Raw genomic sequence first — 142186 nt, 5'->3', positions numbered from 1 at the left:
CGCAAACATATAATGACTGATGATCCTTCCACGTGGTACAGATCTAGTGGGCTTTCACTAACCATACGTCCCCGACATCATTTAACTAAAATTCTAATAGACTAGGAGTACAATTTTTTTCTTTTTACATAAAAAAAACTCACAATTTCTCCCTTCTCCCTTCTTCTTCTTCTTCTCTTTGATCGTCAAATCCAAAATCCAATAAAAAATTAAAAGAGAGATAGATGGAAGCAATAGATCAGATTGAGGGGGACGATAGTTACTTGGATTATCTGGATATTTTATTGGGCCCCGCTGATTCTCTCACCAACAGGTATTTTTCTTCCATTAATTTTCTTCATTTTTTACTTCTTTTTTTTTTAATTTTGTTTTCTATATAATTGATTTTTCTTTATCATCATTAGAACCGATTGGGGCTTGCATTTTATGTAAAAAAAAAGAAAAAAAAGAAAGAGAAAGGTATCTGTGGTTCTTATTCTTATTATGTGAATAAATCTCATAGGGATTTTGGCAGTGCTAAAAAGTTAATAATTTCTTTTGAATTTTGCAGTTAAGGTATAAAATTGTATAGAAAGGAGATCTGTAGTAGCTTGAATTTTATGATTAGCTGCCGTCTGATGATACTTTATTGGGTTTTAGTATTATTATTATTATTATTATTATTATTATTATTATTATTATTATTATTATTATTACAATTACAGTATTTGCAGCAGTGGTGGTGTTGTGGATATTGATTTTTCATCTAGTGTTGGTGTTGTTACACAAGTCAAAGAATGCTCGCGGAAGAGGTATTATTTTTCTTGCTTTTTTGAATTTGAATTTTCAAACATACTTGGTATTGTTTTGTTTGTCGCAGCTGAAAACTTTGAAATTGAATGCAATGCTTTTGAATCGTTCATAGAGCATCTTTATGTGTTTGCACCATTATCTGATTTATGCTTAACAAACTCATCTTGAATAGATACTCCTTTTATGTGTCATACAAGCAACTGTTATAGCTAGACAAGTTCAGCAAATGAAATGAACACAGTTGGCGCTTCTTCTTTTTTTCTTCTTGGACTGCCGCATTGATATCATTGAGGGAGTTCCTTAAACTATCTCAATAATGTAAATAGACTGTTCTCGTGTCTATGATGATCCCCTTTTTGTAAAATCCGATATGCCTTGTAACTTAATTATCTACAGCAAAAATCTTTTTAAAAATTGACTTCTAACTGATTCAGGCTTTGAGATTTGAAAAGTGTAAAAAATAAGATTCGTGGACAATTTGGAACTGGTTTACTTTTGCTTATATCAATTTGTGGTTGCTCAAACCTTTTCTTCTTAACCTTGTGAAGCCTGTAGTTTTGTGATTAGAATGTGTTCACCTAGCTTTACTTATTCTTTTCCTCCTTGTGACACATGCGGCGCACGCTCATTTTTTTCTAAAGCACAATTATGCCAATGTTATATAGGGGACGAAGTGATTCATGTAGCAGAGCAGGGACCAAAGCTTGCCGCGAGAAGTTGCGGAGGGAGAGATTGAATGACAGGCATGCATCTTCAATCATATATATATCTATGCTTTGAATTTATCTAGTTATGAATTTGGCATCTTAAGATACTATATTAAAAAATGCAACTAAATTTGAAACTAGCATAGTATCAGAATATTTAAATTTGAATAGGAAGAAGAAAGATGAATCTTATGTTTCCAATTTGTGGAATTGGATACAGCTGATGTATCACTATCATCAGAGTTTTCACAACAATTCTTCTAGCTTATGTAGAATGAAGATAATAATAGCAAGTAATAATTTGAAGAATAGATTTCCCTCGTGATTGCAGGTTTCAAGATTTGAGCTCTGTTTTGGAACCTGGAAGACCAGCCAAAACTGACAAACCTGCCATACTAGATGATGCTATTAGAGTTCTGAACCAGCTAAAAAATGAGGCTCAGGAGCTCAAAGAAACTAATGAAAAACTTTTAGAAGAAATCAGAAGTCTGAAGGTAGTCATTTCCAACACACATTTAACTACAACAACTGTTATTTCTTTCTGCAGTTTCTGCGCTGCATGGGAATATGATCCCTTTATTCGAATATCCTCATATAGTTCACCAATCTGAATGATCTGAGACTTTTATATTATTAATTCCCAGTATTATTTGCTGAATTTCCTCTTTGATTCTTTTAATTCCTAGTAATTGAGGTATATTTATTTCCTGCTTCCATGTTATCTCTATGACTAATCATTATATATCTATTAACAAAGGAGCTTGCCAAAAGAGGCATCCACTAACCATAGTTGTTTATTCTTAATGCCTGGTCCCTGTATTCTTGGTTTTTAAGTTGAATTTATATTTAAGGTGATTGATGCATTTGAATCTTCTTCAAATTACACCTGATTTGTATTTTCCTATCAGCTTTCTGAGAATGGGCTTTCTAATTTTCTGCTCTTGCAACAGGCTGAAAAGACTGAACTCCGTGAAGAAAAACTGATGCTTAAGGCAGATAAAGAAAAGATGGAGCAACAGCTAAAAACTTTGGCTCTTCCCACTTCTGGGTTCATGCCAACCTATCCAGCAGCCTATCATGCTGCAGCCAACAAGATACCAGTCTTTCCCGGTTATGGTCTGATGCCAATGTGGCATTATTTACCCCCAGCTGCTTGTGATACATCACGTGATCATGAGCTCAGGCCACCTGCTGCATGATTCTTTTTTATTCGTCAAAATCCTGATAACTTTCAGATGCTATTTTCTAGAATTTTCTTAAAATGTAAATATAACTTGCTTTGCACTTTAGCTGATTTTGACAATTCAATTATTGACAAGTTTAGTGCTGGAGATTGGCTGGTAGGTAGCTAGATTGCAAGTATTTTCTCCAGTAAATCATTTTATCTCTAATCTCTGTGATTGTGTGATAGCATTTGGATTTTTCCAGTAACATTTCAGTAGCTTTCTTGGAGTCCCAGATCTTGATTTCATAAATTACTCCTGCCTTAAAAATTCGAGATGCATTTGACATGTTTGAAAATGATCAACATGGAAGATAACAGTGGTTTGTTATATATTGCACTTTATTATTACTATTTTTTTGTACAGGCCTTTCTATTAATGAATTGGTATTGAGAGCTTTCTGTTGGGAGCTCGACTTGCACACTGATTTATTTTATAGTTTGGAACTTCCATCGACGATTCTGTTGTTATGCGTGGGAATTAATGTGGGGGGGGGGTGTGATCTCGACTCTTTTTGAGGCCCGTTATCCAAGTTGATTTTTTGTCCATAAAGGCGGGGAGAAGCTAAGCATATCTTAACATGGGAATATTATCAATATTATTATCAGATCCTCTGTTATATCTGAAGGAGAGGTCCATACAGAGCACGTATACTGTAACATTTCTTTTTCAATTTGCATTGCGTTTAAATCTTAAGAAGAATGTATGAAATTTCTGAGCGGTCAATTTTTTTTTTCCAGCATGTTCCTCCACTTGAAGCATCTCTCTTTAGACTACAACACTCTCTGATATGAAAGGGGGTATGCACCACATCGGTCCTTGCACAAGAGGAATAATTTGGAGAATAAATTCAGCTTGGCGATACTTTACTTTCAGTTGACCTACCTATCTATCTGTATCCTAAGTTCCTTTTGATCATCATAAGCCAACTAAGATTGTTCTTCGCTGATCTTCCTCTTTGCCCCATAACAGTAAATACATGCCAATGATGACAACAGCAGCCCCCAGTATGCTGTTCAAGCCACACAAACGTTTAGGTCAACTTCAGTCACAAAATACGATTCAGTACTTCATTTAAATCTGCTTTCCTTAGCCCATTTTATTTTTAAGACCTGGAACTTCAGAACTACGTTGGTCATCATGTACTGGTTAGGTTTATGAGAAATAATGTACTACATCTCAGGAACTCGTAGGACACCAAAATTGTAGAAAGGGGACTGAACATGGTCACGAAAACTGATCCTTTTTCTTCCGTGCACCAGTTTAACGAAGATTATTGAGCCATAGACCACTATTCCCTGCCGTATATGACCCACAGTAAGAAACCTGTTAGGGATATTCCAAGTAACCACTGTTGACCAACTCTGATGTACTTGGCACTTACACCATAGACAATAGACCAGAAGTCGATATCAAATCCGATTGTCCAAGCAGCTCTCTTATGTTGGACAATCACTGTGAAGACGGCCGATTGTGCAGCCCCACAAAGCTCATCCATGTGGTCAGCGAAAGTTGTGCAGGATTCCTTTTCAAAGTCAAAGCCTATATTTTAAGGAAAATTAGCTACATATCAAGGATAAAACATCCCATATTCGTTCAGAGGAAAATATATATTGAATATGGATTAGAGGATGCCATGGATGTTTCATGACAGAACCCCTTATTAATGTCATAGCCATTACCCCAGCCAAGGAAATCAAAGTCCCAAGTGCTATCCCACGAGGATTTCGAAGATCAAGACCTCCAATCTGCTTAAATTAAGTTTAGTAATCAGCTGAATTTCTTACAAGAGTGATTAACTGTTTACGTGCTTCCAGTTTTCTAAATGATCATTAATATTGCTACTTACCTGAGTGCAGTTGCAATTACGAATGTCAAAGAAGCGATGGTGTTGACCATTGCCGCAACAAAAGTTGGAGAGGTTTATCTCAAGCATGATCTCTTAAAATTCCATCAATTCTAGAGGGTCCTGGCTTGTCATTTGAAGAATCATGTACATTCCACTTTAACATCATAACCATAGGTGTATCCATGCCGAATTACTTTGCATTGTAGTTGTGTTGGTACACATAAGAAACCCATTGAGTGATCAAACCAAATCTGGTCCTCTATAGCCCTCATTTTCAGGTGTTGAAATTCAATTTAGTTATAAAATGAAAATATCGAGGACTAACTCTTGATCATTTGGTTTGGTACCATGTTAAAAACCACTCAACTCATTCGTTTAAGTCATAAGTTGAAATCCCAACAAGGACATATGTTGTATTTTCTTATAGTAATGGTTAAAGCCACTGTAATTTTTTTCTTTTGTTCCTCTTTCTTAATTTTGAAATGGGAGATTTGAATGCCTCAAGGGTCTCAGCTATGAACACTCCTTTTTTTCAGTCTCTTAATTTGATAGATATCTTATTTTTGGAGGGGCTGAATGCATAATTATTATGAAAAAACTGACTAAAATTAAAATATTTTAAAACTTTGGGTGTCAAGCTGCTTCAAAGCATAATGTAGGTCCGCCCCTGCTTCGGTTCCCTTGGGAGAAAAAAAGTCCGAATTCCGGCATTAATTGAACTTACAGCATTGCAGGATTTAAGAGTGGAGGATGGTGCTCCCTATAGACGTTCAACAACAGCTCTACTGCATGACTCGCCACTTTGACAACTCCTATATATTTATGGATATAAAAACAAAAACCAAAAATGTTATGAAGACAAAGTTGCAAAAAGGTGAAGAGGTTGGAAATTAGCATACCATGAAAAGAATCAAGAGTGCTACCTTGAGTAGAATGACGAAACGGAGTGAAAACTAGACAAAAACCTATACATTTATGGGAAAATAGTTGGTGCCATATGTCTGAAACACAAGCACCAAATGTGAGAAAAAAGCAAAGTGGTTTTGGTAACCAGTTAGTTCGTGTCAACCATGCATGGCCATCATTTGCCAAACGTTAGGCTGGTCACTGTTTCTCAAATTTCAAGATAATTTGATTGTTTCCTCGCTGATCATGTGTATCATCTTTGTTTCCTGATTTTCTTGATCAGTAAGATATGTTTTTGGTGAGGTAGACTTGTAACGGAAACAGTTTTGAAAAGTTGGAGGGCCTTTCTCCTTCCGAGCAGAGTTCACATGATCAGGCCCGTCAAAACTGAGTGTCAAGTTAGTGAAAAAGACAAGGCAAGCAACTGGCATGCTCAATTTGCAGGATAGTTCTGACTGTTTTACTTTTATAGATAACAAGATGAATCCAACAGTTTTTAGTAGTCGTATGATTTCTGATTTCCAATAAGCACATGTCACTGCAATCTATTTTGAAAAAAATCTCCTTTTTCTCTTCGGTTGTGTTTGATTATTAAAAGAAGATTGAGCGTTAATAAATTAACATGAACTTCCCTCAACCTGATTCGGAATTGGAACTTCTAACTAGAGTTGGAGATGGGGAAAGAATTTGTGAAGATATATAGAAAAAATAGAATGGTGGCTTCAGCACACATCGAGGGGTGTGGTCTTGCACTAAAACTATATTTGTTTAGAGGGGTTTGACGGGGAAAGGTGGGGCTCAACCCCCACCTGGTGTGCTTTCAAATGGAAAGAGTCCATGTGTCCCGCAAAATTTATTGTATTTATACGTGCATGAGTTGGTATGATATTTATATTATGATAAAAAAGTATGCCATCCATGAATGGCACAACGCAGCTGTCCTTGTTATGCCACTCAACACCACAAACTTTTAGAGAGAGCGATTTATTTGTGTCACCATTCTGAAAATTTTGGGAATAGTATGTTTAGTGATGACTGATGATGAGTCCGCTGGAATGGGTTCCCATCTCTGCATAAATATTAAACCACTGTACGTCTTGCCTGGTTGTCTTGTCTTGCATATTGCGAAGAGTTTAGCTGCTCAGTGTTCCGACGTCGAAATCGGCATTTCCTGGCTGTATGATTATTTAATAAGAAATTGTATTCCATATGTTTTCTTCTTGTATTTTATATACATAAAACGTTATGGAGTTTTCCCAGTTACGAATAACAAAACCATGCAGCAGCACATGTTTTAAGGCAAAAATCACTTGCATACAACGAATTAAAATATAGCAAAAGAAACCAGGTTGCCCATGATTCCAACCAGATAGTTATAAAAATGAAAAGGAGTTTGGTGGGATTTGGTGATTGAAATTTTCTTTCTGTTAGAATTTTTTTCTTTTTTCCTTGTGTTCAAAGGGAAACTAGGCCAGGAGTCCAAGTCATAGAGAAGGAGAGAGCAGACAGACGGGGAGAATGTTCTTTGTTGTCATTAAGACGTTGCTTTTAACAGGCACCCTGACTCTCTCAAAATCTTTTGAGCAGCAGAGCGTGGCGATTTCACTTGATAAAGCAGATTAAAGTAAGTTTTGAAAATCATTATGATATTCTTCTTGTTTTCTTTTGTATTGACACTGTTAAGAAGATCAAAATTTCTACGAGACAGATGGCTTTTAGTGTCAAGAATATACACTACTGTCTAACCTGCAGCGAATAGCCAAAGCATGATTAGAGATGAAATTGCAGTTGTTATCCAGCTAAAAAAGGCTAAGGCAACTGACATTTGGTATTTCTGGCATTCCCTCACAAAACCACAACTCCCCAAGTCATGAAAGTAGAGCACTGTGATGCCTGCTGAAGCTGAAGCGGCTGCAAGAGACAATATTGCGGTCACCTGTATACAAAATATAAAAAAATTGGCACTGTCAAATGACAATCATAGGAAGACAGAGCTAGTTTGGATGTAGTGATACAAGTCAAGAATAATTAAAAGGTTCCGTTGAGAACAACCCAGTCTCCAACGACAAAAAGGCTGAGCAAGACAGTGTTGTGGAGGGTCTTCTTTCTCACCAAGGCATATGCATCCAATAGTGTTAGTCCAAAGCTCCAGATGATTTGCAAACCCATCGAAGCAATGAGGTAGCTGCATGAACAAGGAAAAAACGTTTGTAATTGGCAATGACTTAGGCACTTTGCGACTGTGATGATCAGTATATCAAACCAAAAATACATAATATACTGTTTAACCGTTTTCCTCTCAAAAGATGCTGTTAATACAGTCAACAGAGTTAAGAAATAATAATACATGGCTTAAGGCTCATTATTACCACAACAGATTGGCCTAAATATGGTTGAACAACTGGTAGGACATACTTAGAGACAAATTATTGTGGAAACTTAAAAAATAGCATCAACAGGTGACAAGGTTATAGAAAGACAGCACCAGTAACAAGAATGCAAATTATCATAATGATTCAGCAATTTCCCGAGGCAATGATAGATTTAGTGAACTATTCTATAGGGAAAGCACATCTCCAGCACGGAATTTTCAAACGAAGTTTTGAGACTTTTTTACTTATATAGAGCATTCAATTCATTCATTTTGTTGATGGTAAACAAGTAAAGAGGTTATCTCTCCAGCAGAAGCCATTCATAACAGAGTAGCTGTGAACTCGATGCCAGTTTGATATCCAATTGATAGCTAGTATTACTATATATATATATATAAAAATTTCTTACGAAAAGGAGGTAATGTTATGATTTCTTGCAGGCATTAAGCAACAAAAGGATCATTAAGAGAGTCAAGTTAATTTTTATAACATATGGATTGCATCATCAAGTTCTTCTAATGTAATTATTTATTGTCTAGAAATATTTCAATTTTGAAATGGTAAATTCCAATCCTAATTAAGTAAAGCCTATATGTAATGAAAAAAGCTCAAATACCAGCCCAAAATTAAATTTAGAGAATAGTATATGAATAGGGCAGGAAAGAGTGAATAATATAATACCAGAAAGAAGTGGAATTGAAGAAGTTAGTGGTGGTGGTCATGGCAGCAATGGAGCCAGCTGCGAAAACACACTGCGAAAGCCTCAAAGCAAGTCCAGTCAAAGTCCCTGGAGCCCCAGCAAAATCCCTCATGTTTTCTCTCTCCTTTTTCTTTTTGCCACCAACAGCACCACGAATTTCAATAAAATTTTAACCTCTTGACGGGTCAACGAAAACACCCATCTCCTCAAACCATCAAGAAACCAAAGACAACAAATCCCTTTAAAACTTTAAAATAGAGGAGAGGATATCAAGAAAACAATTGAGGAAAATTAAGAGATACCCAGAAATTGAAATTGAATCCTCAATTGACAAGTAATGAATTGTATGTGAGAGAATCAAATATATAGTGAAGGGAATAATGAGAGAGACAGAGAGAGAAAGGGACTGATCGCAGAGGACATGAAACAAGTGGGAACGAAAGAGAATATTAAAATGGGAACAGATATGGAAGAAAGCCACACACACACACACACGATGATCATCATAAAACAACACCGGCACTAAATTTACACCACTCAACGCCGGTTTTCCTTATGAATTAACTTCCAAAAAACCATCCTTCATTGCTGTCAATTATTACCTTTTATTAGTAATAATTCCAATTTGTATGTGTTCATCAAAAATTTCCAAATAATAATTTAGTTTCAAAACATAATAAAATTTTCTTTTATACAAATAATAAAATTTAGGGATGATCTCTTAAGCATGTACGTTTCCTTAACACTGACCTGAACAAATGAAGAGATTGTGTTTGTTAGTAGAAAAAAACAAAATAATAACGATGAGTAGGCAAATAATAGCAATTACTAGCTCTCACAAGTGTACTATTTAATTATATATTAGTTATTTTAAGTTAATAATTTATAAAATTATTTTAATTTTAATAAAATAAACATATTCAAATATATAATGAATTAAATTAATTTTATGAAGTTTGATCATTTCTAATTAAAATAAGTAATACAGCAACTAGTAATAATTATTCCTATATGGAAAAGAAATGCAAAATATATTAAGAGGAAAAGGAAAGAATTTTACATATTGAGAGAGAATAAGGAAAAAATCAGGAAATTACAGTAAAGGTATGTGGAAAAGTAATGTTGGCTAATCATAGAAAAGGAAATACAACTAATTAATATATAATAATTAGATTTACGTGGAAAAAGAAAAGATAATACAACAACTAGAAACAAGTATTAAGATTCATGGTTTAGTCGTTAATTAATAAATAATTAACACAAATGGTAATAATTAGCTTTTAAAATAAATATTAAACGTATTAAAATCTCGATTATAGTTATTAAATTAGTAAAAAATCAAGAATATTTTAAATACATAAAGAATCAAGAGTATATATACTTTGTGATTCTTTCTTTTAGCATGATTAAAGGTATTTCTCTCTCATTTTATTTTATCCGTACTAATTTTTTACTCTTCGACTGGTTATTTCCCTTTTTAATTGCTGGATGATTATCACAAATACATACGATTAGTTAAATTTCTGTTCATTTACTGGACGTGGTAAAAACTATTTTGTCTTGTAGCTAGCAGCTAATCTCTTAGTTCCTTAATTAATTAGTCCTTAAGCATCCACTTTAGTTGATTGGATTGCATTTTCATAAACATATCCTGTCAGAGAAGTGGTTCTGAAGCTACCATGGGGTGGTGATTACTAAGCACCTCTATTTTCAACTGATTCAACATGGCACCCTCCTTTTCCGCCACCCCCCAAATGTTAGTTCCAAGCAACCCCTCCTCGGTGGTTGGAAGGATTAATTTTTTAAAAAAAAAATAAAGACTAAAATAAATTTGAAGTCTAGTTTTAAAATTCAACTGAGCAGAAAGACCCTAATCTAGAACTGAAACTAGGCTAAATTTAAAAAAATAAGGAAAGAAAATAACTTGGGTGACCCAGTCAAAAACCCGAGTATACTCAGTGACCCAATTAACCTAACAAGACTTATTTAAAAAATCAGTTATAACCAATTAATTATTTATATTTTTTTAATAAAAACATCTTTTTTATTTGTAAAAAAATAAAATTGATCCAGGATCATCTGATTAAAACTCATTATTTGAGTTTTGAGTCGGGTTTAAAAACTTTAATGATAAGATGGTTGGGTGACATGGTTATAATTTTTTTTTGTAAGTTTATATTTTTGGTTGATTTGTATAAAAGTTCACTGAAAAGCCGGTTAAGTTTACCCTTTTCATGTTTCGTTTTGTAAATTTTAGCTATAATTTTCGTTTTGTTATTTTTCCTCTCCTGTTTAGCCTCTTATTGGCTAAACCAGTTTGATTGATAAGATTCTCGTATTCCATAAATAAATAAATAAATAAATAAAAACTGTAAGATGGTTTCCAACAAATTAAACATCACATTTATTTATTTATTTAGAGCATGACAAAGTTGTTGCAGAGCCGAGCAACAACATGAAATGATAAATTAAACAACAAACTAAAAGGAAATGCCGTTTGTAAGAGCAACAACAGCATCGTTTTAATGGATTTTTTAAAATCTGAAATGATTGAAATTGAATTGCATTAATTTCTTGCTCTGTGAAGGTATGTTCACTTGGGAGAAATGCCTTATCAGAATGTTTTTAATGATGATTAGATTAACATATCTTAAACAAGTTGTTCTATAATTTATCATCGTCCTGGCATCTAATTATCCCTCCATTTGCTTTTGTATGTGATCAGTTTTAAAATAGTTAATTTTATAAACACCAAGGTTATTTTCCTCTTTCTTTTTTTCTCTTTATTCTCCATATCCCGAAGATACTATAACTTTTTCCAGAAGCTCTTAAATCATCCCATATATATATATATATATATATATATATATATATATATATATATATATATATATATATATATAGACACACACACATACAAGTTCTTAATTCAAATTCCTTCATTAGCTAAATTTTATGGGTATCCGTGGAGATTATGGTTGCTAATGGCCCGATAAGCCCACCTTTAGAGCCTGTAGTCGTTGACACAAGGCTTCTCATGGAGTCCTTCGGTAAAGAACCTGCCAACATAAAACGTCTCTATACTTCGGAGGATTTTCTTCTGATAACAACTCTTTGGTTGGACCATAAACCCTGGCTGGTGGAGCAACACGTCCAGCAAAAAATCCTTTCACGGAAATTCTTGGCTCATGGCTTGGCGCGCAGGACTCTATGCAGTATGCACATTGCTCTTGAATTTGTCATTTGATATAAGCTGATTCAATTTAAGGTTCCATTATTCACATCGAAAGAAGCAGTTAGAATTTATATAGTTATGTTTCTAGACGTAGAAATATGGATGAAAAATGAAACGAATTACCTGGAGAAGTTCACCAATGTTTACTACCAAGCTTCCTGCAATTGGTTGAACATAAGCCCATTGATTATCATGAAGCACTTGAAGACCACCGGTTTGATCTTCTGTGAGAATAGTGAGGAACGTGTTATCGGTATGCTTGGTTACACCCACAGCGAATTCTGATTCATGACATGCTAGGTAATAGTGGCATACAAGGGTGCGGCCTTTCTTACATTATATGGTAGGTGGTCTGGTTTGAGACCAAGAGCTTCTGATAGCAATTCAAAGAGTGTCTCTCCAATTTATCCAATTTGATCAATGAACTCCATAGCTTCATCTCTACATAAGCAAATTAAGAGGGTTTTAGCTAGTATTTTCTACGATAAAAATTAGAAAAACAGTCGTAAATTGCACTAGTTGAAAAAAGTGAGATGTTAATTGGAGTTGTGCAAGGATGGGTCTCCAATACTAAACGCAGAACTCTTAATTAATCAAAGGAAATGAATCACCTAACCATATACAAAACTCCAATTCCCAGGCTCGAAGAAGATTTCTCGAGCCCCTGAAATTTGCCTGCTGTATGGAAAACAGAGTCTAGATTGTTTCCCCAAATTCCTCCCTTTCATCTTCTGAAAGGTAAAATAGATCCAGCATAAATAAAACATTTGAAAGAAGCTCTCACATTTGATCGAAGATAGCTTGCAAGTAGCTTACAAAGTCTCCGCAAAGCTCAAATTTACACATCCTCTGAGAATGATATGCTTCCAGAGTTTTATGACATTTTAAACAACCCAGCAAAATATCGCTTTCAAAACCTTTGGTACGAGCATTTTTAACAGTAGGTTGCAATATTTTTTGGAGGATCATAAACATCTTTCCATCAGTCATATTTGCACAGCTAACCTCACTCGAGGTTTAATTGTATTTTAAAATATTCTGTGAAAGTCAAACAAATGACTTATCCCCTGCTCAAGTGCGTGCAACAAGGGAAGCCCAGATTCTAGAAAAATATACTACATCCCCTACTCATATCCCAATTCCCACAAGAGACTAACCAAAAATATGGCTTCTGCCAGAACGCAGAATTGATCTCTATGCAGAAAAGGATGCTAAAACAGTACACAAAAGCTCACAGCATGTATTCTTAGAGCTTTTCCATTCATATTAAAGACACTGTAAATGAACATTCAACGAGAACCATAAAAGGAGCTGCCAATCTTCTTGTATTTCTGTGGCTACCATCACAGCTTGAAGTGTGGAAGTGCAGAATTCCCATCCAATCCTTTTGAATCATAATAGGCGATAAAGTCTTTCAAAGTGATTTCACAGTAGATAGGGGGACTTTCTTCTGACAGCAATTCCTTGATTGGGCCATATAGTCTTGTTGATGGATAAAGATGCGGAGTGAAAAAGGAAGCCACGGATACTCTAGGGCCAATATGATTGGCCACCACCCTGTGCTCTACACTTTTGAACTTGTCATTAGATATAAGCTGCAATTTCACAAGAATCCTTTGAAATAAGTTTAGTATGACACACCACTAACTTGATGGCTACTATGCATAACTCTCATGGTGATTCAACTCAGTCAAATGCATAGTGCTCGGTTTAATAAATGTTAGCATAGATGCTTCACTCATGTCCCATTTGAAATATGTTGAAACTTGTAAATGACAACCATCTCACCATATCTATAGAGCTTAAACTGCAGATTGATACATGATTGACATAAGAGGGGGATTGAAGGGTTGGCAATTCAATTTAACCAGTGCTTGCCTGTAAAAGATCTCCAATGTTCACTACTAGAGCTCCATGAACAGGAGGAACATCTATCCAATGATTCTGATGAAAAATTTGGAGTCCACCGATATCGTCTTGAAGTAGGATGGTGAGGAAATCAGGGTCAGAGTGCTTCGTGGTGCCCATAGCCAACTCTGGCTCCGGACATGCTGGATAATAGTGACTCAGGAGAGCATGTCCTTTCACACAATCCATCTCTTTGAGGTGGTCAGACTTGAGTCCAAGTGCCTCAGATAGTAACTCAAACAAAACTGTCGCTAATTGGCAAACTTTGTTCGAGTAATCCATCATTATATCTCTGCAAATTCAAAATAAAAACACATTGCTTACTTTGATGTGGTCCATTTATGTGATTAAACGATTTTGTATTGCATTGAATCAAGTGGAAACGTTGATTTAAGATTTGAATACCATGCCAAAGGGAATCCTCTATGTTTTCAATTGCAGAATTCGGAAATATTGGGTCCAAATCATCAACATAAAAAGGTAAAGAAATAATCAAAAGACATACAATTATAGTCCACTAAATACATGCTGATTTAAATCACATAACCTGGAAACCAGAGGCAACTCTTGTGGATCAAGTGGGTCAGGTCCCATAACACAAAACAGGGTATCCCTCCAATTAGCATACTTTGACTCGTACAAATCAAAATTACTAACATACTTCACCTTCCTCATCACCTCTCTGCTATAGTACTCCTCCTTTACCTCCCTTGGCTGCTCGTGGAACCCGCGCACCGCCTCCAACATCTCCTCCAACACCCTATTTCCCATACCATGGTTCACCACCTGGAAGAAACCCACCTCCTCTGCTGCCCGCTTGACTCCGGCCACCGCCTCAGCTCTTCGACTGTCCATGTTTTTAAGGTCTATGACAGGAATGGTGAACTGGGTATCGATCCATTCGCCGGTATTTATGTCATCCACGGCAATATCCTCCGGTGGCCGGATGAAAAATCGCGGCACCTTGGTGATGCCAGCATCGACAAGGCCTTTGACACCGCATTTTGATTCATCGAAGGATCTGATTTCTTGGTACCGGTCGTAGGTTGCAGAAACTCCGGTGGTTGAATCTGCGGTGACCGCCATTTTATATTATTTAATTATAAAGAAAATTGCCAATTTAGACTTTCTTAAAACAAGCCAGTAGCCATATTTTGAAAAGATTTTTGTCAGGTCGGTGCAGTTGTTGAGTATGCCACCACGAGTTTAGTTTTTTTTCGGGAAAAAGATAACGGCTCTTCGAAAAAAAGTAAAAAAGAAAGCAAACCCATAGTCTCCAACTTATTAGGGCCTTTGCAATAGGTCCCCAGGCCCACTCTATTATCTATCTTCAGCGGTCTCAAGGAATCATTGTCAATTAGAATCCGTTTGGAAATTTGTAAATTATGTTTCTAAAAAATTTAAATTTTTTATTTAAATTTAGTGTGTTTGGTATATCTTAGATAGTTTTAATATGTTAATATTAAAAATAATTTTTAAAAAATAAAAAAAATTATTAATATACATTACAACACAAAAAGTTATTTAAAAAATAACAACTATACTGTCAAATATTCTCTAAATATTAATATTAATATAAATCCTATATCTTGTGATATAAAACAACAATAGGTCCTTTATCTTGCATTTTATTATTACAATTTTTAAAAAATATTTTTCATTACAATTTTTAAAAAATTATATATATATATATATATATATATATATATATATATATATATATATATATAAAGATAGGAGCTAGCCAAATGGAACTGCAATTCGTGAATGGCTCATGTAGATGGCCTTAGCGAACATCAAATCATTAATATCCTTCATAATTAATATGACAATGGCAGCAGCAACCTGTAAGATAGAGGCCAAAACGATCATCAAATAATTAAAAGGATGGAGGGATAATTATTTAAATGACAATTATAAACATATAGTTCTAATTGCAATAAGAAGATCAACAGTAAAATTAGAAGATGATCAACAAATAACAATATTCGAAGAAGATCTATCAACCTTAATTTTTGTCATAACCAAACATCTTGTAGGAGAACCAGCTGTTCAACTCCGACAAAGAGCTTCTGAAATATTATCAAACCTTACCTGTCCAATAATATGTTTTTTTCAACCATTTAGTAGGTGATCTGGTGGTAAAGACTTGAAAGCAAGAGATTTACTCTCCCTGTAATCTCAGATTTGAGCCTTGTAGTTGCTAATATAATAATTATTAAAGATTTACATGATCGTTAACTGCAAGACCCGTAGGATTAATTAAAATACACGCAAGTTAATCCGGACATATATATATATATATATATATATATATATATATATATATATATATATATATATATATATATATATATATATATATATATATATTTTGTCATCAAAAGCATTCACAATAACGCGTAGCAACAACCTTTTTGGAAAGAAAAATTTATTTAAGGAATATTACCTAGATTAGTTGCTGAGAAAGTTAGGAGTCAAAATCATGAATCAATATCTGATGATACTTCAACATACGGAGAAATAATAACTTATATTAATAATGAAGTCTTGGCCAGTTTATGCACTGACATTAAACTCAATAATAAAATTAGATATGAGAAAAGGGAAACAAGAAGAGAATTAGGATCTTTATATGCTCAATTAATGAAAGAATAGAAGCTCCTTCTGCTTAATCAAAAGACAAAGAAAAACTTTATAAAAAAAAAACAAGATTAGAAAAAATTATAACAATTAGAGACCCTATTAGGAAAAGAAATACTAAAGGAAAAAGTTTAAAGGAGATTCTAAAGTGTGTGTATAACCTGTTAGAAATGCAAACAATAAGGTAATTATGCCTCCAATGTCCATTAAAAGTAGAATCGGATTAAAAAAAAAATTGGTAATTTTATAGATAGTTTTTCTAAGAAGAGTTATTTTGTCACTTATTAAATTGATGGATCTCCAGAAATTAAGCCCAGGAGTTGCTGTTTAGGCTAAATTTTTTTTATTTTTCCCAACTATTTTTGGATTTATTATTTGTTTTTTTTTCTTTATGCTTCAGACTTGGGTTGTTTTTTAGTACAGGTAGGTTTTTTAACATTTTTAAAAGCCTTGTGTGAGCTTCTTGACGAGGTAGCAGCCATGTACTTAATTTTTGGGATAATAAAATTATAAATTTAGATATCTACAATCATTTGTACTCATTAAAATTATTATGTTTTCTTGGTTATTGTTGTTATATTAGCTTCTGTCTTTATTAATAATCTTGTGTCATAATGTAAGCTTCGAGAGAATACTTGGTCGTGATGACGCATATATACAAAACTCACGCCCTAAAATTGATTGGCAACGTTAGAGACAGTGTGTGTGTTTGGTATTGTGGTAGCTGTTGTGGTTGTGGTTTGAAAAAAAATTATTTTATAAAAAGTACTTTTAATTGAGGTTGATTTGAAAAAATAGGTGTTTGATTAAACTGTGGTTGAAATTGAGATTGAACAAAAAGTAGTTTAATGTGTTTGGTTAAGAATGCTTTTGAAATTGAGGTTATAAAATAATTTTAAAAAATATATATTAATATTGATGATTTTTAATTTAAATATTGTGAATTTAACTATTGTTATTACATCATGAAATAAATCATATTTAATATAAAATATTTTTTATCATTCCATAAAACCATCTACAATTCCATTACGTACAAAATACATCCGACAAGAACTATAGTTTCCGTAATTTTTTTAGCGTATAATAAAATTAGATAAAATATTATCAGGTATAAAATTCACTCTAAACTAATTTTAAAAAAAATATATTAAAAAACTTACAAAAAAAAACCGCAGTGCATTTAAATAGTATAATTCTCTTGCACTATTTACATGAACAGTGTACTAATACACACTGTTTATATTGATTGCACTGTTCATTAAACAGTGCAATTCTCTTAAACAGTGCAAGAAAAGCAGCCTTCAGCTGCTTCTTTTAATCCCGTGTTTCAAACACAAAAATTGATGGAGCCCATGAATAGTAATCAGTGATTTTTTCTTTACCAAACACGTAACTTCTGTGTTTTACTTTAAACGCAATTTTTAACGTGTAAACAAACGGTCTGGTAATTAGAACAGCCACCACAGTGATATTGGAACATATTTTGATTAAGGTAACCTAAAGTTGTCTTCAGCGTTAATGAAAATACCTTGCCTCTTTGCACGCCTTGTAAGCATGATAATCTCAGGTCTACCCCTTCTCAGTCGAATAGTAAATAAGAAGTTTCACCAGCTTAATTTGGAAAATTTATAAAAATAGGTTTCCTCTGCAAGCACGGCAGCACCTGAGCATTGCTTCAGGATGTGGGAAAGCTATAAAAGAGAGAGGGAAAATTTATAAAATCATCTTCTGTTCTGACAATGACGACAAATAGATAGTGGCCTCGACCTCCCTCTCCTTTAATCGTCAAATAGAACAGAAAATCTTTCATGTGTTCAATTAGTATAATAACTCTGAAGGAAATTTCACCAGCTAGGAAACCACAGAAAGTCGGCACCGCTCTTTTCCTTCCAGTATGCATGCAAAAAGACCAGAAACAAACGATAGGAATGTTTCCTTGAAAATCATGGATACAAAACATCTACCTGACTTCCACTAGTCTTTAGCACCACCATTTTCTCCTCTTAAGAAAATCTTTCCGAAACAATTCGTGTGAAAAAACCTGCTTCAACGCTTGTTATCAGAGAGGAAGAGATAGAAGGATATATAAGAGATACTGACGTTGTAAAACTATATCATTAATCTATAGCTAACATGCATGTAAACCTTATAGGAACCTCCAATCGTTATTTTTTCCCTTATTGGATGCTGAGATTTCGTGGAGGGAAAATGTTTGGCCGGAAAATTAATTTCCAGCGAGAGATCGAATGGTTGTCTGGCAACGTGACCGAATAATACTGAATCATCCACGAATCGCAGTCTCTGGCGTGAAATTAATTAATTAATCCGGATTCAAAAATTATATATTTGATTCCTATATTTTAAACCTTTTTTTTTTAATTTAGTCCTTTCATCAATTTGTCATTGTTTCCAATTTATTTAGTTTATTCTTTTTAGCAAAGTTTTCTTGTTTTCCAATTTATCTTGGGGGATATTCTCTAAATACCGCACTCCTGGGCATTTTGTTTCTCTCTTTTTTTTTCGAGAGGTGCATAGGATCTTAAGATATACAATGGGCAACATTCCCTTTTTCATTACAAAACAATTGAGAAAAGTAGAATCACTGGGAGTTTAATCTGTTTTACTTATTTAAGTCACTAAATACACAACCATTGATCGCCAAGCAATGTAAGTTATTCCATAGAAATACATGTCCGTGTACAAATCCTTTTTTAGGCTTATCACATTTCTTAATTTCACAGCTTGAAATGCAGCAGAGCAGAAGTCCCGTCAAGGCCTTTGTGGATGAAGTAGGCAACATAATCTCTTACTGTGGTTTCCCTGTACTTTGGAGGACTCTCTTCTGATAACAACTCCTTGATAGGTCCATAGGGTCTTGAGTTTGGATTAAGATATGTGCTGAAAAAGCTCGCTACAGATACTCTTGGTCCTATACGGTTTGCCAGCACCCTATGCTCAACGCTTATGAACTTGTCATTTGATATAAGCTGAAAAATCAGTATCAAATATAAGGTTAGACAAGAAAATCTGGAAAACATGAGTGAGGTTTGAATTCTGTTCTTTATTATGTCTAAAAAGAAACATGAGCATACAATACTTTTTTTTGTTACAGCAAGCATTCTATTAAAGGTACTGGAAGACACATATATACAAATTAAAGGCTAACAGCTAGTGATTATCTTCTATATATTTTGCTGATTTGGCCCCGGTGAACAAGGACATAAAGCAGCCTCATGCGTTTTGTTAAGGCTGATCTGATATCAATGAATCCATTTATTTTCGGATGAATGACTGCATTTCTCTTATCTTGTTAGACTACCATTCTGACTTGAATTTGTTACCATTGAAAAAACTTTATCTCCTAACTTTTCTCTACCAAAAGAGTCGATATTATAGGCAGCATCATAGGAAGCATTGTGAGGATTCTGTCTTATTACTCCAATAGCTTTGAGCAACCTTATCCCTCCATGAACTCTAACAATGCTTGCTGGTAGATTTAGTAATGCTACTGCTATTGTTAGACCGTGTTGTGCTAACAGTTAGCTAGCCATAAAATAACAGAAACTGACGAAGAACATAGTTTTAGTAGAATAACATCTAAGCATGCACGGAAGTAGACGAATATAAGTTGTAGCCAGGGGTGACCTAGCAAGGACCCAAAAGTTTGAATTTTTTTCACAACCATCACCCTTGAAGTTAGAAATTTCTGAAAGTATTTGTATGAAATGGCCCCCCAAAACAAAAACTATAGAGTATTATGACTTGCCTGTAGAAGATCTCCAATGTTAACCAACAGAGCCCCAGGCGTAGGTGGTACATCAACCCAATGATTCTGATACATAACCTGGAGGCCACCAATATGATCTTGTAGAAGCACTGTGAGGAAGTCATTATCAGAGTGCTTAGTTGTACCCAACGTCAATTCTGGCTGGGGACACGCCGGATAATAATGGCCCAGAATTGTAAGCCCCTTGCTGCAATCAATGTCTTTCAAGTGGTTGGGGTTCAAACCAAGAGCCTCTGATAGTAACTCGAACAGTGAATTTCCCAATTTCATTACTTCCTTGGTGTATTCTATGAGAATATCTCTACAAAATATTCACTGTTAAAATTGTGCTAAAAAAATTGAGTACGGAATTACGAAGATAAGTTTACAATTGACATCACATCCGAGCTGAAAAAGTTAATAAAACCTGAAAAAATTAATTATAGAATTTAGCAGGCAACAGGCGCATAGCTAAGCTATCGATCGAGTGGTAAGATGCTGCTCACCTGAATGCGGCTGGCAACTCTTCTGGCCTGGGAGAAATGGGAGCCATGACACAGGTAAAGGTGTCTCTCCAATTAGCTGATGGTGAACTAAACAAATCAAAGTTGCTATTATACCCAACCTTTCTCGTATGGTCTCGAGAGAAGTATTCTTTTTTCAGCTCAACATCTTGCTCATAAAACCTACGTACCCCATCCTTCATCTCCTCCAGAACATCTACAGGAATCCCATGATTGACCACTTCAAAAAAGCCCCAAGTCTCTGATGCATTTCGGACTCTGTCAACAATCTCCTTGCGTTGAGGTGGACCTTTATGGACATCTTCCAGGTCTATCATCGGAATTCTGAACTTTCCTTCAGCAGCGACAAGCAAAGTATTGTCTGAATCATCACGTAGGTGATGGAAAATTCGCGGTACCTTGGTGATTCCAGCATCAACAAGTCCTTTGACACCGGCCTTTGTGTCGTCGAAAGCTTTTAATTCACTTATTCGATCATAACTGGAATCGCATGTCGTCGCCATTTCGCTTCTTTTTTAAAAAAAATTTTGCTTTTTTTTAATCTGAGAGATAACCTTGAGATGCTCGATTCAAATGAGAAAAAAAAACCCTATCAATCATTCAATCTATCTATACTAATGGATAGAAGTGGGAGAGAATTTAATGGCCAGCATATGGCAACTAGTCCATATTTAGTTATCCATCACTGTCAGCTCGCCCTGAAAATCTACTTCTCTATCCAAGACTCCTTGCGCCTATCTAGCGCAGTTATTAAACCTGACCCTGTACCAGGTTATCTGCGGCCTAGAACAGGTTTCAAACTAAAAAACTTGGAGAAGTAATTGGTATGGTTAAATTTGGGTAATTTGCTGGATTAACCAGAAACCTGAGTCACCGTGTAAATTGGATGAAATTTTATTTTTTAAAAAAAATATTTTTTAATAGACCGTAAAAATATTATATTAATTTATGAATACTTATTTTTTATATATATTTAAATGGATTGTTTTTTAATTTTTCAGGGCTTCATGTTTCATATTTTTATTATAGTCTACATTTATATATATTATTTTTAAAAAAATTTTATGTCAAATAACTATACTACACTTTATGTTTTATATTTTTTATATATAATTTTATTCACATGTATTGTTTTAAAAAAAAAATTATATAAAATATTAAAATCTAAAATATAATTTTAGTTTTTATTTTTTTCAGGTTAATTCAGTCAACCTTTATAATTATGCCAAGTATCAAATAACAACACCGATGCATATTTTTTTTCTAAGTGAACATAAATCGGTTACTTCTGAAAAGGAAAAGAAGGTGGGCTTAACAATAATCACAACAGGAGATTAACCTGATTGCCATAGCAAAGATTTTCATATATTTCTATGTAAATATGTTTGGGTTTTATTAAAAAAACACAAAGAGTATTATCTGATTAATTATTAGCATATGATTAATTAATTTAAATTTGTATTTTGAAAAATCAACAAAATAAAACGATCAACAAATATAGAGAAGGGTAAGGAGAGGGAAGAGTTTGATTTTGAATATTTTTGTCCCAAAGTTGAATATATATATATATATATATATATATATATATATATATATATATATATGCCTGTTAAAAAAAACGGAAAATCATAAAGTAAAATAGAGAAGAGAAGGATCAGGAGTGTGAAAAAGGTTAAAAGAGGGGGGAAAGAAGAAGAAGAAGAATTATATTTAATGCGCCAAAAATAAAAGATTGTCACTAAATAAATAAAGCAGACAAAGAAAGTAAGCATGGGCCATTGTGAATGGGCCTCAGACCTGGGCCCGTAAGCCCAGGTGCCAAGACAGATGATGCATCGCCTTCTTGGCCGAACATGACGTGAACTGCCGAGTTAGAAGCTTGCAAACAACTTTGTCAGTCTGATAGAAATATCACTACATTTTAACTTGTGTTGTGTACCATGAAATGACTGTCTGGCGTCGTGATTCCATCAACAAGGTGTATGCAACATCTCAAGTTTATCAGGGGCCAAATATAGAGATGAAGGTTTTCTGTTTTTTGTGAGCCAGTCTAGTCTGGCTGGCAGCTGTGGAGACATTATCTTGGTCAACATTTTCGAAAGAAGTACCAATTTGCTTACAAACCATTGAAATTTTTATCAGCCTAACGACACCATCTTTACATTCCTTGATTTCAGAGCTTGAAATCCAGAAGAGCAGAAGTCCTACCAAGCCCCTTTTCGTTGTAGTGGGCACAATAGTCTCTTACTGTAGTTTCCCTGTACTTCGGAAGATTCTCTTCCGATAACAACTCTTTCATAGGTCCATAGAATCTCGGGGATGGGGTAAGAAATGTACTGAAAAAGCAGCTACAGATACTCTTGGTCCTTTACAGTTCGCCAGCACCCTGTGCTCAACGCTATGAACTTGTCGTTTGATATAAGCTGAAAAGTCAGCATCAACTGTAGTGTTAGCCACAGAAAAAGTGGAAAGTAATGAAGAAAAACAAACAAATGATCTTTGCAATGATAACTAGTTTGCCATCAAACTTGGAAGTCTTAGGCAGCGTTAACGCCCTTCATTTCACGCTGGGCTAGATGACTTTTACCCAAGTGCCTTAGCAGCACAACTAAATCATTTTGATGCAGGTGCATGCTATACTAATACAGAGAGGATTGATGCCATTGGAGACACTGGGTTAGAAGTTTTAGTGCTAGGAAAATTATCACAGTAGGAAAGCAGATTGTTTCTAAATGCATAAAAATAAACCTGAAGACTTGCCTGCATAAGATCTCCGATATTAATTACCAAAGCCCCAGGCGTGGGAGGTACATCCACCCACTGATTCTGGTGGAGAATCTGGAGGCCACCAATTTGATCTTGTAGAAGCACGGTGAGGAAGTCATTATCAGAGTGCTTCGTTGCTCCCAAGGTTAATTCTGGCTGAGGGCATGCTGGATAGTAATGACAGAGAACTGCAAGCCCCTTGGCACAATCAATGTCTTTCAAGTAGTTTGGATTTAACCCTAGGGCCTCTGATAATAACTCAAGCAGCAGATTTCCCAAGTTCATGACTGCCTTGCTGTATTCCATCAGTATATCTCTGCAGAATAGTTCTCAGTCAAACAAATTCTTACTGTAGAAAAAAGTAGTACTTAAGAAACTGAATATGGCATTTCAAAGATTAGTTTGCTGTTGATTTAAACATCAGAGCTCAAAACGTCAATAAAGCTTGAGAAAGAAATGGACCGCGGATATGTGATATGATCATCACTGCTCTGGTCAACTGATATAACACATCTAAACAATTGATGCCATGATTGTAGTAGTGACCATCTAATGGTAAATTGCTACTCGGTACCTACCTGCAGGCCGCTGGCAATTCCTCTGGCATGGGAGGACTAGGAGCCATGATATAAGAAACAGTATCCCTACAGTTAGTTGATGATGCAGTATACAAATCAAAATTGCTATTATAGATGACCTTTCTTGTATAATCACGAGAAAAGTATTCTTTTTTCAGCTCAACATCTTGCTCATAAAACCTACGTACCCCATCCTTCATCTCCTCCAGAACACTGACTGGAATCCCATGATTGACCACTTCAAAAAAGCCCCAAGTCTCTGATGCATCTCGGACTCTCTCAACGATCTCCTTGCGTTGAAAGGGATCTTTACGGACACCTTCCAGGTCTATGATTGGAAATCTGAACTTGCCATCTGTAGGAACAATCAAAGTCTTGTCTAAGTCATCTGGTGGGTGATGGAAAATCCAAGGGACCTTGGTGATTCCAGCATCAACAAGTCCTTTGACACCGGCTTTGGTTTCATCAAAAGCTTTTAATTCACTTGTTCGATCAGAACTGGAATCAAGTGTGGAGGCCATTACTCTTTCTTCCTCTTTCAAGCGAAACAACCTCGAAATGCTATACAAACAATCCAATAGTAATTGGCATTGGTAGAATCATATTAGCTGGAAGCTGATATTTTCAGTATGATAAGAGTGAAAGCAATAAATTATTAGTATACAGCATGTTGGGTCTACTTTAAACAAATATTTTGGCATTTTCAAGTACAAGTTGCTTTCTCTAGACATCCCAAAATGTTTAGCTCTGCTAGATATTTTTTACAGCACTGATATATTGTAATCTACTGATGTAACTTCAAAAAAAAAAAAACTGTGCTGTGCCGGTTCCATTTACAAAATTATTTGTCTATACGAGTCATCCACCATTTTCAGCTGCACTAAAATGGAAATTGCTTGCAGCTATCCACCAGAGAATTATACTGGTGCAAGTGTTTAATAACTGTAGCCGCCTATGAAATGGGTTGACTTTGACAATTGAATTTTAATAGCTCTGTGGCCACCTGCCCTCCGGCTGCTCCCTGGACTTCCCCTTTTGAGATGAGAGCTAAGTCGTGCACGGCGCAAGCCAACTAAAAATAATCGTTGCATTGCAAAAGAAGCATTTTGATATCCGCCAGACAAAAAAATACAAGCAACTCTTGACCATATTTCGAGTAGAAATTTTCATCATATTATCCTACTAGTAAAACAAGTGAAAGGAGAGGTGTTTCATTGAATCCACCGTTATTGGAAGCCGTTTTACAAGATTGGCAAGGTTCACCGTGTATACATCTGGATTAATCTTTTGTTACAGCTGGAATAAAACAGTTAAGGAATATTCTGTTTGCAGTAACAGAATGCATGTCACGTGGAGTTAGTTAGAATCAGTTAGTTGTTAATTGTTAGTAAGCATGTAATGCATGACAAGCGGGTATAAAAAGGGAAGGCAGTTGACGTATATGGCACGCAAAGAATAATAAGAATTCATTCTTCTGAAATCTCAGTCTCTTCTTCTCTGTTTTCTTCCATTTCTTCAGTCTTGTTAAGCCAAGCTTAATAATTGATATCAGAGCATGGCGGAGGGCAATAAATTCAAGGCAGTGAACGAAAATTACAAGAAGTTAGAAAATCAGCTACAGAGTCATCACCTAGAATGGCAGGAATCTATGGCTGAAAGTAAGGAACGTTAGCTGGAACAAGGCACCAAGATTGATCAGCTAGTTCTGCAGATGGAGACAATATCCTCACAGTTCCAGCAATTCATTGCTTCTCAACCAGCAAGAAAGGACATTGAAACTAGTTCCAGAGGCATTTTGACGACCCCAGGCACTGATAAAGAAACAGGAATGCCTGTTTCAGCTGAGAAAATCACTCTAGGACACAGGAATCAATTCAGAGGTGAACAAATGATGGGGCAGGAGCTTCATAGGATGGGATACAACATACCATTGCCAAGAGTGGAGTTGCCAACATTCAGGGGAGAAAATCCTCGGGGTTGGCTACGAAAATGCAGGAAATATTTCAAGTTGAACACAATACCTGCACACCAGTGGGTAGAAGTGGTATCCTATTACTTAGAGGACAAGGCAGACATCTGGTTCGAAGGATTAATAAGGGAGAATGAATCTTGGATGGACTGGGAAGAATTTGCACAGACTCTTTGCAGAAGGTTTGGCAGCAGAGAAGACAGTGTGGAAGAATTCAACAAACTGATCCAAGATAAAAGTGTGGATGATTACATAGAGCGATTTGAGGAGCTAAGATCATTAATGAGTGCTCTTAATCCATCCCTAACAAAATCCTATTACGTCTCTAGCTTCATTAGTGGGCTGAAGGAGGATATCAAACCAATGCTGAAAATCTTGAAACCTGCAAATGTATTGATGGCATTTGAACAAGCTAGGTGGCAGGAGGAATCCAACAATGCACTGACTAGGAGGTCCAGACCAGTGCAGCGCAGTAACACCACATTTAACAATGAAAGAGTGACTAGCAATGCTCCACCCACTGCCTTTAATCCAAATCGGATGGAAGGAGGAAGACCTCACTCAGATAGCTTATTTGAGCAGAGAAAAAGACTTGGGCAGTGCTTCAAGTGTGGAGACAAGTACACACCTGGGCATAGATGCAATACTAAAGGCTTACACATGATCAAAGGGGTAGAGGAAGAAGAGGATGAAGAAGTCAGGGAACTGGAGGAGACAATGCAGGATGAGTGCAAAGAAAGGAGACCGATTGATGAATTTGGACTATCATTAAATGCATTGGCAGAAAACGATACCTACAATACTATCAGAATTAAGGGAAACTGTCAAGGCAAGGACCTTATAATTCTCATAGATAGTGGGAGTACCCATAGCTTCATTGATGAGGGTACAATTACAGAATTAAATGTAGCCAAAAGTAAAACCACGTTACTGGCAGTAACTGTGGCTAATGGTAACGTCATGTTGTGTGAGATGCAGAGCCCTGGCTTTACATGGTTTATGCAGGGCTACGAATTCAAAGCCAACCTGAGGGTACTGAAATTAGGCAGGCATGATATAGTGCTGGGTGTGGATTGGTTGAAGCAGTATTCTCCAGTACTCTTTGACTTCATCAAGCTGCGGTTATCATTCAAGAAAAGTGACAGAATGATCGAGCTAAAAGGAATAGTGCAGAGTTCTGACTTGCACATGATCTCAGCAATTAAGGAGCAGAATAACTTCAAAGATGTGATTGTAGGAGTAATTGGTCAGTTTTTTGCTATAGACGTGGAAGAGGACAAAAAACCAACCAAAGCTGCTGAAGAGATTGAATGCTTGTTAAAGGAATTTGCAGGACTTTTTGAAGAGCCACAAACTCTACCACCAGCAAGGAAGTTTGATCATAAAATTCTACTAAAAGCTGGTTCCCAGGCTGTCAACATCCGACCCTACAAAAGTTCATTCATCCAGAAGGGGGAAATCGAAAAGCTGGTCAAGGAAATGCTTGCCAATGGAGTAATACAACAAAGTGTTAGTCCTTTTGCCTCTCCAGTTTTGCTTGTTAAAAGAAGGATAACACATGGAGATTTTGCATCGACTATCGACAGCTTAATGAGCAGACCATTAAGAACAAATTCCATATTCCTCTCATAGATGATCTCCTTGACGAGCTGCATGGTTCCAGGTTCTTCTCCAAACTAGACCTGCGATCAGGATATCACCAGGTCAGAATGCATGAGGAGGATATTGAAAAAACAGCGTTCAGGACACATCATGGGCATTATGAGTTTAGAGTCATGCCTTTTGGCCTCACAAATGCCCCGGCCACCTTTCAGGCATTGATGAACAGCGTACTGGAACCCTTCTTGCGGAAATTTATGCTGGTCTTCTTCGATGACATCCTTATTTACAGCTCAACCTTTGAGCTGCACCTTGCTCATCTCAGGCAAGTGCTGGAAACATTACAGGCTAACCAATTATTCGCTAAGAAGACCAAGTGTGCATTCGGGGAACAACAGGTAGAATATTTGGGGCATGTGATTTCCATCCAAGGAGTGGCCACAGACAGGAAGGAGATTGAAGCTGTAGCAAATTGGCCTATTCCACAAACGTTGAAGGAATTGAGAGGGTTCCTTGGATTAGCTGGTTATTACAGGAAATTCATCCGGCATTTTGGAATCATCAGTAAACCTCTTACTGACCTACTGAAGAAAAACAATTACGGCTGGAGTATACAAGCTCAACAGACGTTCACAGTTTTGAAACAAGCCTTGTGTGAGGCCCCAGTCCTCACATTACCTGACTTCTCCAAGCGATTTGTGCTGGAAACTGATGCCTGTGACTATGGCTTGGGAGCTGTACTAAGCCGGGAGGGAAAACCAGTAGCCTATTTCAACAAATCCTTAAGTTCGAAGCACTTGGGATTATCCATCTATGAAAAGGAGTACCTGGCTATTCTTATGGCTGTAGAGAAGTGGAGGCACTACCTAGAACAGGAGCAATTCATCATCCAAACTGATCATGAAAGCCTGAAATATTTGTTGTATCAGAAAATTCATACGCCAATTCAGAAGAAGGGCCTGACCAAATTGCTGGGATTGAGATATAAGATATTGTACAGGAAGGGACGAGAGAACATTATGGCTGACGCTTTATCTAGGAAAAGCAGTGGTGACCTGTCTGCTAAGGAGAATGGGGCTTTGGCAGCTATCACCAATATACTTCCTGCATGGTATGAAGATGTTTATACATCCTATAAAAAGGACTGCAAGCTACAAGCCATTATTCTCAACAAACTGACAGGGGCAGCAGGGGAACCCGACTTTACATATAAAGAGGGAATCCTGCGATACAAAGGCGGGATAGTAGTTGGACAGGGAGGGCATCTCAGAGCTCAACTGGTAAAATCTGTTCATGATTCATATGTTGGAGGACATGCTGGCTTTCAGAATACCTACAGAAGGCTGAAGACAAACTTTCACTAGTATGGGATGAAAGCTATGGTTAAAAAAGTAGTGGAAGAATGTAATGTGTGCAGGCAAGCCAAAGTGGAAAGAGTGGCATATCCAGGACTATTACAGCCACTGCCAATGCCTGGAGGTACATGGGAGGCTGTGACCATGGATTTTATAGAGGGTTTACCAAGTTCTGAAGGGAGGAATGTTATCCTGGTAGTGGTGGATAGGTTCACTAAATATGGGCACTTCATCGCACTCACACATCCATTCACAGCACAAGACATTGCACAATTGTTCTTAGATCATTTCTATAAATTCCATGGATTACCTGCAGTGATTGTTACCGATAGGGACAAAATTTTCACCAGTGTGTTTTGGAAGGAACTTTTCAAGAAACTGGGGGTTAGGATGTTGATGAGCACAGCCTACCATCCACAAACGGATGGGCAGACCGAGAGGGTGAACCAATGTTTAGAAACCTATCTTCGATGCATGACCATGCATCAGCCTAGACAATGGTTTCAGTGGCTATCATTGGCGCAGTGGTGGTATAATTCAAGCCATCATTCAACCCTGGGCATGAGCCCTTTCCAAGTACTGTATGGTTATGCTCCCCCTCAGAGGGAATGGTTGGCGCAAGAACCAACTCCAGTAGCTGCAGTGGAAGCAGTACTGCAGAAGAGGCCAACATGGATCACACACTGAAGAAGCAGCTGGAAACAACAAGGAACAGGATGAAGCAAATTGCTGATAAGAAAAGAACAGAGAGGGAATTTGAAGAGGGTGATTGGGTTTTTCTTAAATTGCAGCCTTATAGGCAAAACAGTGTGGCCGTTAAAAAAAACCTCAAGCTCAACCCCAGGTATTATGGTCCCTTTCAAATCAGCAAAAGGATTGGGATGGTGGCTTATGAGTTAAAGCTTCCAGAGGGAAGTTTGATTCATCCTGTATTTCACGTGTCCTTGCTAAAGAAGAAGATTGGAGATGCAACTATAGTATCGTCCAAGTTGCCAGTATTAGATAAGGAAGGGCGGATACAAATCATGCCTTTAACCATAATGGACAGGAAGTTGATGAAGAAAGGTAATGGAGCAGCCACTGCAGTTTTGGTTCAATGGTCCAACCTGTATCCAGAAGATGCAACTTGGGAGGATCTGTCTGATCTACAGAAGCAGTTCCCAGATTGCCAAGCAATTTTTGAAGCATCTTAATTGAGCATTCTTGTGGACAAGAAAGCATTCAAGGAGAGGGTATTGTTACAGCTGGAATAAAACGGTTACAGGAATATTATGTTTGCAGTAACAGAATGCATGTCACGTGGAGTTAGTTAGAATCAGTTAGTTGTTAATTGTTAGTAAGCATGTAATGCATAACAAGCGGGTATAAAAAGGGAAGGCAGTTGACGTATATGGCACGCAAAGAATAATAAGAATTCATTTTTCTGAAATCTCAGTCTCTTCTTCTCTGTTTTCTTCCATTTCTTCAGTCTTGTTAAGCCAAGCTTAACATCTTTAATCCCAAACTAGGGATTACGTGTGTACTAAGATATTATATATTGTCATCGCTCAATAAAACTGGCAATCAAGATCCAAGAACCATTCTTCGATTATTTTAACTCTGAACATCAAGCAACTCATGTAGCACCTTCATCTACATCGAAACATAGCCGAATTCAAGGATTATCTTTACAGCTTGAAGTGTATCAATGGAGATGTTCCATCAAGGCCATGATCATAGAAGTAGGAAAGATACTCATTCACTGTGGTTTCTCTATAAATTGGAGGGTTATATTCTGATAACAGCTCCTTGATCGGTCCATATAGCTTTGAGGATGGCTGAAAACTTGTGCTGAAAAAACAAGCAACTGATATTCTTGGACCTACACGGTTTGCCAGTACTCTGTGTTCCACACTTTTAAATTTGTCGTTCGATATCAACTGAAAATTCAAGAGGAATGAAAAAATAAATCAAAATCATTTCTATTTACAAGCTCGCAAGACTTGAGTTTTCATGCTTTATATACTGTCGAGAAGCAGAATCAGTAAAAAGTGATATCACTATTCTCTTATCAGATACCAGTTGATGGACTGAACAAACACAAAGTTTAGCGATCCTATAAAATGGAAACTAAGCTCCCCCTGATTTTGCAAAAATTTTCTCAAGTTTGAAGCCGAGCGTGACAAAAAATTTCCTACCAGCATCACATTTATATTGTAAGGAGGCGCGCCTAAAAGAGGACTTCCTTGTTGGCATGTAGCCAATTACCAGTATTGGTTATTAACAAAATGAGGTATATATCATAGTTTTGTTATGGATTATACGAAACTGATTATTCTGCCATAAGTACACTAATAAAGGAGAAACTTGCCTGCATAAGATCTCCAATATTGATCACTAGGGCTCCTGGAACAGGAGGAATATCAACCCACTGATCCTGATGAAGCATTTGGAGGCCTCCAATCTGATCTTGAAGAAGTACCGTGAGGAAGTCATTATCCGAATGCTTGCTTGTACCTAGAGTTAATTCTGGCTCAGGACATGCTGGATAGTAATGACTTATAAGAGCAAGCCCCTCAGCACAGTCCATCTTTTCCAGGTGATCTGTTTTTAGCCCAAGAGCCTCTGATAACAGCCCGAACAAAGAAATTCCTAGACTTGTAACTTGCTTCGAGAATTCCATCATTATATCTCTGAAATTTATAAGATATATTACAAAGATGTTACGACCAAAATAAACTCTAGACGCAACATTTCTATATTCTTTCTTTGTTTTTTTTTGTTTCCCTAGTTAGACTTGGTAACTGTCCTATGATTGTCAATTGAGATTCTGGTTCTATTATTTTCATACCTGCAAGCTCCAGGCAATTCTTCAGGCTTGGGAGGATAAGGGGCCATGTAGGAGAAAAATGTATCCCTCCAATTAGCCACTGGTACTGTGTGCAAATCAAAGTTGCTGTTATACACAAACCTTTTTGTGACATCTCGCGTGTAAAACTTTTTCTTCACTTCAACATCTTGCTCAAAAAATCTGCGTACACCGGCATCCATCTCCTCCAGAACACCCACAGGGATTCCATGATTGACCACCTGAAAGAAACCCCATGTCTCCGACGCATCACGAACTTTGTCAACAATCCCTTTACGCCTGATTGGATCTTTATCGATAGCTTCAAGGTCTATGACAGTGACATTAACTGGGTTCTTGCTGGTGCTTAGAGTCCTGTGCTCCAACCTTTCAGATGGATGGATGAAGATTTGAGGGACTTTTGAAACCCCAGCATCAACAAGTCCTTTAACACCAGCTTTTGTCTCGTCGAAAGCTTTTAATTCACTCCCTCTGTCATAGCTAGTTTCTTGAACAGGAATTTCAGCAGCCCTGCCACTGCCCACCATTTCTTAATTAGAGCACTGGATCTCTTATGGATTTTTAAATTATATGCTGAGCTTTTATAAATTATAGTAGATAAAGGACAAGCTTGCATGCTCTGCCAGGGCCTCATCTTTTTATTTTAAGACAGCCAACTTGCTTGAACTAGAATTATTGCAAGATGGTAGGCGCCGGGGCCACCACCACCACCAGCGTTGAATATCTTAGTCAACCTCCAATGAAAATTTAATTCGGACAAAGCTCCGGTAGCTTCTTCTTTTTTTTTAACATCAACCATGATAACTCATAAATCACGGTAAATCTTGGACAATTATTTTTAATAAAACCAAATTGTTTTTTATTTAAAAAAAAATCGTAGGAATAACCATATTAATTTTAAACTGGATTTGACTAAATTAATATGATATCAATAAAATCGGGTCAACTGACTTTTAACAAGTCAATGTCTGTTATAGATTAAATTAAAACCCAGACCCGTTCAAGTTCCTAGTCACGGATTTTTTCAGTAAATCCATCAAGACTGCTCGAGTTTAACAATAAAATGCAGCCATAAACAGGTGGCTATCAGGTAGATAGCTAACCTAGGTGCAAGAGTTGGGACCAAGGAAGACGACACAACATATACAATATAAATTTGAATTGTAAAATCATAAAATTATAAAAAAAATATTTTAATTAATTATATATTAATAATTTCAGTCAAGTAGTAAATAATAATATAACACATTTAAAATAAAAATAAAATAAACAATACAAATATTCAAATACCGTAAAATATATAATTCAAATAAAATTCATACATGGTTTAAATAACTTAAAAATACAAAAAGAAAAAATTAAGATTAAACAACTATGTTTTATTAATAAAATTTCAGAACATTTTCTATAAATTAGGTCTTGAAACACACTATAGGCAACTAATAAGATGATACAATATTCTAAGGTATATCACAAACTTTAAAAAAAAAAAATAAAGACCAATATAATAAACCCATGACTTTAAACAGTTCCATACTCATCCTATTAATCCTAAAAAAAAACTTACCTTGAATTTATTTCGGAACTTAGAAGATTAATCAACATATATATAAATTGAATTGAATATATATATATATTAATAAAAAAAAAATAATGACAAAAACAATACTTGCCAATTCAGGACTATTATGAAATTGTTTGAAAATATTATAAAGTTTATTTTTTAAAATATTTTATTTAAAAATATATTAAAATAATATTTTTTTTATTTTTTATATCATCATGTCAAAACAATTATTAAAAAAAACTTTAAATGTATTAAAATAATAATTTTAAAAAATATATATTTTTTATATTACCATATCAAAATATCTAAAAATATTTAAAAAATAATTTAAAACTATACAATAAAAAATTTTAAAAGCACAGTTAAGTCACAATAACAATCATAATCTAGAATAAAAGAATGTTTTATTAAATCACAATAATAAAATATTTTAGCTTACTAAAACCGGCCTCGGAGGCAAAAATGACATAAAGATCTGCAAGTTTTATTTTAAATGAAAACATACAACAAAAACATTTTAGCTGCCATCACAAATGCCCTGGTCATTTACAAGACAACATGAATGGTTAGTTGGCTGAGGCCAGATTTCACTCTAGCTTTTGCTTACCATTCAAGCTTAAGTGGATGCGCAAAAATATACCAAGTGAAACCAGCTTCACCTTCAAAGAGGTTAACATCATCAACCACGAAGGAAAAGAGCAATGTATCAAAAATAAATTTTAATTTTGACATTAATGACATAGCGGGTCAAGTAATCACAACTGAAAAATGTTTTCCTTTTCTTCTTCTTTCAAGTCCCTAGTCTCTAAGTGAGGAAAGCTTCATACAAGCATACAAAACTAGATCTTCGACAAAAAACAGAAATCAAGCCACCGAGAAAAAAGAAACCTTCAGATCATCAAAAGGTTAGTTTTATGTTGTTTTTGATTTGGGAGACTTTTTCTTCAGTTGCCTCCTTGGGATTGAGTTCTTCATGCCAATAAAAAAGAGCAATGCCCCAAAAAGTGCCAAGTTCTGAAAAAGTAACAGAGCATAGAATCGCATTAATGGCTTATCGGAGACATGGAGCAAAGGTTAAATAGAACACCAGAAAACAGAAGAGGAAAAGGAAAATTCTAATAAGTTAAGAAAAGAAAGAAAGAACTCCAAAGTCATGATATAATTCAGAACTGCTAACCTGTGCGAACTTCGCAAAGAGCAGATTAAATTCCTTAGTGTCAGCATCGTAGTTGTAAAAATCATACAATATTGGGGTAATGATGATCTGGTGCAAAAGCTGCGCAAGAAAAACATAACATTTTATGAAATTCTTTGGTCAAATTGCCAGTTTAATGCAAGATCAAATAGACCAGATGACGAACCAGAAGATAAGCTCCAACAGAACTGCCAAAGATGAAAAGAAGGCTTCCAAAAGCTTTCACAGATATAGCTGCAGCAACTGCATGCTTCATCTGTAGAAAACAACTCCAAGAGTTATGGCATTGAAGCAAACCTACTAAGGAAACAAAACAAGCAGAATCAATGTAAAGTAATACACACTTCAAAATGTGGCACTTGAAACCCAGTTTGAGATGACACATGTTTTGAGAAAACATGGAATTTAGGCTCCAAAAGATGTGCTGCCGGCCCACCATTGGTACCAAATTCATTGAACCTACAATCACGAATAAGAGATAACGATTCCTTATGAAGAACTTACAGTTTAGTTAATAAAAAATCATTTAAGCAGTAGCGAATAATTATGAAAGGAATCACAAACAGCAGAACAACCAAAAAAATTCATTGAAATAATCAAAAACCATGTTGTCGGAAATTCAAACAACAGAAAACCAGCACAACTGATACATGACGTCAACATAATCACAAAGTAATTGCAGGATTGGAAAAGATATCCATCTCAGTAGAAGTACATCAGCAAAATGCAAAGTAGACGAATGTGCAAAACAAGTCACCATGGAACAAACATATAGCCCAGCACCGATACTCCCAAAAGAGAACATTAAACTTTAATATTGGCAATATGGTCAGAAAATCTCATTTTAACGCGGTTAAAAATGGGTGTTGCATGGACACACTTGACTTTACTGTAGTGGCGTGGCCACATCTAGAAAGCATCAAAATCAACAGCATTCCATAATATTTATAACACACCACTAATCAACAATTAACAAAATCATGACAATCACAACATACTCTAAAGATGCACAAAATATTCATTAAATACAACAAATTAAACAATCTAACCAAGATCTACTTTTATTAATTAATTGTCATGCCAAATAAAACAAAACAGTTAATAGTAAAAGAATAAACTAATTAATTCAGGTTTAACCTCAACATTTATAAACCGAAATTCAAAACTGCTGATACAAAATAAAGAGAAATGAAATATACTATCAGATCTATCTAAGGCTTTGCTTTAAAAACAGAGCATCAGAATCTACAGTAAGGTATGTGGATAAGCAAAACCCTAACTTTAACATCACTACACAAGGCAGTATTTTTAAGGAGAAAAGGAAGAGCAGATCTGGTGGAGGGGAGAGGAAGAGGCTTACTCTTGCCAAGCAGAGAGAATGAAAACAGAGGCAAAGAGAACTCTCCCGACGAAAGAAACGAAAGCCATTACTGTACGGAAGGAGACAGGCTGCTTCTCAACTGATGTCCTAAACCAAAACGAATCTTTAAGCGGGGGTGTGGGGTTTGCGGGGGTCGACACAGAGAGGGAGGGGGGAGATTTAAAAGGAGCAAAACAAGGGACGGCGCTTTAAACTGAGACAGCCTCTGTTAAAGGACTGAGATTTTTTAACTTCGGCGCCTAAAAGCTATGCTACTTGTATGCTCACTTGTGAGAGTATGGAAGGGTAGATTACTCGCTATATTTGCTGCGCTGGCTTTTTATTTCAAACTTTACACGTATAGTGACCAATCAGGTTTGTTTAAGAAACGACGTGTTTCTTCATGATCGCGAGTTTATAATTAATGCCTGCTTGGCATTAATGCTGATTTTCATCAAAATTTAAATAATATTTTTTGTAAATTAATTTTTTTTATTATTTTAATTGACTCGATATACTAATATTTAAAACAAATTTTAAAAAATAAAAAATATATTATTTTAATATATTTTTAAATAAAAAATACACTTTAAAATAAATTTTATACCACATTTTCTCTTGTTTTTGCAGAATATTAGTCTAGTATTGAGAAATGAATTTATATATTATTATTTATCTATCTCTCTTCTTTTTTTAAGACACGTTGAGTAATTTGACAATTCCATTAAAAAATTATATGATTTTTCTATGATGCTTCTATTTTATCAAATCTCTTAGAAGGTGTATAAAGACTTGGATTTCTCTTCTTTTAGGTCAAAATTCAAATGATTTTTTCTTATAGATTTTATTGTGCATTCATATTGCTGATTAAGTGACGTCAATTTCTAATAACCAGCTCTTAATTCAATTCAACCGGTTAAATCACTGTCAATTTCTAATTTCGAATTAAGAAACTACGGCAATTTTATGGTCAAAAGAAAGACAGAGAAACAATTTTCCCATCAAAGTGTTTGTTTCCGGCTTTATATATATATATATATATATATATATATATATATATATAGTTTTCGGGTCAACTTCCATATATATTGAATAATTTTTTAAAATTATAAAATTTAATAATTATATAAATTTTTAATAATTCTGATATTTGTGATATTCTTTTTCGATGTAAATCCAGGTTTTTTTATTATTATTTTATAAGCGGGAAAAAAAACTAAAACAGTGGTGTGCTCAATTACCATTGGCTTTCGGCATCGTGAACTTCAGAACCTGAACGTGTCAGGAATTGTTGCCACGCCACGATCAATTAAAATGTTAAAAATATTTGGAAATGCAATTTCGATTGGCAAAGAATCGGCGTTACTTCCTTCAAAAGCAGGAGCACCTGCAAAGAAATCAGATCTAGAGAACAACCATAAATAAAACGAAAGTTTAGAGCACGAAAAAACAAAAAACTCCCTGTTTTTTTTATGTATCATGTATCAAAAATATTTTTATTTTTTTATTTAATATTAATATTTTTTGATATTTTTAAATTATTTTAATACAATGATATCAAAAATAATTTTTAAAAACTTAAAAAAATATATTATTTTAATACATTTATAAATAAAAAATTCTAATCAAAACCATAATTACAAACAAGCTTTTAAATTCATAAACGGGCAAAAAAACATAAAGCTGTGAATGAGTCAGGCAGCCATTGCCATGTTCCCATCGATCGGATCCCATTATTATTCAATTAAGGCTGCCTCGTCTGCGAAGCTGAACTTCATAATAAAAAAATTAACGAGGAAAATGGCAGGTAAGGTGCCAAACCTCTTCAAGAAAAGTGATGGCGCACATGGATATAACAACTCACCTGCATCTACATGACAGAAGATTAAATAATTCCAACGTTATTTGATTTATATAAAAATGCTAATTGCTCCATATTTTTTTTTAAAAAAAAAGAGACATTTATATATAAAATAGATCCATGATTAGATTTTTTTAATAAAAAGTGATACCCAGCCTTGCCCGCTCCTCGTGCATCAAATTCCATGCAGGCCTCCCAAACAAAAACAGCACGAAAATATTTTTTTTTAATTTTTTTAACATAATCAGCTGACAATTCCAACAGGGCGCGCCAATAACCCGATTATGCAGAAGCAAAAGGGAAGATATTAATGACAGGGATTAATTAGTTAAATTTTAAGTTTTTTTCTTAGAATTTATTAATTCAAGTTTTATAAATTTTAAATTTATTAAAAGCTTATATAATTATTAATTTTAAAATTTATAAAATTAATTAAGATATACAAACAATCACATTAATGTGTATATATATATATACACAGACATATTACCTTGCAGCATGCATGCTTTTCACCCTTTCTTCAAGATTAGGATGCAAATGCTGGATCTGGTGGCATTTTCAAGGATGATGCCCTAGTAGAAGAATAATATACAGTCCTTTATTCAAATTGAAACATTTGAATACGAGAATTGGAGAACGTCAATAATTTTCTTTGAGACCTTGCTAATGATGTGAAAATATGTTTCATCACTTGCTAATTAACTGGCCAACCTTCAAGATTCAAATGGAGGGTTTTTGCCACAGGCCCTCAAACCATGATGCAAACCATATTTTTTAAAAAAAATTAAAAAATTATTAAAAATTATTTTTTTATATTTTTAGATCATTTTGATATACTGATATTAAAAATAATTTTTTTAAAATTAAAAATATTATTTTAATAATTTTTAAATAAAAAAATATTTTAAACCACAACTGTTACCACAATCTCAATCAAAATCTTAGAATGTGTTTGGTATTACGGCAGCTGTTGCGGTTGTGATTTGAAAAAAAATATTTTATAAAAAATATTTTTAGTTGAGATTGGTTTGAAAAAATAGGTGTTTGGTTAAAACTGTGGTTGAAATTAAAGTTGAACAAAAAGTAATTTAATGTGTTTGGTTAATAATGCTTTTGAAATTAAGGTTATAAAATAATTTTAAAATATATATATTAATATTTTAAATTTTTAATTTAAATATTGTAGATTTAACTATTGCTATTACATCGTGAAATAAACCATACTTTATATAAAAAAAAATTATTTTTCATTAAAATATCTACAATTCTATTACATACAAAATTCATCCGACAATAACTAAAGTTTCCATGATTTTTTGAGTGTGCAATATAATTAGGTAAAATATTATCATAAATAAAATTGAGATTACAATATAAATAAATTTAATTCACCTTAAACTAATTTTTTTTTTTAAAATAAAAATTATTGTTTACATTCACATGAACAGTGTAAGTGAAATCAATTAACTGCATTGGTTTTCTTAAAAAAAATATTAACTAATTTTTTAAAAAATAAATATCCATATACAGTACAAGTGAATTAAAATTTAATCGCATTATTCACTGGTTTTTTAAAAAAACATTATTCATTTTAATGAACAGTATGACTATTGAGAAACGCTGCACTTTTCACTGCAGTGTGGTGCAGCTGCAAGAAGCAGGTAGTACCTGCTATCGTTTTCCATGTATTTCAAATGCATAATTTGATGAGACTAATGAATAGTAACTTATGTTTTTTTTGTTATTAAATATTGTTGTATCTGTATTTTAAATAAAATGTAGACGTAACTACTTGGACAAACACCCTCTTACTAGATAAGTTTCCCTCTGCCTATTCTTTTAGTGAGTGCTCATTGTCAAAATTAAACCAGGAAACAGCAGGGGATAGCGATGGAGTACCGAGGATTCTTTGCGTTCTTTTACGCTTACGAGATGTGTGATAAATCACTTGAAAAAATCAACCATGTTGATTTTGAAATTTAAAAAAATATATATTTAAAATTAATTTTTTTACAAATTAAAAATATTTAAAATATATTTAAAAAATTAATGTATTTTTAAATAAATAAAAATATTTTAAAAAGTAATCATTATTACACTCATTAAAAACACCAGCCAGCCTTAATATTTTCTCTCACTTATTATTCCATGTATATATATGATTTATGTTAACACGTGAAGATTGCAGTTCCAAGTAAATATGATTTTGTCATCCGTTCCAATTCCATGAATGATAAAAGAAGTGGCTACTATAGCGCGGTTGCCTTACAGAGCCGATGCCATTTTAAATGTCGTTTTTCATGTAACAAAAATATATATATATATATATATATATATATATATATATATCATCAAATTATATTAACAAATATGAACCGTTTATTGTAAAAATCCAATGATGGGTAACCTGTTCAGATTCTCTACACATAACAAAAACAATTGAAATGCAAATTCATTGTAGCCACGTTTATATTTTTTTATTCATCATTATAGTGTGTAATGACTCCTTTATTTTTTCCTAAAAAAAAATTACTTATCTTTGAATTAGAGATATTTTTGTCTTTTTGCATGGTAAATTAGTTATTATTAGTTTACTTGAAAGTAGTATAAGGTTTTTCCATGTATTAATGGATAGTTAAATAACCAAAATACCCCCCAAACCAAAAAAACTTACATTGTCAGGTAGGGGTGTTTTTGCCTTTTACTTTTTGTACAGTCGAATTATGCCAAAAAAAAAACAAATGGAATCAAAGGTAATAAGGTTTTTTTTTCCTTGACTATTTTGTTAATTGTTGGTTTGATTAAGGATGATAGCATCATTCATCATTTAAATAATATATTTTTTTTAAAAAAATATTGTTAGTGCATGGGAGACACCACACACTCTAAGCACGCGCGCGCGACATCCCCTGATAGTTAAAAATATGCTTCTGCCATCTCATTTTATTTTTTATCGTCTTCTCTTTCTTATTGGGTGGCACTTGTAGGCCTTTATGGTCACTGGTTTGTCGTCGGTTGACCTTTTTTTTTCCTTTTTATTTCTCTCTTTTACCATAAAAAATGAGTTATGGTCTTCATTGTTATTGGTCTTTCAAATTTAATTATTTGGTTTTGATTTCTGATTGCTGTTCTTTTTTTTTTTGTTTTCAATTTAATCATTCAATCTTGATTTGTAATATATATTATTTTTCAATTTGGTTATTTCTCTTTTGATTTTTTAGTTTTTTTTCTTGGTCTTTTTTATCAAAGTCTTTATGATTTTTAATTTTATCATTCAAATCGAGCTTATAGCTTTTGTTTTTTCAATAATAGTAGTGGTGGTGGTAAAAATAAAGATAATAATAAAAATAAAAATAGTAGTAGTAATAATAATGATCATGATAATAATAAAGATGATAATGATGATGATGATGATAATAATAATAATAATAACAATACTAATCATGTAATAATATTCCATTTTAACTGTAATGGTAATAATTATGATAATAATATTAATAATTATGATAATAATAGTAGTAGTGAAATGAAAAAAAAAGAATAAGAATGAAAAAATATTTTATTATCACTACTGTCATTACTACTATTATTATTACAAACACTACAATTACCATTATTAGTATTATTATCACCACCACCACTGCTACCACTACTACCGGAATGAAATAAAAAGGAATAGGAATGAAATAAAAAAATTAAAAGAACGAGGACTGAAACAATAAAATGAATAAGAATAAAATAAGAAATTAAAAGAATGAGAATTGAAATAAAAAACAAAATATATAAGAAATTGTAATTGAAGAATTAAATTGAAAAAAAAACTTCTATAAAAGGGGTAAAAATAGAATGGGAATTGAAATTGAAAACCAAACAACAAAGAGGATAATAATATACTTTAGATGTCAGGAGAAAGAAAAAAAAAAGGAAAAACAGATGACCATCAACGACAATCTAACCACCATACGTCTATACGTACCATACCATGTGGAAGAGGAGAACCACACATTTAGTGAGACAACAAATGACCAGATTTGGCTATTGAATGATGCCACACGTGCCAACTGAATGGCGCATATGCCATCCACTCGCTAGCTCATTTGGAACACATGCAATAAATTTTTGAATAAAAATTTGGAAAGAAACGTGAAAAATACCAAAACACCCTATGAAACTTGTTAATTACACAAATACCAATGTGAAAATACCAAAATACCTCTAAAGACAGGTTTTTTTTTTTTTTTTTTTGTCTTTTCTAAGGTTAAAAATGTGCTTTCACTGTACATGAATTGTGAAAAAACCGTAAACACCTTTGCCCAACAACTCAATAAGTTTTTGATCTTGGGAGGAAAGAATTATTTTTACTGTTAAGAAACTTATAAAAAATCAATAAAACCCTTGGTTAACAATTATGAATTTCATTAATTCAGGGGTAAAAGAATATTTTTATTGTATAAAAAAGATACATATACCTCAAATAATATTTTAATGACTAATGAAGTAATGAAACAGTTTTTTCAATTTAATATTTAAAAAATAATTTAATTTAGCTATCCACGATAAATTATATATACAGAAATAAAGTTAAACTGCCAAGCCTTTTAGCTTTTCATTTAATATTTAAAAGAGAGATCGGTATTGTAGAATTCGCTGATAATAAAATAGGGAAAGATTCATGCTGATAATAATAAAATAGGGAAAGATTCATCAAACAATCAAGCCTCAAACAAAGAAATAATCTTGATAGAATCAATACTCTTTGATATACCTAATAGAATTTGACTAGCTTGTAATTCTCCAATGATGTAAACTTATTTATTTTAAACTTGGATTTTTCTGTATAAACTGGTGCTAGCTCCTAGGATGTTGGCATATATCAACACTCTTGATATGTGTGGGTATTTAGAAGTGTGATTGTAGTTATTTTTTAAAGTAATTTTTACTCAGAAAAATGTGTCAATAATATTTTTTTTATTTTTTAAAAATTATTTTTAAAATCAGCACATCAAAATGATTTAAAAATATTAAAAACATATTACTTTAAAGTAAAAAAAATTCAATTTTTTTCAAAAATATTTTTAAAAAGTACTCTCAAATAGAGTTTGACCAGCTTGTAACTCTACGATAACGTTGGCTTATTTATTTCAAACTTGGATTTTTGTGTGTAAACTTATCCGAGCTTTGATTCTGAGAGCTAGTAGAGTTGCGAACCGGTGAAGTTTTATTTCCGGTTTGCCAATTGCGAGACTGGTTTCCATTGATATGCTATGGTAGCCACCATTATGATTTGCATTTCTTTTAGGAAAAAAAACATGCTCTTCTAAGGGTTTATGTTTCCTCCACTAATTCCTGCACACTGCACCTCTTGCGCCATAGAGGACGAGACAGTGATGCAGCCAAGCTCGAGATAGTAGATAATTATGAGGGAATAGATTTGTTATAATTAGGTAATGATTTGTCTAAGATAGATGTATTTATAGATTAATAAAACAAATTTAAGTTCAAGATAAGGTGTAATTATAGCGTCTATGACCCTATGCATACGATCAAGTCTTGAGATATCAAAATTCTTGTCCTAGGATCATGGTTTCAGCAGGTTTGTTATTTTTCTTGTTTAATTCGGATTTCTTGCTTTGCTTTAATTTTTATGGTTATTTTTTTAGTATTTTTCAGATTTATATTTTGTTTTTTTAGTTTAGGTAGGTTTTCTAGCTATTTAAGGTTATGAAAACCTTATAGGAAAAAATATTTTATTGATATTATTTTTAAAAAGAATAAAACTATAAATTTAAGGTTAGAGACCCCTTACTCAACAAATATTTGTGTTTTGTTTTTCTTCAAATCTTTAACTTTGTCTGCATCACATAGCTTTCAATCATACAAGCTTCTTCTTTAGTAGATATATATACATAAGCCATGGGGCCATAACCAGCCGAGGCAAAATTAATTTTTATTGCACTTGAGGGTCTAGCTGCTGTAATTAACCGTGTGACTTGTTCCGCCCCCGTCTCGGGTTCGACCCTCTATGTGCACGCCTATCACCCCCGCGGTGCCTAACCTGTCCTTGGGCTTGCAGGATGTCCAGTGGACCGTGGGGAATAGTCGTGGTGCGCGCAAGCTGACCCGGACACCTCACGTGAATAAAAAAAAAATTAATTTTTATTACCTAAAACTTTTAACTTTTAAAGGTCTAACCTAATGGGTAAAAGAATATGTTTCCCACATTATCATCCATGATTTTAATCCCAGGAAAAAAACATAAGAAATTAATTTTTTATGAAAGTAGATAAGCCGTTTAAAATTTTTTATTAAAAAAACATTTAATTTCAATATATGAAAGTTTATTTTATAATACCTTTTAAAAGAAAAAAGGGAAAGAGGGATGTGGTTTATAAAAAAAGCAATCCATTTTATTTATCTCCTAACTCAGACCATAACAAATCATGCCCAATGACACGACAGAAAATCACATACCTCTCTGGACCCGGCCTTTTAACCTTTTATTGCATGCAATTTGGCAATATAATTCGGCTTGTTTCTGTGGTGAAAAAATTATTTTTTAATTATTTTAATATTTAATATTAAAAATAAAAAATAAAAAATAAAAAATATTATTTTAATATATATAAAAAAAACATTTTAAAAAACAACATTAACGTACATACGCTGCCTTATCAATCACCGGAGATTAAGTTTGGTTTTCATTGGACGAGAAGAAATTATGGGGGCGAAAGAAAGATTAATCTCTAATTCTGTTGGAAATCCTGGTGGCATAGCTGGTAATTAACTGAAAGGTCAGAACCTAATTATTACACTTAGATAATAATAGTAAAGGGCGTGCCCCTCTAATCTTTACATTTGTGTGTGTGTCTAATCTTTCTTGACCAACCCTGTCTTTGGTATATGCCACAGCTGAAAACTAGTAGAAATTAATTTCAAAAACACACATACAGGGAGAGAGACCCACATAGATTCGAGAAGGAAAAAAACAACCGAGAGACAGGCATGGGGTTTTTCTCTTTTCTCGGCAGAGTTCTCTTCGCTTCCCTCTTCATCCTCTCAGCTTGGCAAATGTACACCATCACTTCCTTTCTCTCTTTTAGATCTCTTTAATTTTATCTACTTCTTCGTTTCATTGTCGCTTGTTAAGAAGGATTCATGTGCTTTTTATCTGGGCCCCTTTCTCCCAGATCCGATGCTAGTTGTAGACGTCTTTATGTTGCTGTTTTCGCTTATGATTTTTTGTTTTTGTTAGATGTTCAACCCATTATGGAACTGGGTTCCAAACGTTTTAATTTTTTAATTTTATCGTCTCATTAGCAAAGAGAAAATGCCTAATGCCGTGAATCCTCTCTCTTCAGTGGAAAATTGCTTCTGCTGATGATTATTTGATCAATTATTTAGACACATTTTTAGTATATTGACAAATGCACAAAGAAGCCCTTGTGTGCATTCTTGAAGTCTGATTTTACTGCTGAAAGTGATCTTCATGGTGTCTCCCAAAACGAGCAATGTGATGTGTAACAATGATTTATCATGTAATACCGTGTTCTGATTTTTTAATGTTTCAAAAAGCATGCCTAATGATTGGCAGCTTCTAAACTACCATTTTCTGTCGAGCTTCGTTATTTAGCGTGGGGGGTTTATGGGTATTTTTTTAACTAAAAAGCTAGGTGATACTAGCTTCTGTGAACTTTGATGTTCTCTATGCTATCGGTAAACTAGTGCTTGACTAAATCTATATAGTCATCAATTTGCAATGCTCTCGTACGGTTTACTGGGGTTGTTGAGCACTCCAGCAAAATGTTGCATGCTTCTGTATTGATGTTTTTTGTATATGCTTAGGTTCAACGAATTTGGCGAAGATGGTGGCCCTGCTGTGCCGGAATTGATTTCCAAGCTTGCTATTGTCAAGAAGCATATTTCCTCTCAATTGGGGGTAGTGGTCCCGGACATTGATGTAAGAGCTTTTCCCCTTAACCTGTTGCTTCTGTAATTCTTGCATATTTTTTTTGGTGTCATTTCACTTTGTATGCTGCTCACTTTCTGATTCAGAGGTATTCTATGCAGCCTAGACATTTGGTAGCGGGCATGATTGTTCTAAAGGGTCTTGGGGGCTTTTTATTTGTATTTGGCAGCCCTGTTGGTGCTTATCTCCTGGTTAGATTTTCCTTTCCTTTGGGTCTTTATTTGATTGATCGCCTTTAGAATGCGATGAATCATTGCTTGGCTCTGCCCAGAAGCTGCTTCTGATTCATACAGTCATCATCAAAGTAAATATTTCAGTATATCTATTTTGCTTCAGCTTACCTACTTGGCGCTTTCCTCCCCAATTCTGTACAACTTCTATGACTACGATCGGGATGAGTCCAAGTACTTCGTTCTCTTAAATGATTTTTTGCAGGTTTGTCTTGACATATGACTTTTTGATGTTGTTTAGCTCCCCTTTTCTCTTGTTCTTCTATTTTGCATTTATGCTGGGAAACCACCTTTATTTTTGGGTTTGTGATGTTTTTGCAGAGCGTTGCACTTTTTGGTGCATTGCTTTTCTTCATAGGGATGAAGAACTTGATTCCAAATAGACAGCTCAAGAAGAAGACTCCCAAGGCAAAAGTGGGCTAGGCATAACGAAGAAGCAAACTTTAAAGATTGGATTATTGTTGTAGGTGCTGAAAATTTTCAGGGTGTCGAGTGGCTGCACATATCATATTTCTATGGATGTTTCCGAAGCCATCTATATGATACCCAAATTTGTTAGTTCTTTTGTTGTTTGGCTCGATATACTTTCCATTTTATCTAATGAAATTTATTTATCATCTGTTAAGCTAGAATATGGCTATGATTTTCGTGAATTTGTGAATGGTTGGTCATGGATTAATATTTTTTAAGCCTCAGTTGCCCATTTAGACGAGTAATTTTACTAAACCAGAAAAGTGTTCTGTTTATTTAATTTTTGGGGCCAGACGATTATCAATACGTTCACCTCCAAAAATTATCTCTTGTTTACTGACCCGGCATGTTCTCTGTTGTTCGAAACCATTTCAAGCAATGTCCCAAGTTAACAATTAATTGACTTCTAGTACTAAGCATGGATTAAAATTTAGTTGAGGTTAAATTTAGAGTTGATTTGTTTTTGTATTTTAGGAATGTTTTTGAAAGAAATTAATATTTTGTATTTTAAATTAATGTTTTTAATGTTTTCATATCGTTTGATTCATAATCTCAAAAATAAATTTTTTAAAAATAATAATATTTTAATATATTTATAAATAAAAAAATATTTTTTAAAATAACTGTTATTTCAATAATAATTATACTCTTAAACATTGAAACAACAGTAATTTATTTTACTGTTATTAATACTTTGGAAAATTTATTAAGTTCTTTTAAATATACTATAAAGGGTGTATTTTTGAGATCGATTTAGTTTTGGTTTATGTTGGCTCAAAAATATTTTTATATTGTCAAACAAAAGAAATCAATGCCCTTTATGTAAAAATTGTTTTTTTTCTAACAATGAAAAATAATAATTCAGAATGTTGCAATAACTTTGCAAGAGTTAGCAATTGACGTGTCGTTCAAAAATGATAGATAGCTAATGGTACACTAGTTAGTTTTCACTTTTTCAGTTCTCCCTCGTAGAAAAATCGCTCGCTCCAGTAAAACGTTTTTGGACAAAACGCCGAAGACGACTGTATTCCTAAGGAAGAAACGCAGACGAAGTGGAGTGAGCACAGCCAGTTTAAAACAAGTCTCTCCTGCGGCTCACCTCTTCTTCACAGAAATGGTAAAAGCGCCAACAATTCTCTTTTCGTTTTTTTAAATCAAGTCAAACTGTTAAGCATTTTTTTTTGTTTAATGGCAGGATTACTTGAAGACGGTAATCCCTTCACAGCTCGTCTCCGACCGAGGATCCAATTTAGTAGTCATCAATCCAGGTACTCACTTCACTTTAGAACCCTAGAAAATCAAATCATCATCCATTATAGCAAGTAAATATAACCGATTTTTAATTTTGTTAATTGTAATTGGTTTAGGCTCGGCAAATATCCGAATAGGATTAGCTACACAAGATGCACCGTTAAATATTCCTCACTGCATTGCTCGTCATGCTAATCAAATTCCCAAATTCAAAGTCCAAGATCAGGTCAGTTCTTACTTGCCACTTTTCTACCTTTTTACAGCTTTACTTTGTTTTGTTGTTAATTTTTTTTCGCTTTTAGATGCTGAATTCGCAGATTACAACAGTACAGCACATGGAACGCGAGAAGGCATATGATATAGTGAGTTAACTCCGTGCTATTCGCATTTTTTGTCTCTACGTTTCCCGAGGAACAGTGTAAGACTTGATTTTTTTTTCCTTCCTTTTTTCTTGAAGATAGCATCGTTATTGAAAATACCTTTTCTGGATGAAGAGGTTGCCAACAATTCTTTCCCACGCAAGGTACCTACTACTAATCCATTCAGCCTAATTTAGTCTTTGTCATGGTGGTCTGTAGATCAATATCGGTTTTCTGGTGTTATTATTCTTATAATCTCCACTTTGGAAGAATTGCTGCTACTCTATTAACTGGTTTAGAAGGCTTTGACAACTGTGGCACTGTCTCTGGAGTTCCCTTTTCGCAATCCTGCTTTTTTGTGGTTATATATGTGATTCTTAGGGTTTCAACCTGAGTTTTCAAAAATTTTGATTTTTTTTTGCTTCAAATTAATTTTTTTTTTGGTGTTTTTCGATCGTTTTGATGTGTTGATGTCAAAAATAAATTTAAAAAAATAAAAAAAATATTATTTAAAAAAAAACATTTTGAAAAGCAACAGTTATCACTATCCCAAACACCTTATTAAAGTTAGTATAAAATATATAGTTTAGAGGGACAAGGGGCTATAGACATGCAGCTCAGTTAATGGTTAGAAATTGCTTATGGAATTATACTAATCAACTCATACTGCAGATAGGACGTGCTGATGGATACAATCCACAGAGTGGCAGGGGTGTGGCTTTCCAATGGGCTAATGTATATGAGCAGGACACTAATTCCTCTTTGGCTTTAGGTAATAGAATGAATGTTGTTCTCTCTAATATACATGGTAGTTACGATAAACTGAATTACTTTTTGTACTAGTTATGATGTTTCCATCTTTAAAACTTTCAAAACCTTTTGGTGGGCATCTTGTTTGACCTGGAAAGTGTATGACATACCATCTCTAATTGCTTCAGAAGTCATGATGGAATCTTGGTACAGTTTACCATTATTGCGTCATGTTTGAAGGTTTGTATATTATTAATTACATTTGACTTGGATTAATTTAGCACTGGTGGGGCCAGATTACATGAAGATGGAGTCTGTTTTCTTTAAATATATGCTATGAAAAAAATGGTACCAAGGCAATGAAAAATCCAGAATCTGATGTTTCGAAGGGCCAGATGTAACATTTTCATTTTGGGGTGGCCATCACATGGGAACTTATTTGGTAGCCCCCCACCCCCAATTCATCCGTGCCAATGGTTTACCATCCCTATGCAGGGTCAAAAGACTACGTCAAATTTTTTTGGATAGATAGTAGATTTTATTGATGGATTATTTTATTTTGCTTTGTGGTTTTGACTTCAGATAAGAGATCCTTGGCACATTTCATAGCGATTCCTTTGCATAGGTTGCTCTTGATTGATAGACTGCATTTTTATGGTGTTGTCTGTGCTTATTGTCTGGCATTAAATAATATATGTTGGCTGTGTGATCTTTATGGTTACACTGTTAAATATAAAGCTTGAAGGATCAATTACGTTCTCATTCAAGTGATGGTTCTTATTTAACTGTTGTATTTTTTGTATTCTGAGTTTCTGACTACTCTTGATTTTTGTGCCACATCTGATAAAAAATAAGTTCGCAGGCATTAAGGCTTTTAGCTTTCCTATTAATTAGTTTCAAGTGAATTTGTGTCTAGATCCTAATACATGCAAATTGTTTGTGCAGGATCATCAAAAAATGAAGGTACAAGTGGCGAGTATGTGAAGAAACATGAAGGCACTGATGCTGAGGGGATTAGTTCAGGGGAACGCAAATTCAGAGGACACATTTTTGGTGAAGAAGCGCTTAGAATCTCCCCAACAGAGCCATACTGCTTAAGCCGTCCTATTCGCAGAGGTCATTTCAACATCTCACAACATTATCCTTTGCAGCAGGTTTCGTCCTTGCATTAATTATCTTACAAACATGATTTCATTTGTATGTGCCCTTTTCAGCTGAAGGAGAAAAACAATACCACTTTGGAAAGTGCTATTATGTACTGCAACCTTGTGTGTCTGTTGTTGATGTGGACCAAGCTTAACATTGTTGCATTATTTTCCAACAGTTTAGCATATCCATAATATAAGAAACCATGCTCTAGTTATTTACTGGTATTTTCTTATTTTCTATTGCTTAGGTGCTTGAGGACATACATGCTATTTGGGATTGGATATTGATAGAGAAACTGCATATCCCTCACTCGGAAAGAAACATGTATTCTGCGATCCTTGTTTTTCCAGAAACATTTGATAATCGCGGTAATGATATCTTGGTAGTTTTTTTTTATATAGCTTACGATAACTTCAGATGGAAAAATCTAGTCGTTATTCTCATGTTGGTCCCATGGATGAAATGAAACATGTTAACAATGTGCACTTACTATGAATGATCAACCATGGTTGAAGCAAGACCCTATCATGTTTGTTAATCAAATTAGTGTTGATGTAGCCCTACTCTATCAAGAGTCCAGGTAGCATGTCTAGTTGAATAATGTTTTTAAATCACCCCAAACTCCAAGGTAAAAGAACAGTTTAGACTCTAAAGTAAGCTCATTTCATGAAGTGCTGTCAAAGTGCATGAAGCTGTAGGCATTAATTTTCTTTTTTTCATTTTCCTCAAAAATTTTATCCGGACACAATCTATGACCTTGTCACCATGCTTTTCAAAGTATCAGTTAGTCAATCACTCATATTCTCTGCTTTGGGGTTCTTTGTGAAGTTGCACCATGTGCTAACTTTTGGGTGAAGTTTGGTACGAGGTTAAAAAATGAGGATGAGTTATTACAAGAGTAATTTTTAAGGGTGTAAAATTTAGTTTTAAGGAGTTTTGGTATGTTTATGAATTGAAGGTGAATTGCTAGTGGAAAAAGAGAGAAATTAAATTATTAGTAATGACTGGTGAGAGAGACATAAAAAATTATTAGGTGTGTATTTTGAGACAAAAGGCACAAGAGAGAGTAAAAACCAAATAATATTGCTTGGAGGGCAAAATATACCTTCCAAAAACACCAATTTGGGGGTACTTAGCATCCCCTCAATAATTAAATCCCTTCCAAAAATTGAATCAAGCATGCTTAAATGGCACGGGTAATTCTTAACTCCCATTACCGTTTTAGCAAACATACCCTTAAGGTAATAGGTGATTTTACTGAATTGTATTTATTTCTTTTGGGAATAGTTGATTCACATTTAAAATTGTGCACTTTACTTTTATTAGGCATGTGCTTGCATATTTCTGCTATATGCCTTGGGCTAGTGAGCACCTTTGCATTCGTGTTTGCATGGGCTGTTAATATCACTGGCTTGAAGTCTATTTCAGATGTTCTGTCATTTTGTTGTGCTAGTGTAGCCAAAATGCGAGTTTCCTTTATTTTCATGCACTTACATGTTTTCTTGGCCTGGATCTGCTTTTCCCTACTCTCTTTTTTTCACTGGCCATTCTATGGCCAATTAGTGCAACTGGGTCAACGCAAAAAAGAAAACACTTGGAAGCTCTACCTTGCATACCTGGTTTTTCTCAGCTCCTTTCCTTCTATGACACACTGGTCTTGATTTCTTTCTTTTTTTCCTTTTCCTTTTCCTTTTCTTTTTCTGTTTGTCCTATTGGTGCATTAACTGCTTCATGGATGCTTATGCTTCTCCAGTTCTCCTATAAGGTCACATCTTCACATTTGGTTTAGCAGGGAATAGAACTTGGAAAACTCTAGTAATGTCCTGTTGTTACATGTCATGAACAGAAATAAAGGAAATGCTGTCTATAGCATTACGAGACTTGCGCTTTAGCTCTGCAGTAGTACACCAGGTCAGAGACTTCTTTTTTTTTTTTTGAAAAAAATAATTTTACCTAGTGATATTTTAATGTATGATTCCAGCATCAGATTGTAGTTTGTGGTGGCGAAGCTTGATATACATCAATCAATTTATTGTTCATATGTTGTTTGAATGTTGGAGTTGGAGACGGTTATGCTAGGCACAGTAGAAATTGTTTTCGAAGGGGATTCTATTGGTGTGGATAGATCTGTAACAATGAAGTAGTGTGGCATGAGGAAGGTTTGGAGGTCATAGATGAGTGAGAAAGATTTTGGTTCTTTTCTTTTTTGTTTTCAGAAAAATATTTCCCCCCTTATTTTTTGTGCTACTGAAAATTGTAATTGCCAACTTTAAATTGCGACACTCTTCATAAAGTATTCCATTAATTTATATTTTTAACATTTGATATTCTCTTGTTTACAAGGTTAATGATAATTTGGTAAAGATGAAGGGATGTAAAGAACAAATTAAAACAGGAAGGGGGCCATTTTAATTCGGTTATCATTGGAGGACATTCTGTCTGTCCAATTAAAATTTTGTTTACTTCAGGTTTTGATTTGAAAATATTTGTTAATTACCCATCTGATTACTTCAATTTAAGGCATTGCCAAACATACTCATCAACAAATATACTCAAAATCTCAAACATGTGAATTTACTTGACTACTTTCATACTTAGTTGATTGTTGACTAAAATTTGGATAAATTACTATAATTTATAGTTGAAAAGAAAATCAATGATATCAATTTAAGATCTAGGTCATATATCAGCATCCAACTTCTTACTTCAGACCCACCATGCCTGTGCCTTTACCTACCATTCTTTTAGCTTGGTTTACTATCCATCATGTTTTTTTTCCAGTTTCAATCAGTTCCTCATTATTTTGAAAGCAGCAAATTAAACTGTGCATTCCGTTTGAGATGGTGCAATAAAGAGCACCTACAATTTCGTTAAATTTGTTGGTTGCTATCGGTAGTCTTCTTTATTGATTTGCTTTTCCACATTGACACTGTTATGGTATACACTCCTATATGATGATTTATTCTGAAATGATTGTTGCAGGAAGGTCTTGCTGCAGTTTTTGGGAATGGGTTATCGACAGCATGCATTGTTAATATGGGTGCTCAGGTGACATCTGTTGTTTGTGTTGAGGTAACTGCAATTTTATTCTTAAATTTAGCTTCATAAACATCCAGGCTATGCTGTCCAAATATACCCCGTTTGCTCAATGGTTCACTGGTCAATTACACTGCTGCCCTCTGTTAGAAGGGAGACTGCAGTTTTGAACTCCCATTGGGGTGGGCACAATGAAGGGAATACTTTCTCAATGATCAAGGGAAAAAAAATGCTTTATTGTCAACACAGTAGTGAGTTTGGGTGATGAAAAATCTCCTGTGTAAATATAAACAAAAAATGTTTTGAATTCAAATATTTTCTTTTGTTACTATTTTTACCACTATAAAGAACATTTTGGACTCTGTTGCCACCACCCCATCGTTGTCATCATGCTACCCCAGCTATTATGAGGTGTTGCTACTCTCTATAACTTTCTCACCTTCTTCGAATCAACATTGGCTCCCTGGTTGCACTACTATTGATTTGCCTCATTCAGTATTTTACTGGTTTTAGAATCACCAATTATTCCATCTTTATCTTAAAAACTTCTGATGCCACCTTGACCACTTCAGTATCTTTGTTGCTTCTTCAAGCATTGTCATTGCACCTCTATGTTGCTCTCATCCCACTAGAAGAACTTGTCTTTTTTGGTGTGTAGTTGCAAGGAAGCAAATAACTGCTTGTCATGTGGCTTTGCCCCTCCTCCCCTAAACTGAGATTCTTTTTCATTCTTTTTAGTTTTACCTAACAGTGTCATTTGGTCAATGCTTACAATGTTATATCAAGGCCATGTCACTGTGATAACTAACTACTTTCAACTTGGGTTTTCAGGATGGTGTGGCTCTACCTAGTACAGAAAAGACTTTGCCTTTTGGTGGAGAGGTGTGGATTTTAGTTTCATCCTTCAGCTCACTACTGAACACTGAACTTGTTAAAAGCTTTAGTTAGTGAATATCTCTTACTTGAGTTTGTGTGATGTACATGCATACTTAATGTCCCTTAAGCTGTCCTGACAAGTCTAGCTTTCAGCTTCATATATTATACAATGCGCATTTGTTGTTGTTGGCTGAACTTTTTTGTAATGTTTTTTTTTACAGAAGATAAAACTGACCTGATTGAGAACCCTTGTGATGAAATAACTTGTGGGATAATCAGCCTGACCAGATTTTAAGCTACCCATGCCAGGGTTAAAAGCTGCATTAGGGTGTGTTCAGGGATTGATGTCTAAAAACCATGGTTACCAAACATCCACTTGGGATTCCAAATTTTCTTTCTAGCTTGCCACAGTTTAAGTTACCAACATCTGGATGGGATTCCAGGCGTGCTTTTTATCTCAAACTGGCTTTTTGTCAACTCTACCACAATCCCAAAATACATACCTAGTAAGGGGGATTTTAGATTGGGAGAGTGGTAACTATGAGGCCACCACCTTAATGATGCATACTGTTCCGCAATCTGCTGCAACTTCAATGATCAGCATAACTAGTTCCACTTTAATTTTTAGTTGAAATCTACCAATTCTGATGATCTTAGGTTTCCTTATGCTCTCTTCATTTTCCACGCCATTGTTCCTGCCAGCAGGGTGATGGTTACTTGCTTCAGAGTCTTTCCAAAAAATGATATTACCATCCCATGGTGATATAAACGTTAACTCTAGGGGAAAAAAGAAGAAGAGACAAGGATGATGATATCCTTATGGAACACAAATGGGTGATTTAGTATTTATCCACTCTCATACCTTCAATGTTGAGAGCCAATTAAAAAGCAGGGCACATGTTTAGATTGTGTTGGTCATGCTTCATGTCTTCTGCTTTCTGACTCAGTATTTCTAGTTTCTTGGTTTTAGGGAAATTTCATATAACAAAATTCAAATGCACTCTGGGACAATCTGCATCAACGTGATGCTTGAATGATTATCCTTTGAACTGATGGTGTTTTAAATGTCACTTGCTGTTTAGCTTCTGTAAATACTATATGTAGAATATATCTGCCTCATATTCTAGACAAAGTTTATTTCATTGTGAATCAACTTTTCATCAGGATATATCAAGATGCCTTCTGTGGACTCAGAGGCATCATCAGACATGGCCCCAAGTTCGGACTGACATGTTGACAAAGCCTATAGATTTGTTGATGCTTAACCGACTTAAAGAGTCCTATTGTAAAATAAAGGTCAGTTTATTTTTCTGTAATTTTTCAGTTTATTGTCATGCATCAGCTACGCTGCCAGTTTCTTCCATTCTTTTAGCACACAAGTGTGCTTCCGCTTATTACAGAATCAGAAGCTGATTTATAAAGTCAGTCTCTGGTGGTGATTGATTTCATTCATGAATAAACCATGTTTTATATGTCATTTGTTACAACAAGGAATTTTGTCGGAGTTTTTTACACTTTAACTACAGAAATAGGAAAATCAAAATCCTGATAATGATCTGTTATCTAGTTCCAAGAAACCTGTAACCATCTGGATCTTCAAAGTCGATATTTTTCACTCAAGTCTATTGCATTATTTTGTTGATCTTAAAATGCCATGAGAACTTAAGATTTCGGACATGAATGATGATTACATACCTCTATATTATGCCTTTCTTTTCAGGTTTATATGTAGAGCTCATGTTCCTATTTAACATGCTTGATTTTCCTTGAATTGTATGCTGTTTACAATCACCGATGTTATATTTCTTGATGGACAAAGTCCAACTGTGAAATAATTTTGTTGGTTGTGCCTTTTTTCTGCTAAAATAGTTTTACTGATGCTTCTTTTAATAGCATCCTCAATCATGTACTTCTTTGGAAATTTTGTGTACAATATCATCTGGTATTTAGTTTCCTTTGGTAGTTTGCTATTACTTATGTTCTATTCAGCATGCATGAGCTGCCAAACACAGTCCTGGGAGGACTGATCCCCTAACCTTAGTTTATTATAAACCGAATCAGACACTCTTAAGACTTCAAAAGTGGTCCAGATACCCTGTCAATAAGGCATTGCTACTATAAAACTTGCTTTTTTTTATCATTTTGTTGCCTCTGCAATTTACTTCCCTGTGTACAGGAGGGGGAGCTTGATGCTGTTACTGTAGTTCATTCTTATGAGGATGGCATGCCTGCTGGATCTCACAAAACTCGACTAACTGCTCTTAATGTATGCCTTCTATTGTCAAAATTTTCTGAGATTCATCCTCTTCCTTAAGGATGTCTAGCTGAATAAAGTTATAATCTTGATTATTCTCATGAACAGGTGCCTCCCATGGGTCTGTTCTACCCCACACTTTTGGTTCCAGATATATATCCTCCACCACCTCGATCTTGGTAGGATATATTTTGAGTTTTCTTGTTTTGCACTAGGTGTCTTACCTTGCCTGATTTAAACAATTGCGCTGAATTACTGGTTTTTTCTGACCATGACACTGAGCATCATCAGGTTCCATGACTATGAGAATATGCTCGAAGATACATTGCATTTAGAATATCCTAGAAGGCCTGACATGTCAGATGGTTTATTTCCTGGCATTAATGTTGGATATCCTATGTGGGAGAGCTATCCGATTTTTCCTTCTAAGCCTAAGAAAGAAGAGAAGGTTGGCCTTGCTGAAGCTATCACTAGTAGCATTCTTTCCACTGGTAAGATTCATGTACATTTATTATACTTGCCTTAATTGAACTGTAATTTGATATTAACATAACTTGGTGCTCTATGGACAGGTCGTATAGACCTCCAAAGAAAGTTGTTTTGCAGTATACAATTGGTGAGTTTTGGCAGCAAGATTTACTGTATGAGATCGTACTCTTTATTTCTTGTTGCCTGGATGATTGACATAGTTTTTCCCTCTGTTGTCCTCTAGATTGGTGGAGAGGCTTTGACAGCTGGTTTTATTCCTGCTGTGGAGGAAAGGTTGGTTCCTTTTTTATTTTAATAGTAAAGCACATAATTTTTCCGTTGCTACTATGAGCACAATCCTTGTCTGTTATGATGAACCCTGTTTAAGATGCTTTCAAGTATGTGCAATATATTTAGTTAGCAATTGGAAAACCATAAAACAGCCATCAATGGATCATGATCTGGTGCGGGAAGACACCAGTGCAAACCTGTAATTTTTACAATCTTTCTCAGGCAAAGTTAAGGCACTTGTCAGATAAAAAGAAATAGTACCGAACCAACTTGACTCTTCTTTTCAAGGGGATAGATTATTTACCATCCCACTTATATCTGTCAACGTTCTTCTCAAGAGAGGAAGACTTTCAGCATTTCAGTTCAGAGAATATACTAACTCAACCAGGTGGATGAAGCTCTCGCTCCATTGTTCAAGAGGATTGCCTCACCTCCAACCTTTTTAGTCCTTGTCTGTTATTAGTTTTCTGACCATCTCAACCCCAACTTAACTAAGACTTCAATCTCAAACTAGTTGGTGTCAGCTGCATGGATCTGTCTTCTCCATTTAATTACAGAAATTTAGTAGAATACAAAAAATATGTACCAAGTCAAGTGCTGAAGCTTTAGAATGTGCTTGTTTCGAAAAAGTTTCAACGAAGAGTCAATTAAATTCTGCTTAATTACAGCATTGTTTCAGTTCCTATAAAATGATGGTAGCTTCTTGATAATTTTATCTACTCAATTCATGTTCATCTTTCTTGTTGCAGAGTTTTACATGCAATTCCCTCAAATGAAGCAATTGATACTGTTGAGGTTAGCTTACAGATCTATTTTCTTCATGTTTATGACTAGTCTTTTCTGTCTTTGATTTCCTTGTTCATAGCTATATTATATAATTATATACTTAAAATATCATGGCCTTTACTAGATGCAGAATTCATCAGATAACAATAGTGAATTATTTATTTAGTTGTCATACAAGTATGACAATGTCCTGCTTAGAGTCTTGTTCTACTTATTAACTAGTCAGTGACCCATGCACCTTTTTTATTTAGTTTTTATTATGATTATTATTTTTACAATATTGTTCAAATCGGAGGAAATACTCTTGAGAATTTTACCACTGACATCACTGGGGACTACATCAAATGAGGTTGTTGTGTTTGCAATCGATGAAGTCTTTAATTTGACATGTCTTTTTATATATGATAACTAATATTAAACTTCAAGTGGAACTGGCCATCATTGCTTATTGTATCATTTGATGAATTTAAATATGAAATAGAAATTTTTTCACATATTTACCCTTTTAAACATACTAGTTCGACATAATTAATTATTTATAGTTATTTATTAAAAAAATTTAAAAATAAAATGAAAATTCTTGATGCTTATTTGATTTAAATTCTTAATTATTTTCAAGTTTTGAAAACTATAATATAAAATGCATGATTATATATTGCATCAATTGATGAATCTAAATCCTGAATAGAAATTAATTCACAAACTTGTTCACACATCTACCCGCCTAAACATATTTATTCAACATGATTAAAAATATTTATAGAATTATTGAATATTAAAAATCATATCTTGCAATAAAATTAAAATTCTTGATTTGAATTTTTAATTACTCCTTTTAAAAGCAAAATATAATTGTATGACTTGATTTCTTTTTTCTTTATAAGAAAGGACTCGATTAAAAATTAATAAGGGTGTAAATGATATATAATTCAAATCTTATACCATCGTAAACTTTTAAATAACTTAGAGACAATTACTTCTTTTTGTTTGCTCTTAAAACTCAAATAAAATCAATTTAATTAATGATTCAAATTTTTAAGATTACAACTAGTTATTTGACCCGTGGTTTGCTGCGGGTCGGATAATTCTTTTTGGGAAAAAAATACAATCTTTTCAAATGTTTTTTTTTTAAAATGAAATTCTAATTATAAATCAAAACGGCTATACATGCATTCAACTCACCTTTATTTGTGTCGATATATACAAAAACAAAGTGTTAATGCATCTATTCAACTCGCCTCGCTGCAGGTCGAATAATGTTTTTTCTTCTAACGCAAACGAATTAATGTGTGGGTGTTATTAGCGTGTTTTTTGATAGAATAAAAAATATAACCATGAATTAAAAAATCAATGCTTACATATAATAAAATATAGTAAAGATTATATGCGTTAGTAAAAACATGTAAGATTTCAAGCTAATTTTTTAAATAGCAGAAAGGAACAATGTTGCAATTGCTATAGTGAAACATCATTTCTTTAGTCTTTGTATAATAATTTTTTTCAAAAAAAATAAAAAAATTACAAAAGAATAAAGATAAAAATAAAAAGAATGGTATAAACTGGTCAAGTGTAAAGTGATAAATATTCAAAGCAAATAATATTTTTTTTCAAAAAAGAAAGTGTAAAGAAAAAAAAGGAAAAACTAAAAAAATATTGCAAAAAAATGAAGAAAAAAAATGGTGATAAATAGGTCGTGTAAAATGATAAAAATGCTTAATATAAAGAGAAAATATATAAGAAAAACTTGTTTTCTAAAAAAAATAACCCTAAAAATTATAATTTTGCCACCGCTACAGCATCATTATAGTAAAAACAATTGATAAAATTTACAATTATGTCATTTGTACATGAAACCATCATTTCCTTTTACTATATTTATAATTTATCATCTTTTCTTTCTTCAAACTTGGTGCCTATTTTTTTTTTTAATTCTTTTCTTTCTTATGTTGACATGTGGTAAGAGTGACCGTTTATGTTTTAACTTTTTTTAAATGGATGGTGAAATATTATTGGTTAGCATTTGAGTCTACTAACACGTAAGCAAACTACATGTCTTAATTATTCTATAACTCATTGTCTTACGCTCAAAATACATTTTATATTATATTTATTCAATCCAAAAATTTGTACTCATCGATTGATATTGGTTTAGATGAATTAAGAAACAGGAAAATTATTGTAATTGTAAGAAAAAAAATATTTTAGGATATGTGCATCTAATATATTCAATATTTCCAATCCATATTCAATTTAAAGAAATATTGCAAAATTATATTACATGATTTAATAATTTTGTTAGCAAGTGGTTTAATTGAAAAACAATAAGGATGTAAATCAAATATTATATTGTTATAAACTTTTAAATAATTTAAGGGGTTTTGATAAGGATTGTTATAGTATGGAGACAATTTCCTTGCCTTTTTTTCTAGTTTTACTTCATCAAGAATATTCAATATACCACTTAAATTAAAGCTAATAACATGAATTTTTAATTGGTTTAAATGCAAATAATAAAAAACGACGACTATATTGCAAGGAATCTTGATCTAAAGTTTTTTATTTAAAAAATCTCTTATTTTCTCTCCTCGAAGCTTCATTAATGTGTTATATAGACATATCATGTAAGGCATAAGGGACTCATCTTATTTTATAATTTTCACATGGGGTATTATATGATTAGTTAATAACTGATTCCCTTGCATGCATGACAATGAAATTTCAGCATGGTGAATTGTTATGTTTTACTATTATATATAGATAGATTGCTGTTTCAGATCTTGATATTATCCAACTTTCATGGTTATTAAGTAGGTTCTACAGTCGAGAACAAATCCAACTTTTGTGTCTTGGAAAGGCGGAGCAGTAAGTCAACTATTCACTATTGTATTTTTTCTTTCTCCTTCATGCTTGTGGTTGGTTTTATGTGTGGTCAAATTTGAATTATATCAATTTTAGTTAGAATATTGATAACTTGATTTATTCCTCGTGTCATTTGCACAAATTGTTATTTGCAGATCCTTGGAGTACTTGATTTTGGTCGTGATGCTTGGATTTATAGGGAGGACTGGATTCGCAGTGGGATCCACGTTCAAAGTGGCAGAAAATACAAGGACTCGTACTATCTTCAAGCTCAAGCAACATGCTATATAAATTCTTAGAAGGTGACAGGAAGTGTGCTCTGATTTAGAGCTAGCAACTTCTGCTGAAACAAATTCTAATTTGATGAGAGCATTTAAAGTTTCCGAGATCCCACTGTTGAGTTCTTTTTTTTTTTTGGTGGGGGGCGCAGAAATGATAATTGAGAAGGCCTTTTATTTTAAGAAGGTTGGACACATCTATGTGTACAGATGTTAGTGCCAGTTGCGCTTTTCATTAGCATATGCTTCGGGTGCGGCATGAAAATTCTCAACTTAACTGAGTTTAGTTGCCAAAACACCATCTGCCGAGTGAAACTGCATTTTTTTGTCCCTATGAGTTTTCCAAACGGCATGGCAGTTTTAGACTGGGAGAGTGGGGTTTTGTAGCAAATGACGTTAAAACTGATGGGTGTGCTCGGGGAGTTAGAAACTTAGAATGAGCCCCTTTCCAGTCCATGATCCTATTGAGCTTCTGACGCAGTTTTCGGGTCGATGATATTGGAGATTTGACACTGTTGAGGGCTTGATGTAGACGATGCACTTCTAAAATTGTTTGGATAAAAAATGTGATCTCGGTTAATGAACAAGCTAGCTCAGAATAAACTCCTTTACTGTTGAATAAAAACTACTCCCTATAAACCTATTTTTTTAGCTACTAGTATATTTTGTAAGATTTAGGAGTGAAAATTCATCAGTTCTGTTTTAGATTAAAATAGTAAGTTCTACGTAATTTAGAAGTAAAATGCTTGCTGTGAGCCATGTATTTAGAACCAATAGTTATTAAACTCGGCTCGACGAGTTAACTTGGGACCTAATAGTTGGACCAGTTCGGGTTTAATAAAAGATCGGTTGAAATAATAACCCGGAAAAACTCGATTAACCTCGGCAAACTCAGACGTGACTAGTTGAATTTTGTATCAAGAATTGGTGGTGATAAAGAGCTAGTGCTGTGCTAATATTTTTTAAAATTTTATTATTTATAATATATATTTACATGAATTTTTTTTAAAATTATTTATATAAAATACTAGAAATTTAAATATTTTTTAAAAAATTTTCTGGTTAATTCATGAAACCAAATGCGATATCTTAGCCAGGTCAACACCGGAAGCTTACACCCGAAGATTGTTACATAGAAGTACAAGCTGACAGCTTGAAAGCTCTGTTCCTAATGTAAAACTCATATCTTATCGGCAATAAAACGCACCCGAATTAGCAGTAAACTCTAGCAACAGCAATTAATTAGCAGAGACACAATCATTATTTATTGAATTATCCCTTCAGTAACACTACATGATAGAAAATTCTGATTTCTGGGGGCCAATGAACGGGTTCACAACTCAGTGCAAACTTTAATTTAAGACCTCACTAACAATTAAAACATTATTACTACTACTACCCTTCCAATCTTTTAGGGATTTTCTTTGTCAGAGTTTAGCAATTATTGGATGGTCCAATCCAAGCACGCCACATAACTCTGGATACAAACTCTTCCTTATCTCCTTGTAAATCTCGCCAAGCCATTTTCTCGACGCCAACTGTTCCCCCAGGCGCATCGTAGCCTCACTCAACCTCTCCTCGTTATCGTGTGCCGCCTCCACAATCCCCCTCCTCACCGCCTCGTCTCCCTTAACCTTGGCTCCTCTCAACAACACATCGCGTAGGACCGACGGCGATCCCACCTTGGCCCTGAAAAGGGCTGTGAAGTAATCAGGGAACGGAAGCCCAATATCAACCTCGCTCATGTACAGTACACCTCTATCTCTCTTCATGTGGATGTAGTCATGACTCAGAGCCAGGATCAGCCCCGCGGCGGCTGCGTGGCCGTTGACTGCCGCGATGGTTGGCATAGGGAGAGAGATTAGCTCGGCTACCACCGGCTTGAGAAGTTCCACCATGTGGTGGAGACGCTCGGTTGCTTTGGGCTTGGAGCTGGCGGCTTGAGCCCAGGCTAGATCGAAGCCGTTGGAGAAGAACTTGCCCCGCGATGTTGTGATGAGAACCGAGCCTTTAGTGGCTTGCGATTTGGCTTGGCGAAGAGCGGAGAGGATGGAGTCGATAAGAGTGGGGTTTAGACGGTGCTCATCGGCGCCGGTTAATGTTAAAATGAAGATGTTGGTGCCGGTTTTCTCTAATGTGCACATGGTTAGTGATGGTTAAGAAATTGATATCGTATATTGTTTGGGGAGGAAATTTGGTTATTATAGAAATCGGAAAAAAAAAATAAAAATAAAACGACAAAAAAGGAGTAGCTAGGGATGTTGCTGTTGATGTTTTTTTCTTTTTTCTTTTTTAATCAAGGGCGTGGGTGGAGGAAAGCTCATGGAAAATTTTCTATTTTAGGTTTTCATTTTAGTTTTATTTTAAAAATAATTTAGATGATTGAAAAAAATATATTTTATTTTAATATTGTGATAATGACATGTTAAATTGACTATAGCTTCAAAGCTTTATCAAATAAATTTATAATTTGAGTCATGAACTACTTTAAATTTAATAAATAATTTTTTTATTTAATTATATAATAAAATATAATCATTTGTATAATTAAATACTAAATAATCAACACTCCTAGTTTCTTTTAAGTGGACGACAAGTGTTTTATTACCAAATATGCTATGTTTTTAAAATCTAACTATTATTATAGTGTTGGAAAACCAGGAAAAAATAAATAGTCTGAAAATTCATTTTACAACTTATTTTAACAACAAAACATATAATAAATGGTTTCAAAATCTTTATAAACCACTTACCAAACCAAAACACTTCAAAAATGTTAAAAAAACAAAAATAAATTGAATCAAAATATAAATTTATTTAATATAGTCTTTTTTAACATTTTTGAAACATACTTGTATGTTCTTATAGGCTTATGAAAAAAAACAAACGCCATTCCCGCGCGTTTAAGACATACTTGTATGTTCTTATAGGCTTATGAAAAAAAAACAAAAAAAAAAATTTATATAAAAAAAAACTGTTGTAATTTACAATATTTTCAAGAAAAAACTACAAAAAAAATTTTAGAAAAAAAATATAAGAAAAACAAAAGGAAAAAAACCATGTAGAAAAATACTGTAGCAATCTATAGTGTTTTGTGAAGAAATATACAGTTGTAATTTTCAACCAGCTCAATATTAAAACAATAAAATTGACAAAGACAATTTTGAAAACATTCATAACAAAAACAAATATGTGGGGAATGACTGTAGCAATCTACAATTTTTTTTTTTAAAAAGTACAAAGATAAATTCTCAACCAGCATAATACTAAAAAAATAGAAGCAACAAAGACAATTTTGAAAAAAATCATATAAAAAAAGAAAATTCATAAAAAAAAAGAAAAAGAAAAAAGACCCATGTAGAGAAAAACTATAGGAATCCACAATGTTTTGTGAGAAAACTATAGTTATAATTCTCAATTAACTCAATATTAAAAAAAAATCGACAAAGATAATTCGGGAGAAAATCATTAAAAAAACATAAAAACCATGTGGGGAAACACTGTAGCAATCCAAAATGTTTTAAAGAAAAAAAACTACAAAGCTAAATTCCTAACCATCTCAATATTAAAAAAAAATTCAACAAAGATAATTTTAAAAAAGAATATGTGAAAAAACACTGTAGCAAAACAAAAACTATGTGGAAAACACTGTAGCAATCGACAATGTTTCAAAGAAAAAAACTATAAAGCTAAATTCTCAACCAGTTTAATAGTAAAAAAATAAAATTGATAAAGATAATTTTAAAAAAACATATAAAAACAAAAAAGTAAAAAAAATAAGAAGATAATTTTGGGGAAAAAAGAAAAAAAAAAGAAAAAGCATTTGAGGAGTGGAAAAAAAAACAAAAAAAATGCAAAAACAACAAAAAAAAACATGTGGGGAAAGCTACAATACTTTCCCCTCACGTTTTAGAGTATTATTAATTATTATAGTTATCGAAGCATTCCAGTGTTGATCTGGCCAAGAGATTGGATCCTGGGTTATACATGTTGATCCGGATCAATTTGAAAAAATTAAAATAATATTTAAGATTTTAATATTTCATATGAAAAAATTAAGGAGCAATTCATGTGGATATAGGTTGTAAATAATGAAATTTAAAAAATTATTTCAAAAGATTTTTTTATCTCACATTGAAAAGATACTATTTTATTTGTTTAAGTTGAAATATTTAAATCAAAAAGATTTTTTTTTATTCCACGTTGAAAAAACATAATTTTTTTCTTACAAACATAGAATATATATGCTAAAAAACTTCAAATCTCATATTAAAAAAATAAAATATTCTTTTAGTATTTATATAGTGAACTTTCAAATGAGCTAGTAATCAATTGAAATATATATATATGGTTTTTGACTAGAAGAAAAAAACACAATAAAAAAAGAGTCTCTATCGAGTTTTGCCGGGTCACACGGGTCCCGGGTTGACCTGCCAGGCCGGGCCGGGTTTGATAACTATGATTATTATAATAGAATCAGTTGCAATAATTTTTTTCTAATGTAATAAAAAATGTTCAGGTAATGATAGCCAGAGTTAACTAGGGTTAACTTGATTAATATATAACTTGAGATATAAGATCAAGATAATCTATAATAATAATAAAAAAAACAAAAAAATTGCAGAAATCAAAGCACGATAACCTAACATCAAAGAATAAAACAAAAAAAATATTTATTTTTAAGTAATATGAAAGGAAAAACCCAAGTTAACATAAGCTTACTTGACTAACCTGTCACATGCAATATGAAATCAAAATAAAAAATTTAGATTTTGTTTTTGAAACACTAGTAAAAAATACCAAAGTTAAATAAAAGAATATTGAAAAAAAAACTTGTGTTAACTTGATTAACCTATACTTAGGACAACCCCACATAAAAAAGGTGGAAAAATCACAAAATTCAAGGGCTAATAATTTAATATTGAATGAAGAATTTGAAAATAAATTAATTTTTTAAAAAATATCTAGATAACAAAACTGATTCAATCCGGGTTAACTCGATAAACCTGCTACTTTGGATAACTCACAAAAATAAAAGAGGAACAAATAACAAAGTTTAAGGTTCAATAACCCAATGTCGAATGATGATTTTGAAAGAAAAAAAATCAATTTTTAATAAAGGACCAGAAAAAAAACATAACTTAAATTAGGCTCGGGTCATTGGACCAAAATTACCCTATAGAAAGTCAGACATAAAAAAATCACAAAGTAAAATTTCTAATTATAAAAATTTTAAAAACAAAATAAATAGAAATCAAAACAATGAGAATCAAGTTTGGTATAAAAACTAAATTGAAATAAAATAATTAGGGACTAAATTGAAAAAAAATAAGAAAATAAAAAAATAGTGATCAAAAGAATGAGGACTAAAATTGAATAAAAAATAAATAAAATAAAATTTTAAGGAACAAAATTTTAAAAAATAAACCAAGAGAATAATAAGAAAATAGTAATGAAAGAATGAAGATCAAAATTGGATAAAAATAAATAAATGATATAAAATGATGAAGGATGAAATTGAAAAAAATATAAATCAAGAAAAGGATAGAACCTATAAAAGAGCAATAAAAAAATGAGGATCAAATTGAATAAAAAAATTAAATGAGATAAAATTTCTAAGGATGAAATAAAAAAACAATTTAAATTTTAAAAAGCATTAAAATCAAAACAAATAAGAGTCAGAAGAATAAGGGTCAAAATCCATAAAAATAAAAACTAGATGGCACGATAAATTTTTGAAAGGAATGACACAAATTTCTATATTAGGAGAGAGAAAAGAGAGATGAAAAGAAAAAAATTTACCAGAGTCTACTTTCACCTTTGTCGTGAGCATGCGTCACACCAAAGAGAAAATAACAATGCACAACTCCTAATATTGTCGTGGATGGTGGGTTTGGGTAATTAAACAGCCATGTACACGTCGTCCAAAAAGAACAAGGATCGTTACATGCCGGTATTTTTTTTAATAATATTTAATTTTTTAAAATTATTAAACAATCCTTGAGTGACCTTAAAATTACAAAAAAAAAAAAAGAGATTAAAACATCCTTGTAACAAACCTTAGATTTTTTATTTTATTTTATGAGCAATTCTGTCATTTTACTGTAAAAAAAAATAAGAAGATAAATAAACCTCTTTGTGTAAGTTTTTTTTTCTTCCAAGGATGTCAGCATAATTTTAGTATTTATTGTCAACAATCTGAATTCTCCGAGTGAAATGAGAGAGTAATCAACACAACAGGCTAGAGAGATCATTCATAATGAAGAGCCTGAGAGAAAGGGTGTCAATGTGAAGAAAAAGATTGTTGAGAAGAGAGAGAGGTCAATGGTCTTTCAGTGGAATATGGAGATTTCCCTTACTAATTTACATATTGACAGGTGCAATCATTATCTTGAATTGGATCACTATGAACATGGCATCCATTGACAATAAATAATTATACTAGTAATAGCACAAAATCCCATAACTGAATTTTTTTTCCAATGATGTTAATGATATATGCTTTTGTATGCTATACAAAACTGCTAGCAGTTTAATGTTGCTAAATGACAATGGACTTCTCTGATTGCACAAATATGATGCACTATACTGCTGGCATCTAAGCAATTCGCATCATACAGACAGATTTTGCTAGTATGAGATCTTAATTGCTGTTGGTCAAGATAGAGTGATCCAGATGAAGCGGCTTTGATCTTACCTATGAGGAGAAAAGGTGCCCAGCAGCCTCCAGAACAAAACAGAGACGAACAAACTATATCAGACTCATCTCTAAGCAAAGCTTGTTGGTGCAGCAGATACTTGTAACTTGGAGGTGAACCGCTTTGAAAGTTGTCTTGTGTTTTCAGAATCCAAAAAAATAACTCCATTTGAACTCTTCTCATTTCTATCTTAATTATGCAGGAGATGGAACCTCCAAGCACACTATTCTCTATTGGATGTCAGAGTCAGAGAAAGGAATTGATGTTGAGAAAGAAGCAAATCGGATATGTGACAAGTACGTAGTTTCTAGTGAAGAAAACGCACAATCTGCGTTGTCCTTTCACAACATAGATTGTAGCATAGGAAATCAAACAATGAGAAACTTGATCTAGAGTGCTTTGAAGCAGGAGGGCTTCCTCAATATTCTTAAATATATTCTCCAGGGAAGCAACAACACAATTCCAACAGCTACACAGATGGCAACACGAGTGAGTTCCTATAATTGTCTACTTCATATCAGAGTTCAGTGTGGATTCGATTCCATATGTTGCTCCGAGATTAGAGCAGTATATTTTGTTTCCCCTTCATTGTGTGTCTTAGGTAAGGTGGTGCAATGTTATATGTTATCATCTGATTTGGTAAGTTCTTGCGTAGATTCTAGCAGATGCTATGGGTCTTGGAAAGATAGTGGTGGCATTTTCTCTAATACTCCCCAAGAGTAGGTAGGGGAAGCACTGGCAATCAAGAAAACACCAAGGAGAACAAAGATGCCTGCCCAAACACCCTTTCTAAAGCAAATGGTGGCTCTCTTATTGTTTGTCCCGTGGCCTTGCTTGGTCAGTGGAAGGTGAATTCTCCTCTCATACTTTCGGGATAAAGAAGACGAATTGCATATATCATCCCTAATTTTGCCCATTCTCACTGCTTCGTATGCAAATGATGATCAAACCACCCTGCAACAAATAGGAAGGAAATATAAATGCCTTTGGTGCTTCATTTAATTAACTGGTGCAATGGATATTATATCGTGGAATGCTGATATATATTGTAAGCTATCTTATTGGCTGTTCTAAGAACCTCAGGATGAGTTTGAAACCCATTCAGAGCCTGAGAATATTTCCACTTTCGTCCACTGTGTTGGGGACAGGACAAACGACCCTTAGATTATATCTGGATATGATGTCGTCTTAACCACATATGGTGTCCTAACAGAATCTTATAAACGTGTAAGAATCTGCTATCTTTCATTAACCAATCAGTTTCATTTGCATAAAAAGAGAATCAAATTACTAAATTGCCTGTCTGACTTTTATTTTTCTTTTCATTTTATTTAAATCTCAATTATCTTCTCTTCCAATCTTCCCACTTGCATGAAACTTTGTGACATCTGATACAGGATTCCGAGGACAGCATTTTTTACAAGGTGGAGTGGTGTAGGGTGTTCTTAGATGAAGCTCATACCATTAAATCTTGGATGACAACGGGTGCTCAGTCTGCCTTTGCATTGCCCTCAAACTGTTACTGGTGTCTTACAGGGACGCCTCTTAAGGTCTGTTTACCTGTTCTTTGATGTGCTTTTTTTGTCCAAATTGACGGGATTCAAGATCGCCGAAGCAATATGGTGAACATCTCTTACTTTATTTTAGCCATTTCTTGAATGCTGACATTACTTTTTCATCAAGGTACGGCTGGTTTGTAGCCTTAAAATTGATAAAAGAATGCCTGTTGTTACATTGTTTATGAATAAATGAATTCTGTTTGTCATCAATTGCTGCAGAATAACTTGGAAGACCTGTACAGCCGTCTATGCTTCTTGCATGTGGAACCTTGGTGCAACTGGGCATGCTAGGATAACACAAACACATCACTTCTTGATTACTGCATGGTGTAGATGACTAGTTGATGTTTTACATAGATAACCCCATTATCTTGACTGTTGTAGCCTGTACAATTAAGCTGTGGAGTTAGTCCTCTGGACACCTTGTTCATAATAAGTTTACTTTCGTTTAAGTGGAGCAAATTGATTCAGAGGCCTTATGAAAACGGTGATCCAAGAGGTCTGAAATTGATCAAAGCTATTTTGAGGCCATTAATGTTGAGGAGAACCAGGGATACAAAGGACAAGGAAGGAAGGTGGTTATTCCTTTCATTCTCTTACCTTTTTATTCTGGAGCAAAATCCTTTATCAGAATCTCATATTTGGTGGCTGGTTTATGTGATTTCAGGCCCATACTTGTTCTTCCTCCAACTGACTTTCAAATCACCGAGTGCGAACAGTCAGAAGCTGAACTTGACTTTTACGATGCCCTTTTCAGAAGATCAAAAGTATCGTTTTTCTTGCGAAGTTTCACTTATTTTCATCTTCCATGTATTCAAGACCAAAAATTAGATTTCACATGGCGATGACAGTAGAATCTATTTCCTCCCATGATGAACTGAAATGCATTTAGTCATACGTTTACTATTACCTTCCACACAGAATCAAGAATCAGATTGCAATTGCATAGGATGATGAAAACATTCTCCATTAAATTTTATTCTCTGTCAAAGTATTTTCGTTGCTTTGTGCGTGTTTTTTATTATAGTACATGGTGCTTTTTAAAAGTGTTTTTAGCTTTAAAATTCATTAAAGTATTTTTTTATTTTTGATATCATCCCATCAAAATTATTAAAAAACATTAAAAATAAATATTAGTTTAATATTTTTTGAAAGCAAATATATTTTTGAAACCATCTCCAAACAGGCACTTGAATGAAACCAGCTGCTGCTTATATAATGCAAAGAGGTCCAATTTGATCAGTTTGTCGCACAAGGGAAGGTCCTTCATAACTATGATTCGATCCTTGAGCTACCACGAGCGAGGCAGCGTTGCCATAACCCATTTCTTGTTATGTGGAAGGAAGGATATAGTTTCAAATAACATCAACAACTTGTTAACAAAAAGAAGACTGATCTTCTGCTGTTCTTTCTATTTCCTTGTTTCTGATTTGTCTGAACATACACAGTCAAACTGATTCACAGCAGTACGCTGACTTCGGACAAGCTTGCTAGAAGGTTCCTGGAAACAAATGTTGATCATGCCACTCCAATACAGACAGTCCCAACAAGGGCATATATGGAAGAGGTTATGGAGGGCATCTGACGGGCGGAAAATACCGAGTGCCACATGTGCTCGGAGCTCGCAGAGAACCCTGTGCTCACACCATCTGCACATAGGGTGTGCAGGGAATGTCTCCTCTCAAGTTGGCGAATGCCAACAACTGGGCTATGTCCCATCTGTCGAACATTTCTAAAGAAAACTGACCTCATCACATGCCCAACAGAGAACAAGTTCCGGGTTGACTTTGGGAAGAACTGGGAGGAGTCTTCAAAGGTTTCAAAGCTCCTGGAATGCTTGGAACATATTCGTAGGTCAGGTTCTGGTGAAAACAACATTGTTTTTAGTCAGTGAACTTATTTTTTTGATCTCTTGGAGATCACATTGAGAGGGAGAGGAACTGAGCTCTTAAGGTTAGATGAAAAACTACAAGAGAAGCAGAGGGAGAGGGTTTTGAAGTTCAGTGAAACCAACGAGAAAACTGTATGCAGTTTCCAAGAACACGCGTGTCGAGCTTCTTAAACTTTGGTACTTAAACAATCATGACGGCTTAGTAGTTCTTAATGGTCAATATTGAAGTATCTTAACTATCTTTTGCTTGTTGCTCTGTAAATTTCATGAATTACTTATTATGAATAAAAAAGTAATTCTGCAGATTTAACTCGTACATCGGTTTCTTTATTTTTTAGAACAATAAAAAAATCTAGTTTATTTTTAATGTCTTTGAAAGCTGATTGTATGGGTCGGCATCTAACTGCAGCCACAAATGCCTTTTTTGTGGTAATTTTCAAATCTCCTAGTATCTCCTTTCTCCGAAAAAAGAATTCCCCCCCAATTATGTCGAAATTTGCTATATCAATTATGCAGGATCCCTGGTGGAATCCTGCAGTAGAGGAGCAAGCAATAATGTGAATTCACCGGTCTGGACAAAAACGCACAGTTCAGTTAAAAGATTCTCTGTTAAGGTCACATTATTCTCCTAGCTTTTCAAGTTTTCAAAAATTAATTTGAATTTAAGGAAGCTCTAGTTTCTGGAGATTGTCAAATATTTGACCCGAAACTTGTGGGTTTTTGTTTTTTTAGAATTATAGCAAGTTGATTATATGCGTTTCAACTTTCACGTTGATGTGGATACAACAGCGGTCCATGATTTAATTTATCAAGTTTAAGGCTAATTGTTGGGGCTAATTGAAAAGCAGCTCTAAGCCTCTCATAGTTGAATAAAATAGGTATTTGACTAAGTCAAATTTTGAGAGTGAAACACCGAAATCATCCAAGCTTAACGATTTCGGTATAATTTAGCAACTAGAGGCTTTCTTCCAGGTCCTTATCACAGGCCTTATATTGTTTTGGCTGCGTAGTTGCTGTGGCAACTTGAGTGCTGACAACTAACTGTTTACCTATTCCAAAAGCTTCAACGTTGGCTCGCTCAAAGTCATTTCCAGTGGATTCGCAAAAGATGAATACCTCCGTTTCATCATCTCTACCAGTTGTACGTATTTGCCTGGAAGTCTGGAATTTGCTTCATATTGCCTTACACGGCATCTCAGTCTGCAGTGTCGGTGTAGAATGAAGTTTTAAAACATAACTTAACATGAAATCCCGTTACTCAGTTACGATACTGTGCCTGAGCATTGCATTAGTCAGGGTTGAGCTTTGATAAATTTGACATATACAAGATTATTTGACAAGCCTGTGACTGAACATGCCCTTGAGTTTTACTAATCAACAGATCCATTAACAAAATTCCTGCCGGTGTCCATTCATTTTTGTTCTGTCTTTGCCAAAGTTAGCACTAGGAACCTAATCTAATCGTTTATGGTCTTGCAGGGCATGGTGGAGAAACGCCTGCAAGAAGTTCGAGCAAGGAAGTGACGCATGATTTCCGGCGCCCTCACCATCAAGGAAGTCCGGTCAGCAAGGATCGAAAAGCTGGAAATTCTGTTTTACCTTGGAAGTTCTTTTCGTTACAATTAATGAAGATAGGGATACATGCCCCCGAAGGTCTTGCTTGTACATGCCGGGAGGCCCCATTTTGAAAAATCCCGGCATTTCAACAAGTATAGCTCCAAATTATTCTTTCTTTGAATTTAATCGTATCCAACAATAGTGCATAATGCTTGACTATCTACAGGCAAATATTTCTGTCCCAGATTACAATCCAAGGTTCTCGAGACGACAGAAAATTCAATCCTTGACTAGTTACAGCTGGATTTTGACAAGAGAAAGGAGCACCACGATACGATATCGATACTGGTTTGTCATCAAGCACCAAGAATTCAAGAAAAGGCCGATAGGGATAGATGACGATTAATGGAGGTCATACACTTGGTGATCAAAAGTTGGAAAAACAAAGGCTTGGGATTGACCACGTAACCCCGAACCCATCCACTGGATTCTGTCTCTGACAGATAATTGTTTCGACAAAAACAAGAAACCATTAACATTTTGGAGGCTGTCAGATGCATCATGTAACGTTAGCATGGAGCATCTTTGTGCTGTACCGTAGGATGGAATTTGACGGGTAAAAAATCTAACGGTGTAAGAGCTTAGAAAAGCCCCCCACAATTTTGAAGGTAGTTGGGTCGGCTAAAGTGTCAAGTGTCAGAAAAAACCCAAACTCAGCCTCTTGACCGTGTTACTTTTGCTTTATGTTGCCTTTACCTATCAGCTTGGGTTTCTTGATTCTTCTGTTGCTGTTGCTTCTCTCTCAGCTTCGCTTGGCTCAGCTTATAACTTGTCGGAATTTATTAGCTTTTCTATCGGCTGCTCTTTATAGATATATATTTTTAAACAATTAGCCTTCTTCAGTAGACCTCTTCGCAAGATTTGAGTAGGATTTCATGGGATGACCAAGCCCTTTTCGGTTGCCGAAAACTGAAGTCTTTTTTTTTCTCTGTCAAACAATAAAAATATATTAAGTATTGAGTTTCAGACATTTTGATGAGACTAGAGTATGCAAATCACCCATGTATGATTTTTATTTTTTAATTGACAATGGCGAATATTTTCAAACTGATTTATACGTCTAATTTCTCCTTTTAAATTATTTTAAAAATGCATTATCATATTCTTCCTGTGCATTTAAAGAATAAAAGTGTATTGTCAAAGATTCCGAGAAATTAGAGAACAAACTTTTTTAGTATCTACTATATAGGTGCGGACTAAATCAAATTTTTTCCAATGCTAAAAAAAATTAACGTGATGATAATTTGAGACAATCTGAGTTAAATTTACTAAAATATAACTCGAAATATGAGATTGAAATAACCTGCAGAAAACAAAAAGAAGTTGTTAAGTTACAGGTTTAATATCCTAATGTTAAAGATGAAAAAAATATAATGTCGAAGAAGAAAAACCTAGTTAACTCGGGTTAACTTGACAAACTCACTACTTGCGATATGAGATCATGATATAAAAAAATAAGAATTTTAAAAGAAAGACCTAGTAAAAAAAATCAAAGTTCAATAAAAAAAAATCAAAAAAACCTGAGCTAACCTGAGTTGATTTTATTAACCTACTCTTAGAATAACCAAATAGAAAGAAAAGTGAAAAAATAACAAAAGTCAATGGAAAATAATATAAAGCAAAATGATCAAATTGAAGAAAAAAAAGTCATAAAAAATCAAGGAAAAGAAATCTAATTCAACTCGAGTTAACTCGACTAACCCGTCACTCGCGACATGAGACCACGATAAAAAGAATTAGATTTTCAAAAGAAAAACCTAGCAAAAAATACCAAAGTTAAATAAAAAAAATTGAGAAAGAAAATGCAAACTAACTTGGGTTAACTTGACCAACCCGCCCTCGGAATAACCAAACAAAAAGAAAAGTGAAAAGGGAACAAAGTTTAAAGGCAAATAATTTAATACAAAATGATAAAATTAAAAAAATATCATAAAAAATCGAGAAAACTTTTTTTTGAGTCAATTCATGTCAACTCAACTAACTTGCCACTTACAACATGGACTATGAAAAAAAAAATTGACTTCCAAAACAGGAACCTAGCAAAAAAAAAAACCAAAGTTAAATAAAAAAAGATGTTGAGAAAAAAAAATACAAGCTAACCCAAGTTAACTTGACTAACTCGTACTCGAGATAACTCAATAGAAAGAAAAGCGAAAAATCACATAGTTAAAGGGCCAATAATTTAACACCAAATGATAAAATTGTAAAAAAAAAATCTTATAAAAAAACATCGAGGAAAATAATCTGAGTCAATCATGGTTAACTTGATTAACTTGTTACCCGAGATATGAGATCAATATAACTCAACAAGAAAAAAAGTTGAACAAACAATGAAGCTAAGGGTCTAGGTCTTATAATCAAATATCAAATGATGAATTTGAATAAAAATTAATTTTTAATAAAAGATCCCAAAAAAAACCAAACTTAAACTGGGTCTGATCATGAGATCAAGATTGCTTTATTGAAAGGGAATCATGAAAAAATAACCAAGTAAAATATACAATTGTAAAACAATTTAAAACCCAAAAAATGAAGACAAAATATGGTATAAAAACAAAATGAAAGAAAATAATTAGGGTGTAAATTGAAAAACAAATTAAACTAAGAATTTTTTTTAAAAAAAATAATCAAAAAATAAGGATTAGAATTGGATAAAAAAATTAAATGAAATTAAATGTTGAGGGGTAAAATAGAAAGAAAAAAATATAAATAAAAAAAATGATAAGAATATAACAATAAAAAGAATAAGGACTAAAATTAGATTAAAAAATAAATGCAATAAAATGGTAAGGAAGGAAATTCAAAAAATATAATAATTAAGAAAAGTATAAAATATAAAAATAGAGCAAAGAGGGACTCAGTTAGATAAAAAAAATCAAATGAAATAAAATATTCAGGGATAAAATTTTAAAAATGACTAAAGAACCCCTCATCAAAAGCTTGTTTTTTTTACTTTTAAAAATAAAATAGTTATTTTACTGTATCCCTGTCAATTTGTTTCTAATCAATTTTGCATGACCATTGTATAATTTGAAAAAAAATCACTTCCACCCTTAATTGCAAGCTTCATCAAAAAAAAATTATAAGGATAAAAATATAATTCCATTCTTCCAATGAACAATGAGATGTTTCCATGGCTCCAATTACTTCAAAGATATCTTTTAATTTGTTTTATAATGTATTATGATTTGACCTTCAAATAATAATAATAATAATAAAAAGAAACAAACCAAGCAGATAATTACCAACTTTAATACAAATAAGCCTTTAAAAGAAAAACTAATGAAGTGTGAATAACACAATATTAATAAAAATTACCTTCGAATGAAAGTAAAAAAGAAAGAAAGAAATTGGCATGGTATCCTGCTAGGTGAATTCAAGTTTGATCTTTTGTTTTCTTATCAAGAATTTAATTAAAAATAATATATGGTAAGTAATACGTACCCGTTTTGGTCTTCTTAATGGGAAAAAAAAAATCCTTCCCTTTTGCACCTTTCTAGCATTTTCCTGAACATATTCGGCCAACACAATACCCCATATAAAATGGAAAAAGAAAAAGGGAAAAGTCGCAAAAATTCCCTAAACTAAAATAAGAATTAAAAAAAATAATCAAAATCCTTGCAGTCAAATCAGAAGAACCAAAAAAGCAAAAAGCAAAGGCTAAATAAAAGCCGAGCCATATAAGGATTGCAATGCTACGAGGCCTTTTGACCTTTTCCTTGTACAGAAGGGATTCCCCAACGTGTACACCACATGCCCATAACCCCCAGCCAAGGGCCACACCTCGCATAGCATCCTATATAAGCACCCCCCCTCTCCCCTCCCAATCTGTGTAGTGGTGTTCACAAATCTAATCATGGCAAATACACTTCGAAATAGCAGCTCCGCCGCAGCTCGGTCGCAGCCCAGCAGGCTCCAGCGGCGGAGACCAGCGTCCTTGCAGATCAGTCCAGCTTCTTCTTCTTCTTCTTCTTCTTCTTCCTGTTGGAAAGTTGCGATTCCTCTCTTGTCTCCGCTTATTACTTCGCCTACCGCGATGGACATGAAGTCTCGGGAGGATCCGCAACCACCGCCGAGGAGTCAGGGAACGGAGGGGGAGAAGCCAGTGGTGTTCACGAAGTGGCAGCACCCCGCGGCTCCTTTATGTTACGAGCCGGCTAAGTTTAAGCCCTCATTTTCTGTGCCTGTATAGATTTAGAAATTAGAATGGATGATGATTAATTATCAGAGAATAGTGGTTTTAGTTTAGGCCTTTTTTTATTTTTAAAAAAATCTAATTATACATACTTTTTTGTTAATATTTTTCACATACTCTATGCCATCGTTTTTTTTTTTTTTTTTTTTTAAGCACGAGAAAGTAACGGATTTGTGCATAATTTTATTACCAGATTCAAATTGAAAATCTATTGTATTTGACAAAATAAATAAAAACTACAGGATTTAATAAACAAATGTTACAACGTTTATTTTTTATATAGAGCTACGTCGTTTTGATTGATATGCTAAAAGCTATATTTCTTTTAGCAATTCTACAGAGAGAGAGAGAGAGAGAGAGAATTTTGCAAGGTCGCCTGAAAATCGAGATGATATCCCGGCCAGATCACCAGCAACGATGATTATAAATAGCTTTCATTGCTTTACACACACACACACACACTTAGCGGACTGTGTTTCAATGGATTCTGAAGCCTAGAAGGGCAATTCCATTTCAGAATGATGGTTATTGAGAGAAAAAGGAGCTGGTTTTGTTTACTTTTAGAATGGTCATAACAATCGAAGAAACTGCGAGAAGTATCTAGTTTAATTAAAAAAGACAAATTCTCACAAATTCTAGCTACCAATCAGGGATACGAAGCATTCTTATCAAATCCGGCTCAACAGAACCGGTTGACAAGGGATTTTGGGTCTTGGCGGGGTTTGAAGTAGATAAAACCTGGGTCTGCAATTGACCCGGTGAAACCCCTTATGAGTGCCTGGTGAACCTAGAAATCGAGTGATTTGGCTTAATTCAAAAGGTTTTTTATTATTATTATTATGTTGCCATTTTTTTTAATAAACCAGAAAAATAATTTATATATAAAATTTTATAGCATGTCTCTGAATATCTTTCTATGTAGAACAACAAATATTTATGGGTTGTGTGTTCAAAAAACAAAGAGTAAACGAGTGTTAGAGCAGCTCCATGGGTGTGATAAATGGAAAGCTAAAAATTAAAAATATATTATTTCAACTCTTTCATGTTGTTTTATATGTTCTAACAGGAATGCTAAATAAAATGTCTAAATATTTTTTATATATATAAATATTATTCCTACATATCTTTTTTTAAAAACCAAAATCAATAAAGTGAACAAACAAAAAAATAAACCAAGTAAATATAACTATGTAGAAAAATAATTACATCAAACTCATTAAAAAATAAAACATTTATTTCTCACTTTAATACAATTAGCTTTTCAAATAATTTTTTTCTATTAAAATATACATGATAAAAAAAATTATATTTATATTATTTAAAATATTATTTTATCAATTTAACTCTTCAAAATATCATCTTGTTTTAGTTTAAGGAACAGACAAATGCTACGAAAAGCATAGGTGTTGCCTCCATGCAGGGGAGCAATCGGAGGTTTTTTTTTTTGGCCCAGCCTAATCTTAAATGTGTGAGCCTACTAGCTTTTTTTTAAAAAAAAAAAATTAAAGTTTACTAGTTTATATGAAAGTTCACTACATAAACTTGTAAATTGCAATATAGATTTTTTTATAATTTTATAATTTTTTTTATCTTTTTCTTAAATAAACATGTAGCCTTTTATTTTTTTAAAAAAGCAACAATGTCTTTCGAAATGAAAGCTAATATATATTTAACATGTTTTTATAAAAATGACATTTCATTCTCGAAAGTTAAATAACTATTTTTGTTAAAAAATATCAATTAATTTTAATTAATTTTAATCAGAAGAGCATAATAATATTTCGTCAGCATCTCAAGATAGAAGACACAAGTACACAGAAGACAAAAACATAAACATAGACCTATAAAAAATTATCTTTAATTTTTTTTTATAATAAATTTATATACATGTCTCTAACTATTTTTATCTTGAAATAATAAGTAAACACTATCGAAATGAAAAAATAAAAAAATATTTGTTAAAGAAAAACAACCAAGACAATTATAACACGTAGCCCCTTTTTTTGTGGTAAATACACGGTCCATTGATTGGTTGGCCAATGAAAACCAGTGGACTCACCGACAGCTTCAATCTACAGCTTGATCTGATCCTGTTTTGAATGGCTATACTCTCACGTCCGAGATGAGAGATCCAAATATAATAAAAAGTAGTTCCGAACAATAAAAAGTATACTACTCGTATCATTATTCTTCGATGAATATAAAAAAATTCGGAAGCAAGAAAAAAAGAAAAGGATATTCGATTTTGCATTTGAATGGCTGTGCGCGCGCAGATTTTCTTGCCTTTACTGCTATAAACTTTAAAGATGCCTGAAATATACATACCATCGGTGGACGGTAGGATAAATGTTTGAAAATTAAACAAGGAAAGAAAAACAGAAGCCTTCTTTTCTCTCTATCGGTCAAACAAGGAAATCACATTTTCAGCGTCGAGATCCAAATCTGATCTTTATTTTACCCTTGACATGAAACTACAAAGGAAAATGATTTGGATTCTGAGGAGCCTTGTAATTGTTTAGCCACAGAACTCTCAATTATTCAGTTCAGTGACGTAAAATATGACCATGTATCCCTCCTTTTCTTCCGGTCAAATTTAATACCCAACCAGAAACAGCGACAGCGGAAGTCGTTCCAGGACTGTGACTGTTTTTGTATTTATTATATTTTTTTAAAAAAATTGTTTTGATTTGTTGATATTAAAAATAAAAAATATTTTAATGTATTTTTAAATAAAAAAATATTTTAAAAAGTAATTATTGCAATTCAAACACTATTTTTTAATATTATTCAATCAAGAGATCACAAGGCACAAGTTCTTAACTTCATATCTAATTTGGAATCTGGATTTTGGACCTACATTTTTTCTTTTCATTTTTTTCCTGGTTTCACAATTTCTGACAGTTTCCCTTTTCTAGAACCAGGAGAAATTCTAACCTAATGCTATTACCAAACAAATTCGAACTGTGAATATTTAATATTCGCGTCAAACAGATTGAATTTCTGGAACTAATGTCAAATCCAACACCAAATTAATTCAATCTGACTGTTTGGCAAGTCTAGACCACCGACAAATTTTACCTCGAGAACCAAATGAACCTGTTCTTCCCTCTATGTGTCAGCCACGATAACAACTGGCACAGGCTGGTAAATTGCAGAAGTTTCTGGTGTTTCGAAAGTCCAGGCAAATAGATCGGCCGCCGAACTCTTCCTGGCAAATGCTCAGAAAGTATTTGAGAACATGAAAGAGGCTATATAGTTCTGGGTCACTGGCCCAAGAGATCTTCCCTGGGCCAGAGTCTGACTTGGTAAGCAAACTGAGGCATCCGGGCCATAAATGGTTTGACCTCGTCGATAATTGATTCGGCAGAGGCAGAGGATAAAAAAAAACACCCATCAAGAAAGTGACCTTATAAACAACAAAATTAATCTTGATTGATTGCTAGCAGAAGCTGCTACCAAATAATTGATGACTTTCATCGTCATTTATCAATCCATGAATTGCGTGAACCAGTCAAGAATCCATGAAGATGACTTCTCTTTGCTGTATTGTTTATCACAAAAGTGAATTGTGGGGGCAAATCCTTTCAACAGCCTTGCTATATTCTCTGGACAAAAGTTAGCCCAAGCACAAACCTACATGCAATGTGGCGGGAATTTGTTAGCATCAGCCCATTAACCACTCCTTTTATTTTTAATTAAACTTTTTTTTATATCAATATCTCTTCTCGGCATCTTATTCCGGCCTCCACTCAAAAATATCTGTTTTCTTTGTTTTTAGATGGGTTGTGGGGGGCCTGTGCACTATTTATACACCAAAAAGACCAGAACTACTTGCCCATTTATAGGATTGTTTTTTTAGTTGAACAACTAATGACCCTGTCACCTATTCTTAGAAAGCAATAACAAGAAATAATTCAATTCATTGAATTGTTTTTTTAATAATTATGAGTTGATTATGAGTTAAGTATTTTTAGAATTATTGAAAATTTATATAATCACTAATTTTAGAATTTATAAAATTAATTAAAATACATATAAGTTAACCCCAACACACCTATATTTATTAAAAAAAAAAAGAAGAAGTAGAAGGCCAGTACTCTCTAATGGAGGCACCATTAATAGTTCTGTCGTGTTTTGCAAATATGAGTTGTTTGGAAACAACAATTTTGTTAAAAGTTTGTACATAATTCATCTTTTTTTTTCCAGATCAACGTTTAGACACGAATACAGAGATATAAATATGTTAAAAGATTACTAATTATTCATAACTAGATTAGTGAGCCGTCAGTCGAACAAGTTTTTCTTAATATAAAAGAAATGTTGAGGCGACATTAGCAAATTTAAAAAAAGTAAAGAAAATATGAGATTTAGATAGTTGATTCAACTTAAATACAAATAATTTAACAATATGATTAGAAAAAAAAACAACAATAAATAAATCAAACTAAAAAAAATATGCATCGATCAAATTAAAAAATAAATGCTTTTCAATATTATAAAAATATATCCTCTTAATATTTGATAATAAAACAAAAATTAAATAAAAATGTGATAATCTATGGAAAGCAAAATGAAAAAAAATCTAAAACTTAATTTTCTACAAATCAAATATGAAAGAATAAAATTAAAAAAAAATCAAATTGAAAAAATAAAAAAATCAAGACAACCAAAATAAAACACTTAGTCATATTCTAAATAAAACTAATGCAAAGGGATCAAATCAAGAAAAATAAATTGAGGGACCGAAATAAAAAAGAAAGGCATGAACTTCCCCCTTTGATCTTTATGATTTATTTTCCAAGCTTCAAGAAAAAAAAGGCATGCAAAGGGATCCTTGAATTTGACAAAAAAAGGACTGTGCATTTCTTTATCCTTCAAATTTGGTTCTTGAAGCTCTAATTAATTTGAACCAAATAAATTAAATTTTGTTTTGCAAAATTAAGAATTAACTAGGTAGCAAAATATTTCCTCGACACCTCAAGATCCTTACATGAACGCTTGGAAAATAAATCATAAAGACCAATTGCAAATCACACCAATATCAAATGACCGAACAAGAAGAAGAAAATCAAGGGACCAAAGCATAAATAATTATAGGGACCAAAAAAGAAAAAAACATGATTGCTCTCCATGGTGTTTTATGTCTAGTGCCAGGTGTTTTTCATATGGCTTTCATTTTTTTTATTTTTAATTGTAATTAGTTTAGTTTGGCAAAAGGATGTCATTATAATATCATTTTCATGGCAGAAAGAGGAAAAGAAAAGGCTGATGGGCCAAAGGCAAACTGATGCATAAAATGATTAGGCAGAGGCAAAGACAACACAAAATGAAAGGCAAAGTGAAGGTGGTCCTCTTGAGGTCTCTAGAGCTGCACCATTTTCCAATAAAGTGTTTCACATTTCAGTCGGCCGAAGCTGAATGTTGCCAGCAACAGACACCCGGGGGCTGAGGCATTCTGGAGACTTGGAGAAAACACTGCCAAAGAGGAATGAACACCAACGTTCATTTCTTTCACAAATTTTCTAATCAAACTCCGATTCTCCGAATCTGTGTTGATATATGCAGCAATGTTGGCTCTCTGTCACACTTAGCTGCTGATCCTTTTTTTTTTTTTTTTGATTTACGTGGGGTGTCCGGGCCAGCTTACGCGCACCACGACTATTCCCCACGGCCCGCTGGACATCCTGCAAGCCCAGGAGCAGGTAAGGCACCGCGGGGGTGACAGGCGTACACATAGAGGGTCGAACCCGGAACAGGAACAGAACAAGTCACACGAATTAACCACAACAGTTAAACCCTCATGTGTTGGGTACACACGAGAGCTCGAACCAGGACACTCAGGCAGGGCAAAGCCTGCCAAGGCCACTGAGCTACAAGCCTCGTGTGTACTTAGCTGCTGATCCTTGATCTCTCTAGTTGAAGCCTTATGATCATGTCCCCTTGCAAATTGGTTCCCCGCTTGAACTGAACTAATTAATCGGAAGCCTTGAATGATGAGTCCCCCATGTACTTAAGGTGTGACTCACATTTGTACATCAATATAAAGAGTGTCAAAAACAGTGTGGTTGTGAGTGTTTTTCAAATAATTTTTCATGCTAAAATACATGTTAATGATATTTTTTTTATTTTTTAAAAATTTTTTTTGATATCAGCACATCAAAACGATTCAAAACATACAAACCATATTAAATTTTAACAAAAAAAAAATTCAAATTTTTTGAGAACGCTGCCACAGCCGTGTTCCCAAACGTTATCGAAATAGTTAGCTTTTCGTAATAATTGATGAAAACAAGTTTAGAATCATGGTTTTTAAATCTAGGTTTTTTAAAAAAAAATAAAAAAAATTTAACAAAAAAAAATTAAATCTTCATTCTTTTGATCATAGTTTTTAAACTTAGTATGGGAGTTGACCCCAAATAACTCCTGAATCATAGGTCGAGTAAGTTAACCATGATTACTTGGATCAACTAATTTTTTTATTACGTAAGAATGTTAAAATTACATTTTTTTATATAAAGATTTAACAAATAAAATCAATGAGTTTTGAAAAAATTTACTAAAAAATTTAGTCATCATTTCTTTGATCGTAGTTTTTAATTAAAAAAATTTTCTTAGTTTCATCCATTGACATTTAATTTATTGAAAATTTTGTTTTGTAATTTTTTCAGGTTTGTCTTCTATAATGTGGTGCCGACCTCATAACCGGGGTCACAAGTTTAGAAGATTAGTTTTAATGGAATTTTGTTTTTTTAGCGTATTTTTTTTTAAAAAAAATTCAACATTTGGTTGGTTATGAATTTGCTTTTTTTATTTTTGTTATTTTTTTTAGTGGTTATCCTGAATTCATGTTTCGGATCGCAGATTTGATAGGTAGATCTGAGTTAACTCGAGTTTTTTTTTTCTGTTGTCACTTATATATATATATATATATATATATCTATTATTAATTCTATTTTTTTTATTAATTTGATTTATTTATTGTCATTATCTATTTTTTAAATATTATTAGATTAGCTGAGGTTATTATATTCATTCAATTTAATGTTTTAATTCTCTATTTTTTTTTTAAATCCCAAGTTTTGCACGAAGTTTTTTTTGACATTAAAACAAATAATTTTACTCGCTGCGGAGCGTATGCCTTCTATCTAATAATCTCTATAGTTCATCAAAATTAATTGATTGGTCTTTGTCGTATGAAAAATAATTAGACAACTCATTGATTAGCGTTGACTATCCTCGAGCTGGTACTTATTTCTATTTTTAAAAAATGCATTCTTTCTCTATCACAATTTCTCATATCAGCTACTTCTACTTTCTTTATTCTATTTTTTTAAAATTAAAAAAGAATTAAAAAAATATCCTGAAATTGATAAAAACAAGTAGGTTATAAATGAATTTTAAAATATAAAGGTTAAATTTATAGTTAACAATATGTCTTTTACAAAAAAAATTGATGAAGAGCTACCTGTATTAATTTGCACACGGAAAATTATATATTTTTTATAAGATCATGATAAAAAGGACGGTTGGGTTAACTTTTAGTTCTAATAATATACATGAAGCTATAAATAACAATAATAAGCCTTATAATGATTATGTGTGTGATGATGATGAATTAGAGTTATGTTAGTCAATGTTTATTAATAGCAGATGAACAACCTAATGCAAACCCAATCATGTTTTTCATCTTTTGAAAGACTTCAACGAACCATTATGGAATGAATAGAGAAATCATAACAAATTATTAAATATCAAGTCAGATCATGGGTTAAATAAAAAAATATCATATTTGTCTATCACAGTGAGAAGATTATTCCTTACAATTTTATTTTGAGACTAATTGTATTTTGAAAGAAACCTAGCTGAAATGACACCCTACACCCCAACACAAGAGATAAAAAGAAAAATTTGCAAGAAAAGGAGTGAAATGCTAAAATACATAAGTGAATCCATGAAAAATCAGGACATAGACCTAACACTAGAGGACATTATCATAAAAAAGAAAGAAATATGAATGATAATGATGATGATATAATGATACCTCAAAAACTAATAAAGTGGGTTAAGCAAAGGCATGCAAAGATCCTCAACGAAGACTCTTTATCAAGAAAAATTCATCCAAGCAAAGTTGTAATAATTAACTCATAATATCGATCTATCATGATTATTATTTATTATGCTAACATGACAGATTGGGGCATCTGCTTAGGTGTATATAAACTGGACATCTCTTGACTGCAGGAGAGATGCCAAAACCCATGACGTTACGAGTGATCTCGGCAATGGTTTTATCCTCTCCTCTTGTCATTATGTGATTGTTCCTTAATTCCTCGCCAAAACCATCCACGCGCATGGTCTTGACCAAGCATGCAAACTATCCTCATAATAAAAATATAAAAATTCAATCTAACAACTCCCACTATGGTTAGCTTTTGACAAACTTTCCCTTCCTTTGATCGGTATTTCTAGGCAACATAACGAAATAAACCGAAGTCCCATACTATAGAGAAAGAGACATTTGATGATATGGTTATCTTTTGCTATATATCGATCCTAAGATGAAGTATTCAAGTGTTTGCTCGAGAGAGAGGAGCAGGTCATGCCTAAATCCTCCAATAATTACAAAAGTTTCCTATACGTTAATATAGGCTTGCAAGTAAACCATTAACGTAGGGTTTAGAAACACACAGTCGAAACTGTTCTTTTTTTTAAATTTGATTTGTTTTGTTTAAGATTATTTTTTATATATTTTTTTATTTTAATATTTTATATCAAGAATAATTTTAAAAAATAAAAAATATATTATTTTAATATATTTTCAAGTAAAAATCAATTTATAAAACAACCGCTAGCATGTAATAACAACATTCCTTAATTTTACACCCAATAAATTCCTCACACCACGTGAGTAAAATAAAAATAAAAATTAGCAAACTACCGTATCAATCGATTTGACCTATCTATATATGCAAAATACGAACATTTTGGCTTCACATTGCTGCCTTTTCGGCTCTTATGGTTAAAAGGATTTTGATTTTTCGAGTCCTGTACTTCCATTCAGATGGGTCTTACTGTGTCAGCATGAACTGTGTCCTACATGAAATATGTAAAGACGTTTTTTTTTTTTTTTCCCCTCGAGAGAGAAATCGGAATAAGTGAGGTCGAAGTCAAACTCTTTCCAGCTACTGCTGGTTAGGTTGACCCTAAAGCACGTTGTGAGGTCAAACCCACTTATGCGAGTACTGACAGAGTGCCCGTGAGCTGCCCTCCCGAAATAGAGTTCCTACTCCACTGGTTGTGGGTCAAAAATAAGAAAATAAAAAAACTAAACAAGACAAGGTTTCAAAATTGAAATCTCACCTGCTCCTGAGATTGGAACTGTGCCTCTTCGAATTTTTACTCTTTTCCTTTATGCGAAGTGTGGGAAATGGTCTCTTTTATCACCAATAGTGTTTCTCGTTGCCGCCAGAACACTATTGGTTCAAAATTTAATTTTTTTAATTTAAAATTATTTCTTTAATGTTTTTAAATCCTTTTAATATAAAAATAGATTTTTTATTTTGTTTCTTTCTCCGAAGTCCAATCCAGTGCAAAAATCTTGAAATGGATATTTTAGCCCATCTAAACCAGCACCTAATTTATTGAAAATAACATATCAGTTGTTTGACAAAAGATTAGATGGATATTTTACTTTCTGTACAGTACACCAAATGCAATAAATGAGATGAAGGTCCTGATAAATTGTAAGTCGAACCCAGAAAACTTAAATATATATAACAGTCCCACTCTTAGGTCACTGTACAAACAAAAAGGAGCAGCGTAGCATAGCAAATTAGCAATATTTGGCATACCCTTTGGCTTTGGACCACCTTCAAGAATCAGAACACAGCTCAACCCCTTTTACTTTTGAAATAAAACCAGTCCTAACATCACACGCCCAAAAAACACAAAAAAGATGAAAAATCCCCCGACGAGCTTCTGTTTCTCTTAAACGCCGCTACCAGCCGTTTCTTGTTTCCCTCCACAAAGACACACGCACTCTTCTAACAAGGTAAAAGATTCACATTTGCTTTTGAAAGAGCATTCATTTCTTGGTGATTGGGGTTAGAGATATGGTGGCAGAAGCCTGGATTGTGAAGATGGGAAACCAGGTAAGTAGCAATCTTAAGCACGCACTTCTTCTTGAATCTTCCAAGAAAAAGAACAACCACAACCACCCAAGAAATAAACAAGATTCTAAAGACAAACAAATCATTGGCATCTTGTCTTTTGAGGTTGCTAATGTCTTGTCTCAAACTGTACAACTCCACAAGTCCCTCTCTGATTCTGAGATCTCAAAGCTAAAAAATGAGATCTTGAAATCCGAGGGAGTTAAGAACTTGGTGTCTACTGATGAAAGTTACCTTCTTCAGCTTGCTTTAGCTGAGAAACTCGATGACTTGAACAGGGTAGCTAATGTTGTTTCTAGGCTAGGAAAGAAGTGTGTCGAGCCTGCTTTGCAGGGTTTTGAGCATGTTTATGGGGATATTGTTGGTGGGGTTATTGATGTGAAGGAGTTGGGGTTTTTGGTTAAGGATATGGAGGGTATGGTTAAGAAGATGGAGAGGTATGTGAATGCAACCTCAAATTTGTATTGTGAACTGGAGGTTTTGAATGAATTGGAGCAGGCTACCAAGAAATTTCAGCAGAATCAACACGAAGAGAGTCGAAGGGCGTTTGAGCAGAAACTTATTTGGCAGAAACAGGATGTGAGGCATCTTAAGGAGATTTCTCTTTGGAACCAGACTTGTGATAAGGTTGTTGAATTGTTGGCTAGGACTGTTTGTACTATTTACGCTAGGATTTCTGTTGTTTTTGGGGAATCGGTGTTGCAAATGAAGGGCCCAGGGGCTGTTGAAGGGGTCTGTTCGTCCCCTCCCATGAAGGACGAATGCAGGGAGGTCCCAGGATATATTGGTGATTGTCATGGTTCACAAAGGGTTTCAGGGCCACTGAGACGGGCTGTTAGCAAGAGAAGTAGCAATTTGTGTCAATCGGGACCAATTGAGAGAGCCGTGGTGGAGAAAAGGGAGACACATATTAAACCTCGGATTGCTTCAGGGAAAGGTGAAGTTAATCTATTATTTCGAACTGAAGATATCGTGTTTCCATGTGGGACTAGTCCTGGAAGGCTTTTCCTGGATTGCCTTAGTTTGAGCAGTTCGGCTACAAAGTTTGATGATGATGACAGTTGTGTTGCTGTCGATGAGGACCTGAGGAGCCAAACTTCTCGTTGTTATAGTGTTGGCAATGGTAGTTTGAAGATAGAGGACCCAATCCCTTCAGGCTTTTCCAATCGAGTTTCTTTCAGTGGAGATCAAAGACAAGCCAGGCGTGGTGGGATGAATAATGCACGGTTTGGTCCCAAAAGTAGGCTAATGGTTTATGCTCCTCCTTCCACAATTGGAGGATCTGCCTTGGCCTTGCATTATGCAAATGTCATAATTGTTATAGAGAAATTGCTTCGCTATCCCCATTTAGTGGGCGAGGAAGCAAGGGATGACTTGTACCAGATGTTACCAACAAGCCTAAGAATGTCTCTGAGGACTAACCTCCAGTCCTACGTGAAACATCTTGCTATATATGATGCTCCGCTTGCCCATGATTGGAAGGAGACTCTTGATGGAATACTCAGGTGGCTTGCTCCTCTTGCGCATAACATGATCAGGTGGCAAAGTGAGCGTAATTTCGAGCAGCACCAAATTGTCAAGCGGACAAATGTTCTTCTACTTCAGACATTGTATTTTGCTGACAGGGGAAAGACAGAGGCAGCTATTTGTGAGCTTCTTGTTGGGATGAATTACATATGTCGCTATGAACATCAGCAAAATGCTTTGCTGGATTGTGCAAGTAGTTTTGATTTTGAAGACTGCATGCAGTGGCAGTTGCAGTGCCGAGCTTCCTTTGTTGTTTAATTATCTTAATTAATATGAATACCTGAAGGAGGTTGTAAAGCGTAGTTGTTGACTCCTGATACTTGAATGAAGACACAAATGACAGTTCAAACAAGATTAATTTTCAAGCTTTTCACACTGATGACTTACATAACTGAAGATCTGAGTTGATTAATGTCTTTCACTGCCAGGTATGGGAAGTTTTGACTTTTGAAGTACATGAATTCAGTTAATTATGAGAAAATCTCTCTGTTCTGTAGAATGTGTATATATCTGTGTACAATCTGTGGTGTTCACTTATCAAAATTTCAGTGACATTTGCAAGTAGAGGTTTAACTCAAGGAATCAGGTCATTGAAAATACAAGGGAGGGTTTGTTATGATGAACTGGACATAAACAATTTTTTTTTTGTTTTGGAAATTGTTTGGTGTATCTCTTATTACCAACTTACAGTCTCCTGATAGCAATAATCATGTGAGTGTATCCCCCAAATCATGGAGTGACAAGGAAGAATTATGAAGTAATAAGGATGATTATACTCACAGACATATCAAAGGAAATATGGTTGGTTATAAGGACTTCCAAGAAGTAACAAATTCCTACGTAAATGGTAGTTTAACAGATAAAGCAAACTCCAGCAAAATGACAGCTACACTTGATGATCCTCTCAGTATTTAGTTGTTGAAATTATGGAGATAGAATAACAATTTTTTCTTTTCTTATTTCGTGCAACAACCAAGAATGTATGAGTTTATATATAATTTTTCTGTTAGTGCAGAGAAGTATTGTGTGTGTGAAAATATACAGACTTTCTTCTATAGCAATTCTATTTTTCTTCTTCTCTGAACATTATAATAATCAACTTTTATCTTGTTAAAAGCTGTTTTAAAGGAGAAGTTTTTATCCCATTAAAAACAATATGATAAACTTATCTAATTTTCTGTGCATAAGTGTTATTATCGGATGGATTGTCGATCAGCTAGCAATATGCATCTGCAGTCTCCTAGTTTTAGTATTGAACTGGGCAATTAAATTTATATTGATTAAAATTTCTAATCAGAATTGGCCACCCCCCTGGGTAAACAACAAATTGAAATTCTTCTAGCGACACATCAATCAAGCATTTTCTTGTCCAGTAATAACTTCTTTAAGTTCACCAACATCATCCTTCTCTATATTTTGTAGCATAATGCACCCATGGGTTCCACACCCTGTTTGTGTTGCATGAAGACAGTAAGGCATCATAATGAATGCGAGATGAGGTCACTGGCATGGAAAACAATTGACTAATGCATGGGTATGGTGAGATTCAAACTCATAACTACATAGTCATTAAAACTCTGATGTTATATTAAAAAACCATCTCATCTTAAGCTGTTTAGTGAAATTTCAAGATATAATTTATATTATTCCCCAACACACAAGCATCTAAGCATTCATGTGCAAGACATGTGTGAACAATCTGATCGAAGTTAACTGTTTTATTCTGGTGCTGTTAAGATCTATTTATGTGATTCTGTGCATTCTTTCTTCTGAAACGAAGCATTATTATGCACTGTGAGTTCTTTAGGTTTAGGGCCAACTTGTAACTATTTGCAGACCAGGCACACATGGTTATGAACCTTTGGTCTGACAAAACCAGTGGCTTTGATCCTCGATTGCATGCTTCGTGAGCAAATGAGTTAGTTTGCGATGCAAGCTATCATTTTTAAACAGAACAACATTTTCTCAAGTTTCATGATTTTTTGCTTACTAATGATCCTGAGAAATTACAAATATTTATTGCCAACGGTGATGCCGGACTTCAAACAATCAGAGGAACGGACGTACCAGATAAATCCAAGGGTGAAAGCAGGTGGTATCACGTGGCATTAAACAGGTTACAGTCGGTAGAAGAGAGCATTGATGTGATAATAAAAGACCCCTTGATTTAGAAACCCTGTGTGGTCACTGGTCTGATGCTTATAAATACAAGACTTTTTCAAAAATTAAAAATTAAATAAACCTTGACTTATTATTATTATTATTATTATTACTACTACTATTCACCCAATAATTAAACATGCACTTGAGTGTGCGTATTTGCATGCGCGGGTACATACACCATGTGTGGTTCAGAGCACGAAGTCGAGAGAAAATTCTATTAATCCCATGCTCTGTTTAAATAAAAGATTGTTTATTTTTATGTTTTTTAAAAAATTAAGTTTTTAAAATTAATTTTTTTAATCTTTTCAAATCTGATATCAAAAATAATTTTTTAAAAATAAAAAAAAATTATTTTAATATATTTTCAAATAAAAAATATTTTAAAAAATAACTATCTTATTTCAAACACACCCTAATTAACCCTAGAACTCTTATAATTAAGGTAACATGATGGAGCACCAGGGCTTGTAGCCCAGCGGCAGAGACAAGGTTTCCTTGCTTCTGTCACCTGGGTTCGAGCCCTAGCGTGCACGTCTGTCACCCCCACGGTGTCTCACATACTTACTGGGCTTGCAGGGTGTTCAGTGGGTCCGGAGATTAGTTGTGGTACACGTAAGCTGGCCCGGACACCCCAGGTTAAAAAAAAAAAAAAAAGGTAACATGATGGAGCTCAGCTGTAGACAGTCCCAATATTTTCTTATTTTGTGAATGATTTCTTTGCAGAGCAGTATTTGCTGGGGAGAAAATAACATTTGTAGCCCTTTCTCCCCTCTTTTGAGATAGAAAAGGAACCAAACCCTGCCTTGTTCTTCTTGTTCTTCTTCTTCTTCTTCTTCACACGAGTAATGAAATTTCTTCTACAAGTATTAAAAATGTTATCCTGTGAAGATTTGGATTCCTCAGTATCTTTACCCCCACACAATTTCTGGCGTCAATTTTATCCTGTGACAATTTGGATTCCTCCATCGTTAGAATCCATTGATAGAAAAATGTTAAAAAATCACGTGCAAAGAACACGAGTCCCACCTCCTGGAAATAGAAAAAGAACTAGCCATTTCACGGGATAGATGTTTTTTTTTTCTTACAAAAGAATTATATAGGATGGTTTTTTTATACTTGTGATCGGGAATATAAATTCAGTCGGGTTTAATTTTCCTTTCGCCTCAAGTTTATATTCAATCTCGATTAAAAATAAAAAACCAAAAAGTATTCAGATTCGCTGCCCTATAATCTAACATGCTTGGGCCACTGAAACGAAGAGACATGGAGTGTTGGCAGGCCATCAAACCCAAACCAGAGGGCTAAAGCTTGTTTTTTTATTTATTTTTATTTTTTAAAAGAATGGATGACCTGTCATTTATTTATTTATTTATTTTTAAAGTAAGGAATATGTCACCAAGATAGATAATGTATCGTCTGCAAGTATAGATTTCAGTCACCATGATGGTAGCTAAAAAGCCAGGAAACTAGCCTTTTGGCAAAAAAAAATAAAAAAATTAAGCTATTTCAATCTAAAAATATCTTACTAAGACCCTTGTAACACCAAAAAATCATTTTATCAATTCTCAATACTTAAAAAATAGTCTAAAAACCTGAAATTAAATTGGTTTAATTTTGGCTTTTTTGGCTCACATCTACCATGAAGCTCTTGTCATCTTATTGAACTTGTGAACACCAAAAAATCATATTTTGGTGGTTGAAAAGGGAGTGAACAATGACCTTTTCTGATATCATCGGGATCCAGCAAACTATCTCTCTCTTTTCTTTAACCAGGGATTGAAAAATAAAAAAATAAACTTGTGTATCAAAATTAATTTTTAAAAATTTAACAGAACCTAAATTGTACACATTGTGTTATATTTAAAGATCTAGGATGTAAGTGTATTTCTCATACAATCTTTGGCACACCACCTATTTTAGTATTCTTTTTATTTCCATCATCTTTTTAATTTTACCATTGACTAAGAAAATTTAGATGCAATTGGCCTTCAATTAAGATCAAATTACACAAATAAAAATTTAAAAACCAAAATGAATTATTAAAAATTAAATAGTACCATCCGTGTTTGTGAATGTGTAAATAGTGGTGGCTCAACAATAAACACCTCACGGGTTTTCATATTTTTATGTATTGGGGATAAAATTGATATAAAAAAGAAAAATTATTTAGTATATAAAAAATTGCATTCTTTTGATTCATAAAAATGCAACACTATAACTTATTTTTATAATGAATCCTATACTTCAAAAAAAAGAATGGTGAAAGGATGAAATACAATTTCTGATGCACCCAATAATTTCTCTCAAAACACAGAGTTGAATTTGAGATCGTTAGGCCTCGCCTCACCATCTTCATTAAATGATGGGGGCATACCTTAAAAAATAATGGGCCTTCTTGGAAGGCTCAAGACGCTCTCGGTGGATAAACTTTCAGCAAGTCAATATTCTCGCCGGATTTTTATTATGGCCCAGTAATTAGTTTTTTCAATTAAAAAAAAAAACCACCAAAATTCGAGGCCGGATCCCGGCTTGTGCTCTTTTTTAAAAAAGATTTTCTCAGCCCGCATAGAGAAGCAGAAACCAACATTTTGATCATTGATTCAGCAGCAGCAGCAGCAGCCAATGAGTTACAGAAGGTTAGTTTACGAATCAGATACTCCTTTCAATCTCAATCCAATATTACTTTTGTTAATCTAAATCACATCTAGCTTGGTTATTTCTTTCTATCCTAGCTCTAGGGTTTCATTTTCTAATTAAAATTATAATGGACTGTGCATGCATTTCGATTTTGATTTTCTTGAATGTATTTTCAAAATGATGGCAGGGACCATCGAAATTCGAGAACAGCTCTCTTTGATGATGGGCTTGAAGAAGGAGGTCTGAGGTCATCCTCTTCCTTTTCCCACGAAACCGACGATCATGACAATGATAAGGCTGTCCACACTTTGCAAGACAGAGTTCTTTTCCTCAAGAGAGTATGCCTCTCTCCCAAACTTTAAAACTAATCCTTTGCATTGCTCCTTATTTAATTTACTTCCTTTCATATTAAATACACTGCTTCCTGAACCTGCCTTTGTTTTTACTTTCTTGGTTCGTGAAATCTGTACCGTGTCATGATTAATTTGGGATGACATGCACAATGCTCTTTCATTTCAGACTTGTTTTGAATGTTGTTGCTGATGTATAGTTGAGTGGTATTCCGAACTGAGTTGACATGGTACAATTACAATACAATACAATACAATCATCTTTTTTATTGTTACACAGCACCAGCATAGCACCAGCATCTTTTGTTGTTTGTCAATGATGGGCAGTAATAAGGTTCTTACTGGTGAGATGCATGCTAAACAAGCTTGCACGTAGTTGAAACCGTTCAGGGGCTTCTGGTCTGTACTTATCTAGTTATCCTTGCCTTTTGTGTTCAGGTGGTTTTTCTGTTTGTTTTTTTTTTTTGGAAAGTTCATGTTTACCAGTTTTTTTCTTAATAAAAAAAATCTATTGAAATTTGTGATTGTTTTATGTGTTAATATTGTATAGCACCCTGTGAAGTTTCACTATGCTTATGCATACAAATTGCAAATACCAGATCAAATTCTCCTAGGCGTATGATGGAGCAGGGAATGGAAGGATAGTGCCAGTGTTGCTTAACATTAACTGAAGAAAGCATATTCAAAATGTTACATCACCTAATATGAACTTCGATTGAATTGTTCAAAATGTTACATCACCTAATATGCCACCCTTTTTCTTATAGCTTCCTGTAATGTATGTACTCAATTGATGTCTCACACACACACACACACACGAACTCTTCACACACAGATAAGTTTGTTCATGTTGGTTCCACTTTTGTGATGAATTATACCTGTGTAATTGTATGTATGTGCAGATAGTCAGAGGGATTGAAGAGCCCTTCTATTTTAATTTTTTTTTTTGTCTTTGGAGTTTCCTGATCCTCCTATTTGTATATCCTCTCCATTTTTTATCTAATAAAATCCCTTTTTTTTTTTTTTAAGTAAAAAAAGTTTTGTATGTTATGTATGTCATGCACTCTCTTGCGTGCATTCTCACAGGCATCTGTGTAATACTAGAAGTTCTGTTGCTGCAGCCTATTGGAATTCTTTTTTGATAAGACACAATTTTGATCAGGGAAGAGAAATGAAAGTTATACAGGATTGATGTTTTCATGCAAATCAAATAGTTTATTTTTTGGCTGATGATGCATATAAATGTTTAAATGCATTTTCTGGTAAATAAATCCAAATTTTCTTTTTGAAGCAACTCATGATATCTATTCTTGTTTACAGTTAACGGGTGATATACATGAGGAAGTGGAGAGTCAAAACCATTTGCTTGATCGAATGGTATGTGGTTTATATTTTTGATTGACAGTCCCAAATTTAGGGAAAACAATTTCAACTTCTTTATTCTGAGTGAAATCTGTTGTAAAATCAGGGCAACAACATGGACACATCGAGGGGTATAATGTCAGGAACCATGGATCGATTCAAGATGGTAATAAGCTAGAACTACTTAGCAGTTATTTTTTATTTACTTAGCTGCGTGGAAATAGCTGAGCATAATAAAGTTCTTGCTATGCAGGTATTTGAAAAGAAATCAAGTCGGAGAACATGTGCCCTTGCAGGGTTTTTCATCCTCTCCTTTTTAATTCTGTATTATCTCATTAGGTAAATGAATTAATGTTGGATCATTTGCAAAATAACTGTTTCATATCTGAAAGGGCCAAAGCTTTTCACCATCAGTTTTTTACTACTGTTAAACTGTTCATACAAAGTGAATTTAAGTCGTCTCCCTGCCAAATTTATAAAGTTTCAAAATCTTGGTCAGCTTCCATTGAGCTAAAAGTTATCTACATTTTAGCATAGGAAACCAAAATTGAAGAGGACGGTAAATTCTACTCAAGGGATGCATGGCATGAACAAATATCTTCCATTGATGCTGATTAACATTTTGTTTGCAGGGTCCTTGTATACTTGAAGCAAGGTTGAAGCAGAATTATGAGTACCTCACCTTTGAAGTCCTTGATTGACAATGGGATTTTGCAAGGGTGCTACAAGTGCAATGACCATGTCCTTTTTTAAGTTGGAAGATAACTCATGGTTTACCGTATCCGCTATGAGATGGCCTGTGATTGAACGTATACTACGTGCTTTACCGTATTCTGGTGTTTTCAAGTAAACATGGAGTGGAAGCAATTGTTAGAACTTACAGAAAATGTCAAGGCATGTTAGCATGCAGTGTTTTTTAGTGTTGTACAAGGAAATCTCCAGACGAAGCGGTGGGGATTTCCACTGCACGGTACCAAATGTTGAAATCATTATTTTTTTCGCCATGATGCAATACGTTGATCCTCGGATTTTTACTGAGAGCATTTCTCTCCACTGAAACTACAGCACATGCTAAATTCTAAAACAAGGCTGGATTCAGAATTTCAGACCGTTGCTTTCACTCGCTTCTTCTTTAATGGATCTTAATCTTACAGCTTACATGGTTAACTTCCACTGTAAACTTTGTTTTAGTGATTGGGATCCTGTCGGTTGTGGTTCTATTAGATGTCTCTTTAACTGATTAATTTGTAGGGGTTTAGTTTTAAATGATTCAACTAAATCTGTTTATTTGTACTTTGAACTTAGTATGTTTCCATGGGAAATTTTGTGAATTAAATGAGCGTGTTTCCTTGTCAATTTTTTTTTTTTCCCATTCTTGCAGATCTTGGGCATGGCGATTTGTATTAAGCTTAGATCACGAGAACAAAATTAATGGAAGGTGAAGAAGGCCTTGTAATTAATGTTCATAAAAATTGCCGATCAAACTATTCTTCCCTGTATCTTTTGGTTTCTGTTCTGGCTAATCCTGAAATGGTGAAATAGTTAAGATGTTCTGGAACTCACGCCGACCAGTCAAAAGGACTGTTGTTTTCTAGTTTCCTTAGCAATAGCCTATCCATTCTTGATCCTCCCACCTGTAGTTTCTCGCTCAGTAAAGCTTAATAAAAGTCAAACGATACTCTGGTTCTAAAAAAAAAAAAAAAACAGAGTAGGCTTCTACGTCCATTCATTTAACGTACAAAACTCAGCAATAGAATTCCTACGTGCAAAAGCTCCTCACTGAACAGTTTCCATAGCTGGACAAACATTATTTGGCTTTACGATTTCTACCAAATTTGGAAGAACACTCTTTCAACCTATCCTAGTCGTAGGCTTCTAGATGTCCAGTTGTTAATCCGGCATAATTAAAATAAATTAAATAAGGCAAATGCAGCCATCACTTCTGTCTCGTTGCCTCTACCATAATTTCACAGTATTTGCATGAACTCTACACATCTACAGCACCACCAGGCAGCAGCAGTAGCGGTATCATACCATAATAACAAAATTATTGCAACCTGCACTCTGAACATTTTACTGCCTGACAGTAATTGTACACCTAGATTTACATGCACCTTTTTTCTCGGCATGTAATGGCAAGAACTATACGTCCGTGAGTCTTAATTACAAATGTACCGAAATGTGAGAACAACAATGGAAGAGTCAGCGGATCAATAGCTCAGTACTGGTGGCCATCCATATTCCTTGGTGACCAAGGGTTGCAAAGCTAGTCGTTAAAGTAACAGTAGTGGTAGAATGATATAAATAAGCAACTCGCACCTCCATAACCAGTCCTCCTACAGATGTCACCCACCAGACATGGATGTGTTCGTTCATATGTAGGAGTAAAAATTCAAAGAAAAGACCCTAATGACTAGCGAGGTACGTACAAAGTAATGTGAAAAGACATTTCAGCATTAATTTTGTTTTGGTACAAGTAAATGCAACGTTGATCAGGATAGGGGAAAAGGGAAAAATAAATAGAAACAGTCCCAAGTATAATTTGGCCAATACATACACGTACGCGACGCGTAAACATCATGTCCTTTTCTTTTGTTTTATGGGCGGGGTTCAATTAGACATCAACATCTTAATATTTGTTTTCCTTTATGTTCTTGTCTGGAAATTAATTAAGATTAGAAATTTGAGCACTCGACCTTTGGCATGCAACGCAGATCTTATTACCATGCATATAGATATTAATTTCATAATTAATAACTAGCAGGATCTTACAACTCTTTTTTTTTTATTTTTTTTTTATTTTTTATGCTATATATGAAGTTAGAGAGAAGCGAAAGTGTGCATCCCAATCTTTGGAGCTTTTTATAACCATACATTAATTATCAGGAAGCCAAAAGCTCTCCATCGATCTACCTGGTAATTATTATCAAATTTTATAATTAGTATAACACTAATTGGAATTGCAATTAATTAAGTTGACGGGACTTTGTTTATGTAGCTAGAGAACGACTTGTGGCCGACCCATAAACATAGAGATTATTAGACTCAAATATTATGAAGAGAGTGCAAAGAGAAAGGTTGCGAGCAACTGGTCATATATAGCAGTCATACGTGCATCATCTTTATTATCATAATGCTTTTATATAAAATATATTAAAATACTTTTTTTTATTTTTTAAATTTATTTTTAATATCAATACATAATTATAAACTATAAGGTTGTTTTGTTTTTGCATTTTAAAAAATATATTATTTATTTATTTTAAATTATTTTTTTAGTATTTTTATATTATTTTGATGGGTTATATTAAAAATAAAATTTTAAAAAATTAAATAAAAATATTATTTTAATATATTTATAAAGAAAATCAAAACATATTAAAAATATTGAAATATTGGGACACGAGAAAACGACGTGCTTCCCACCTGCCCACGCGCACAAGACCCCACGAAACCCTAATTTCAATGACCTCTAAAAAAAGATTTTGTAATATATTGTTGATCACGTTACTATTAGCTAGTACTAGCTCGTAGTATTAATAAAGTACATGGTCGAGGAGAAAAAAACCCTTGCCTAGCTACCTTGCCGAATCACAACACCACGCAAAGGCACAGAAAAAACACAGAGCCAACATTCAAAGAAAGAAATTATACAAGCTCCATTGTTTTGTCTCTTGAGAGATCAGTTCATTTTCTTTGATGAACTTCCAATCTCTAACTAGCAGTGAGCTTTAGTTTATAATTCTTTCTCTTTCTTCTCTCTTGATTTGTGTGTTGATTGATTCTATGACGGGTTTTGCATCAGTTCTTTGTTCTTTCTCTTAAAATCACTGATCTTGAATCGATCGTGCCACGCTTTACTTGATTCGATGACCAATTGCATCTAATTCTCTCTTTCACAAGCTCTCCCTAGCTACCTCCTTTTCTAATCTTAATTTCTTTCTTCCTCTCTCACATGCACCCTCATCAAAATCTGAGGAAGAAGATCATCAGCATAGGAGCTAGCTAGTCTGTAAAAGAACCCTATTGATTGTGGTATTCAACCTTTTTTCTTAAAAAAAAATGTTTCTTGCTAAACCTTGCTTGGACTTTCTGGTCTCGAACCTTTCCTAAATAAAACCACCTGAAATTCAATTACGTCTTCTCCTTCCTTTCTCTTAATTCCTTTCTGTTCCCTTAATTAGCAATCCTGGCTAATCCTTGGTGGACGGGTCAGGTTGGCCTGCCTGGCCTTGACTCTTCATCCAATTCACCTTCGTTAGGAAAAATCAATCGTGAGCTTTCCATTAATGAAACCAGCAACAGAAGCGGTGGAAGGGATGAAGATGATGATGATAGAGATACCGGAGATGAGGCTAAAGAGGGTGCTGTTGAGGTTGGTAACCGAAGACCTAGAGGCCGGCCTCCTGGATCGAAAAACAAACCCAAACCACCAATTTTTGTGACTCGAGACAGCCCTAATGCCCTCCGTAGCCATGTCATGGAAATTGCTGGTGGTGCTGATGTAGCTGAGAGTGTGGCACAGTTTGCTCGGAGGCGTCAACGGGGTGTTTGTGTGCTTAGTGGCAGTGGCTCCGTGGCCAACGTAACCCTAAGACAACCAGCAGCACCGGGTGCTGTAGTCGCCCTCCACGGTAGGTTTGAGATTTTGTCCCTAACTGGGGCATTTTTGCCGGGACCGGCTCCTCCTGGCTCTACTGGACTGACTGTGTACCTTGCCGGCGGACAAGGGCAGGTTGTTGGAGGAAGTGTGGTTGGATCACTAATTGCAGCAGGGCCGGTCATGGTCATTGCTGCAACTTTTGCTAATGCCACTTATGAGAGGTTACCATTAGAGGATGATGAAGAAGCTGGAAGTGGTGGTCAGGGACACATCCAAAGCGGAGCTAATAATTCCCCACCAGCGATCGGAAGCAGTGGACAACAAGCTGGATTGCCTGATCCCTCATCTATGCCTGTCTATCTGCCACCAAATCTAATGCAAAGTGGAGCTCAGCAATTAGGGCATGACGCCTATGCTTGGGCACATGCTGCTAGACCGCCTTACTGATAGAGGAGCTAGCTAGAGAGGAGATTTTCATGATCAGTGTGATATTGTGTTGTACTAAGAGGTAGGCGTTTAAATTGGGAGGAAAAGAAGAATACTAGAATAGAGTTGTGAAGAGAAGAAATCATGCTAGCTTATCAACGTATATTAATTAAACTTCGCTTCGCTTTGCTTTGCTTTCTGTTATGCAATAAAAGGATGATTTCTGGCTTTTTAATTCTTTCCCATCTTCAAGTTTTTAATATTTTTTTCTACATCCATTGTTCCCCATTGAGATTTACCTTGGGTTGGATATTGTCTGCTTAATTATTTTATCCCAGTTTATAAAATATATATTTAGATTGATGCTCTTCTGAATTATAGTATATCTGATATGATGGATTAGACTTTGGAGATGTAGAAAAGTACTGGATATGGTTGGTAGACAGACAAAATCACCAAGTCTTGGGTTTTTGCTGTATAATCCTCACCTTTTGTTTCAGGCTCTTGCAATCTCACTTTACCATACAAATAAAAGTAAAGAAATGGTGGATTTCATCGTATAACCTCATTTAGATTTATGGTTAAAAGACCGTTTGAGTTATAATATCTTGAACAAGGTTTAGTGGAGTGACTAACTTAGAATTGCGCGCATGGTGGCATTTTTAAAGCGTTGTTTCACAGAATAAACTGATACACAGAAGGATATCCTCATTGGCTAGTGTGCAGAGAAACATTGGTTCATATGAAAGATTCATGTATAATATTTGAAAAATACACTTATCCTTTCAACATAAATATCGTATTACAACTATAACTGAAGAAAGAAAGAAAACGGAGAGAGCAGAAAGGATTAAAAATAAATAGAAAAGAGAGGATTCTATGATGATATCAGGGCTCCATGTAACAATATTTTACATATATTTGCTTTTTGTTGGTTTAGTAAAGTATGCGGCTCCATTTCGTTTCTTTATTCTTGCATTATAGAATGAAAATGCATAGCAGGAATTAGTTTATAGCTTTAACACACATACCAACACAATTTAGATAGAGAAACTTGCTGTGAGGGACTGAAACATGTCGTGGTTATAGAACAGTACTGGGGGGGGGGGGGGGATGGTTTCTCAATCTTTTTTCAAGTTCGGGAGGAAATCTTATCCCTGGTGAAGCTCATATCCAAAGATATGGAAATCAAAAACATGGCCAAGAGATGTTGAATTGGGGCAATTTCAAAGAGAAAAAAACCATGAATGGATGAATTATTAAAGTTTAGAGGACTTTCTCTTTGTCAATTTCCCCTAATTAATGGTGCGCAATACAATGAATACAACTCTATGAGGGCATTCTATAGCCCCACATGTTTTCCCACTCACGTGTAATGGTGATACTCTATCTCCGTGAGCAAGATCTGTCCCATGAACACTTCCTGGAAGTTTTCCCTGGATGACAAATCTGGTGGCAGAATGGGAGATTTTCTTGCATAATCAAGAAGAATAATCTTAATTATTTCGTGGCATTAAACGTTTTTCTTTTTTCCGTATTAAAAACGCATGAATGGAAAGGTTGGTAACAGAGCGCTACTTGTGTATCTTTTAATTAAACTTATATCAGATCGATCCATGTCGATGGTGAAGTAGTTTAGAGGATCTTTACAGGTTTTAATTGTTTCAATATTCCTTCGAGGTTCCAATTTCAAAGCCACTAAGAAAATTTTTTAGTTCTTAAACTTTTTAAACTTAATCAAATAATACTTTTTATAAATAATTTGATGAGAAAGTTTTTCTAATTTTAATTAAAAGGTTCAAATAATATAGCATACATCATTTATATATTTAAAAATATAAATAAGAAATCACAAGGATTGTAGAATATTTATCGAATTAAAAAATAAATGTAAAGAGAAAGTTTAAACTATGGATCAGCTCATTAAAAAGTAAATAAATAAATAAATAAAATATTTTTTTTATGAGTCTAATCAGTGATGAATCATGTCCAAGTGTCAACAATAATTAATTTTATTAAATATATTATTTCTTTGTTAGTTGATGGTTATATCCTTGTAACAATACCAAAGTTTAAGAGTTATTTTTCGGATTAGGCTTTTTAGTTTTAATCTTGATCTTTTTAATTTAATATTTTTTTTTTAATTCTTAAGATGTTTTAAGTTTTTTTTAATGTTAACCATATTGAAAGAAAGATATATCTTGATTTTGTTGTTTATATTCTTCAATATAAATGATCTGTATGATATATATAAGTTAAATATCTTAATTGAAATAGAAGGTTCAATCTCTTCAAATTATTGATTAAATTTTAAAAGTCTAGAGATTGAAAAAACTTTTTTTATTAGTTTAGATATATATGATTGAATTAGTCTCAGGTAAATTAAAATCAATGAAATTTTAAAGGATAATCTCAATAAGTTAATTATTTATGTCAAAGGTGAAGTTGAGAATATCTTTATGAGGGAGATACTAAATTTAAAATTCACTTGATTGAAGGGGATTACTTCAAGAAAAACTCACTTGAAAGTATATATTGGCTTTTGGCGTTAGGCTTTAGGCAACCCCGGCCGATGAAAAAGATAAAGTAAAAAACCAAATCATTATTCCTGGTCATGAATATCATTTATATCAATAATTCTCGTATGAACATCCAGTGCAAACTGACATGGCAACTGCGATAATTAACCTGATGCTTCTGATATAATTCCTGTGATAGGAGCAACATGCTCTTGTAATGGAGGCTTTGACTTACTAGATAGAATAAATAATTATTAAAGAAAAAGGAAAGACATTTATGTTCTTCCGAAACCATGTTAATCATGGCGAATAATTTTTTCAGACGCTCTGTTAACTTAGAAATGGCCGGCCAGTCTGGAAAAACATAGAGTCAAAGCCCCATTTTAGATTCCTCAACTGCTATCCGATCGATTCACACAGGTTGACTTATTCTATCTTGAAATTATAATTATTTTGATCCGTCACTAATTTAATTACCCAGTCCAACGTGGGCTTATGGGAGAACATATATAGAATATTTATTAGCAATTTGAATGATGCACAGGCGTAATATTTTAATCGAGAACAAGAATATCAAGTAACAATTTGAAATAGGCATGCCATGAATATGAAAGTAATATATCTTCTGTTTTTATTCAAAAACATGAAGAATATATATTGCTATTTGCTTACAAACAATTTTATTTTAAAAAAATAATTATAATAAACTAGTTGTGCAAGTTCCGAGCAATAACCATAAATCGATTAGTTAGTATATAAAAAAATATAGTAGAAAAATCATTTTCTCATATGGATTTGAATTATGATTATTGATGTATGAAAAGTTGCAGTGTTATTATTGTTCAGAGATCCTGTAGGGTTGGTTAGAACCAAGAACAATTAATTATTTGGATGTTAGCATGCATGGGTCAAACAAAGATGAATAAATGAACAACAGAATATTTCTTTCACTATCGAAACAGAGCCAGAAACTTTAATGGCAGAAAAAAAGGGGGAGAAATCCATTTAAGTATTTTCACTAAACCCCATCCACTACTTTTTCCTTTCATCATGCTCAGGAGATGCAATTCAAGAAGGATCTCTACTTTCTTTAATTCTCGCCACTTAATGTCATTGTAAAAGGGATGTGAGAAGTATGAAAATTATATTTTGTCTCGATATAATTTGTAGTCCAGATTTTTCTACATGTATAATTTTGTTGCTTTATGATGCTTCCCTGAGCTAGCTTCCAATCATTTTGGCCTACCAAAAGAGATAATTTCCCCTTATTGTATGCAATAAAATTGGCCTTATATGAAGAACAAATACCAACATTTTCTAAAACGCAACAACAGTACTGCCGTATTGGTTCCAACTGTGCTTGGCTTAAAATAGAGTATTTCTATATATATTACTCGTAATTAAAGAACAATCGCGAATACTTCAGTGCTGATCTACTGAATATTAGTATAAGAAAACACTATTAATGGCCAGAATGACATGGCAGGGTTCCAAAAGCAAAGTATATATCATGACATTGATGTGGTTAATTAATTTTATAGTTTTCTTTCCCTTAATGTATACGTTGCATATATGTTAGGTTTAAAATTATAGAATAAAGAAAATTATGCATGAAATCAAATTCAAAAGAGTTATTTTCCATGTTGTGAGGATTCTCAGAGAAAATAATCATCTTTATTTCCTTGTGGATACATACCAGAAGGTTATTTAACTGAAATGATCCGTGCTTCTATGATTAAATGCCTTATATCCAGGGCTACACCAGAGATTTCAAGTGCTACATAAAGTTGAGCAGAAGAGAACTTTAAAATGCATTCTATCAGATTGATCAACCCCTAGCTTTAATTAAGATCATTTTCTTCTTCTCACACTCAAAGGATCATATTGAGTTGTAGAAACATGGAGGACCCTCTTCACATGGATTCACGTGTCCTCCTTAGTAAATATTGATTTAAAAATCATTAGCAAATTGTATCAATACAACATTCCAAAGCTAAAGTCGAAGCAATATTGATGGACCCTCATCTGTTCAATAATTACTATCGCACTAATTAAACTAATCCTTCATCTTATTACACCAATAAAAACAAATATGCTCTCCTTTTGTTTCAATTGCCTTTCCAAGTGTTGGGACTCCACAACTTGCATTTGCAACTAGCGAGACTGAGCTATCATCGAGACAGTGAGAAGCCATTAATCTAACATTAGTTTGAAAGGGAATCCACTGACTCTACATTAATGAAATGTAAACCACCCATTAATTGACCAAATTATATATTAAAGAGAGTGAGAAATTATTATGAATAAACTATACAGTGGGGTAGCAGCGGACATCATCCAAGAGAAAACCAGGAACATGTTGGCTTTCCTTTCAAGTCCATGTTGATGCTGAAATCCAATCGCGCCGTTCCCTTGTCGTGGAGTACGCATCATCATCTTGTATCCAACGAAACAGACTTTAACCTAATCTTTCAAAAACCAATCAATCTCATTAGCCTTCCTTTCTTGAGAGAGAAAAGCCAACTTTGCTGCAAAGAGATGAGTGGGTTGAAATAAGGGTCTTTGCTAGCCATGGCAGCTTTGAACTAAGTTTATGACATGGTGGACATCTCTTGGTGCGTTTCTAAATCACTAGATAATATACTATTCGAATAGCCTCACATGATTTTTGGAAAATTTTAGAAGAAGGCATAACAATTCTTATCTTTTGGCATTGCTTGGAGTACTTTGCTAATTCAAAATGATTTATAAGGATGATTTGATATAATTTTGATTCATTTTTCTTCTTGGTTACATGCTAACAAAAAGCGTTTCACTCATACAGGTTATGATTTAAAGATAAATTCAACTTGTATTAATTAATACGTCGTCTAATAAAATTAAGGGAGCATTTGATAGTGCGACCAAAACATTATTTGTTTAAAATATAAATTTTTTTAGCTTAAGATTATTATTTTTTAATATTTTTAGATTATTTTATTAATATATGATGTCAAAAAAAATTTAAAAAATAAAAAAATATATTATTTTAATATATTTTAAAATAAAAAACACTTTAAAATATCAAAATTGTCGTATTCTTAAATCTTAAGTCAAATTAATTAAGAAAATAAAAATCTTCAACAACTACTGATTTTATATATAAAAAAGGTATTTGCTAGGAAGAAAGTGCCCACAATTTGAACAAAACCCTAGAATGTACCTTCATGTTTATCTTCATATCGGAGTTGGCGCGCGCATATATATATATATATATATATATATATATATATATATATATATATATATATATATATATATATATATCTTTGTTTGTGTGCTGTTCGTCAGATGTTATTGATTACTAGCGCAAGCTAGGTTAATTTGTGACCTTAGCTATCTGTGACATGGTTATCAAGCCGGGTTTGGGATTACCCGGTTAAGAAATTGGATATTAAATTGTATGGGTTGATTTGGATCAATGAAAAATTAAAAAAGAATACTTGAGGTTTTAATATTTTATAAAAAAATTAAGAAACAATTAATATGAATATAAATTAAAAAATTATTTCAAAAGATTTTTTTATCCTATATTAAAAAGATATTATCTTGTCTTTTTAGATTAAAGTATTTAAACAAAACATTTTTTATTCTACATTGAAAAACATAATTTTTTTCTTGTGAATATACAGTATATATAATAATGGGTTTCAAATCTCACATTGAAAAATTAATATTTTTCTAATATTTATATAATAAAATTTGATATAAGTTAGTAACCAATTGAAAAAAATGAAAAAAAAGAGGTCTGTTGTTAGGGGAAAAATACATTTAAAAAAAAAACGGGTCTCTATCGAGTGATGCCGGGTCACTTGAGTTTCGAGTTGAACCAGCAGGTCAAATAGTTTTCTCTGAGTTAATTACAAGCCCGAGTTTTGAATGAAACAGATCCGGTTAAGGCCCCGAGTCACTCGGAGCCTTGACTAGGTTTGATAACTATGATATGTGACTCAATTAATGGATATGGAAATAACCAAGCTATTTTCAAACATTTAATTAACAAGATATGCCTAGCTGATCATGTGGTGACTTAATCTTGCAAGGTGAACCACTAATTCAAAATTAATGTTTCAAAATTAATAGCTTCATCCATGTGTTAAGGGAAAGGAATGAAGTAGCTGACCATTTAGCTAAACAAAGTTTAAGTAGACCTGATGGATTTATAGCTTAATTAATTGGTTGTAACTCTTCTTTTGTTTGTCTTAGCCTTTAACTTATTAATTGAGCAATATTAAAATCAATCATTATAAAATTAAAAGAAGTACTGAACGTCATGATTTTTCTAACGAATTTCAAGATCGATGAAATATTCCTCCAATGACTAAAAAATCTTTGTTTTATGTTTCTGCCACATTTTTCGTAAGATCCCACAGGAGCGAGCGAGCGAGCAAGTTTAATACAAGTTAAAAAGGCGAGTTTCCGAGGCCAAAAGATTTCAAAATTTGATGACAAATTTAAATAATATTATTGAACTCTGGTATATATTCTTTTTAATTAGTCTGTCATTCATCGATCTTAATGCACCCACCCACACATATATCCTATTTTAGAACTGCTCAATTTGTTCTTGTCTGGAAAAGCTCATTGCACAATTCAACTATTAAACTTACACTTTTATTTTCACCCCTTCTTTTCCCTTGAATGATGAGCATGTCCTGTTATTGTGCTGTGTGTTATGATTGATATTTTTCTAGTTGCAAAGACTATATAAAACCATATTAAAACAGAATGCAGCACGTTCTGCAACCTTGTATTATATGTCTAGTAAATAACTCGATTTCTTTAAGTGATGGGTCACAGCAAGAAAATTGAAGAATGCCGATGGATTATTCCGTTGATATTTAGAAAAAACTATGTTAATATTTTAAAAAATAGAAATATTGTTGTCGCTGGAAAGTCGATCTTCAACAATTTTATTCCGTCGGCAATTTCTAATATTAATAATAAAATATTTCATCTTTAAAATCAGCTTTTATCATCTATTTTCTGTCAGACAATTCATTAACAATGAAAAGTACCGACATAATAAACATTGACAGAATCATCAATTTAAAGAATATTCTGTCGGTTTTTCCATCAATATTTTCAATTATTTTGTTGGCATCTCACAATCAACACAAAAGAAAATTATGTCTTTTTCATAAATTAACATCTCATAATTAGCGTAAACAAATAATAATCAGATAAATAAAACTTGCAATAAAGTTAATATTTGGGAAGATTTTATATTTTTTACAAGTTTTTAAATTGTTCAATGGTAAACGTCCAAAAGAATGATAAACAAAAATTTGGAACACTGAGCATGTTTGCTGCTTGAAAATGTTAAGCTTACTACTTGCATAACGCAGTGACAAGACACAATCCACCGAAGAATGCTTGAAAAACTTCCAAAGTCTCTTCATCATGAGTCTACATCACTCCATTTTGCAAGCAAACGCCTTTTCAACATTAGAATAAGAATCTTAAATCTCAATTGAACCAACAATAACTAAATTATAGAATCACTTTCACCAAAATTGAAAAAAATGTACTTCTTAATAAATTTACCATATTCAAATTATATAACAAATCCACCATTCATCCAGAAAGAAGAAAAAAAAGCTACCACGCGCCTAAATAAACATGAAAAGCTATTTGAACTATGAGCAATTAATGTCTGGTATACATCAAATGTCCAATTTAAGCAAGAATCTGTCAAAGAATCATCCCAACTCAAAAACTTAAACTGTTAGGTGAAGTCTCAAGATATGATTTATAATATTCCCTAACACCCCCCTCAAGTGAAAGCCCTTTGAGTTTAAAACTTGCACAGACACATATTACCTTGTGCTTAATTTTTATCAAATAAATGGGGATGATGAGATTCGAACTCATGATCATTTGGTCAATAAGGCTCTGATACCATGTCAAAAAATCATCTCAACCCAAAAGCTTAAACTATTAGGTGAGATTCCAAGATATGATTTATATTATTCTCTAACAAAATCCTGTAGGCACAAAGAGTACATTGATCTGTTAATTTGCTTCCCATCAACAGCTCTGTTATGAAACAATCAATTATAAACCACAATCAAAGAATATAAGACCCACCAGTGATTTATGCTTATGGGAATTTCAATAATGCTCATCTTAGTTAGCTAAATCATCCTCGTTGCATAAATCCTAAAAGATCATGACACTCACACACACTGGTTACAAAAATCTAGAATTGAAATAAACAAAAACTACTAATAACTTATTAGTATCCATATGTAAGAACATTGAACTTCTCTTGATCGATGTATCCTAGTAATAGAATCTAATTTTTCTACAATTAGTGAAGAAATCCTAAGGGTGAACTTCCACACCAATAGTTGTTGTATTCACCAAAACTACAAAAATAAATCAATAACTTTAACACCACAAAACCAACTCAGACAAGTAAATAAGATTCGATTAAAACAATAAAAGTTAAAACTTGTGCTCATATTTCATCTTGAACTCGCCAGTCAAATGCCTTTTCACAAATGTTATTTTCTCTGCATTGAGGAAACACCTAGAAGCCAAAAAATCAAAACCACTATTATAAATTTTTTAAAAAATATAACACCCTAAATCCAAAAACCAATATCTTAAATACATTCCCATAAAATAAACATTGTTTTTCTTTTTCAAATACCCATATTCTTTATAAAAAAAATCAAAAACCAAGATTCTCCCTATTATAGAATGTATATATATAGGAAACACCTAGAAGCCAAAAAATCAAAACCCCTATTATAAATTTTTTAAAAAAATATAACACCCTAAATCCAAAAACCAATATCTTAAATACATTCCCACAAAATAAACATTGTTTTTCTTTTTCAAATACCCATATTCTTTATAAAAAAAATCAAAAACCAAGATTCTCCCTATTATAGAATGTATATATATAGGAAATATTATAGGACTATTCTAGTGTTGTAATTTCTACTTTTACCATTATATATTGCCCTAGAGATATAAATAGAAAAGGTTGGCTAACTAATAGGTTAAGCCTCTTACTTCTTCTCAACTTGGTATCGGAGCCTTAACACATCAGAATTGCTCTCTACCTTTCCCTCTACCAAACCGGCACTGCAGTTCAGCCGACCGGCCACTCAGAGGCTGCTGTCGGTGGTGCCTTCCCACAACAACAACCTTCTTCACTTGCAGAGCAGAACAATGACTCTTCTTCACATGTTTTTGCCGTCCCTCTTCACATTATGGGGGCATCAACTCTAGCTATGGTTGCTTTGTCCAACACTCAATAAATTGTTTCGTTGAAGCTTACGAACACTAATTATCTCTATTAGCGAATGCATATAAAGCCATATCTTCTTAGTTAGGGTGTCTTCCACTTTGTTGATGGCTCGGTGCCATATCCATCCTCTCATATTTCTGACAGTTCTGCTGGTTCTTCTTCGACAATCAACCTCTCTTTTCTTCATTGGAGGCAACAAGATCAACTTATTTTAAGCGCATTACTCTCCTCTCTTTTCATGGATGTACTGCACCTTGTGGTAGATTGTGAAACCTCTCATTGTGTTTGGCGCACTCTTGAAAAAGCTCTCGTCTCTTCGTCTAACTCTCGCATTATACAACTCTATGGGTCTTCACAAGATTTTTGACAAGGTGATGCTTCAGTTGCTATGTATATGCAACAAGCAAAATTATTATTTGATGAATTAGCTGATGTTGGCCGACCTATTTCCCTTGAAGACTTCAATATCCATGTATTTCGTGGTCTTCGTGGTGAGTTCAAAGACTTGCTAACCAGCCTCATGACCAAGACAGAATTGCTGTAATATGCCGACCTCCGTAGCTAACCTTTTCTATTTATATGTGTAGGGCAATATACAATAGTAAAGGTAGATATTACAACACTAGAGTAATCCTATAGTAATTTCTATATATATATATATATATATTCTATAATACGAGATTGTCATTTTGTACGAGACAATGTTGTGAAAAATAAGATTCAAATTCGTTTTATTTCTTCTCAAGATCAACTTGTAGATGTCTTTACTAAACCGCTTCCTACTACTTCTTTTACTGTTTTTCAATTCAAGCTTCGAGTCATTCCTTCACCCTCGGCTTGAGGGGACATATTATAGAATGTATATATATAGAAAATATTATAGGACTACTCTAGTGTTATAATCTATACATTTACTATTATATATTGCCCTACACATATAAATAGAAAAGTTAGTTAATTAATAGGTTGAGTCTTTTATTTTTTTTCTCAACTTCCTCTTTACACAAAAGAACCAAACCCACTACTTTGTTGATTAAAGCCTACACAAATTACAAAAAAAAAATCATGAAAAATAAAATAAAAACTAAATCTTGAGATAATTCCGATATAAAAATGAAAATGAACTAACGGAGGGAGGTTGCATATGCCGAAAGAGGGTGAGGTGGCTGGATTATTTAGGGGGGTTGTCAGAAATTTGAAGTGCATGGGAGATAGACCAGATTTAGAGTTTGAACTGAAATCAAAGAATTAAGAAGAAGAAATGGGGAAAAAGAGATGATTGTCAATTTTTATTTTATTTTTTAAATTATTGATGGGATTTTTATCTGCAATTTGATATGTTAGGAACACTAATGAAAATATTAATAGTATATTTTTAATTTTATTATTGTTTCAACCAGAAATTACTAGTGAAATATGGCCATCGCACTTCTCATCGGTAAAGTCATGATGACATATTTTTTGTCAGCTTTTTCGTTGCTTTTTTCAATTTTTGGATATCCGCAATCCAAAATAACGGACAAACGAAAAGAAGATCAAGGTATGATCAACATCATAATTATTATATCATGTTAGAAATAATAGGGATTACTTGCTTCTTCCAAAAAAAAGGACGTAATCCCTATTATTTCTCTCACTCTGTACAGGCCTAGCTAGTGCCACATTTCGTTTTTTTTTTTAATTGATTCTCATCTTATCAAAATAAATAAATACTTAATGATATATATTTTTTTTTATTGGAAAGTCTGAAAACAATTGCTTGGTCGATGCTTTTGATAATTGTACGTAATTCAATTACATGATCAAATTGTTGTAATATTTTATTATGTAGTGATGATGAATTTTTTATTTTTTTTGAAAAACCAAGATGAATAAAGAAAAAAATCACTAAAACTGTTGAAACAAGCTAGCCTGGATTGAAAGAGGCAATATCAAGACAAATGAAAAAAAAAAAAAAACAAAGGAGCTATATACATTGATATGTTTAATTAGTAACTGCACACATATATATTACTTAATTTTCTCCTTGAAATTGTTGAAGAACAAGCACGGATTGAAACACAACCTCGCCACTGCCATTAGAATGCACAGTACTAATGCCATGAACAAAGATTCTCTAAAGTAATAACCATCAAAATTGTGCAATTTACGTGAAATTAAGGGTGGAGGAATATTAAAAGTGACTCGTGCAACCTTAAAAAGTAGTCCTAATTCATTCTCCAAATCCAGTTATGCTGCTCTACCTATTAACTAGCTAGTCCAAGAATTGATCATATATCCAGCTGGCAAGATCATCGATCTACGAAAATGCATGCTTGATGATCTTAACAAAATCACAATATTTCCCGTTTTTCAATGTTAAACGCTGTTTTTTTAACCATAGTTTGTCAAGTTGTAGTGAAGTTATTTAGGCAAATGATGACAAATTAACGCCATAGGAATGCCTTTCTTTAATAAGTCAGAATCCATTTAAGTAATGGTACTCACCATCCTGAATCTTGGTTCATCCTTTTTCATGCAACATCTTTCTGTAAAAAGAAATATAATTAATTTAAGCTAGTTAGTTTGGAGCCGCCATTCATATTATATATAGTTTTTTTTTTTGTCTCAATGATAAATATATTTTTAATCAGTTTTCGTGCATGAATTAGAATATTAAGTTCTTTAATTTCTAGTTAAGTTAACTTTAAATAAATTATTCACACCCGGATTGATGTGCTGGGATGAATTTTGTAAGTAAATTATGCGTGGTTAATTGATATATTTGAGGTCAAATTTAAAATAAAATACACTTATCAATTTCTTTATTAAATAACAAGTAAAAGTACCGGATTTTGCTATGATTTCAACATAAGAAAAGAAAATAAAGTTGGATAGAATACATTATGTAGATGCCATCCCTTGCCAATATGCAAGCTTTTCTACGGTGAGCAGCCGATAAATAGCATTGCACTCGCAACTTCTTATGCCTTTGGCTTTAACAAGAAAGGGAAAAAAGGAAGAAGAAATTGCCAAAAACAAATGCCGACCCTTCAAAACAACGATGGGCTGTGTATGAATTAGCTTTTCTGGAAAGTAGTGGGTCCCAAATCAAACCTTTACCTTTCCGAAAACGGATCTGTTGACCGGTCTTACCCTTCCTCAGATTCCTCCACGTGGCATTGCAAGCTTTATCACTCTCTGACAGTCCCTCCAAATTAGCGGTTTTCCTTCCAGCCCGTCAAACGCGGGAGACATATATTTTTTCCTTTAATTAATTTTTTGTTCGTTTAGATAGCTTTTATGGTTATAATTTTTTTAAAAATAAGTTTTAAAAAAGTATAATTAATTGCAGTTAATTGTATTTAAATACATATTTGGTAAAAATTTTAATTAAAATTTATGTATAAAAAAAAACATGTACTAAAATGTTTGGTTTGTGTTTGAAAATGTGGTTGTATTTGCTTTTCAAAGTACTTTTTACTTGCAAATAAATTAAAATAATATTTTTTATTTTTTAAAAAATATTTTTGATACCAGCCTATCAAAATGATCTGAAAACACCAAAAAAATATTAATTTGAAGTAAAGAAAAAAATAATAAAAATTTCAAATTTTTTTCAGAAACGCTTTTGAAACACGAAAAAAATAAAAGAAAATTACGAAACTTAATTAAAAAAACATGTAAAAACTGTTGCATAAAAAATACATTTCAAACTTAATTTTTTAATAGGTCTCGTAGCATAAAATGCAGTTTGATTTGTTACCCAACTTAATAATAAACAGGCAATATAAATTTGTTAGTTTTCCTATATAAATCGTCTACATTTAATAAAGTGAGGATATAAAACAAATTTATTTTTATAATAATTTAAGAATAAAGTTTTATATTTTAAAACATGAAATAAAAAAAAGTTTCCCTTAAATAAGATCTTTAAATAATTTTAGTTTGCAATAAGAATTCTTTTAGAAGTGTATAACTGCAAAATGTATAAAATTAATTTTTATTTTTATAATTTAAGATGTTTAGATCAATTTATTTATATATACTAGGACTAATTTTCAAACCCACTAAAGACAGGGGTGACAGTTACTCACTGACTATTATATAGATAGACATGATGGTAAGACAATTATTACGTTCACTGACTATTTTAAAATCGAATGCCTTATTGTGATTGCAATTTTCGTTTTATTTGCATTTGAAAATGAGATTTTATCGTGGAGTGGGACCTACGTGTGGCTTGTTTGGCCTTTCTTGGAGGGATTTGACGACAATCAACGAGCCTTCCATGTTTATAAGCAGACGCATGATGATAAGTGAGCCTATTCAGTGCTGGCTGGGGAGGAAAAAACAAAAGAAATTACGTGTTAAGATTCTTCAAAAAGCCTTTGTTTTTATGCCTATCTACACAGCTATTTGGATCTTTAGTGAAATTATATAACAATATATAGTTGTCCATTGACTCTAATTACTAAATTGATTATGCGTGACGTTACTTGCAATAAGATGCACTGATTCTCTACTCTAAAAGTTAATGATACTTGAATATTATTACATTTTTTAAGGTTTAACTCGATTTGTAAGGAGGTTGCAATCCATGCATATCATACATAATTAGAATTTGAATTTTATATGAAGAAAATATAAAATATGTTTTATATATAAGTACACCAATCTAAAAGAGTCCAATGTCATTAGAATTAGTTTTTATGATTTGTTCTGGTTTGCTTTTTATTTGGTTATCTCGATCTCATGACCTCTAAAATAGTGCTTAACATGTTAACCTGAGTTGAATTCAATATTGGGTTAGACATGAACGATTGAGAATTGAACTTCTTAATTGGTTTTGATTTGCTTTCTATGGGCTGCATTATTTGATTGTCTGATATATGCTAAGGTGATGTCGTGTTTTCTAATTGTTGGTCGGTCTAAGGTTTAAGAAAACTTCTCCTCAGTATTGAGATCCTCATCTTATCGGGTAAAAACCTAATCATTCTAACATCAACAAAAAAGAACAACCTTTTATTTAATATTGAAAATACATTATTTATAAGTTCATAATCTCATATATTAAAAGAAAATAAGATATTTTTTTTGGTATTTTTTGAAATACGGGTCTAGTTCTCATGGCTTTAATAAATTGGCTATTAAAGTTCAAAATACATTCTAACATATATTTTTTTGAATTTTATTTTGCATGAAAATACAATATGAGATATTTTTTATATTTTGAGAGATTTGGTCGTATGCATGAAAACAAAGTATTTTTTTTCCCATTTTTTTGCAACATTGCGGAGAAAATCAAGTATTTTAATACCGGATTTGTATTTTTATAGTATAAAAATATAAATAAATATTAATTAAAATTGGTAGAAAAATAAGAGAGAAAACCACAAATTTTTTTTGAAAGGATTTTGAAAAAAAATTGGATTTTTTTGGTTGTTTTTTAATTAATATATAATAATAAAATTATTATATTATAATAATATTACAATGGGCCTGACCCAATTATATAGGCAGAGCCCATCCTAGTTGGGCTGAAGTCGACCCGGAATAAATTGGGCCAAGGTCTACCCAAATGAATTAGGCCAACTTTGGCCCAAGAAGAGGGTTGGGCCGATGTTGGTCCAAAAGAGTGTTGGGCTGATATCGACCCGATAGATATTCTTTCTTTCTTTCTTATAGATCGGGTCGGACCCGGTCAAGTCATTTTGGTCCGGCTTAGTAAACAGTGAAGAGTGAATTAATTCACTCTCCACTGTTCACTTGTAGAACAGTAGAGGGGGCATAAAGAAGAAGAAGAAGAAGAAAGGAGGGCGAAGCTGACTTGGCAATGGTGGTGGTGTTGTTGACGATGACTCAAGATGGCGTTGTGTGCCAGCAGGCGATGGTTCTAGGCATTGCATTTTTTTTTCCTTTTCTATGCAAAGGCACAAATTTCTTCCTTTTCTTTCTTCCTTTTCTTTCTTGTAGTTTTTGTTTTTTCTTCTCTTTTGTTTTTGTTCTTCCTCCTTTTGTTCTCTCTTTCGTTTCTATTTTTCTATTTTTTCCTCTTTTCCTCTCTGTTTTCTTCCTTTTTCTTTCATTTGTCCTCTTTGTTTTTTTCTTTCCTTTATTTTTTTTTCTTCCTTCTTATTCTCTTTGTATTTCTTCATGCTCATCCCCCGTTATCCTCTAGTATTTATAAAGGGTTGGGGGAGAGGGAGTTACCCTACCCATGTCCAGTCATGACACAACGGTAGTGTGACTAAGGCGGCCTTTGTGCAGCCGCCCGCATGGCTTGTCCCCTCTGCCTCTTTCATCATAGTGGAAGGTCATGAGGGGGTATGGATTGTTTCAAGATTTTTGGGCAAGTAGGAGGGAGAGATAGACGTTGCAAAAGAGGGAAAGAAAAACTTTCTTCCCCTGCCTTTGCGCTTCCAGGGGAAGAAGATGGTAAACAGTGCCCTCAAAATGGCACCGTTTGCAACTCTTTTTTTTTTTATTGAACAATGGATGAAATAACATCATTTTGTACAAAACATGTCGTTTCATTTAAATGAAAAATGGCGCCAAAAAGTTTATTTCCAAATCAGTTCTTAATTTTTTATTTGTTCAATCTAGTCCTCAATTGAGATTTTGATTTTAAGAATTAATTCAATTGCATCACTGCCAAATTCAAATGCCAGCCCTGATGTTGGTCGCCTTTTTCTCTTTAGTCTTTGGTTTTGAATTTGTGTATTTTGACCCTTAACTGATCAACAAACTTCTAATTTCTTCAATCTAGCCTATGATATGGTCAATTCTAACCCTTATATTTGCGCGTCTTTTCCAGTTTGGTCATTGGTTTTGGATTTCTTCAATCAAGTACCTAATTATCCATCAAACTTTAATATTTATACAATTAAGCCCCTAATTTGACCAAATTAAGTGTTAAAAATTATAATTTGACCAAATTAAGAGTTAAAAATTATAATTTGACCCTAAAACTTTAATCTCTTCCAATTAAAGCCTAAATTGACCTAAAAATTAATTTTTCTTACAATCAAACCCTTCATAAACTCAATTAATCTTTCAACAAAATCTAATTGAGTCTTTAAACATCTTGTTTTGGACTTTTCTTCTTCAAATTGAATTTTCTTTATCAATAGAGCCTTTATCAGTTAAAAATATACTGTCAAATTTCAATCTTTGTATTTTCAACTTCCTCAACCAATCTTTGATTATTTTTTAGGCTCATCTGTACGTGTCTTCATCTCACTGCTATATATATTTTTTTGTTTTTTTTTAATAATATTTTTTTTTGTATAAGAACCCAAAAATGGGTAACAACAAATCTTATACGGTAAAAATAGGGAGAGTTTTTAAAGATAAATCCAATGATATCCTGAGCAAACTCTTTTTTAAAAAATCAAATTCAATAATTAAACTAATATATATATATATATATAAAATTTAAAGGAATATAAATACAAACATATCATATAAAAGTTTAAAGAAATGAACATTCAAATTGAAATTTGTATTAATACAAAGCTGGTGATAATTTCTTAGGAGATAGGAGATATGGGTTACAAGTCTTTAGTATTGATTCAAAGATTACAGAAGAAAATGAGTCGTTTGTAGAGAAGCAAGATAAATGGTTCTATTCTACTCTGCCCTTTGGAATGGAAAGAAGCCCCCTTCTATAGAGGAGAGGATTCCTTGCTTTTGCAGTAGTGGGGGACACCTTTTGTAAGTGGATGGCGTCTTTTTACAGGAGTGGGAGACACCTTTTGTAAGTGGATGATTTCTGAGCTAAAAGTGTTTTGTACGTTTCTGCCGACACTTTTTTTTAGTGTCTCTTTACAGGTGGCAGAATGTCAAAACAGTCATCTTCATTATCGTCTCCAAGGGAAATGGTAGGAGATGTCCAGTCAGATGAGCTGGATTAGGATAAGACTGTTTTAGGGTCTTGGCTTTGTATAATGGTTTGCACGATTTGGAGGTATTCTTTCTCAGTTCTAGCGGAGGCAAGGAGAGCTGTTGTTTGAGCCTTTCGAGCTAGAAATTTAGATTGAGGATGATGATTAATGATGGCAGCTGTTTGATTCTTTTGTAACCATTCTGTAACAGCTAATTTGACTTTTGGATTCAGCTGCAAAGGAATCCCATCATTTGATTTTGAATTTACGAACAAGAACTGGATGTTCGTTTTGAATATTGTAATCATAGAACCATGAACATACCCAGGGAACAAAAAACTTTGTACAGAAAATGAGGAGGGAGGAAAACTTCTGTTCGGAAGGAGTTGGTTGAAAATTATTTTTGAAATGGGGGAAACCATTTTCAACTAGAGGATGGTCTTTGAGGTAGTCTATATGACATCCAAAATAGTCCTACCATTGAAGGAACTAAAGTGGGAGGTTTGTAGTGATCATAGTATTATGGAAGTAAAAAAGCCAGGAGTGGCTGTGATTTGTGTTTTGGAGGAAAAAGGCATTAAACCAGGCTTGTTGGTAATCCCAGTAAGTATATGTACCATAATTCTGGTTATTTTAGCGAAGGTGAGATGGGAAGAAGATGGGTTTATGTAAGGGTCGGCCCCAATCTGAAGGGTGGATTATTTTGTTGATAATACATGTGGAATATGCTGGTTCAGAGTGGGTTGAATGAATTTTGAAATGTTTGAATTTGACAGAGTTTGTGATTTCAAGGATGGCGGCATAGTATGATTGAGATTTTGTTAAATCCCAAGGTTTGTAATGCCAATGTGGAGGGAATAGTTTTGAAGATGCAATGGAAAGGTTTTCATGATAAAAGTCTTCTTCCATAATTAAAATATTTTGGAATTTATTTTTAAAAATGTATTGCGACTTAGATTTGGAAAAACTTTGTTGCGGAGTTTGTAAAGCAAGCAGGGGTTTTTGGGGAGGAAAATTTGCTTGTGGTTTTGAAAGTGGTTTAGAAATACTACATGTTGGTGACTCATGGTCACTGGAGGCCTGTTGGGAGATTTTTTGTAAGGCCAGAAGTAATTCTGGTGTGTTGAAGAGAGTATCAACCCAATGTTGAACTAAGTCTGTTTGTACTTGTGATTTTATGGTAGTTTCTTCTTCTTCTATGACTGCCTCATACCAGGAATTGATAGGTTTGGCAACTAGGATGGCTGAAGACATGAGTTTTGCAGAAGGATTTAGGCTTTCTGGTTTTGTAAGCTGGGATTGGGGAGCTTTCCCCTTGTCTTTGGATTTTGCCTTAGGAGGCATCAGGACCTGGTTTGAAGGAATTCACGGGTTAGGAAATCAGGGATGGAATTGGAATCTCCTTTAATGTAAACAATGTCGAAATAAAAAATGCTTAAAATAGCTTGTCATCGGGCAAAAATATGTTTCGAAGCAAGATTTTGAACATCTTTTTGTAAAACTTCTTTTGCAGATTTACAGTCAACTCGTAAAAGAAATTTTTTATTTAATAAATCACTTTGAAATTTTGTAATACAAAGAACTATTGAAAGTATCTCCTTTTTATAGTGGAGTAGTTTTTCTGGCAATCATTCTAATGGGCGGATGTATACTGAAGGATTTGTTCTTTGTTATCTTGGACTTGTTTAAGGATCCCACCATATCCTAGGTCTGAGGCATCGATCTCAACAATCTTAGGGGCTAATGGGTTAGCTAAATGGAGCAAAGGAATGGTTTGGACCTGTTGCTTAATCTACTTGACGAGGTTGGTATGGAGGTCTGACTAAGGAACTGGGTTGGTTTTTAACCTGTCATGTAAAGGTTTGGCTAGACGACTAATGTTTGGATAAAAGTCGAGAACATAATTAAGACTTCCTAAAAACCTTTGCAACTGGGTTTTATCAGTAATTTTATCAGGGAATTTATTTGTAAAGGATAAAGATCTTTCGATGGGTGTTACAGTACCTCGGCAAATATAGGGTCTTAAGAAACGGACACGAGTTTGAAATAAAGAAATTTTTGATTTAGAGACAACTAAACCATTTTGTTTTGCAATATGAAAAAATATATGTAGATGTTTGAAATATTGTTTTATGGAATGAGAAAATATTAGGACATCATCAATGTAAACAACACAGAATTTTGAATGTGCATTGAAAATGTCATTTATGATGCGTTGGAATTCAGATGGTGCATTTTTCAATCCAAAGGGCATGACATTCCATTCGTATTGGCCAAAAGGGACAATGAATACAGTCTTGTATCGATCCTTGGGATCAATCTGGATTTGCCAGAACCCAGATTTCATATCAAATTTAGAAAAGATAAATGCAAAATGTAATTTTTATAGTAAATCTTTTTTGTTTGGAATTGGATACCTGATCCATTTCAAAGCAGAATTTAAAGGTTTGTAATTAATCACAAGTCTTAGTGTGCCTCTTTCAATCTCAGAGTTTTTGTTTACATAAAAGGCTGCACACGACCAGGGAGATCGGGACTTTTGGATAAGACCTTTAGACTCGAGATCCTGGATTTCAAGTCTACAATGTTGTTCTAAATCAACATTCATCTATATAGGTCTTGCTTTTGTAGGTATTTGTTTTTCTAAAAAAGTATCTTCATAAGGAAGATCAACAATGTGTTGTTTTCTTTTCTAGAAAGCATTGGATAGGTTGGAACAAATTTGTTGTTCAATCTTATTTTGTAAATCAGTGATTTTTGTTTTTAAAACAGAATTCTATAATTGTTTCTCAATGCGACAAAAGGAAACATGGTTTTGTAAATCATGCAATTTGAATTGTTTACCTTGAATTAATGCGTTTATATGATATGTATGGATAGAGCATGCTTTGATCAAATTTAAATTCCTAGTCTTAGATTTTTCTAGAAATGGAAAAACAAGTTTGATGTTATTGATTTTAGAGGTAATGCAATCATGATGTGCTTTGTAAGGAGTAATCATATCAATAAATGGAGTTCCAAGAATAATGGTATGATTAATATCTTTTGTGACAACAAAAAATGTTTTAAGAGAAATGTCTTTGTTGGAAACAGAGGTTTGGGTTTTTCCTGCAATATGCAATTTGGAATTGTTAGCAGCAGAGAGTTTTTCAGAGGTGTTTTATAAAAATTATTTTGGAACTACACCTTCTTTAATACAGTTTAAATCTGCACCTGTGTCAAATAGGGCAATAGTATCTAATTTGAAATCGTCCGAAAAAACTAAAGTAATTTTAATCAAGTATTTTTTGGAAGATATTTGGGTTAACACATTCAAGAAATCATCAGGAATATGTTCAATGTTTGTAAGTGCATGAGGTAATGTATGAGGCTCAATGGTTTGGTCGTCTGGTTCAGATTTAGTTTCAGACTGACTCTCGACTTTGGAAAGAAGATGTTGTAATATGGCAGAGTCTTTTTGTTAGGCTTTTTCAGAGATTGTAACTCGGATTTGAGGGTTTTGATTTCAGAATGTAATTCTGAAACCGTAACTGTGGATTTGGATTTCTTTTTGTTAAGGATCTTTGTAAGGTCATAGGTATTGGTACTGGTTAAGGGTAATACAGAGCGATTTGGAGGGTTGGAAGGAAGATGCTCTGGTTTGCTAAAATCTTTCAACAACTTATCTAAATAGGTTTTTTGGAGCTGAGAATCATCAAGTCGTTTGATGGCCTCAACGATAAATTCCTGGTCTTGGGTTAGGACATTGACTTGTTTGGAGTTTGTAGAGGTATCTAAAGTATCATTGGAAGTTACTATTTCATCAATTTGAAATTCTTCTTCAGAATTGTCTGAAAGAGAGGGATCTGTGTCTTTGGCTTCAATGTATAGGTTTTGTATTTGGTTAATGATGTCTTCATCTATTTGAAGCTCATGGAGTTTGGTGTTGATTTTGCAGAAACGAGATGTATGTCATTTCTGGTTGCATTTGTAACAGGTAATGTTTTTAAGGTCAAATTTTGGTTTGGGTTTTGACTGGAAAGGCTTATGGCTTTTGGTGAATTTCCTGTAGGGTTTTTTGTAATAGGTTTGTTCTAGTTTGGAGTGAAACTGTTTGGGGTTTCCATGGGTTTGTCGTTTGTAATGAGGTTTTTGGCTTGAATAGGTTTTGGGTTTTGAGCAATTTCCACTGTAGGAGGGTTTTTTTGGTGGAAATGTCAAACTGGTGATAGAAACTACCAAGTTCTTGTCTGGTGCGTTTCATTTCCCACTTTAGGTGTTTTTGGAGTTTAAGATCCTGGCAGATCTTAAGACCTTTTTTTTTTGTAAAGCTCACGAGTTCACCGTATGTAAGCTAGTCATATGGTATGGTTTTAGTTGTGAAGGTATCTTTGATTTTGTTTCTGACTTTTTCTCCTAAAAGAATAGACAAGCCTGCAAGGAATTTTTCTTTCCAAAAAGGCTGGTTTGAATCTTCCCTAAGCATTACACGGGTAAGAAAGGTGTTTTTGTACCATTGAAAGTCGCTGAGCTTCTTACATCTAAGGTTGGAAAGGAGTTCGACATTCTTATCTTTCAAATGGGAAGGGTCTCCGATAAAATGTAAGGAAATGGTGAGAATAAAGGTTGATACAATATATTGGATAGTATTTCCAGATGAGTCAATGATGGGTGTTTGATCTTCACATGTTTAGAAGGATTTTAAGATATGTAAGTGATCGGTTTCAGTGACATGATAATCCCATCATCCCTTCAACTGACCAGAAAAACCAGCAATAAGGAGTTCAGTAATGGCTTTGTCCGGGGTTCCTATTTAGGTTTTGTAGGCATTGGCTGTCATTGTCATTTGCTGAAGGGTGTTTAAGATGTATTCAGACATTCCATCTATGTTCCACTCATAGAGAGAAGAGGCATTGAATTTGTGTTGGTTAAGAATAGTTGGTTCAAAAGGGATGGAAATATCTGGGGCAATGGTTGTTTTAAGAGCTGTCAAGGTGAGTTTGTTTAGTTCAAGAGGTTGGTTTGGAAGGACATCTTCATCAGAAGATTGGTCAGGATTATTTTGTAAGGTATGTACTTGGTTTGTGGATGTAGATGGGTTGGTTCTTTGTATATGTTTCTCTAGTCGGGTAAGCTGTTTACCTAAGGTATTGAGGTTGGTGTTTGTAAAGTTATTTTGGTTAATAATGTGGTTGGTATTTGAAAGGGTGTCATCACTGGGTAATTTGTAGAGAGCTGCATCTACAGTCTAGTTGTTGTGGGTAATTTGGATATTTCGTAGAGGTGGATAGTCAGACTCAACCGTTGGTCCACTGGTGAGGTTCCAAATAGGTGTTTTAGATCTTGATGTAATCAGACATGCATGTTTAATGGATGCAAAATGATATGAAATGTAATGTTCAGATACATAATGCAATTCGAACCAATCAATTAACATAATTTGTACTTTATGTAATTCAATGAAATTATAAAATTGTTTTTGTATCTCACTTCGCTATTGGAGAAAGTGTTGAAAAAACCAAATTCGTTTTGCAGAATTATAGGTAGCATAAAAATCATCTTTGAAAAGAGTTTTGTCAAGGATAAAATGTTTTTCTGAAGTTAAAACATTCAGTTCATTCTGGATATTTTCTATGACTGAAGAGAAGGTTGGAGATGATGGAGGTGATTGTTGTTCAATGTTGGTATACACTGGTTTTAGGATATTTGTAGTGTAATCTGCATGTTGGAAACTTGCAGAAGGGATATCAGATGTGGAGTGTCTAGGTGGGTTTGGCTGATATGGAATGTTAATGATATAAGGTATTTTTGAAATTCTATCAAGATCTACTGTGCTGGAAGAGGAAGATTCTTCAGAGAATCGAGAACTTGTAGAATGACGATGGAAGGACAACTTTACTTTACCATCTATATATTGGGTTATATCTTTGATTTGGACATTTGGTTGTGGTGGTTATGTTATTTCTGGTGGGGTTGCTCCTTCAAGGATCCAATCATCTGGAAGAGTGATATCTTTCCATTGGATAGCTTTTGGAATGACCGTGTTTGATCGGGATAGGTCTGTTTGGAGAAGGAGTGTTTCTCCTTTCTGGGATTGGTATTTGTGTTTACTGGCAAAGTCTGAGAACATGGCTTTGTAATGGATTTTGAAAATGAGAGCAACAAGGATGGATCCTTCAAGCATATTGTATATAGGTTTTGATCTGTAGGATCATGCTTTGTAAAATATTTCTGTCTTTGAGAGATATAGTAATATTCGGATAACAGTCGAAAGATACTGGACCGCTATAGAGGCTGGACTCAATAGAATTAAGAAGTGAGTCTTGAAAACTATGGAATCTAGCATCTCAAATGACAGCTAGAATGGAGGTGTTTAAACCTTCTTTTGTAAGGAGTTTTATACCGACTTGGACCAGACCAACATGAATATATTTGTAGTTTCTGGCTAGGTGTTTTTGTATGAATTTTTAGGAGAGGAGTTGAATGGTCTCAAAAGGTTTTGTAAGCTAAATATCTCGTTTTTTAGTTTTTATAGTAAAGTCCGTTTTGAAAATATCATATTTTGATTTTTGATAAATCTGGGTTTGGGAAATTTTTGGAATTTTCCAATCATCAATGTTTTTTTGTAAATTCTTCAATAGTTATTTCTTCACTTTGTACAATCCGTTTGCTTTCAGAGGTTTCAGATGTAGAAAAAGCTGAAACAGAAGTAGATTTATAAAAAAACAGAATCCATAGGTCGAAAAGATAATTTAGAAAACAGGCTGCAAGTTATATGGGTTTATTGCCCTAATCGCTTAACGGGACTTACACCATTTAGTAGCATTCACCTATAAACTAAGGTTTTCCTCAAGTAGGGGTTCTGTTTCTTATGCACTATCCCAACCCAGATCTCAGTAGGCTCTGATGTGTGTGTGTGTATGTGTGTTGTGTTTGGGGGTTGTTTGTGTTAGAAAATAATATAAATATTATCCTGGGACTTTACCCAACAACTTAAACTTTTGGTTGAGATGGTTCTTTGACATGGTATCAGAGCCTTGATGATCAAGCGGTCACGAGCTCGAATCTCACCATTCTCATTTATTTGATAAAAATTAAGCACAAGTAATATGGATCTATGCAAGTTTCAAGCCCAAAGGGCTTTCACTTGAGGAGGTGTGTTAGAAAATAATATAAATTATATCCTGAAACCTTACCTAACAGCTTAAATTTTTTGGTTGAGATAATTCTTTGACAATTTAGATCATGCCTAAATGACCAAGCTTATCCCCGGGCTAGAATCTCTTCCTAAGTCATCTCTCTCTCTTCTTATTTTTCCACAAACTTCAATAATTTTCATCCAAAGAATGTAGGTGCACAAATATACAAATTTCAATACAAATATTAACACGCTATCTTTTTTTTATTAGATAATGGCACGGCTAAACCAGACCTTTTAGTTGTTTTCTATAGCTAATCAGGATTAAAATTTCCTTTCAAGAGCTAGTTTCACAAGTTAAGCGACTTTACAAGCTTAGGCTCTCACCATCCTTGCAGACATCTTATTAGCCCATCTTACATGTGAGCTACACCTACACTAATTACGATGGTGAGCTACACTTCATCTTCGAAGATTCGTTAAATACCCTTAATTATTGCTCACCTATACAAGTATAATTACCCAACTCTACACTAATCACAAATACAATTTTGCATATAGTTAATTTCTAGTTTATGTGTCATTAAATTACTCTGCTAAATCTGATTTAAATATAAAAGGGTATTTTAAAACACATAAAAAAAAATAGTTTACACGTGAGAACAACCCAGCTGAGCTCATTGTTAATCGTGAGAAACAAGGAAATCTTCTGAAAATCTCCATTGACACTTCATCATCGCACATTTGAAATGAGTCTGGATGAGAATTTATAAAATAGGAAATGTTATTATCATTACATAGCTATAATTCTGATGTACATTGTAATAAACAAAAGAAGATTAATAATTAATAATTAATAACTACGCGTGTCTTGTCATGAAACAACACATTTTTCTCATTTCTGCGTTTCAATTATTCGTGAAAAATCACAACAAACGCGGTCAAGGTGTAAATGGTCGACCTAAGACTGATGCCGGCTTTACAATAAAATATATACGTGGCTTGGGACTTTGGCTAAGAGAACCGTCAATTATAAATATATTAATGTGATTGATTTCCATGTTTTATATTATGATAATCACCGTATTGGGAACTTGGAGAAATCTGATTGTGCTTCCTAAATTATTTAATGCAAGTATTACCATCCCTAGATGACAACTTTATTGGTTAAAATCTGTCGGTGACTTGCTTGTAATTACACGTACCGACTGCTTTCAATAAGAGGATAAAAAGTCTACATTTTGACCAACATTTTTTCTCTCTGGATTGACCCTGGCATGCTTGCAATCTCCGGGGAAGTTGCTTGCTGTCTACAAGATTGATCCAACTCAACTTGAAATCATTCGCTTTAATGTTCATACAGAAATTCACTCTAACTTTAACCTATTTTGAAATTTAACTTCAAAGTTTTTTTTATTCTGTTTTACAAATTTTTTTTTTAAAGTATGTTAATTTGAATGCATCGGCGCCATAGTTAGTGGCAATGTGCAGGTAAAAACAGGTCTAATGACATCCTTACCGTTTTAAATAAAAATAATATATTTCAAGACATGGCTGTAATTTTTATGTAATTGAAGTGTTTGTATAATGTTTTGTCCATTGAGACTTGGAAATTATACTACTAGGACTATGTTCAATTTCTAGAAGACGAAGGGTGAGGTGAAATATAGGGACTTGGGGATGGAGGAGTATTATCTTTGTTTTTGCAAGTTTTATTTGGAGTGTAGGAACCAGTTCAATACACACAAACTAGCCCAAGATTCTCTACATATAAAAAAAGAGAAGGAGGAAGAAGAAGAAGAAGAGTGTTATCTCCACTGCATAGTCCAAAAACCTACCGATCAAAATACAGTATTTTAACAATTAGGTAGACTACAACTTTCACAAAGCTCAAGGAATATTTATGCTGCAGCCTGCGAGTAATTTTTCTTTAGTCAATCTTGTATGTGGAGGCATAAGTACAGATTTTGCGAAATTCCAATCATTCAAAATTCTTGAACCAGAATCATCTGCATACATTTAAAGATAACCCTCCATCCTACAATGTATGTTGATGCCTTAGAGACTGTTTTTACTCTTGTAATTGTGGTTGTATGCATTTTAAAAACGTGTTTGGATTTAATGCTTTTCAATAGTTTTAATAGTTTTCACGTGCTAATAAAAAAAATTATTTTAATATATTTTTAATTAAAAAATATTCTATACCATAGTATCAAACACACAATTATTATCACCCTCTTACATGGAAGAAGCATGTGTCCAGAAAGAATGACTGAATCATTAAATTTTATTCCTCGAAAACTATAGAAGCCCAGTGTTGCAAGCCTAGTATGATTTAGCTATGAGAAGCTAGGCCTGGTTGACCTTGCTAGCCTTGGACCTTAAGGGCTTAGATACACCAACAGCTCTGTTTATGAGTTATGAACTTGTTGACTGGGCTCTCTTAACAATCTAACGGCAACTGGAGAAATTGATGTCCCCAGACCCATTCAAAGCATACTTTCTTCGCCCATTGTAACAGTAAGACCTATAGCATTGAAAGACTCTAATGAACGTCTCCGCATCTGTTTGCAAAAAGGCCGAAACCATGTAAGGAATGGAAATATATCGTGGTCAAATACAGGTTATTTGAGTTGAAAATAGAAAATTCAAGAGAGTTTATTTTTCAAAACTGGTATACAAGGAAGCACACTCCCTCAAATTTATTGAAAATACAGCCACCATTCTCATGAAAACTGCATATGGGATTGGTAAGAAATCAAATTAATTCCAAACAAATCATATAAGAAAGCGTAAACGATCTTAAAAACTGAAGCATGAGCACTCAATCAGAGGCTGAGAATTTAAGCAAGGAAAGAAAGACTTGTCTTGAGACAGTTATACAGTAGGGTAATTGAAAATACAGCCACCATGCGTTCTTTTCTTTTTCTTTTTCTTTTTCTTTTTCCTCGTTGCACTATATTTCACTACACTTTAATTATTTTTGCTTTCTTCCTCCTGATAATAAGAAACAGTGCAGTATACACACACGCACATGCATGCATGCATACACACACAATTTCAATACCTAAAGAATAACACTGGCCGAGTCTGATTTCAAGATCCAATCAATCTAAGAAACATTTGGAAATGTATTACTGATGAGTTCATTAGCTCTCTGATGCCAGTAAAAGCTGAGGAAATACATAACGAACATAGAAATATAGATAAACATACACTAGTTTTATATAAATGTTGGGAGGGGGGGGGGATGCGTGCATACTGCATACAGGTATTAATAAATAAATAAATAAAATTATGCATTTGTAGGGTTTGGGCAGATTGCACGTGGACTCCTAATGAAGCTCTTGGAAAGTAAACAAAAAGCAATTCATTATCTATCGTTAATTTTTTGCTATGTACATCTACCCATAGAACCAAACAGTCAATACCACTTGAGGAGGAGCGATGTAGCTAGAAGCAACTGGTCACCATGGTTGTAATCCTCATCTGTAATCCATTTCCCGGCAGCCATGACCTATTTCCACTAGTCAAGTAGCGATCATCGTGTTGGTTAAAGTAGGTAGTAATTAATTTATTATGCCAGAATCTATATAGACAGCAAAGTCCAAATTAATTACTCAATTGGGCAACTTTACTTTCTTATAAATATTTCATAGCCAAAAGTTTAGAGGATCAATGCATTGGGGCTAGAGCTGCCTTTCTATGTATGATTTCATCGAGTACATTATTATAATGCTGGTTTGTGACTTTCTAGTTTATAATTTAGGTGTATTTAGTCTTGCGTACAGAGCTAGATCTGTGACGAACAGCATTTTCTCTCCCTCTGGAGAGAATAAAATATACCCCCATGTTGGCTTTGAGTATAAAAAACTCATCAGTCTTTCTCTAGCGAAATATATATTTATTTTCAAGTTGCCAATGACTCTTATTAGATTAACTTCAAGCAATCTAAAAGAATGAAAGACGATCCTTTGTGATATTTTATTTGGGATACAGAGCCCCTTCCACAGGCGCTTTTACCAGAACAAAACACATTCCAAGTAGCTAGTAAAGAACATGTTCTGGCATCCAAAATTTTAAGCCAAGTTGCGTTTATAAGAAGATTCGAGGCCCATGATCCTTTCTGACTTCAGCTAATTCTTTGATCCTAAAATCCTAGTGTTTTAGTATTCAAGAAGCAATATATTGAGGGCTTGTCTGCCGCTCTTCGTGAGACACAAACAACACTGACAAAGTATATATATTGCCAAGTTGCAAGAATCTAATTTAGTTCTTGTTACCAAAAGAATGAAAAATTATTTTCTTTCGGAACTTGATATGAATGAAAAGTGTAATTGACTTTGTATTTGTTTGGAGAGAGACATTAGCTTGAAATTGCCAAAACTTTTTTTTTCATCTCAACAACTTGGAAGCCGAAGTCATAGCATTAGCATCATCACCATTAATTAACTTTATACTTGATCTGGATTAGATTATAAATTACGAATTTACATCAAATCACTTGGCTCATGTATCGCGCGTGTAACTCACGTATTGGTCATTTAATTGGCTAGGGATTACGCGCATGTCCTTCACGTGCTGGCTAAAATCCTCCAAAACAAACATAAATTAAACTGAAACCTATTTCTCTTCTTTCTCTTTCAGAAGCGTAGTGGTTAGAAAAAGGGATGTGGGCTTCTAGTGAGAGAGAGGGATGATTTAGATCTGCGGGCGTGACTAATGTGTGTCATGGTGGATATCGGGTTGGTTCATGGTTTTATGGTTGTCACGATACGAGAGGATTGGTTGGGTTGTGTCTTGGCCGTGGGTTTGGTTTGAACCGTGGAACGGAGGACGCAGAGTCCCGTGGGTCTGTGATGAGGTTTTGGGTTTGTAACCTGTGGTAGAGGTCTTGGTGGTTTCGGTTTATTGGGTGGTAGTTCTCGGCTCGTTTCAATAGGGAGGCAATGGACCGATGATGGTGCCGGCAGCGTGAAGTGGAGATAATGACTGCAGTGATGTAGTGGTGGTCTTGGTGATGAATGGCTGGTTTGGTTTGGTTTGTGTGTTTAGAGAAGTAGGAGTCTGTGTGAGCTCAGTAATTTATTGGGCTTATTTGGGTGAGTTTATTTGTGGTGGTTGGGTCGCTAGAATGGGTTGTTTGGAGAAGAAGAAGAAGGTTGTTGGGTGTGATGTTGATGTGAGCAGTGGGTCAATTGGATTTTGGACTAAATTGAATAGATTGGGCAAAATCATCGGACTAAATGTGACTGAATTGAATTAATTGAAAACACTTGGACTAAAAATATGAATTAAATGGGCTGGTTTGAATTAACCCAATTCAATTAGACTTAAATGAAATTAATTGGACTGAATTGATTGGAATAAAACAAATAGGACTGAAAAGAAGTTATATAAATAGTCATTTGTCCTTGTTTCCAAATTCTGCAATTTCATCCAAATTTATTATAAATCCCATTTTTCTTTTTAATTGTTTCCGAGATTGAATCAATCTACACTTTCAGATTTAACCATTCATTACAAATTCATCCTTAATTTTCAAGATTATACAAATTTAACCCATCTAACTTTCAATTTTGATTTTTTTCTTCAATTAAACACTTAATTGATTTCTAACTTGACTGTTTGTTTCAAACTCATCCTTGAACTTTCGATTGTGTTTAATATTAGCCAAATTAAATCAAATCAAGCTTTTTTTTCTCAATTTTCTCTTCAATTCAAACCTCAATTTTGGACCAAAAACTACCAAACTCAATTTTTTCCCGTAATTCTCAATTATCGGTAGATGTGCTTCTTTTTTATATATACATTTGCATTTTATGTTTTTTTATATGATTATTTCTAAGCACTTAAAATTAATAAAAATGACTAAGATAAAAAAACTGACTAAATTTACCAAAAAGATATTTTTTTTTAATTTTATATTTTTTTAAAATATATAAAAATAGAAGTTAAAAATTGGGTTATGAGATATTTATGATTATCAACGTTCATTTGTATAATTGAGATGCAATTAGTCTTTACATAGACAGTCTGGATTCAGGGATTTCATAGGATTTTTTTTTCCCATTTAAAACATTGAATGGATGGTTTGTTGCCTGGAAGATTATTATAGACCATTAATTTTGTGAATTATATTTCAAAACAAGTTATGATTTCTGCGGTATAAATACATGCAGTGATATATAATTAAAAACTTTATTTATTATAATGAAATGGTTATTTTCTTTTTCTAAGAAGAAGTTTCAGCAATACGGAGATGGAGCAGTAGTTCATTTATCTAGATGATGATGTTACATATTTACCATTTATCACGATATTCACCTTCACAGTGGCTTGAACAATTCAAGGAACGTGTAAGAGGAATAAAGCGTTAACGTGTTAGAATGTGGTTACACTAACCAGGCCCGTTGGGGCTCATCAAGTCACAGAGTTGAAATTATGGAAGAAGCTTGGCAGGAATGGCATTCCTCTGGGGAGGAAAACCCTATCATTGCTACGTAGAATAGGGTTTTATTCTCACGCCATGCCCTGAACCATGCAGCGAACCCAATATTGAAAGGAGACACGGTAGGGGTAAAAAGTGGCCGAGAAAGAACAGTGAACACCTGCTCGACGGAAGGGATAAGACGAGGACATGATCGGTAGGGACCAATGATGTGCGTGAGAATAATAAATAATACATAGTGATAAGATATCCGTAAAACAATGTTGACAAGGAACTCACCAAACCTTCGCATACCTAATAATTGATTCTGAATGAGCCATCACCTAATGCCACTTTCCAAGAAAATGTTTGTGTAAAAATTGATGGATAGGACAAAATCCGTGAACCGGCGAGTAAAAAGGAGTTTGAGTGAAGTACATGGAAAACTGGTCACTGTTGCAAGAGGATCTAACGTCAAGTCCTTGTAATAAAATAATGCACCTATCGATTAAAATAATCCTTCGTCCAAATTCATGGAATATTGCATCGAACTTCTCTCCCGATTTTGATATCCTATGATGCTAATTATGTATGGTTCGGGCATGATTTCTGTGGGAATAAGACGGGGTCCACATGGTGTGATATTTCAGACAAGAATAAAGAAAGGGTCTATGTACGTTATGAGATTCATGCATGGTTTCAAGAACAAGGCTGATTGACCCCCACCCTCTTTCCCACTTTCCCCATCTCCCATGGCAGCAGGCAGGCTGGAACAGAGAGAAACTTCCTGGGGGCGTAAGAACGTGCAGGGCACGTGATCCTACAAACAACACGTGGATGGCGATAATTATATTCATGTTGGATGGGATACTTAGCAGTCCCCCGAGATTTTCCTTGCCGGCAAGAGAGAAGTCGCCACCAGATATCATCTCTCTCCATGTGAAATCTTAAATTCTCGAGGGCCATAGCATGGCTGGCATTCTATCAAAATAAATTTGACCATGGCATGCAGTTGCTTTCAGCTTTATGAAACGGTCTTTACATAGACTCATATTGGAACCCATTGTTATCCTTACCAGGACCTCTAGGGACCTTCGACCAAAGGACAGTCAGTTTTAAATAAAATGAGACCTTCCGTTGAGAAAATACTTTTAATCTCTGAGCGTCTGTATTTTCAACGAAAAAACAAATTTCTTACTGCCAAGGTTCCATTATTACTCTTGAATGTTCCTGGTACAAAATGCCCGTGGTATCCACTGTTTGAATCAAGAACTCAAGCACGTTCAATCAACTTCAAATGGCTTCCACTGCGTGCATTCTGTTTTCTTAATAAGAGTATTATTATTAACGAACAAATTAGATAGGTTAAGCAAGACGCAACTGTGAGGAAGATAAACCTCTATCAATCAAGAAAATGGCGAGCTAAATTTGTATATCGTTGTAACTGTAAATGTTGTATATGTAACCATCTCTATACTAGACGATTGGCTGGCTATTCAATTGCGACCCCCAAACTGCTCTGAAAGAATCAAAGCTACAGCAGTTTTGTGTCTTGCGCAAGTGTCATCAAACAGCCTTGTTTGCCAGAAGCACGACTCTTCGTAGCTCATTGGCAATTCCTTGTAGAACAACTGGTTTCCGAATGACTCCATTGATTCCAATCTGCTTGCATTTGTCCCACACTTCGTCATCAGAACTTGCTGTCAAGGCAATGATCAAAGGCCAACTTCGGCTTCTAAACTTCCGGATTCTCACAGCAATTTCAAATCCATCCAACTCAGGCATCTGAAGATCCAAAAGAACTATTTGGAAAGAAGATGCAGCTGGACCAATAGCACTAAGGCAGTCAAACCCAGATGAAACAGTAGCAACACTGCAACCTAGCTTCTCAAGCAGCTTCCGAGTCACAGCTCTGTTCAAATCATCAGCATCAGCTAATAGAACCTGCAAACCTCTGAACAGAGAGTTGGAATGTGGGTGCTCTGAGGATTCTCCAGATTCAGATATGGCTATTGATATGGATGGTCGAAGCTGAAACCGAAGAACAAACCCCATGCTTTCAGCAAGGCCTTGAGAATTGGGCACCATCCAGATCTTACCTTGCATCAACTACCAAATACGAGGTTAGAAAAAGAAAAGAAAAGAAAACACACAGGGTAAAAATTGTGACGGCTATTTAGATGCATAATTGCTTCAACTGAGAAACTCAACCTAGCAACATGAAAGGAAAAGATTATTACACATAACTAGTTGTGTCCACGGGCATGACAAGCTGCTGAATTTTTCCAGAATTTGCATTTCATCCAAACCTCAAAGCACCAATACGTTTCACTCTATAACATAAAGAACTAAGTTCTTTCCAACTATATATTTAATATATGACACCATCTAAGAGAAAATTTATTAAGGCAAAATAATTGGTAATAAATATTGAAAATAAAAACCTTCCAAAAAAAAAAGAACCTGTAGAACAGCTTCAAATGATACATTAACACACTTAAAAGACTCTCTAAGTTAATCATCTTGTCACAACCAAAGCCATCGACTGAGGTTGCTAAACAAGGATGATGCGTTTCATCAGACAAAGATTGTGCTCGGTATGAGTAACTACCCTATTAGTATATGGAGACTGATTCTGTGCAATATCTGTAACCACGCAGATATATATCTGAATCATCTTCACTGACAATGCATCTTGGACACAGAAATGAAAATCCTAATCATGAGACATAGAGATTGTGCTTGCAATCGTTTTCAAGCACAAGTTTATCAGTAGTTTCTAGTGTTTCAGGTCATAGCATTGGAAAAAGGTTAGCTGTATGAGTGCATTTATACATACAAAGGTTATGATTCTTACATGGACCAGCTTTTTGCAAATGCTGAAGCTCAAGCCCTCCTCAACACCATCACTGGCATACCTCTTACCACTAAGTTGCGACGTTGAAGTTGAGCCCTCAGACTCAGAAACACTGCTGTTTATTGCAAATTCAAATCTGATATATACATCCCCATCAGAAATGCTTTGCCTCCACGCTGTCCATTTCTGATCATTCCTCTCCTGACTTCCATTCTCAGAGAAAACCCGAAGCACTGCAGACCCTCCTCCATTGTTGTGATCAAGTAGGTTCCCAACCATATGCAAAATCACCTGAAAAACCCTCCTTTCATCGCCCATAACATGATCCGGCAGGGACTTGTCAACCTCAACTGAAAAACAAAAGCCCCTATAAACACACAAGCATTTGGCAAGGCAAGCTGCTTCTTTGATCATCGCATGTAACCCAAAAGATCTAATCTCCAATGGAAATCTTCCACTATCCTTTGTTGAAATTTCAATCACATCATTTATCAACGTTGATAGGACATTGCTAGTCCTCATCATTGCATCAACAATAATTCGTTGCTCACCACTCAAATTCCCATCCTGTATCATTGAAATCAAACCCAAGATCGAATGCATTGGCCTCTTCATCCCATCACTCATTACCTTCTGAAATGCACCCCTAGCTTTGCTTGCCATCATTGCATTCTTTCTGGCCTGTTGTAGAGCTCGGTTTTGCTCCTCCAACTTCTCCCTCATAAGCTGGGACTCTTCAAGAACTGCAGCATGGGAGAGAGCAACAGCCACCTGATCAGCTACCACCTTAATTATCTCTACTTCCTGGTTGGTCCAAGATCTGGGTTGTCCACCTGGGAGAACCAACACCAATATTGCATAACAGGCCTCAATTATCTCAGGAGTCCCTCCTTTGAAATTGCAGACACGAAGTGTCGGCATTCGAATTGCAGCTACAGGCCCTGGCTCACCAGACTCCCCATGGCTTGCAGCAGCAAGTGCAGAGTCAGGCCTAAGCATGTTTATTGCTTCACTTTGTTTAATCCTAACAACATCAGGATCAGTGATTGGAATTGAAAGATTATCTGAACTCAAATAATTACCTCTATTTAACTCATGAGTCAAGTCCATCTGGGTTCTGATTTCATTAGGCATCCAAACAGCACAATTTTGCAACCCCAATGTCTTTGATAACTCAACAAGGGTAGTATACAGAATCGTATGTCTATCAAGCGATTTTCGAATCTCTTGAGTAAGCATACGAACATGCAACCCAGCTTCTTTCTGTTTCATTATAATCCCAACTTCACGACCAAGATCCCATGCCTTCTTCTTCAACATGAATTCTCTCACCTTCACTTTGAGAAGCAAAGGAATGAGAGTGAAAAGAGTAATCGCAGTGGCACAAGAAACCAGAGCAGTTAATATCTTGAAGACAGTTAGGGCAAGCATAAGCTGAAATGTGTGGGGGCCATAGGTCATGCCATTGATCAAATGGGTCAATCCACATAGAACAATGAAAGCAATGAACTCAAAGAGAACCCATTTAAATGGGACATTTGAGCAGCTAACGAAGTACAGCAGCTCAATAGGGATTGAAAAATAGGCCACAGCAATCAAGAAATCACTCACTCTTTGGCTCTCAAGAATACTGTCTATGCTCCATAAACTGCCCTCATCTTCACAATTACATCGTGAAAATTCGTTGTCGTTCGCAGATGCTGATATCAGGAATAAAAAAATCAATAGCAGCCCAGGAGCTAATGCTTTTAACATTGCGGCCAAAATGGGCTGCTCCCTCTATCTCAATCCATCTATGAGCTCAACAAGTTTGAATCTTTCTCTTTTTTACAAAATTTTTTTGCAAAAGAGCCGCCTTTAACTATAGAAATCAAACATCTCCAGCTTCAATTCTCATTTACTGTAAGAAACAAAAACAAAACTCTAACAAGATTAAAATCCCATTAAGATTTTGAAGGAATTAATTAGGCGTAATTTGGGGATCTACAACAAATGCATATAAATTAGTTAATCTCTCATATCCTATACTTTAGCATACCCTTCTCTCTTCTCTCTTCTCTCTGATTTTTAGATATATAATTAATTACTATTAAATAGAAGATGAAACAGTAACATAGAACATGACATTTTCATCGATAAAAAATTAAATAAAACTTTTTTGCTAGAGAAGAAAAGGAAAGATATCAAAGGCACAGGCCAAAAGATCAACCCCACTTATAAAAGAAAAACAGTTACCTGGATAAAAGAAATCAGCAATAAAAAAGATAAAACCCACCAACGTTTCCTCTCTCACAAAAAATGAACAAAAACCCACTAATAAAAAAACAAGAAAAGACATTGCAGCCTAACAAGAGAAAGAGCACCCGTACCTTAAGAAACCCAGATAGATCTTCTTTACTGATCTCTAACATGCAGTGGCATGGAAGCATACACAGAAAGTTATACGGTCATACACTTATAGTTAAAGAGACAGGAAGAGCTGAAATCTGCAGTTACACATTTTATGTATGGGAAACCAATCCAAGCAGCAATACATCATCTTTTTATAGTAGAAGCAAAACCTTGTACTACCAAACTCCAACAGTGTTTTTTTTCTCTCTCTTGGAAAAAATGAAAGAAAAAAATAGAGAGAGAGGGAGATAGACACTCAATAGACCCGAAACCACCAACTGGTTTTGCACAAACTGTACTAGGTTATGTGTATATGAAGACCTAAGAAAATAGAATAAAAATCCCTTCTCTTTCGTGCAGAGGGAGATAGAGAGGGAGAAAAAACAGAACTCTGTAGCTAGATGTTAAGCAAATTTGAAACGAAGAAAAAAAATAAAAAAGAAAAGAAAACGCTTCTAGAGAGAGAGAGACTAAAGTGAACCGTCCCCGCCGTTGTTTTGTAGGAGAGAGAGGGAGGGAGGGAGAGAAAAGGGACAATAGATATGAGGTGGGACCCGGTGGGGGGAACGGATACATACATGAAGAGAACTTGGACGCCCTTTTGAATCAACAAGTCCAAGTCATCCCTCAAAAGTTTTGTTTTATTTTTCTCTCTTTCTATCTGTCGAAAACGTTTCTTTGTTTCTGCAAAAAAAAACGCTTCTTTCACTCTCTTCTTTAATTAACTTGCCTTTTTATTTTTCTTCTTGCCTTGATGATCATCTTACCTTCCAAAACAAAACCACCATCGGACCCCTCCCTCCTGGTTGTTTTCTTTGCAGATAAAAATCATCGAAACGAGTCGGTCGGATGACACGTGGCTCAAAGAAATGTACTAGTGGGTGACAACGTGTTTTTAAAAATAATTTTTGATTAAAAATATATTAAAATATTATTTTAATAATTTTTTTTAGTTTTAATATTAAAATATCAAAATCATCATGAATATCTAAAAATATATTAATTTAATTTTTTTATCTAAAAAAATTAAAAAACAATTCATAATACAAAAACTTTTATTAAGAGCCCGTTTTGTTTTGTGGTGGCGGTTATTTTTATTTGAAAATTCATTGAAATAATTTTTTTATTTTTTAAAATTTATTTTAACATCATCATATTAAAACAATTAAAAATAAAAAATAAAATTTTTTTAATAAAATAATTTGTCTTTTTTATTTTTATTTTTTTAATTTTGTCTTTCGATATCAAGTTGTTTATGAATTGAGTTTCATATTTTTTTTCTCAATTTGTTATATATGAGGTTATCTCGGTTTCATGGATTATTTTTTTCAACCTTCAACATTGGATATGTTAGGAATGGAGCTTTGTAATTTTTTTTATTTTCTTTTTATGAAGTTATTCTGGTCTCATGACATCGATCATGTTTTTAACAGGTTAACTCAGGTTAATTTTTTACCTCTTTTCTAATTGATTTTTTTAGATTTCATCCTTCAATTTATGTTGGTTGGAAACTTAGCTTCGTGAATTTTTTTTGTATTTGCTTTCTATGTGGTTATCTTGATAGCATGATCTGGATCGCGAGTCTAACAAGTTAATTCAGGTTACGTCTGCTCATCTTTTTCTGGTCATTTTTTAATTGAATATTTTTTTTAATTGGGCTAATAGTTTTTTTCAATTTTCTATCTATGGAGTTGTTCTCGTGACCTAAGACGTGGGTTTGGCATGTTAGTTTGAGTTAACCCAATTCATTTTCTTAGATCCTATTATAATTGGATGATATTTTTTTCAATTCCACCCTCCAACAACTCAATATTTTTTTATTTAATTTTTTTTTCAAATTCATCCTTCAATATTAGGTTATTTGATAATCGAGTTTTGTATTTTTTTTTTCAATTTGCTTTATGTGAAGTTATCCTGGGCTTATGGATTTTGTTTTTTTTTGTTTTTTTTTCAACCTTCAACATTGAATATGTTATAAATAGAGTTTTGTAAATATTTTTATTTATTTTTTATAAAGTTATCATATTCTAATAACCCAGATCGCGGGTTTAATAAGTTAGCCTGGGTTGACATGAGATTTTTTCTCTTCTTATTTTTAATTGATTTTTTTTAATTTTATCTTTTAACATTGGGTTAGTTGAAAATTGGTTTTAATAATTTATTTCTATAAGATTATCTTAATCTCATGACTCAGGTTACGAGTTTAGCAAGTTAGTTTTGATTGACTTAGGTAGTTTTTTTGTCTTTCTTTAATTTTAATATTTTGTTTTTAATTTTATCAGTTAACACTAGGTTAATTAAGAACTGACCTTCATAGTTTATTTTGATGACATAAGGTTATCACAGTATCAAAATATGGGTTGTGAATTTGACAAGTTAACTCGGGTCAGTCTAATTTGTCACCTTCTTAGTATTTTTTTAAGAAAATAACATCCAATGTATCGTCGTATTGATATTTTAAAAAGATATTTTTCAATATACATTGTATTTTGAGATCGTAATTAATTTGTTTTTAAAAAATACATTAACAATATTTAAATATTTTTTATATTATAAAAAAAATTAATCTAATTTGCAATGCAATACTTGTCAATAATCAATCTCTATGACAAATAATACCTCCACCACCACTCACTAAACCTTCAAAAAAAAAAAAAAACAATCATCATCCAAACTTGCGACAACCTTTAAAAATAAAACACAAACTCCTCACTGCAAAAACCTTCAGAACTCCTATTTAAATCCATCTAACCTATGGTTTCGAAATAAGGAGATCATTCAAAGGAAATACTAAAATAAAAGCCTTGTAGAATCAAATCTATCTCAAATGGTGGATCTAACACAAAACCCAGACACAAAGATTAGGGAATGAGAGCCACCTCTAAAGAGAAAAAAAACAGGTTTTACATGAGAGATTTTAAGAATGTGTTCAGTAACATAAAATATATAATTTTTTTAGTTTTCTTTTCCCTTTCCAGCAAAAAATTAGAAAGTGTGTTCATTTATTGAAGATTAAAACGAATTTTTTTCACCAAAACAATAAGAAATACATCAAATATCACAACTATTTTTTTAAAAAATAAAACCATAATCTATAATAGTCATCTTAATATTTTTTATTTGTGATGTTGTAATTATAGAATATTATTTTTATTTTATTGAAATTAAAAATTACCATGAAAAAAATATAATGCTAACTAAAAAAAATCTATATTTTAGATTTAAAATAAAAATTAAATTCATGACTCTAACTAAACATGAAAAAAATACATGTAAAAAATAATTTTAATAATTGCTTGGCTAAAAAGTATTTGTATATAAAAGAAAAAAAAATGTTTTGTTCATTTTTCTTATTTGAAAAACAGTGAAAAACTTGTATTAAAAAACTATGGAGAACCTCTAAAATATATTTTTCAAACTCGATATAAATTTGAAAAACTAAAAAATATATATTTTTAAAGTGAAAAATATTGTATTTGAGCACAAAGTTCTATTTTTATTTTTTTCAAATCTAATCTCTTAGAAAACTAAAGTGTTATTCTAAACCATCTATAAAGGTTAGACATAGAAAAATATAATTTTCAAAAACCTTAAAAAAAAGAGGATTGTGCTTGCTATGTCACATATTTGTAGTAGAAGAGTTGGATGGTAAAACTTTTTAATTATAAGATTCTTGGTTTGCTTTTCAATATGTAGACCATAAATGGTATAAACCTATAAGTTTATGTTTAAGAACATCCCATCAAAACAATCAAGGTCTAAGTTGATTGCATTTACTTACTGATGAGGCTGGAAAAAAATCCTAGGAAGTATCGGTGGCACTTTTCTATAGGTGGATAAAACCAAACCTGAAAAACTTGGTATGTCTGTCGACATGTGGAAGAAAAACACCCTGAAGCTAAAGTCAGTATAGTGTTTATACATATAACAAGAAGAATAAGTATTATTCTGGCTTAAATATTCCTTAAAACTTGTTTAAATCATGTGTTAGACTTGTGTTGTGTTAAACCTAAAGTCTAAAGAGATGAGCTTTAGAGAGATAAGCTCTAGTCTATTGGCCTTGGCCACCCTTTAGCTAAAGAGATAAAGCCATACTTATTAAGATAAATATCTTAAAAAATATTTAAGATATTTAATATAGATATCTAGGATATTTTTGGAGGTGTATGTAATGTATAAAATATTTGTATAGTTTTTTCATGTATCACCAGAGCCTTTCAAGGCTTGCAAACATATATGCTCGGAAGACTTGACCTAATAAAAGTGGGGGAGAAAATACTTACAGTAGATAAGTTACCTTTTGTTTATCATCAAAGCTCCTGAGTCCCGATGATACTTTTTATGTGTTCAAGCCGTCATAAAAGTAGTTTTTGGGTACAGCTTTGGCATGCAGCTATAGGCATAGTTAAAAAGTGTAATTGTAGGCGAGCTTCCAGGCCTATCATTATTGAGCTCATCCAAACATTGAACACAAGTATATATAGTTCTGGCAAACTACCAGACCCATCATCTTTGGGCTTAGCCAAACGCTTAGCCCATGCTCTTTTAACATCAGAGATATTTTATCCTAACGAGTTAGAGATGTTTTATCCTGAGAAGTCAAAGATATTTTTTACTGATATTTTAACCTTTTCTTTTCAAAAAATAATATGAAGGGGTATAAAAGAAAAGGGTTCTATTTTTCTCCATTAAAAAATAGCATGTTTATTTTAGGACTTTCTTCTAAATTATTACTGTCTTTTCTTTTAAACTATACTCATTTAATCATCAGAGAGTCCCCAAATATATAAAAGAGACCTTTTGCAGGTATTAAGCATGATCCACCAACCACTTTGCCAATGAAGGATGAATAAAATTGCTAGAATCATGAGATTAACCAAATATTCCAGATACCAATTTGCCCCATAAGCCCATGGGATAAACTCAGTCCTCATCAATAGTGTTGTTAATAAGAAAATGATCAAAGATCCATTGATTGCTCTTTTAAAAGGCAATCTATCATCATCCCTAAGTACCATCAGAGTTAGAGTCTTGAGGTTTTAGAATGCTTTTAATGTGTACTAGCAAAATATTGGTTTAAACTGTACAACTTCTGGAGTTATTACAGGCCAATGACTTCATCCAAGTTTTTAAACGTGGCAGGGTATACTATCCCCAAGTATAGAAGTTGACTTCTCGTTCGCTAGTCATACTTTTACAACAATCCAAAGAATTATGTTGATATAGGAGGAGTCCTTTTGACGACCACCTAGAAAACCTCTATTGGAGAAACTCCATCCTCTTCCCTCTTTAGGGTCAAAAATATAATGTTATTTTGGTTGATTATACCTCAATGAGAGATAAAAATGTATTATAATCAATGACTAAGAATGTAGGTCTCTTGTATATGAATTAAATTATTCAAAATAATGATGTTTTATACTCCTCATGTTTTCCCCAAGGTACGAGCCTCCTACCCTTTCATTGATCGAATGAATTCACTCTTCCTAGTATGATAATACATTTACTTTGGAAAGAATGAACGGCTCCCTAGTGCTATGACATATTTTACCTTGGAAAAGATTGTCATAGTCTCCTTAATGCAATCACACAATACATCTGAACTGATAAAAAGATGCTAAGAAATGACACCTTTTCTTTATTTCAAGAAGGTAGGACCTTCCTAAATCCTATTAAGGTTAGATAATTTGTTGCCTAGCATAAGAAATGCTTAATTAAGTATAGGCGTTTGACTTAAAAATATTTTACTAGGTATAG

At 33.7% G+C, this 142186-nt stretch overlaps 14 protein-coding genes, 1 long non-coding RNA gene and 2 pseudogenes across 21 annotated transcripts; 8 read left to right on the top strand and 9 right to left on the bottom strand.

Moving 5' to 3' along the window:
- The first annotated feature begins 102 nt into the window (after positions 1 to 102).
- Positions 103 to 2890, top strand: LOC133696107 (transcription factor bHLH104-like). 3 transcript variants are annotated; one of them, XM_062118156.1, is made up of 5 exons: positions 103 to 313; positions 717 to 791; positions 1458 to 1535; positions 1831 to 1993; positions 2450 to 2890. In XM_062118156.1, the coding sequence occupies exons 1-5, from the start codon at positions 225 to 227 to the stop codon at positions 2696 to 2698; spliced, it is 654 nt and encodes a 217-aa protein (XP_061974140.1). In that variant the 5' UTR covers positions 103 to 224; the 3' UTR covers positions 2699 to 2890. The 3 variants fall into 3 exon arrangements, with proteins under 3 accessions (XP_061974140.1, XP_061974139.1, XP_061974137.1); XM_062118155.1 differs by having other exon boundaries at positions 714 to 791; XM_062118153.1 differs by having other exon boundaries at positions 705 to 791.
- A 750-nt stretch (positions 2891 to 3640) lies between these two features.
- On the bottom strand, positions 3641 to 5908 carry LOC133696803 (WAT1-related protein At2g39510-like; annotated as a pseudogene).
- Positions 5909 to 6317: 409 nt separating this feature from the next.
- LOC133696728 (CASP-like protein 5B3) lies at positions 6318 to 9299 on the bottom strand. The gene is made up of 4 exons (XM_062118998.1): positions 8531 to 9299; positions 7530 to 7662; positions 7224 to 7413; positions 6318 to 6652 (listed from the first exon to the last, which is right to left on the bottom strand). The coding sequence occupies exons 1-4, from the start codon at positions 8659 to 8661 to the stop codon at positions 6558 to 6560; spliced, it is 549 nt and encodes a 182-aa protein (XP_061974982.1). The 5' UTR covers positions 8662 to 9299; the 3' UTR covers positions 6318 to 6557.
- A 3476-nt stretch (positions 9300 to 12775) lies between these two features.
- Positions 12776 to 14937, bottom strand: LOC133697545 (1-aminocyclopropane-1-carboxylate oxidase homolog 3-like). The gene is made up of 3 exons (XM_062120175.1): positions 14240 to 14937; positions 13663 to 13984; positions 12776 to 13379 (listed from the first exon to the last, which is right to left on the bottom strand). The coding sequence occupies exons 1-3, from the start codon at positions 14776 to 14778 to the stop codon at positions 13128 to 13130; spliced, it is 1113 nt and encodes a 370-aa protein (XP_061976159.1). The 5' UTR covers positions 14779 to 14937; the 3' UTR covers positions 12776 to 13127.
- Positions 14938 to 18883: 3946 nt separating this feature from the next.
- LOC133698049 (1-aminocyclopropane-1-carboxylate oxidase homolog 1-like) lies at positions 18884 to 21314 on the bottom strand. The gene is made up of 3 exons (XM_062120929.1): positions 20611 to 21314; positions 20105 to 20426; positions 18884 to 19325 (listed from the first exon to the last, which is right to left on the bottom strand). The coding sequence occupies exons 1-3, from the start codon at positions 21129 to 21131 to the stop codon at positions 19074 to 19076; spliced, it is 1095 nt and encodes a 364-aa protein (XP_061976913.1). The 5' UTR covers positions 21132 to 21314; the 3' UTR covers positions 18884 to 19073.
- Positions 21315 to 22315: 1001 nt separating this feature from the next.
- Positions 22316 to 25254, bottom strand: LOC133698050 (1-aminocyclopropane-1-carboxylate oxidase homolog 1-like; annotated as a pseudogene).
- Positions 25255 to 30464: 5210 nt separating this feature from the next.
- On the bottom strand, positions 30465 to 32612 carry LOC133698048 (1-aminocyclopropane-1-carboxylate oxidase homolog 1-like). The gene is made up of 3 exons (XM_062120928.1): positions 31726 to 32612; positions 31246 to 31567; positions 30465 to 30814 (listed from the first exon to the last, which is right to left on the bottom strand). The coding sequence occupies exons 1-3, from the start codon at positions 32268 to 32270 to the stop codon at positions 30563 to 30565; spliced, it is 1119 nt and encodes a 372-aa protein (XP_061976912.1). The 5' UTR covers positions 32271 to 32612; the 3' UTR covers positions 30465 to 30562.
- A 1402-nt stretch (positions 32613 to 34014) lies between these two features.
- Positions 34015 to 36077, bottom strand: LOC133696534 (uncharacterized). Its single transcript, XM_062118749.1, has 5 exons — positions 35866 to 36077; positions 34850 to 34964; positions 34672 to 34761; positions 34488 to 34586; positions 34015 to 34324 (listed from the first exon to the last, which is right to left on the bottom strand). Exons 1-5 carry the CDS (start codon positions 35931 to 35933, stop codon positions 34223 to 34225), a joined length of 474 nt encoding a protein of 157 aa, XP_061974733.1. The 5' UTR covers positions 35934 to 36077; the 3' UTR covers positions 34015 to 34222.
- An 8503-nt stretch (positions 36078 to 44580) lies between these two features.
- LOC133696762 (uncharacterized) lies at positions 44581 to 46554 on the top strand. Its single transcript, XM_062119038.1, has 5 exons — positions 44581 to 44796; positions 45569 to 45683; positions 45794 to 45883; positions 46029 to 46127; positions 46244 to 46554. Exons 1-5 carry the CDS (start codon positions 44729 to 44731, stop codon positions 46343 to 46345), a joined length of 474 nt encoding a protein of 157 aa, XP_061975022.1. The 5' UTR covers positions 44581 to 44728; the 3' UTR covers positions 46346 to 46554.
- A 781-nt stretch (positions 46555 to 47335) lies between these two features.
- Positions 47336 to 61051, top strand: LOC133697791 (actin-related protein 9-like). The gene is made up of 20 exons (XM_062120566.1): positions 47336 to 47510; positions 47589 to 47661; positions 47761 to 47870; positions 47947 to 48006; positions 48102 to 48167; positions 48676 to 48775; positions 49699 to 49907; positions 50150 to 50270; positions 51749 to 51813; positions 52885 to 52974; positions 53770 to 53820; positions 54979 to 55110; positions 55991 to 56080; positions 56177 to 56247; positions 56360 to 56559; positions 56641 to 56684; positions 56781 to 56830; positions 57577 to 57622; positions 60425 to 60475; positions 60628 to 61051. The coding sequence occupies exons 1-20, from the start codon at positions 47508 to 47510 to the stop codon at positions 60769 to 60771; spliced, it is 1776 nt and encodes a 591-aa protein (XP_061976550.1). The 5' UTR covers positions 47336 to 47507; the 3' UTR covers positions 60772 to 61051.
- Positions 61052 to 61992: 941 nt separating this feature from the next.
- Positions 61993 to 62966, bottom strand: LOC133696039 (enoyl-CoA delta isomerase 2, peroxisomal-like). Its single transcript, XM_062118054.1, has one exon. It carries the CDS (start codon positions 62892 to 62894, stop codon positions 62178 to 62180), a length of 717 nt encoding a protein of 238 aa, XP_061974038.1. The 5' UTR covers positions 62895 to 62966; the 3' UTR covers positions 61993 to 62177.
- A 4956-nt stretch (positions 62967 to 67922) lies between these two features.
- On the top strand, positions 67923 to 71201 carry LOC133696556 (uncharacterized). 2 transcript variants are annotated; one of them, XR_009842699.1, is made up of 5 exons: positions 67923 to 67937; positions 68104 to 69131; positions 69227 to 69582; positions 69675 to 69774; positions 70194 to 71201. It is a non-coding gene; the product is annotated as an uncharacterized LOC133696556 (long non-coding RNA). The 2 variants fall into 2 exon arrangements; XR_009842698.1 differs by lacking the exon at positions 70194 to 71201 and having other exon boundaries at positions 69675 to 70009.
- Positions 71202 to 76371: 5170 nt separating this feature from the next.
- Positions 76372 to 76707, top strand: LOC133696799 (uncharacterized protein At4g14450, chloroplastic-like). The gene has a single exon (XM_062119076.1). The coding sequence runs from the start codon at positions 76372 to 76374 to the stop codon at positions 76705 to 76707; it is 336 nt and encodes a 111-aa protein (XP_061975060.1).
- Positions 76708 to 86462: 9755 nt separating this feature from the next.
- Positions 86463 to 88758, top strand: LOC133696502 (protein PSK SIMULATOR 1-like). Its single transcript, XM_062118702.1, has one exon. It carries the CDS (start codon positions 86823 to 86825, stop codon positions 88662 to 88664), a length of 1842 nt encoding a protein of 613 aa, XP_061974686.1. The 5' UTR covers positions 86463 to 86822; the 3' UTR covers positions 88665 to 88758.
- A 4297-nt stretch (positions 88759 to 93055) lies between these two features.
- On the top strand, positions 93056 to 96038 carry LOC133696706 (bet1-like SNARE 1-2). 2 transcript variants are annotated; one of them, XM_062118971.1, is made up of 6 exons: positions 93056 to 93205; positions 93394 to 93544; positions 94877 to 94933; positions 95025 to 95084; positions 95172 to 95257; positions 95551 to 96038. In XM_062118971.1, the coding sequence occupies exons 1-6, from the start codon at positions 93192 to 93194 to the stop codon at positions 95576 to 95578; spliced, it is 396 nt and encodes a 131-aa protein (XP_061974955.1). In that variant the 5' UTR covers positions 93056 to 93191; the 3' UTR covers positions 95579 to 96038. The 2 variants fall into 2 exon arrangements, with proteins under 2 accessions (XP_061974955.1, XP_061974956.1); XM_062118972.1 differs by lacking the exon at positions 95551 to 96038 and having other exon boundaries at positions 95172 to 95261.
- A 3060-nt stretch (positions 96039 to 99098) lies between these two features.
- On the top strand, positions 99099 to 100182 carry LOC133696818 (AT-hook motif nuclear-localized protein 20-like; the record flags this gene model as incomplete). The annotated part of the gene is made up of 1 exon (XM_062119097.1): positions 99099 to 100182. A coding segment is annotated over one exon (870 nt), but the record flags the coding sequence as incomplete, so codon positions are not given.
- Positions 100183 to 132470: 32288 nt separating this feature from the next.
- Positions 132471 to 136932, bottom strand: LOC133697100 (ethylene receptor 2-like). Of its 3 annotated transcripts, XM_062119452.1 has the most exons (4): positions 136408 to 136932; positions 135650 to 135938; positions 134039 to 135370; positions 132471 to 133290 (listed from the first exon to the last, which is right to left on the bottom strand). In XM_062119452.1, exons 2-4 carry the CDS (start codon positions 135791 to 135793, stop codon positions 132748 to 132750), a joined length of 2019 nt encoding a protein of 672 aa, XP_061975436.1. In that variant the 5' UTR covers positions 135794 to 135938; positions 136408 to 136932; the 3' UTR covers positions 132471 to 132747. The 3 variants fall into 3 exon arrangements, with proteins under 3 accessions (XP_061975436.1, XP_061975435.1, XP_061975437.1); XM_062119451.1 differs by having other exon boundaries at positions 134039 to 135938; XM_062119453.1 differs by lacking the exon at positions 136408 to 136932 and having other exon boundaries at positions 134039 to 135375; positions 135650 to 135789.
- Positions 136933 to 142186: the final 5254 nt, after the last annotated feature.

This window comes from Populus nigra, chromosome 6, assembly GCF_951802175.1.
Source record: "Populus nigra chromosome 6, ddPopNigr1.1, whole genome shotgun sequence".
Classification (NCBI taxonomy): domain Eukaryota; kingdom Viridiplantae; phylum Streptophyta; class Magnoliopsida; order Malpighiales; family Salicaceae; genus Populus; species Populus nigra.
The sequence above is the reverse complement of the archived record's forward strand: the minus strand, read 5'-3'. Positions and strand labels throughout refer to the sequence as shown.

Excerpts from the sequence above, each read along its gene's own strand:
- LOC133696107 (XM_062118153.1), top strand. The coding sequence starts at position 225 with ATGGAAGCAATAGATCAGATTGAGGGGGACGATAGTTACTTGGATTAT. Across the intron at positions 792-1,457 it reads AAAGAATGCTCGCGGAAGAG|GGGACGAAGTGATTCATGTA; the intron begins GTATTATTTTTC and ends AATGTTATATAG. Across the intron at positions 1,994-2,449 it reads AAGAAATCAGAAGTCTGAAG|GCTGAAAAGACTGAACTCCG; the intron begins GTAGTCATTTCC and ends CTCTTGCAACAG.
- LOC133696728 (XM_062118998.1), bottom strand. The coding sequence starts at position 8,661 with ATGAGGGATTTTGCTGGGGCTCCAGGGACTTTGACTGGACTTGCTTTG. Across the intron at positions 7,663-8,530 it reads TTCAATTCCACTTCTTTCTG|CTACCTCATTGCTTCGATGG; the intron begins GTATTATATTAT and ends TTGTTCATGCAG. Across the intron at positions 7,414-7,529 it reads TTTTTGTCGTTGGAGACTGG|GTGACCGCAATATTGTCTCT; the intron begins GTTGTTCTCAAC and ends TTTTGTATACAG.
- LOC133697545 (XM_062120175.1), bottom strand. The coding sequence starts at position 14,778 with ATGGCGGTCACCGCAGATTCAACCACCGGAGTTTCTGCAACCTACGAC. Across the intron at positions 13,985-14,239 it reads GAGTTGCCTCTGGTTTCCAG|AGATATAATGATGGATTACT; the intron begins GTTATGTGATTT and ends TTGAATTTGCAG. Across the intron at positions 13,380-13,662 it reads ACATTGGAGATCTTTTACAG|CTTATATCTAATGACAAGTT; the intron begins GCAAGCACTGGT and ends GTGAAATTGCAG.
- LOC133698049 (XM_062120929.1), bottom strand. The coding sequence starts at position 21,131 with ATGGCGACGACATGCGATTCCAGTTATGATCGAATAAGTGAATTAAAA. Across the intron at positions 20,427-20,610 it reads GAGTTGCCAGCCGCATTCAG|AGATATTCTCATAGAATACA; the intron begins GTGAGCAGCATC and ends AATATTTTGTAG. Across the intron at positions 19,326-20,104 it reads ACATTGGAGATCTTCTACAG|CTTATATCAAATGACAAGTT; the intron begins GCAAGTCATAAT and ends CTGATTTTTCAG.
- LOC133698048 (XM_062120928.1), bottom strand. The coding sequence starts at position 32,270 with ATGGTGGGCAGTGGCAGGGCTGCTGAAATTCCTGTTCAAGAAACTAGC. Across the intron at positions 31,568-31,725 it reads GAATTGCCTGGAGCTTGCAG|AGATATAATGATGGAATTCT; the intron begins GTATGAAAATAA and ends TATAAATTTCAG. Across the intron at positions 30,815-31,245 it reads ATATTGGAGATCTTATGCAG|TTGATATCGAACGACAAATT; the intron begins GCAAGTTTCTCC and ends TTGAATTTTCAG.
- LOC133696534 (XM_062118749.1), bottom strand. The coding sequence starts at position 35,933 with ATGGCTTTCGTTTCTTTCGTCGGGAGAGTTCTCTTTGCCTCTGTTTTC. Across the intron at positions 34,965-35,865 it reads ATTCTCTCTGCTTGGCAAGA|GTTCAATGAATTTGGTACCA; the intron begins GTAAGCCTCTTC and ends TCGTGATTGTAG. Across the intron at positions 34,325-34,487 it reads TCTTTGCGAAGTTCGCACAG|AACTTGGCACTTTTTGGGGC; the intron begins GTTAGCAGTTCT and ends TTACTTTTTCAG.
- LOC133696762 (XM_062119038.1), top strand. The coding sequence starts at position 44,729 with ATGGGGTTTTTCTCTTTTCTCGGCAGAGTTCTCTTCGCTTCCCTCTTC. Across the intron at positions 44,797-45,568 it reads ATCCTCTCAGCTTGGCAAAT|GTTCAACGAATTTGGCGAAG; the intron begins GTACACCATCAC and ends GTATATGCTTAG. Across the intron at positions 45,684-45,793 it reads TAGTGGTCCCGGACATTGAT|CCTAGACATTTGGTAGCGGG; the intron begins GTAAGAGCTTTT and ends TATTCTATGCAG.
- LOC133697791 (XM_062120566.1), top strand. Across the intron at positions 56,248-56,359 it reads CCTCCACCACCTCGATCTTG|GTTCCATGACTATGAGAATA; the intron begins GTAGGATATATT and ends GAGCATCATCAG. Across the intron at positions 56,560-56,640 it reads TAGTAGCATTCTTTCCACTG|GTCGTATAGACCTCCAAAGA; the intron begins GTAAGATTCATG and ends CTCTATGGACAG.
- LOC133696039 (XM_062118054.1), bottom strand. The coding sequence starts at position 62,894 with ATGTGCACATTAGAGAAAACCGGCACCAACATCTTCATTTTAACATTA.
- LOC133696799 (XM_062119076.1), top strand. The coding sequence starts at position 76,372 with ATGGCAAATACACTTCGAAATAGCAGCTCCGCCGCAGCTCGGTCGCAG.
- LOC133696502 (XM_062118702.1), top strand. The coding sequence starts at position 86,823 with ATGGTGGCAGAAGCCTGGATTGTGAAGATGGGAAACCAGGTAAGTAGC.
- LOC133696706 (XM_062118971.1), top strand. Across the intron at positions 93,545-94,876 it reads GAGTTCTTTTCCTCAAGAGA|TTAACGGGTGATATACATGA; the intron begins GTATGCCTCTCT and ends TCTTGTTTACAG. Across the intron at positions 94,934-95,024 it reads ACCATTTGCTTGATCGAATG|GGCAACAACATGGACACATC; the intron begins GTATGTGGTTTA and ends TTGTAAAATCAG.
- LOC133697100 (XM_062119451.1), bottom strand. The coding sequence starts at position 135,793 with ATGTTAAAAGCATTAGCTCCTGGGCTGCTATTGATTTTTTTATTCCTG. Across the intron at positions 133,291-134,038 it reads TTTGCAAAAAGCTGGTCCAT|TTGATGCAAGGTAAGATCTG; the intron begins GTAAGAATCATA and ends CGTATTTGGTAG.